The sequence below is a fragment of the Lacerta agilis genome, chromosome 8 (assembly GCF_009819535.1).
Source record: "Lacerta agilis isolate rLacAgi1 chromosome 8, rLacAgi1.pri, whole genome shotgun sequence".
Lineage (NCBI taxonomy): Eukaryota > Metazoa > Chordata > Lepidosauria > Squamata > Lacertidae > Lacerta > Lacerta agilis.
In genome coordinates, this window is record NC_046319.1 from 73,931,292 (window position 1) to 74,072,011 (window position 140,720).

Genomic DNA, 140,720 nt, shown 5'->3' on the forward strand with positions numbered 1-140,720 from the left:
AGCGAGACCGCGCTCCTTGCAGCACCTGAGCAAAAGGGGCGGCATGAAATATTCCTTTTTTAGTCCAAAGTCCCGAGCAGATGTTAAAAGGAAATAAGAAGGAAATAAATCAGAGGCTCTGGGTACTTCCAAGAGGAGACCTCCAAACACAAAAGGGTCATTTGCATCCAGTTTTTCCTGTCTTCATATTTGGTACATTTGCTTCCAAACATTCCTCTGTGTGTGTTTCGTGGTCATTCGTTGCTATTCTGGGCAAAACTTGGTAGAATGTATCTGTTCCTCCCCTCCATCATTCCTTGCCTACCCTCCACTCAGCTATGTACATTAGTAAAAAAACAACAACAGTGCACCATAAACATGTAACACTGGGTGGTGCCGGAGAGCAAATAAATATTCTTTGTGATTTTCTCAAAGAGAAACACAACTACAGTGGTACCTCGGGTTAAGAACTTAATTTGTTCTGGAGGTCCGTTCTTAACCTGAAACCGTTCTTAACCTGAGGTACCACTTTAGCTAATGGGGTCTCCTGCTGCCGCCGCACAATTTCTGTTCTCACCCTGAAGCAAAGTTCTTAACTCGAGGTACTATTTCTGGGTTAGCGGAGTCTGTAACCTGAAGCGTCTGTAACCTGACGTACACTGTACCAGACGTTTAGAAGACATCTGAAGGTAGCCCTGTTTAGGGAAGCTTTTAATGTTTGACGGTCTATTGTATTTTAATATTTTGTTGGAAGCCGCCCAGAGTGGCTGGGGTATAAATAAATAAATAAATAAATAAATAAATAAATAAATAAATTATTATTATTATTATTACTTCCATTTTGTTATGATGATTTAATTTCTGACTTATTTATAGCGTTTTTTCCACCGTGTGTAGATCCCACTACAAGTGCTCAGGTATTTCTGTAGCTGTGCATGCAGACTTAAAAACAAAAATCTCAGGAAGTGCACGTTACCAGTCAGATGCTGCTCAATAAGCATCCATTGCGATTTTCTGCTGGGAGATTCAGCGATGTTGCTCCAAATAAAATATAACCTCTCAATTTACAGTGCAGTTTCTCACCTTTTGGGGAATAGCACAAGAAGAGCCTGCTGGATCAGGCCAAGGGTGTTTTTTATTTCATTTCATTGCAAGTCTGAGATCAGGGTTTCAAAAGCAGATTGGACAAGCTCATAGAGGAGAAGGCTAGATCAGTGTCTAGCAGCTATGATGTCTAGGCTCTGTCTCCAGAGTCAGAGGCAGGAATCATTCTGTATACCAGTTGCTGGAAGCAGGGCCGGATTAAGGTTTGATGAGGCCCAAAGCTACTGAAGGTAACGGGGCCCTTTATATGTCCAGCTGTCCTTTGTCTACAACAAATTGCCGCTGTTTTTGTGTGTCGAATATATGCTATATGGTAATTTATGGACCTAATTGGTATCTAAAGTCATTTGCACATGTTGCCATGCAACCAGTCCATGCAGAATGTAGGCACCCTATATATAGAAATGAGAAAACCAGTGATACTTTAGGGAGCAGGCTAGCAGGTGGGGCCCATTAGTTACATCATAGGAGCCTATGCAACACAAAACACTGTTGCTGTATGTAGGTTTTATTTTATTTGTTTTTTATCTTTTTTTTTTGAAGTGTACACCCAGTTTTTTCACTTTAATTTTTTGGGGGGCCCCCAAGAAAGTGGGGCCCTAAGCTATAGCTTGCTTAGCTTATACGTAAATCTGTCACTTGCTGGAAGCCACAGTAGGGGTGACTGTAACTTTTGTGGGTTCCCCACTGGTTGGCAGGCTCTTCTTAAGTTTTAATTTATCTTTGTACCTTGTTTTGTGGGCCCTTTTAGTTGAAAAGCAGAGTAAAAATCTTTGCTGCTCCTGCCACTATAAAATCCTGGAATGCTGGAATTTGCACTTCTCCAGGTTTTGTGGTGCAGTTCCCCAGCTGAGTAATATTTGCCCCCCCAAAATGCGTTTACCAGGGCAAAATGCGTATGCCTGGTGAAAATGCCTTAGAAAAATGCTTGCAAAAATCTAGTCAGCAAAACTGCATAGGAAAAAAAAGGTATATTAGGATAAATTCACACTAGAACGATGGTGAATTTTCAGGAGGCCTTCAAGCGAAATATTCGCAAATCGATGTGGAAATGTGAAGAACTAATTTAGGAAAAATGAAAACAAAATAAACTAAAAAATTCCTTCCAGTAGCACCTTAGGGACCAACTATGTTTGTTCTTGGTATGAGCTTCTGTGTGCATGCACACTTCTTCAGATACACTGAAACGGAAGTCACCAGACCCTTAAATATAGTGAGGGAGTGGGGAGGGGTATTACTCAGAAGGGTGGTGGGAATGGGTGAGGAAAAATGAGAAACTGAAATTAACATGTTTTCGCCCATTGAACTGCAGGCCTTTCAAAACCTGGGTTGCAACTCTGCTAAGCTCCTGGCATTGCATTGGAAAAAAAACCACCAGTCTCACAGGGGCCAAGTCTATTTAGAGCCTCCCACCTTTGCACTAGCCCTTTACCCTTTCCTGTTCCTATATTACTTCCCTTCCTGTCCTCAGACTTGGTTCAATAAAACCTCTCTCTCCATGTCACTTACAGACTCCAACCTTCTTTGCTCTTTCATGCTTTCTTGAGGTTGTGGGCTTTTTGGGGTGGGGTGTCCCACATTGTTGTCCTCTCCATACCTGCCTTAACCCGTCTGGGATAGGGATGTACCAGACGTGACAGAGGACAGCAAACACTTCAAGTGTCCCTGTTTCCCAAGAGCAGAAGCAATCGAGAGTCAGTGTGGTGTAGTGGTTAAAAGCAGTGGACTCGTAATCTGGTGAACCGGGTTCGCATCTCTGCTCCGCCACATGCAGCTGCTGGGTGACCTTGGGCTAGTCACACTTCTCTGAAGTCTCTCAGCCCCACGCACCTCACAGAGTGTTTGTTGTGGGGGAAGAAGGGAAAGGAGATTGTTAGCCGCTTTGAGGCTCCTTCGGGTAGTGATAAAGCGGGATATCAAATCCAAACTCTTCTTCTTCATCATCCTGGTTTCTGATTTGATATCAGAATGACCCGCTTTTCCTTAGGATGTCCCTGTTTTAATCGGAGAAATGTTGGAGGGTATGGAGTTATCTGACCCCCGAGCCAACGAGACAAGTAACTATACAAACTTTAGAAGACATCTGAAGGCAGCCCTGTATAGGGAGTTTTTTTAAAAAAAAGTTTGATGATTTATTATGTTTTTTAAATATGTTCGTATGGGTCCCCAACCTATCATTTTCTCTTGCTATTTGACTGCACCATCTTCAGCCTGGCCCTGCAGAGGGGGCCTGGAATCCCTCTAGGGTGTGGCAGGATAACCATGACCTAGATGGGACATTTCAGTCATATTTCTTCCCCTAATTAAGGCTGACCTTTGCAACATTTTGGAACATTTCGAGAAGTCCGGAGGGTGGCAACACGAGAACGGGCCTTCTGTGCAGTGGCTCTTCCCAGGGAAGTTTGCCAGGCGCCTTCATTATACACCTTTAGGAGACCAGGCAAAAGCGTTCCTTTTTAACCAGGCCTTTGTTTGACCTGATCAACATCCCATACCCTTTTAAAATGTGACTCATTTGGGATGGGTATTATTGGGTTATTGCTTTTGTTTTTATTTTATATCCTGGGATATTTTTTATGTGAACTGCCCTTAGATCTCTGGGTATAGGGCGGTATATAAATTCAACAAACAAACAAACAAACATTTTAACATATATTGTGAAGGCCGAAACAAGTATTTCTGTTGCCTACGGGCAACCTCATGACTGCATATTTGCCTGTGCATTGTGCAGCGCACAATTTAAACATCAACTGTAAGAAAAGAGCAACATTTACAATGGAATTTAATGAATTCGTTTATGGAAGTTATATGAATAGTGCATGGGGCTAGATGACCAGTTGTTCTACGATCAAACCTCTGGACGGTGCTTCCTGGATTGCAAGGAGACGATTAATTTTCGAAGCTGACGTTCCCAGATCATTTGGTAGGGGGCGCCACTGTACTTTATTAAAGTAGCTTCCTCACTTGCCATTCTAAGACCACCCTGATGTAGCAATGCTAGTGCTCCTGTCCACTCCCTGCGTGAAATGGTGGCAGAGAGAGAGAGAGAGAGAGAGAGAGAGAGAGAGAGAGAGGAAGAAAGAAAGGGAGACAGATGCTGGGTTTAGCAACTGGTGGCCTTTGAACCAAACTGGGCTCTCCGGACGCTGTCATTTGGGCCTCCATTTTGCTGAAGGAAGTTTCCGCCCTGGCAATGAGATTTGGTAGGAGGCCATTTTGAGGTGTGTGGGACGTCTGGCCTGCCTACCCCAGACTCAAAAGTGGCTGTTTGGCAATGACCAATTGCTCGAACTGATTGCCTATTTGAAATTGAACTAGACAGGCTTCGGGATTTCTCGGTTCTATTTATTTTTTGAATACGAGAGATGTCTTAAAAGCAAGGATCGTGGACTATCGTCCACAAGCGAAAGCTTCCAAACTTGATGCGACATAAGTATGGTTCCCCCCCCCACTGCCCAAAAAACCACAAAGCCCGCCACAATTTATTACATATGTTGATGTAAATTTAACTCATGGCAATATTTATTTGCCATAGTGTAGCGTCACAAAATAACCTTTCAGGGCTCGCCATGTTTTCCCGGCCACTCAAGATTCCCCGGCATTTGCTTTCGAAAAGATTTTGCTGCTCAGCCCCCCCACCCACCCAGCCACCCCCCCCACCGCAGCTGCCACACGATCCCTTATGAAGCCCTTACAATAGCAGCTTCCACTCAAGACACAGCGCCGAGTTCAAGGAAACCATGAATTGAATATAAACAAAACCCACTCTCTTTTGTTACCAAGAGTTGCCAAGACCAATCGCGCAGCAATCTTTTTTCGCAACTCAGAAATCTTTCTTCTAGGTTTGCCGGGGGCTGGTTTTCCACCCCCACCCCCACGTTGCCACCACCACAACTCCAGTTTTCTGCATCCGGTCAGTGGTCAGGCATCATGTCGCTGTTTTCACACACCGCAGGCATTTGCTCCCGGGAAACGCGTGCCTGTCAGTCCTACGCCAGACAACGTATAATCCAACAAACAACCAGCTTTCTGATGAAATATATGAATTAGAGAGGGAAGGGGGTGCTCCTTAGCTTTCCCCCACAGCTCTTAAGTGGTCATTGGGCCTTCGCCACGTCGCAAAATGGGAGATGCAATGTTTGTGCAAAGTTTATTAAAGAGGAAAGTGAGGCGTTTTAAATGACGCTGCTTGAGACATCTTAAGCCAATGGCGTGCAGGATCACTGTTGGCCCTTGGTATATCTGGCCGCGCGACCCTGCTTTCTTTGCAAGCATGGATCGAGGTTCGGTGGTCAGGCACATGGACGAAAATGGCAAACAAAGCATCCGGCATGTCGACTGTGGTTTGGGAGCACAGGCTGGGAGAGCGAGGCTGAATTAACAGTGTGTTGTTTTTGTGTGTGTGTGTATCTGTGTGCAGTATACATATCACGAGAAAGTAAGCACGCATTTTGAAGCCACCGAGTTTTGGATCTCAAATTAATTGCAATAATTAATCCACTCTGATATCTCAGTTAAAAGGGTTAGAGGATAACTCCATTTTGCAGTAAAATTTGGTGCAAAGAGCCTTTTTTTTCCAGGCTGTGAGCCTGAGTTGTGGCACATGACATGTTTTCCCCCAACCCCCCACAAACTAATAGAATCTGTATTTTTCCACTTAAAAAGACCCTGTGTGTTGGCCTTTGCTTGCTAGTGTGCTACGTAACACTAAAACCACACTTAGTACGATGTCTAGAATCCTGAGTGTGTATCCTTTACAAATATTTTAATTGCCATTTACAGCAACCTGTAGATTTGGAACAAATATGTATATATACGTCTTCAGAGATGTAAGGAAATAATAACTCATTCCAGGTTCCCATTAGATAAATGCAACAGTTTTTTTTTCCCATTTGGCTTTTCTGTTGCAAAAATGCTTCATTCTCGGCAGTATTGTCATTTTTATTCCTTTGATCTTGAAGATGCATCTTCAGACAATTATAATTATTGTACAAGATTTCCCTAATTTTTGTTTTGTGTGGAATGCTAAATTCATGTTGCATGTAAATAAGGACTGCATGTAATAAATAATGTTTAGATTTCAGGGTACTGTACACAGCAAGAACACATATAAAGCAGTACAGATTCTGTAAAATCGTTATGACATGCAAAGTTCTAGGTGTGGTATCTAAGCCTAATGCCCAATATATATTGAGTTACTTTTGGATTACTTGTGAGAATTTTTTTTATGTTAGCATGATAGTCATCTTAGCAACTTGAGCAGGCAGTAATTCCTCCTGTTGAAGTTGCTAAGATTGGTTTTCAAACCAATGAATACCCATACAACAGACACAGAATTACGGGTGTATAGTGGATGTTGTGCATATTATTAACATAATGAAAATTAATTCTGAGTCTTCCAGAGCATACAACAGGAAGAAGCCCCGGCAATTTTTATTTTTTATTTTTGCAATGAAGCTGACCAGCTGAGAAATGAAGCCTTCGGACAAACAAAATATCGCAGTCCAATGATACACATCATATGCTGTAGGTTTAATTCTTAAAGTACATTGGCTTCAACTGCTTCTGAATGTCCACACACATTAGAAAGGGGGCAGGAATTATTTCTCTAACTTAATTACAGCTATTTCTCTTAGTTTTGTATATTTTTACACTGTCCGAGAGCAAAATAAAAATATTTCATTTAACAAGGAATTTCTGGGTGCATTTTCTTGGAAAGTTAATTAAAAGTTAGATGCCTTACGTCATGTTTCAGTTATTTAACATACATGTAACTAAATGGATTGGAAAGTTAAATATTAGAAACCTAGTGTTGTAAAATTTGGGCTTCATGTATGCAGACCAGAATTTAGATTTCAAAGGTCAATTGAAGATTTTTCTTTTTTCCATTTTATACAATACTTTGAATTATTTAATATGATAATGTTACTTTTCGGTGTTGGCAATTATTCTTAAAATTCTGGATTCGGTGCTAGAAACTGATAGTGTGAATAATATTTTGCATATTTTCATATTAATTCTTCATATAAAGTGATTGAAAATATATTTCCAGTAGTCATTTAAACTTTGCTAGTCTTTAACATTTTGTATCTAATCCATGCTAATTCTTTTACATATAACATATTAATTGAAAATTAATCAAAGAGTATTCAATATAAAGTTCTCAATTTTATACCTATGTTCATTTATCCACAGCAATCCCTGCTTTTAATTACTGCAATCTGTTTATGCTTTTTCTGTTTTCACTGTATGCAAAAACTTTACTTGGATTTACATATAACTATAATATCTGGAGTGACATATGTAATCTTATAAATTTAGTTTTCCGTACAGATCAATTCCTAGAAGTTAACACTATTGGGATTTTCATTTTTTTGCTTTGCATATAATACTGTGTACCTTGAATAGATTTTACATGAAACGTTTTTGCATATTGAGCATAAAATCCTTTATTTAAAATATTTCTAAATGTACCCACTAATTTTGTATTCCAATGAGTATGAATGTCATTTGATATTGTTCTGCTTGCAAATGAAATAATTAAATATTTTGGTGTGTGTGTATAATAATCTATATATTGTACTATAATAAAATGCACATATTCCTCAGTTTTGCCACATGATTATTTACATTTAAATTCTAAGTAGCATGCAGGAACTTGTATAATCTAAGTAAATGTAATTTCAGCTGTGGGTCAACAATTACATAAAGCATTTACTATTAGCTGCATTTTTCAGTGATTTCAAAGTAATACTATGGATCATAAATATGCATTTTAAAAGAATGTTTTGCATATTTAAATAAAATCTTATTTAGAGTGTATGACTATCTTGCTATTCAAAAGAGTTCATAAAAACATAACTTTCTCTTTTTAAAATTGTTGCACTACTACTTCTTAATATGCACTTCATGAAAACCTCTTAATTATTTTAGCATATATGACTTTTAACTTCAAAAACGTCAGATTTAAATTAGTTAACAGGTTACTTATGTAAGGTTTTGTACATGGTACTTCCACTATTGAATATTATTCCAGAAAATGCTTTTAACTCCAACATCTACTTCACACTGTTTTTAAAACCAAATTTTACATTTAATCCTTAACATCTGCTCTATATATTGTTTTTATTGTTTTTACTCTACCTTCTTTTATAATAACTCCTTATATGTATCTTTTGCACTTGCTAGTCAGGATACAATAATTTGAAACCCTGAGTATAACATTGTACAAGAACACCTAATCCCTTTCAGCGATGTTCCTGTCCAGATTATATTCCCTTTGATTCCCCTGAATACTAATTACATATTTCAAATCTCCAAAGTGGGCAGCATGTCTTCCCTGCATAACAAAATGTTAAATTCTGAATTAGGATTATCTATACAAGTCCTTCAGTTTCTATAAAATGTTACGTTCTTTATCACCAGGTCTTTTTCATGGCCCCTTTGTGAAAGACTACACAGAATTCTTTCCTCTCCATTTCTATCTAGAAGGCAGATCTATGCAGACGGGAGCAACGTAGAAAGAAAACTTTTGCATAGTTGCATAGAGCATTAAAACTCTTCCTAATTTTGTATTTAGTGATAGTGTGAAGGTGGAAAATAAGGGGAGGGCGGAAGGAAGGTCTTTACAGACTACACACACACACACACACACACACACACACACATTGCATACAATAGACCCCAGGATCCTAAGTATGCCCGAATAGAATCTCGCCTGATGCCTATCCTACCCTCCGAAGTCCTGCCGTTTTTCCATTCCTGTTTTCCTTCCTATTTTAAGCCCTTATCCTGCTCCAGGACTCAAGAGAGCTTTCCGCTCCCACCCAACCCCTAAGGCTCCCCCCCCCAACCCCTGTCCTAAATATTATAATTTCGTCGTCCCCCCCATCTTAAAGTTCAGAAGCACCTTTCTCATGTTCCGACTTTGATGCCCTCCTCCCCTACACCTCATTTCCAGATCGTAAATAACCCTCACCTTTCTGTATTGCCCCTTCCTTCATTTGTCCCCCGCCCCCCCCACCCCCGTCCCTGCCCCAGCGGGGAACACTCTGGGCATTTTTCTTTCTCCCTCCCACTTCCAAAGACCCGCTTTCTCCCCCACTCAGTCCCTCAGTTTAACAAATTTGGAAACACCCCCCCCCTCTAAAATTAGGAAGCTCCTCTTATTTCTTCCCTCCCATCTGCTCCCCCCTCCAATCAGGGCTCCCTTTCACGCGAGCGAGCCCCATCTCCATCCCCATCTGCTGTTGCTGCCCTGAGCATCTTTCATCCTGGTGCTGATGCTGATGCATCTTTCTCGTTGCCCGGGCAACCGTAGCCGGGGAATGGGGAGGGGAGGGGGGAAATGATGGAGAGAATCCGGCGCGCGCCCTGGCTCGCGCTCTGACTGCTGCTGCCGCCGCCGCCGCCGCCGCCGCCGCTTCTGCTATTGCTGCTGCTTCCCCCTCAGCCCCTGTGTATCTGGGCTGCACCCATGCGCGCATGGAGGAGTCAGCTTGCGCCCACCGATGGAAGCAGAGGTAGGTGCAGTCTCTATGCAATCCCCCCCCACCCCGCCTCCTCCTCCCTGTCTCCTTCCCTCTCTCTCCCATTTAAAAATCTTTAAAACTTTGCATATTAATATCTGCGCTTTGCATAAATCTCACCCGCTCTTTATTGATTGCAAAATGCTTAATGCAGCAGCTGGTCTATTGCACACACACACACACGCATACACACACAAGGCAGTCTATTCCTTTCTCTCTCTTCGTCTCTCAACACAGCAGCTGCAATTGTTCCTTCCAAGAGGCTTTCTTTTTTTCCTCTCCCTGGCATATTATTTTTGCTGGTGTATGTGGCTCAGCCTTTAAGGAAACGGACAAAAAAATTGCAAAGAGGGGAAAATAATAACGGAGAGATGCATATATAAAAATGCATTTTGTTTTTATTTTTTTACAAAAACAAATAAAATGCAAAAATGATATAGGCATGTTTTTTAAAGGGCATTTTTATTCATTGCAAAGGGGAGGCGTTTTTTGCAATGGCAAAAAATGATATTTGCTGGCCGTTCTTTCCTTTTGCAAATGGCTTTGTGCACTGAGCGAATGTTTAAATATATATATATTTTTTGCATGGATGAAAATAAAATCAGAAGACAGAGAAAACGCTATAGAGGATTTTCTGTAAATGTCTCTTTGCTTTTCGGTGGCGGTGGCTCGGCTTTTGATGCTCTGGCGATGGAAGAAAGAAGGGAGGGGAAAAAAGGAGGAATAGACAGAAGGAACCTGAGGAGATGGGGGGTTGTGGCTCCGGCGTTTACGGTTTTGCAAAGCGGGCATATATTGTTAGGAAATGTGTTGCAATATTTGGATTCCTAACCCCCCTCCCGCCCCAGAAGGGGGGGGGTGTTGTGCGTTAGCGGCGATTGCTTTCATACACTAAGGGGGGTGTCTGTGTTTATTGGGGTTTAAGTGAGTATATAGACCCCTCTCTATTATAAACTCAAGTTGCATAATGCGCGGGGGGGTGGGGTGCGAACCGAAGATGGAATGGTTTGGATTGTTCAAAGAACCGGTGGTGAGGATGGGGGGGGGGAAGAGAAAGTGAAGGTTGTTGGGGGGGGGGAAGAAGGTGCAATGGCCGAAGCGAGGAGGGGGCGGCAGATACAGTACATACAACGAGAACTGGACTCTTCTTTTGTCCATGGACGAGGTGGGGGGTGGAGAAGAGGGAGGAAAGGAAGAATGTTATTAATAATTATTAGCAGCCCATGGCAGCTATTGTGTGGAGGGGGAGATATTGCCAGGATCTGGAGGAGGTGGGAGCGTGGGGGGCGCGCGCGCAGGGGAGACCTGGGGTAGTGGCTGGATGGGTGAAGAGGTCAGATTCTGACTGGGCTGTGTTTTTTTCGGGGTAGGGGAGTGTATGAGAAGGGGACCTATATGAGGGGAAGGTGAGAGGAGGTGGATATGGGGGGGCAGGGTGTGTGGCTGAGGCAGGGGAGGAGAGTTGGATAAGAAAGAAAGGAGACAGCTGGATAGAAGAGAGGGGAGCTCCTGGTAAAGGAAGGGGGTTCAGTGGTCTGGATTCAGTGGGGCAGAGAGAGAGGGAGAGAGACTCGGAAAGATAGAGCCAAAGGAATGGAGAGGGACCAAAATTTCGAAAGTGAGTGTGTGAGTTGGGAGGGAGAGAGGGAGATAGAGAGCAGGGAACACATCTCCTAAGAATAGGGTTAAGAATAATGGATCATCTAGGGGCGTGGCTGTTCCCTTCAGCCATCCTGAACCCCCAAATCCAGATCCACCGACTCCCCAAATTCATGTTTGGTGCGATAGGTGTCTCCCAGGCCAAGCTGGAACATCAGCCCAGTTTTCCAAAACGGATGCTATTTCTGTTTCTTGAGTTTTTGCATTAGAGAGTGAGCGAATTGAGGGATGCCTTCTGGTCTGCTGTCCCAGAGCCTGGCATTTCCTTGGCGATTCTCTCTCTCTCTTCATTGGCATTCCCTAACTTGTCCATAGTTACTTGGAGTTCAGAAATAACTAACTGGGCTTTGCTTATGGGGTGAGATGGGCTGGGCACTTACAGGACATTGCCATGAGGAAATTGGGAGCAGTGGTTATATGCTGTAAAGACCCCCTTATTCCTGACAGGTGGGCACGGGCGTAAGTGAAGCAGGCAACAGACTAGGCTGCTTGCCACTGACCTCCCCCCTCTTTGTCAGTGTGTTCATTTAAGACACCAAATTTTTACCTCTTGTCAGCTTAAACCACCAACTGCGCTGTTGCATTTTTCTTTAAGCAGTTGCAAGTCTACCTGTGAGCAGCACTGGTAGATAATTTGCCAGAAGCAAGAGGGTCTTACTTCTGTGACAGAGGGAGAAGTGGAAATTACTCTGGAGTAGGTTCTGCAAAAACCTAATAAATGCAGAAGCCGCGAAGAGTTTTGTAACAGTCCTTTCCCCTGCCAGTTGCATTGTTGGGTGACCCAACAGCTTTTATTTCTTCTTAAATATCCCCATTCAGGCCTCTGCAATTTGAGATGTGTGTGTGTCTTATGTCCCTGCAAGTGTACAAATTGCCCCCGTGGGTGTGCATAATCCATCTATTTGTCATCTATAGGAGTTTACATTTTCCTATATAGATCGTATCCCTTTCTGTTCCTTGTGTGTCTGAATTGGCATGTCAGTTGTTGGGCTGGTAAGTTTCCTTGAGCGCATAAAAAAGACCACACAGTTTTGAAAATTCTTTCTAGTAGCACCTTAGAGACCAACTGAGTTTGTTCCTGGTATGAGCTTTCGTGTGCATGCACACTTCTTCAGATAGACCAACACGGCTACCCACCTGTAACCACACAGTTTTGGTTCAGATTATTTATGGGGAAACACCTGTATTTTCCTAGATTAATCCTCACAGAACAGACTGGAACTGCCACCACACGTATAAAGATTAAGTCAAACTCTGGAAAGAACTCTAACCTTCTATCATTCTTTCATTACCCTAATCTTGTTTACTCAAGTTCAAACGCTTGTGCTCCATATTAATTAATCTGGAGAAGCTAACACCTTCTTGTTCGCTAATGTGGATTAGAATCTTTTACTTCATCCATGAACATGGATTGAAAGGGTGAAAAAACCCCTCCCAGCCTTTTATCACTCAGGTTGTGAGTACAGTGTGATTAAAGCTCACTTTGGGGTAATTAATCTGCATTAAGTGATATTGGGTATGTGCTCTGTATGTGTACGAAAGGGTTGTTAAAGCGTGTCAAGGGGTAGCAGCGATACATTGTCGTGCCCCCTTGTTTTGTGTGAGGCCTTGTGGTTTGCGCGTCTGTTGATATAATGGAGCAGGTCCTTTTGGAACAAGTCCTGTAGCCACCAGACACTTCCGAAATCTTTTTGCTATTACTGCCTTTTCCTTGGATTCTGCGAAGGGTTATTCCCTTTTGGGTGTGGAGTGCAAATCACGGGAAGTGCTCCTTTTGCCTGAACTGCGGAGAATGCCTCGTCCTTCCCTTCAGGTCTGGTCCTGTCAAAAGGCTGGGCTCGCCCCCTGACATTTTGCTGCGGGAGGGAGAACAGCAAATGTCCCTCACCCTCCCTTCTCAAGCCAAGGTGCATATTTAATTGGCTCCTAACTGGAATATTTCACAGGAGCCCGCACTTCCTTCCTATAAAACAGAATAAAATAATAATAATCAAATGATTCACAATTGGCTGCCCTTTCCTGGCATCCGAAACCTGCCTCAGGTGGCTGCTTCACTCTACCTCATGATAGGGCCGGCCATGGTCCCCCCCCCCTTTCTGTTTACTAGGCCTCGCTTTCATAGACCTATCACTGAAACACTATTTCAAAATTACATCTCAATAATCTGGGGTTGTTTTTTAAATCTGGAAGAGTTGCAGCTCCTTGCAGGTGGTAACCCCGACTGGGTTTGAGGAGGGAGCTATGAGCTAGAATTTGCGTTTCTGTGTCCGATTTCTCTCATGAGGAGCCATAGTGACTGAGGGGATTGGAGTGCCCCTGACTTTGTGAGAGCTGGGCCTAGTGGCGAAGGCAGAATGGTTAAAGCTTAAAGCCATGTACACAAGACCACTCCTTTACTCTCCATGATCGTTGATCCGCAATGATTGCGCAATCTCCCCTGAAGTTTTTGCAAAATCGCTAATCTGGATTAGAACCCACGAGTATAAATTGAAAGGGGACGCCATCCCCATGTGCGCAATACGATGTGCTGATGAGTATTGGCAGGCAGTAACACTGAATCTTATATTTGTGGAGAATGTCCCCTATAGAAGTGTGGAATCAGTGTCCTATATATATGAATGGCACCCACATCTGCTGTGTGTTGTCTGTGTGTCTGACTCCTGTGATTTAATTGTATTGCTTTGTGTATTTAGTACAGCCCTGTCTTTCCCCTGCCCACCCCCAGTGTTCGCTAGACGCTACGCATAGGGTCGGAGGAGCCCGGCATGAGAAGCGCCGCACTGTTCCGTTGTTGTGTGTTGCTCTGTGGGTCGGTGCGGTTGCCTGTGTGTGTCTGCCTTTCTTTTTCTGTTGGGTGTGCATCTGCTGTTGTCAAGTGAGACCTCATTTCTCTGCAGTGACCTTTTTTTATTGCTGCCTGGCATGTGTATGTGCATTTGTATGTGCGGGTGCTTCGGTAACCCTTTCAGCACTGCAGTGCCTCTGCCCCTTGCCTTCCTCTACAGCTCACCCTACTGGTTAGGTCCAGTGCGGAAGCCCTTCGAGGGCCTGGCCTGCGATTTCCTCAAGCAACCTGCTTACCAGTCCCTTGGCAACAGGGTGTCCTTCGCTGCCCCATTTCCCTACATTTCCAACCCCAATACACGCTGCTCTCTTGAGCTTCTCGGTGCCTGCCCTTGTCTGCCTGGAACTGTGTGGCAGCCTGACAAGATGTTGACACCCTTATAATGTCCTCGTTCTCCCCTGCCCTGAGCAGTAGGACTTTTAAGTATATATGTATATATTTTGCCACATCCCTCCATCCATCCTTATATATGATCCGTATATTCTTTGTAACCTCTGAACGATTTTGCCAGTTCCGTGTTTTGTGGACCATACCTTTTATTATTGCTCTTTTGCTGTTTATTTCTCACCTTCCATTTATTTCCCTTTTAATTTTCTCTACTTTCCCCTCTAATTGTCATTGCTTTATTTCCTCCTCTCTCCCCCCCTCTACTCCCCTTTCTATCACCCATTTCTCTCCTTTTATGCTTCCTTTGGCTATACCTCCTTCCCAACCTCTCTGACAAAACCCCTCCAAATTCCGTTCCTATTATACCATCGGACTTGGTCCCCTTTGTCCAAACTATATTTCGCCCTCAGGCCGCGCTGGAAGTCATATTTCTGCTGGGAACGGAAGGTGCCCCCTTTCAACCTGGCTTTCCTAAAATCCAGAATGTGAGATGCAGTGGCACAGAGACAGCCTTTAAAAATAAATAAATAGTTTTCTTTTATTTAATCCGAACCCAGACTCTTAATTTAGGTTTAGTGGGGTGCTTACTCCCAGTTGTGAGAGATGACGCGTTAGTGGGAAAAGCGATTCCTAGTTCTCCACTGCTACATAAGAGCAGCCATTTCCTGGTCAAGAAACTGACCGCCAGCTCCATCTCACCCGACAAAGAGTCCAGGTCATTTATTCCATGAATGTCACCTGGGGAGGAGGGGAAGGGAGAGAGAGAGAAAGCAGTCATACCCTTCAGCCATCAAACACTCCATCCCCCCACCCTCACACCACTTTGGTGTCAGTTTCAGTGGGAATTAGATGCTTCCCCCCCACCCCCCAAACACACCTTTACCATATTTTTCTCTGGGGTGGTGGTGTCGTCCAGAAGGCCAGGGATGTGGTTGGTGTGAGGATGTATTGGGGAGGCAGAAAGGGAAAGTGTATCTGGAATCAGGGGTCTGTTTGCTTTATCACAAGCAAAGCAGCCTCACATTCTAGCCCTGGAAGAATAGAGGGATCCGGGAAAGGAAGAAATCATAGAAAGAGGTGCATAAAAGGATTCGTTCTTTCGTTCACCTTGGCTCTCCCGAACAGCTGGAATTTTTAAAAGAAAGAGTAAAAATTACAGACAGATAGAAATATAAGAGGGGAGCAATAGAAATGATTAAAAAGAAGAGCAGGCCCCAATAACAATTAGTGAAACCCACTGTCGTTCTTGTTCCTGGTGTACAATTTATCTGTTGTGCAGTCTGTGTAATTGTGTGACCAAGAGGTTCATTTACGAATCGATGCATGTTAAATGGGAGGCAGTCAATTTAATTACCACTCTTTCTAAAAGTTGATTTCCCCATTAGATAATTTATTTTTTAAATCTGCATCTTCCAGATGTAAATACTGTATAACGATCTTTTTGCAAATCCATAAGGGTAGTTATAAATAGCCGTTGTTGAAAAGTTTTTAAAATGTAGCTAGAAAAAGATGGATTTGCCTGTAAATATATAGATCTAGTTAATCCACAAACAGCAGATTGATTTGTAAATAGAAGTATCAAGATACATCCAGCCTAAGTGTACAATTTTAAACAGAACCTTTTGGAATTGTAGGTATAGCAGTTATATCTATATATCTATATATATCTATATATATCACATTACAATTGAAGATTTGTATGTAAAGTCTCTCAGTTTGCCTTTCCCTATCAGTACAGTACAGTATTATGCAAATATATACACCTGTCCTAAAAAATAACAGGTGCCTTGCTCGAGATCAACACATCTGTAAAAAACAAGATCAGTGCTCCAATAATGAAAACAAAACGAGTTAACTCTACATATAATTCCACATTTGAAAGTGTCTTTTGTTTCGAGCGTCTGTAATGGATCTATCAATAACAGGATCAGTCAGTAAATACATTCATCCGTATCAATAATATCCGGTATCTATCTCCAGAATACAGTTCAATAAATATAAAGGGATCGATTTACAAACCTATAAATAATATACATCACTACATTGCGTCCTTCATTTTCCATTACACCAAGAGCACTTCAAAGCACTTATACAGTGTAAAAGGACTATTGTGAAACAGCCGATCGGGCCCGCTGCCTGCAGTTTTTAAAAAGAGCCTTAACAGGAATGAAGTGGTAGGCCATAAATAATAACTCTGTTTCTAAATATGTTTGCATAGATTTGCATCAACATTTTCAGATGCAAACAAATTGCACAATTAAGTAGTATTTGCCATCCACTGCCAAATTTTGGTGCGATATTAATAACTGTGTCTCTCTTTCCTTTTACTTTCTTTTATTTTGGCTTTCTTGTCTGTGTCTGTCTATCTGCTTATCTATTGTCATCTGTCACAGCCAAATTAAGTACAACCCATAATCAGTTATCCCAGTTCCAAATCATACTTTCAGATATCATAGATACAGAATAATGGGGCGGGGGGGGGGGGAGAGATCTATTCTATTGGATCGGCTAAATATTTACACACACACACACACACACAATCAACTTGTATGCGTTTTTAAATATATAGCTACAATAGATCCATTTTTTTTTTTTAAAGGCATAAATATATAGAAAAGCCGTATGTCATACAGTTTTTTAAAGAGAACCCTTTAGGTGCCTTGAAGTGTAATGATTATTCCTTTCTATAGAGTTCGCTGCAATTAAAGATTTATATGTACCTCTTTTATTTTCTATCTTTTATTGGCATGATTCTGATTTATTTGGGAATCTGGGTACCTGTTAAATACCAGATGTGTAAGGAAATCGAGAGCAAACATCAGTATATAGATATTCAGAAAATTACATTGTAGAATTATACACTGAAAAAATGGCTTCATCCGTTGACAAAATTATTATTTTAATCTTCCCTAAAAAAAACCCTGCAATTCTTCTAATCTGAACATCCTGCGATGGGATTAATATGTAAATTATTCCACAGATACGAATCTTTAGCGTGAGAGGGAATGTTCTTCTGATGGGTTTGGAGGTGGGTCCAGTGTTATTGGTATGTGGCTGAGAAAATGGGTTACAGGATTGGTGCGAATGGAAAACAGGATGGGAGGTGGAGAGGACGAGATGAATGAGTGCAAAAACTCAGCAGCCTGGTTCAGAGGAAGGGCGACCGTGGTGAAATTTAGATGTGTGGAGATCTTGTTAGACTTTTGGCATGTTTTAAGTAAATTCAGAGGGTCCATACCTTTTGGACATCGCATTTGTCTTTGTCTGGATGTGTGAAGAGCCAGCTATCACCCCCGCTGTCCCAATAATCCCCCCGGTCTACCCCTCAGCCTGCTACTTTAGAGAGAGAACAGTCATTCAGCTCCTCATGCTAGGCTGGCAACCAGTATGTTAAATTTCCCCACAGCTGTGAAGACAGCCACTGCCACCTCACCGTGCAGGAAGGAAACAGCCTCCATGTTCTGAACAATGATGAACATTAATGGAACCCAGCTCAGGAAGCAGACGGGATTGTTGTACGCTATGTTGAGAAAAATAATTGCGCCTCCACGGCGTGAGTTCTATTCGACAGTGGCCCTACGCTGAAAACTACGGTGAATTTGGGTCTGTAAAACACTTTCCCTCTCACCCTCTTTGTCGACAGTTTAGGCTTCGGGAAGCATATTGGACCAGAAGTGAGACAGTTTTTACAATCCCGAAGCCTAACAGCTATACAATTGACACCTTGTGTTCAATGAAGGCAGATTCTTACCCCTTCCTAGACTGCAGTTTGCACATAATGCATGGGGGGTTGTGAGAAGCCTCCTCTGCGGGCCCCGGCCACATCTGGGCAGAACGTTGTGCAAAACACTTTCGGGAGGTTTGTGATGACATGCCCCATTCATATTCTAACCACAGCCCTGGCTAAACATAAAAATGGGTCATGCATCTTGATCCAGTGACTTGGCTGTGTTCCTGACGACCTTGTTGACAAGTTGGAATAAAAGTACCTTAGAAGACCCATTTTAAACTTAGCCACATAAAGCAAGCTCGCTAAATCGGGGGCATCGCCAGTTTAGTTGCATTGTAGTTAATAGGACCAGCTCGCTTTAAATCTAAGTACTTCAAATTAATTGGTTTTGTGGATCAGTCTAAGAAACATGTTTTGCTTTATTCGGTGGCCTTTGAGTGTATATCTAGCTAGATCAGTAGTCTTTGTACACAGTTGGGATTAAATGTTACCTTCCAGATTTGATCATGTAGATCATTGGGTGAGTAGCAGTGAATTGTAGCCCAGTGTAAAATCTAATCTACATGCTGCCCCCCCCCAACTCCCTATTTTAAATATGGGGTAAAGACCCTTGCTCCAGATTGACGCCTGTACATCTGTAGGCTTTGAAACCGAAACAATTTCCTTCTGCCTCTGAAATAGTAAGGTAAATGCTGATAGGTATTTTATTCTGCATAGTGTAGGAAAAAAATGCCTAGGATGCATTCTTGGGATATTGCAACATGTTTTTATTTGTTATAAAGTGAAACAATCCCACCTTTTACCCTTGTTGAATTTTGTGTGCTGCAAAATATTTAATGTTTGTTTCCACCACCCCCACAAAATAATTGCAAATCATAAATTTCATGTTTATGTACCATTTTTTAAAAAAGTAACAATGGCTATTTTGTTTCGGGATTTGCCGCTCCCCTACTTTCGGCCTCTAAATTTCTTTTTTCTTCTTATCTTTTCAAAAGAACAAACAGCCAAAAATAAGCTAGAACTGATAAGCACCTGATATTTCTAACATTTAAAGGAGAAATAATTCCTTTTGAACAAAGGGTTGTATTCTGAATGATTTGTGAGCAGAAGCAGTTTTGCGTTGCTTTTTGGTTTCCTCTGATTCTTACGGGGTGTGTCTGTGTGGCTGAAAACAGTATCCTTGCATGCTTGTACAAACCATTGTATTCCGTGGTAATTAACCCAGCCATCACAGTTTTGCTGTGTGGTTGAAGTCACTGCGGTGGATTGGAATTCTACTTTGCCCATAACTGTATATGTATATGTGAGAGGATTAAAAAAAACTTATTTCCCCACTTTTTAATCACCCTTGATTGTTGGGTTGTTTTTTTTTAATTTTACTGGGATTTAGCGTTGAGTAGGTTTGAGTGTGCACTAATTTCAGAGGAGATCTTTCTCATTAAAGTTCATAATAATAATGTTGAGCGACTGATGCTTTCCTAAAGTGCTTCAGGGTGTGCGAGTAACTTTCATTTGTTCTCTTCTCCTCAGACAAAACTGTAAACGGGTGGTGTCTGTCCTGACAGGGTGTGTGTGTGTGTGTGTGTGTGTGTGTGTGTATGTACCATGGACAAATACACAGCATTATCTGCTGGTACACTTTAGTCTCATTTGGTGCTTGGAGTCAAGTCTCCGAAATTGTAATTCCCACCCTTCCGTGTGCCTCTTTAGGAGTGTGTATCGGGGATGGTAAGCCTGTGTTGGAGACTTTGAATGTGGAACCAGGGGTGGTAGTTATTCCAAGTTAGCTAATTTGCAGCGGAGGGGTGTGCTCTTTTGTACAGGCACAACAGGGCCACCACAATCTGGGGTTGCTCTCCTGTTTGCCCCTTCTTTTAAGGGGCACTACTTATGTTAAATGACTGTTCCTTATTCTGGAACATTACTGCTTCTTTGGTCTTAATGGGTGTCCTTTATTTCTGAAAACTACCACTCTGGAAGAGCAAAGGCAAAGCAAAGAAGAACGTGAATGAGGCAGCGTTCACGGAGAAAGTAAAAAAAACACACCACCCAACAACTAAATGGATTTGCAGATTAAGATCCCAGCAATTGGAATGTGACTGGGGCAGGAAGGAAATTGGTTATTGGCAGAGGAATATAGACAGTAGTAAGGAGTACAATAGGGAAAAGGGTTCGCAGCGGCAACCTAGTGTTTACAAGAAGGCCAGAGCCTCTGGTAGATGGGGATATTTATGTCTATGGAAAAGTAACAGTGATTCTGTACATTGTAGACAAGGGTCTTCTGCTCGTATTTTCACTATAGCCTTTCTGTTGTGGGTATATATTTTGATTTGGGGGGGTGGTCAGAAAGTAGACTGAGATCTGTCGGTAGATCTCTGGGTCATTTGCAGTAGATTGGAAACAGTTTCGGACTTCTAATTGTTCAACACAAACACACACACACACGTTAGGCTGTTAGTATCCCTGATCTGTAATAACTCTGATGCAGTATGTATGGCTTGTGGGGTGCAGTAGTAGGCAATTGGTTGTCTTCCCGAGCCACCATTTTGCATCTGGCACCATCCCGCTTAGCCACCATTTTGCCCCACTGGGTTCCAGCTGGTGGGCCACATGGGGTGCTAGTAAAAAAAAAACCACAAACCAATAGACCCCACAAGTCCAAAGTCTTTCCACGCCTGCATTTCTTTTGAAGTACCTTGCAGATCAGAAACATGAGGGCTGTTTCTTTATTGCAAGTCAGTGGATATACTTAAGGCAGCCACTTTTTTACCCTTAATAGAGGCTATTTTTTAATGGCTCCTATGCAGAAGTTCTATGGGGCAAGCCCTCTCTGTTAGGTCAGAAAAAAGCACGTCTCTTGAATTTCTGCCTGTTGTATAGCTGTTAGGTAAGGTAGCCAAGTCTGTAGTTGTGAGGGATTTGAAAATATACTAGAAGCCTGCAAAGAGTGAAAAGCAGGGAGGCTGTGGAATTAAACGGACCCTAATTAAGGTACCGCAGCACAAGAGTAAACTTAGTGTACCTGGGTTGCTGCAGGCGCAGGAAGGCACCTGGTAACCTCACCTGAAAAGTGTGCGATAAGGTGCCTGTTTTGGGGTAGAGAAGCAGCACTTTCATAGTTTTCGTAAGTGCCTGTTGGGTCATGCTTGGCTGAAAAACTGGCAGCTCTTTTAAGTCCCCTTTCTCTCTCTCTCTCTCCACGCACAGGGTGTCTACAGCCAGACAACCTTTTACACCGCCACAATCACTTGAACATACGGCTCATATATGAAAATAGGCACACCCTCTAGGAAAATTGGGACGTCCTGATTGCCACAACCAGTGACCACAAGCACACCACCACCACACTATGATTTCACATTGGGAAAAGGCTCACACTACTTCTTAGTGCTTGCAATAGAAACACTGTAGGTTTTTGTTTTGGTATTTTGTTGTTCCTTGATTGTACTGTATTCCAGTTTCAACTATATTGTATATTTGGTGCTTGCGTTGTCTTTTTTTAATATATTATTGCACACTGCCTGGAGAGGTTTGCGTAACAAGCAGTATTTAAATAAATAAAGAGGAGAGTCCCTGTGCCTTACCCAGGCGATTAGTTGATGTATGTGTTGCCAGAGCTGCAGAGCAAAGGATGCAACACTACGTAATTTCACTCACTGTGTTTAAAGTGGAGTCCCACCCCTCGCCAAGAGTGTACTATTGGGTTTTCGCTTCAGGTGCGAAGATGTATGTGGCTGGCCCTGAATGTATAATCGCCTTCTTGAAGGTCTATATAAAGGGAGTGGCTCCGATAGGCAAGTCTCAAATATGGTTTGTTGACTGGTGAGTTATGTTTTAAGCATGTCAGCTAAGTCAGCTGAAGCCCACCCACCTCTTTGTGAAGGGGTTGGCAAAACAAAACATAGCATTTAAACACCTTGCCACATGCAGAGATTGATTAATGCATGTAATTGACACCTCTTGGCTATCGTATTTATAATAAAACCACGCTGTACATTCACCTGCCGTGTTGCGTCCTAAGGGACTTGCCCAAGGTCACTCAAGAAGCTTGTAGCAGAGAAAAGGAACTAACCTAGACATTTGCCTCTCAGACCAGGGCTCATTGCTCCTGTATTATCTGTCTGTCACCGTCAGGGATAGGGAAGAAATTCAGTTCCCATTTTAATGGGAACCTATCTAATTTGCCCTTTCCAAAACAATACGGGAACAGCTACGTACTCAAAATTTGTATTCTCTGAATTTTGCAATGCAGTTCTTTAAAACAAAACAATGTGTGAATAAAACGTACATGTTATGGAAAAGTGTGCATGAAAATGAATTTATTGGTGAAAACAACTCACAAGAGTGCATTATATCATGCAAAATTGCTTACAAAAATTGTATATTGGGATGAATGCACACAAAAATGCTGATGAATTTTTGTAAAGGTTTTGTTTTACTTTTTTTAATGCAGATTGTTATGGAAATGTGGCGAACTTAAGAATGGAAAAACGAGAAACAGAGAAGCCTAATACCGGATACAGCAAAATTTTCATTTATGGTTTTCACCAAATGCTAAAGCTGTTATGGATGTACAAAATGAATTTAAAGTGTAAATGTAGGGTTGCCATATTTCAGACAGTGAGAATCAGGACAGAAAAGATGTGTGTGTGTGTTTTTAAAAAACCAACCAAAAACGTTTTTGAGCCATACGTCTGGTATTTCCCTTTTTGTTGTTGTCCAAAATAAGATTTGTATCACTATTGGAATTTACTTACTTATTAGAAATTCATACTGTTCTTCACCCAGAGAGTGCAGGATGCACAACAACCCTAAGAGGTAGGTTAGTCTGAGAGACGTTGACTAGCTCAGGGTCATCCACTGAGTTTTCTGGCTGAGTGAAGATCTAAACCCAGGACTTAACAGTGCTGTTTTACAAGGCTGCTGTACAGGATATAATCTCATAACATAGAACAATGGTCTAGACTCCTTCAGGATCCCTTTGTGCATCAACTCATTGGCAGAGGAATCACTACAGAGGTGCCACAAAACCCCACAGGATTCTGGGTCATGTTCTACAGTGTGCACACACAGGCCGGGACTTTTAGGACCTCACTACTGTGTCATCTAAACTGAGGGAATGACCTAGAACAATATGGTGTGCATGGGCAGAGGTGGAGCTAGCTGCTCCGGCACCCGGAGCGGCGCACATGCTGTGCACCCGGGGGGCGGATCTAGTCGCCATAGGGGTGGGGTTGCGAGTGTCCCAGGGGAGCGGGGCGGCAATGTCACCCCCCTCAGGGATGACACCCGGGGCGGACTGCACACACCGCACCTCCCTTCCTACACCAGTGCCCATGGGCACCATAGCACCTTCAGAAAATCCACTTGGCACCCACCAAAGCCCACAGCCCCCCTTTTAAATTGAGATTTTTTTGTGTTTTGGTACTAGTTTTGCTTGTTTTCATTAGTTTCCCCCTCTGTGAAATAGGTCCTTTGTGGTGACCCCTGGCTAAGGTTTGCATCTGTGCTGTACATTCAAAGTGGTATTATAACACTTTCAACAGTAATGGTCCGCCCCCACCAAGAATCCTGGGAACTGTAGTTTCTTAAGGGTGTTGAGAGTGTTATTGGGAGACCCCTGTTCCCCTCACAGAGCTACAGTTCCCAGAGTTCCTTGAGAAGAAGGATTGATTGTTAAACCACTCTGAGAATTGCAGCTCTCCCAGGTAGTAGGGGGGTCTGCTAAAAAAAACCTCTCAGCACCCTTTGCAGTTCCCAGAATTCTTTGAGGAAAGCCACGACCGTTTAAAGTGGCATAATACTGCTTTAAATGTAGTAGCTTCACATAACGGGAAGCACTGGTAGAGTTGGCAAGCTTTTTTCCAGGAACTATTGTCTGCCACTACCAATCTCTTCACCGACGAACCCATCGGAAGCTTCTGAGGAACTCAGTGCTGCCCAGAACACATTTTGAAAATAAAGTTGGCAGTGTAGCCAAGAGATCATTAAGTATCTAAGGGTGTGTTCACATTTCTCTCCTCCAAAACCGGTTGCTTAGTTAGTGGCTGATCTCAGCTGTGGTGGCTGCTCTGTATTCCCTGGAAATTGAGTAAGGGACTTTGAAAAACCCAGCCTTTGCATCAAATTCTGCCTAGGAGGAGAAAGGACTTTAATAAGACACACCATAATGCACTTTAAATTATGCTTTTGTACACACAGCCAAGCTTGTTAAAACATGGATCTTTCCTTCACCTTCTCAGCGGATGCTTATGCACTGAGTGACAATTGTGAACTATGCTGGATATCGCGAAGATCGAATCAGAGGGGGTTGATGGCCAGTCTGGAATAATTATTTCAGAATTAAAGAGCGCCACGAGCAATAAAACACACTGTACGCTAAGAGGCAATGTAGAAATGATAAATAGTAATATTGATCTTTCGGTATGCCCCCTTTGATAGCGTTATCAGGTCTCCGATATGAAAAGCAAAGAACCTCTGTCCACGTAGGATGGGAATCTTATTCTCTTGTGACCCGCCCTGGGGATCTTCAGGTGAAGGGCAGTATACAAATTTAATACATAATAATAAAAAGGGATTCCCTTTCTCCCTCACTTTCTCCTCTCTTTGGAAATGACATGGGGACATGCCTCCAAGGGGCAAAACTATTGTTCCCTGCACCCCCGAGGGCTGCTCAAAATCTAGCCCTGCCAGGGAAGGAAATAGCTGTTGAAGTTCTCCATCTTCAGGGATAACCTAGGAAAATTTTGGCCATGGACTTGCTACCTGCTGAGGAAGATCCTAGTAAATGTTTTTGGCAATGAAGCCTCACCAATCCCAGTCTGCCCTCAGCCACCCCCCACTTGCCTTCCTTCCTACTTTATGATAAGGTTACCAGACCTCCCCGTTTCCTGGGGACAGTCCCTGGATTTACAAATCAGTCCCCATACAAAATCCATTGAAGTTGAAAAGTGTCCCTAGATTCATTGCAAGAAATCTGGTAACCTTACTTTATGAGTCCAGAGGATGCCTGCCAGCTTCTTCCACAGTAATCTCCGTGTTGCCATTGCAGAACTCAGCCGGCAAATGGATGGAGACACAATTAGAATGAGTTTCCTCCCACCCCTGATGGGCTCCTAGCCTTCTGCCCTGCCCAATTTACACCGATCAGTGGTTCTAGGGTGAACATATATTCCATGACTGGGTCTCACCATTGCCCCATATCAACTGAGAGCACATCAGCACTCCCTTGCAACGGTGGATTGTAGGGGAAGTTCTGGTGGGGCAGGCTAGCCACTTTCAGGGCACTTTTGCCCACAAGTTCTGATCTTCTCATTGAGGAACCCCTGATAAGCTTCCAGGGAAATCCAGGGTTTTAAAAATCATTGCATTATCACTGCTCTAGTGTGGATAGCAGCAAAGTTTGCTGGAGGATTAATTTGACAACAGAAGACCACCGGCCGTTTGCCCCAGCCAGTCTTCCCTCCCCACCCCTCTTTTGCCTTTGGTTAGCAACTGGGGGCCCAGACTTGCCCCCTCCCCATTTTATTTCGCTGCTGCTCTGATGCTGGAGAAGGTTGAAGCCATATTGAGCCAGGAACTGCCAAGGGCCCTGGGAGGCTTTTGATTTTTAGCAAGCAAATAACGGGGAAGAAAACAGAAGCGGCAGATTGGGAAAGTAGTTGCCTAACGCCATCAATGGTAAAAGTCCATTCCTTAAGTTTGTCGCAAGTAATTCCACTTTCACCAGGGGCGAAAGCACATTGTCACATACATTTTCCTGATATAATTGCTTGTTTCCCTGTCCGCAACAATTGATGTGTAGGGCTTTCATAACTTCAGCATGGCATGTCCTCTGCAGAATTAGGTTCCCCTGGACAAAAACACACAGTGGAGATGGATTCACAATCTATGCACATCACTCTCAGGGTGTACTTCCTCTGTTTGGCACACTAGTGGAGCCCCTGCCAGGCTGGAAAGCGAAGGGAACCCTTGCAAATGAAGGCAGAATGCAATGGACATCTAGCCACTTGGCTGTCTTTTGTTATGGAAGTCCACCTGAGTGCCAGCAAACCTACTTGCAGAATGCCCAGCTCTAGTATGTATTCAGAGGCTCTGCATGCCCCAAAGGTGTAAGGGTTGCCAGCTTTTTAACCGGCCCTGCTCCTGTGCTTTCAGCAGTTGAAATTTTCTCCTGGCGTGTTGATATAGCGAGGGGGATAGCTTCACCTACCAGTGGCGCAGTTAGATAATGTTAGCCTCTAATAACCTCCCCTTTTTTATATGGTAATGTGCAAGAATGTAAAGAAGAGACCTGCTGGATCAGGCCAAAGCTCTGCCTAAGTCAGGCATAGGCAAACTCGGCCCTCCAGATGTTTTGGGACTACAACTCCCATCATCCCTAGCTAACAGGACCAGTGGTCAGGGATGATGGGAGTTGTGGTCCCAAAACATCTGGAGGTCCGAGTTTGCCTATGCTTGGTCTAAGTCCAACATCCTGCTTCACACGGTGGCCAACAAGATGCCCATGGAAAACCTGCAAGTAGGACGTGAGCACAATAACCTCTGCACCAGATCCTTAGCAACTGGTATGCAGAGATACACTGCCTCCAATACTGGTGGTAATATAGCCATCATGAGTAGTAGTAGCTGCTTTCCTGTCCACGAATTTGTCCAACCCCCTTAAAAAAATTGTGCAGGTTGGCAGTCATTGCTGCATCTTGTGGATTTCGTAGTTTTCACTATGGTGCTGTGTGAAGAAGAATGAAAATGACTTCCTTTTGTCTGGCCAGAAACTTCTACCCTTCATTCAAAAATGTGGTACGTCAGCTGCCTTGCTGTGATTGGGGGAGCCTCCTTCTCATTCTGTGGCTGGAGGCCATCAACTTCCACCCCAAAATCCTTTCCCGATGGTGCCACTGAACACGAGAGCAGCTCTTCCAGATAAGTTCCATGCAGTCCAGCATTCTGTTCCCCACCGGATGCCTCTGGGAAGCTCAGAAGCAAGGCAGGAAGGCAACAGCACCCTGTCCCCTATTTGTCCTCAGAATCTGGCAATTCAGAAGTATTCTGCCTGAAAACATCTAGCTTGCACTTAGCAATCAAAACTAATGGCCACCGATAGACCTGCCCTCCATGAATTTGTCTAATCCCCTTTTAAAAGCCGGCTGAATTAGTGGCGATCACCATATCTTGTGGTAGTCAATTCCGTAAGTTAATTATGCCCTGTGAGAAGAACTACTATCTTTTCTCTGTCATGAATCTGTCTTGCTTAATTTCTCTGCGTTTGTGTGTGTGGCTGCTGTTTTAACGGCACAGAAGAAAAGCCAGTGGGGAAGTTGGCAACCTGACAAAGGCATAGAGCTCAAGATGACGGGGAATCTCAAATTCTCACTAGCTTTTTGGTTTTTTGGCAGGGCAAAATTGCTGGGGAATCCTGGCCGTTGTAGGGTGTGCGTGAGAATCGAAAGGCACACTCGTGAAATGAACAAGTGCGCACACCCCTTTCACGTCTATTGCAGTAATGCCCAATATGATTGCCCCTGCATTTTATTTCCATGGGTATACTCCATTGTTGAGCAGTGCTGCCAAATGTTTAATAATGGGATGCTCTTGCGCCCTGGTGGTGTCTGAAATGAAGGACATCTTTTACATTCTGCGGAAAAAGGAGGGATGCTTACGCCCTCAGGGACTGTGATGCTCTGGGTTAGTGAAGAAGGCAAAGCCTGGCTCACTGATGAAGTACTGGCCAGTTTTTGTTGGACTGCCTGAAACACAGATCATTCTTGGCTATTGGTCAAGCTGCCTGGGGCCAATGGGAGTTGGAATCCAATATCTTCTGGAGGGCACCATGTTGGCTACTGCTATTCTGTAGGAATAGGCAACCTTTCCGCCTCTTGCCTGGAACATAAAATAAACCTAGTGATTTAAAATAATAGCAACTTGCTTCGTTCTCCAGCCAGTCTGTGGCCCCCGAAAGCAGCAACCTGGGCAAAATCAACCAATCTCTTGATTTGAGCTCCCGGGAGAAAAAGATGGGATATAAATGCAGTAACTAAATAGCAATAATAACGAAGGAAAACTGATGGGGAGTGGTGGCGGCGAGCCTACCCTTGGTATAAGAGAGTTCCCCTTAGGGGGAGGCTTTTCAAAGGGGGGAGCTTTTCAAAGATATCAGAACCCACGCGAGTTTGTGGGACAGGAAAAGCATGGCATAAAATTAACTATGTGCTTGCACTCAAATACAGTGGTACCTCTGGTTACGTACTTAATTCGTTCCGGAGGTCCGTTCTTAACCTGAAACTGTTCTTAACCTGAAGCACCACTTTAGCTAATGGGACCTCCCGCTGCCGCCGCGCCGCCAGAGCACGATTTCTGTTCTTATCCTGAAGCAAAGTTCTTAACCTGAACAAAATATAAAATCCTTCCAGTAGCACCTTAGAGACCAACTAAGTTTGTTCTTGGTATGAGCTTTCGTGTGCATGCACACTTCTTCAGATACCTGAAGCGTTATTTCCGGGTTAGCGGAGTCTGTAAGCTGAAGCGTATGTAACCTGAAGCGTATGTAACCCGAGGTACCACTGTACTGTGTTTTCTTCGAAGCTGATGGTAAGCAGGGCCAACCCAAAAACGTCACATCCCAGAAGGAGTTATTTCCCAGGTTTTGTCTCAGTCAGCCGTCTTGAGCTTCTGAAAAACAGCATATAAATGTTTAAAATAAGTAAAGATAAGGCCATGAAAAAGGTGGTTGGAATGGGTGCAGGAAGCTTGGTGTAAAGATCAACCCTGAGCCACGACGGGTGAGAATAAGACTGAAGTGTTTGCAGCGTGGGCTGATAAACCAGATGCTAACCGCAGATTTATTTTAGGGGTGTGTGTGTCTCCCCCAAACAATGGAGATGTAGTGGGAGGAATAAAAGCTTGCAAGATCAGGTCTTCATCCGTGACAGTGAATCGGAGGCTAGGTAGGAGCTTGGGCTATCTTGGCGACAATAACCATCCTTCCTGATCAATAATACATAATGAACACCGCATCATTAAATAATTCATCGGCAGCAAATAATTTCTGTGCCCCGAGGAGGGGAAGAAAAGCCATCTCTTTAGTGCCCCGCTGGGCCAGCCTTGTGGTTTGCAGTGATTAATTAGTTTTATTTCATAATTAGCCCCCATCCTGCTGCCCCTGATAGAAGATTCCCATGCAGGAAAAAAAATAGCTTTGAAAGCCTCAGGGGTTTGGTAAGAAAGGAAATAGAGCAATGCTTGCAAGCTTGGACCTGGTGCAAACGCGTTTCTTTCTTCCCATTTTCTCTCCCACTCTTCCTTCTCTCTTTTCTTTCCTGTTGTGTTCACTGTTGTACATCTTTCTTGCTCATTTGCGTACATCCTTGTGTATTTCTTTGGCCAGCTTTCTACTTTCCCCCCCTTTTAAAATCTTTTTCAAGTTTCTTCTTTGATCCAGACAGCTTTTGTTTAAAACAAGCCAACAAAATAAGCAGCCACCCACTCACAACACCCTCTTCCCCCTTAAGAGAGAGAGAGAGAGAGAGAGACTCCCCCCCCAGTCTTCCCCCAAATGAGACAAACCAGTGGACCACATCTCTTCTGATGTAGAGGATTGCAACCCCTGTCGCCGATGGAAGGCCAATACACCCATGCAAAGTCCTCGTTTGCCATAAGAGGGTGAACATACTGTGGCCAAATGTCTAGTTTCTGTGCCTAAATTATCTATCCCAGCGTATTATTGGTTGCCAAAGGGGCAGAAATCTAGGCATCCCAAAAATTTAGCCATGTTGACCCGGAAGAAGAGTCCGTACTTGAGCAAATTGTGTGTGAACTTTAGAGTTATCTAGAACTCTTCATCATGCTAAATGATAAACAAAGCTGGGGTGTTGGTGATAAAAATTGTCAGCCAAGTTACTGCCCCCTGTGCACCTTTTTCTTTGTTTGCCGCATAGCTAGATTAAAAGTTCTGGAAAACCTGAAAAAAAAACTTGCATTATGTTTTATGACATTTTGGTTGGCCTAATGAACACATAAAGACCCAAACACAGATCTTTGGAACCCCAAGGACTGTGAGAATGAAAAGGAATGTAAAAAACTTGACAGATAGAAAACCACCCGGGGTGTGTGTGTAGTATTCCAGGACTATTTCCGCTGAGCTGTATCTGGCTTGCCAAAATACCCCCAACTTTTGATCATACAAGAGTTCAGAAACGCCAGACTTATATACCTGTATCTGTGCTTTGACCACTCCTCCTTTCCCCCCACCCTTCCCAGAGCATGGAAACCTCTTGCCTCAGCTCCCCCCTCCCCCAGACCAGCCCTTCCAGTCTCCTGATGCAGTTGGAATGTAACTGGATTCCACTAACCGGATTTCTGAAGCAGATTTTCACAGGTTCAGCAATTCCCGACTGGGGATGGTGGGCTGCGCCGTTCTTCGGTTGCCCTGTCCCTGTTTATTCAGGTCCAGCAGTTTGGCATCAAGGGAAGAGAGAGAAGGGAGTAGGAAGAAAGTATATGGATGAACCTTCTTTCTTCCCTTAAGGATGCTTGGGGATGATGGGGTCCAAGGATGGGGCAGTTTCTTCTTCTCTCGTCTTTCTTCCTGATGGTCTTAGCATGAGCTTGTGTTCGCTCTTCCATGGCTAGACCTTCGGAGAGTGAACAGATGCGCTCCTAAGCAGGATACCTCTGAATATGTAAATGCAGATTTGTAGACATTGACAGAATCTGCATTGGGTCACAGTTCCTAGGAAACCTGCATATGCTTCAACCATTCTTACGGACACATTTGGACAAAGTCTGCACACAGCCACATGATTGCATGCATGCGTGACACTAAAAAGCGCCATTTAGCCCACCACAGAACAACTTGGGAGTGCGTGTGAATTATTTTTTTTTGATGTGTGGAAATCCAGTTTTAAAAGGTGGGCCCTGCTGGATGGGGGATTTACATCTGTGATGAAGCTCAGTGCTATGCTTTTCTCACACCAAGAATTCCTGCAGTGCCTAATGAATGAAGGGAAAAGGTTTTGTGGCACCTCGTAAAGCTTTTCAAGTACTCTGTACCTGGCTCTACCATAAGAAAGAACACAGAGCTCTGCTGCATCAGAGCACAACCCATCTACCGGTAGCTCAGCATCCTGCTTCCAACAATGGCCAAACACTGGAATCTAGATGGAATCTGTAATCTAATGGACCTTTGTCTGATCTAGTAAGGCAGTTTCCACATCCTTATCCAGTAAGCATCGTTTAAATCTCAAGCGCTCTTAAATGTAAATCATGCAACTCAGCCCTGAAGTGCATCAAGTTTTGCTCTGCTTTATTCTTCCCCTTGCTTGGTTCACTAAATCTGGAGACAGACAATTGTCTCTCATGTGTTTTCCTAGATAGCTGGAGACACCTCGAAAGAGACATTGCTGGTGGTAGTGTGAATTTTCATCTGTGCCGAACAGGTTTGGCAGGCTTTTGTATTGTTTCAAAAACCTACCAAACCTGTTGGATCAGTGAGGCAAAAGACAGGAACTGATGCCTTTCCCAAATCATTTTCAGTTATCAAAAATAAGCAGCTATTTGCCAGATCCATCCTAAGAAAAATAAAAAAGCCACCAGGGCGGAAACATTATTCCCTATTTGGGTGCGGTTAGAATGCATCCCCCGCTTTGGGCAGTGGTTTTATACCTTCCCATTGTATGCTTTGCAACATGGATGAATTCCTCTGCTTTTGTATCACTTCCAGCGTGTCAGCATGTCACAGGAGAAGTACATCTTTCCTTTTACGTGCCGTGACGCTCTTTCCGTCTGGGCATCCTTGGTTGTTTGCCACTGTTTTGGTTCCAGTTTCCTCTTCTCACTTCTTCGGCCCTGGCATATTTTGTGGCTGGTGGAAACACCAGAGCCCCATCACCAGTCACGTCTTTGAGCCATTATTCATACGTTGCTCTCGTGACCTTCACCAGGATGGTTTCGAATTCATATTTATGGGGTCACAAGGTGGGGGTGAGGGGAGGAGGGGCGTGCAAGGCTCTAGGGTAAACATGACCCCTCTTCTACATTGCAAGCCATATGGGCATCCAAACCAGTCCATCTCTCCAAAGCAGAACATGCACTGCTTCAGCACAAGCCAGCAGCACACTGTTAAACTTTTTTTAAAAATAAAATGTCTTAATATCTTCAAACTGGAGTGTGGCTATGCTGTCCTGCACCATGAACGATACACACAATGTACACAATTAATTAAAACAGGCACCGGGGTGTCTGCAGATGACAACATCCTAAAAGCCAGTACCCATCTCCATTCTCCAGCTTGCTGTGCAACACCCACTCAACTTTCCCCATCCAGACCCCTGTAATATCTAGGCAGCAGTTGTGCACTGAACATAGAATTGTGCAGTTGGAAGGGACCATGGCGGTCATCTAGTCCAACCCCCTACAGTGCAGGAATCTTTTGCCTAACATGGGGCTCGAACCCACGGCCCTGAGATTGAGAGTCTCATGCTGAGCCTTTGGGCGGTTTCCTTCCAACTATACAATTATGTAATTCTATTACTCTAAGTGGCAAAGGCATGTGACAAAGTTACTTGGGATGCTTGACTTATTGCATATTTGCACCAAATCATCATGTGGTGTTTACCCTTCCGAAGGAATAGACCAAGGAGGCCAGCCCAGCTGCACAGAATGGGATGCAGAGTACATGCTAATTGCCTCTCAGAAGTCAGATTATCTGAATTTTAGGATGAGATAAAGCAGGCTTACAAGTAGGCACTTGCAAGGTCACCTGTGGCGAGTTAAAGCTTTGTCTGCAGGTGACCAAGCAGTAAAGATTTTGTAAACTAGATGGCAGTGGGTACTTATTTTGTCAACGGGCAACAAACAGCAAGCATAGATAGGTGTGAGAAGATGGACTGGCAAACACTTGGGTGGGAATTATTTACAGATTTTATCCAAAGGCAGAACTAGTATATGTAAGATAAAATCCAGGTATTATTGTGGTATCCAGCTGTGCATGGCAATATGTCTGACTATCTATCTATCTATCTATCTATCTATCTTCTTTGATAAAGGATAAAGATGCAAGTAGCTTAAATAATCTGAAACCTTCACCTACCACACCGCCCCAGTTGTATTTCTGGATCTCTTTCTCTTTACTTCCTCATCTGTTTAATTCATGACCCCTTTGACATGCAAATTCACATGTAGTCAAGCTCCTCAGGCCCATTTTGTCTGCAAAAAGAGATTTTTCTGGACTTGATACAGATACAGTGGTACATCGACTTATGAATTCAATCCGTTCCGAATGCACATTCGTAGGTTGAAAAATTCGTAAGTCGAAAAAAGCTATTTCTCCATCGGAATGCATTGGAAACAAAAAATTTGGAAAAATTCGTAAGTCGAGTAAACCGCATCTAAAACCGCCAATGGATATCCTTCGGATGTCGAAAAATTCATAGGCGTGCGGGCACTTTTTTCATTCGTAAGTCGAAAAATTCATATGTCGAGTAATTCATAAGTCGAGGTACCACTGTATATAACCAGAATGGACAACATCAGATTGTCCCCTCAGTGACTTACTGTGCAGCACAGTGATGCATACTTAAAGCTCTAGAATCCTAAGTTTCGTTCAGAAACAAACAAATAAGTTTCTAGACCTCAGGAGGGTAGAGATAAGATTTAGATTTAAAATTGGACAGACATGGTAAAGGATTGGAAATTAGGAAGCACACTTCACGTATTATGATAGATGTATGCCTGTAAAGTGCTATTTTATGAGTTGCGCCAAGTTTTAGAGTAACAGGTCCAGAAGAAAAATGTGGGAAAAGCACACGATGGCTGTGATGAAGCAGTGCCAGAGTTGTGGAAGTTTTGTATGGAAGCATTATTACAGGTAACAACGTGTGCCATTGAAATAAGCACATGATAGCTGTGGCCCTCTGTCATTTGTGGGGGGTCTTCATTACTAAGCAAGTACTGTATATGGCAACAGGGCGAAGAGTTGGGAAGGTGGTCTCTTTTTTTTCACATGTTCGCTCCCCCTGCCACCTCTTTCCCTGCACAGGGGTCTTTTCCTGTACCTTCTACCCCACAGCCCATGTATTTCCCCTTGCCCCGTTCCTGTCGATAGGTTAATTGCCCAGGGTCAGGGTTATTGACAGCCTGATTAGTGCCCCTGTCAGCTCTGTACCAGGCTAATCTAGGCGGCCACAGCCCGGAAACACCAGCGCATTGATTTTTTGGGGGATTCCCAGCGACCCCCGCGCTGACACATTGATCCGGCTCCCGGGAGCGAACTCTCTGTCAGCGCTTTGCTGCAGGCCTGCCTTCCTGTCCCAGCCGCATGCACTCCGCGCCAAACTCAGGCTGGGAAGCTAAAAAAAAGAGAGAGAGAGAGAGGTGCCAGTTTTTTTCGTCGCTATACTTGCTGGGATTAAAAATGCCCAATTTGTGATCCCTTGCTTGAACCGCTTGGCCACAGACATCTCCCACAAGTGGCAACAATAGAGGGACCCGACTCCCCACTTCCCAGTTTGAGGCAAAGTATTGAAATGCCCACTCCTCCTCCTTCTGCACTGTGTCTCAGAGTGCCTAACATACAATCAGAGAATCGTAGAGTTGGAAGGGACCCTGAGGGTCAACTAGTCCAACCCCTGGCAAGGCAGGAATCTTTTGCCCAATGTGGGGCTCAAACCCATGACCCTGAGATCTCATGCTCTGCTGACTGAGCTATCCCAGGACTAGGACACCCCAGAGCTTCCTTTACCTCTTCTCTAAGCAAAGGCCCAAGAGGTTTTGGTGCCTGAAGCCAAACTCTAAACGGTGCCCCCACAGAAGTAAATAATACAGCCAACAACTACATCGTTGACAATGGACACTCCTTGTGCCTGCATATTCATTTTACTTATTTATCAGATTTATACCCCACCTTTCCTCCAAGGAGCTCACAGTGGCATACATGGTACTCTTCCACCCCATTTTATCCAGACAGCATCCCTGTGAGGTAGGCTAGGCCGAGAGACTGTGACTGGCTCCAGGTCACCCCCAGTGAGTTTCATGGCCGAACAGGGATTTGAACCATGGTCTCCCAGGTCCTAGTCCAACACTCTTGGCCCTGGTGGGGTTTCTGCTCTTTCATTCTCCCACCTGCTATAGCTTACACCCTTTCTAACATCTGCTACAACCCTCCTTACCTCCTTCCTTCCATCTTGGAGGATGCAAATGCAAAAGAGGATAGGGCTCTTGCACCTTGAACAGTGGTGCGGAAGATGGGAAGCAACACTCTAAGCCCTGCTGTTCCTAGGCCCGTGCATCGAGCGGCCACAGAGGAAGGGGGCCGAAAAAGTGCCATTGTGGCCGACCCTCCGGATCAGTTCTTGGCAAGGCCAGTTCATCTCCTCCACCTAACTACGGCATCTGCAGCTCCTAGGGCTTCAGGAAAAGAGTCGAGCCGTCGTGATGCCGGACGTTCCTAGTCCACGCACCAGGACGTAGGCGTAGAACCCACCAAACCCCAAATCTGCAACCCCAGAAAGGCACAGAGAGGAAGCTCATGCTAAGAACTCAGCGAGCAGGAATAAGAAATGCAACAAGCGGAGCTCCTTCCCAAAGGGAAACAGCGAGCAGAAGATGCCGGGATCCCCCCCCTTTTCCGCACACGCTTCCTCTAGCTTTCAAGTGCTTTCGTGCCAGACTGGGGTTCCCCCCCCTTTCCCCTCCCCAACTGCCCCCTGCCATCACTTACACAAATATTGACGCTAATGGTGTGTAGCGGGATGTAGAACATCCCAGCCTTCTAATTGTTGTGACTGGGGATCGGCAGGCCGATTAAACGCCATTGATTTTCTCATACTAACCGCATTGATTTTTAAATTTCCTATTGATTCCTGCCCTAAATCTCTTTAAGCAAAGACTTCACTCCGCAGATGACATCGGCTGATTAGCAGGAACAACTGTGGGTACGCTGCGTAGCCGGGGGTGGGGGGTGCGAGGGGCAGGGGGGAGTTTTATGTCAATTCTGGAGGGTACGGAGAACCAGGACACCTGGATTCTGGCACTGGGAATGGGGAGTGGGCTTCAGTGGGGTGTAGCAGGAATGCCACAAGCTATGAGCCAGGACTCTGGAAGAGGTGTGTGGGTCCTAAGAGGACAGTTGTGGTCGGACACTTTGGGTGTGGCCTTGTGAGATGGGTTGGGTGTTTGCAAGTGAGTTCTCTTGCAAATGCAAGGCCGTTTTTTTGGTGGTCCCTGTTTTGACAACAGCGCTTATTCCTCTACAAAGGAATTCTTCACTATGAGCCCTCTTTTAAAAAATGCTTGGAGGAAAATGTTTCATCTGAATTGACCATCTGTGTGTATTTTTGAAGAAAGATCCATCGCGTTGCATTTCTGCTTATTCTTCTCAAGTACCGATTCCGAAAAATTAATGTGGATCTTTAGCTTCCCCCTGTTTCTCCACAAGGGAGGATAAACAAAACTTTGGAAGAGGCCCATCTGTGGATTGCAGAATTTGTGTCCCTCTCCGCTGCAGTAGCTCACTATGAGTGCGCCTACCTTTCTATATTCTGTGTATTGAAGGGCATTGGGGATCTTAGGATCCAGCAAAGTTTTATAGGAGTATCCCGCTTTCTGACTTCTGCAGGTCTGTTATTTTAGGTACGGAGTCTGGGTTTTTCTATCCTGGTCCGCATATAGTTTGGCAATGGCTACTGTTGGCACAGGTGCTAAATGGTGCTGGCAGCAGAGGTTTGTGGTACTCGCAGATAAAAAAATGGGAAGACCCAGCTGTGGTCGGCATAGAGCTAGGTGGGGCCTTTTCTCTGCCTTGCCGTTTTGCAATGCTGTGATACTAAACTCTTTGCATTTCCATAGGATGGAAGCAACTCCACTCTGAGGCGTTTGGGGAGAGGTGCATACTATCTCTCGATATGTGGCCCCCTTGCCAGAAAGATTGGCAACCTCTGTCTGAGGTATACCTACAAAGTTAAGTTGCTTTAGTAACAGGCCCTGTCACGGCCGACTCCACCATTAAGCACCATTGTGCAGGATTGGTTCTACGGGAGAAGAGTGTGAGGCATCCAGGAATGAAACTGTCAGAGGAGGAGGCCACAAATGCACACCACCTTGGTACCAATTTAAACAGCCATGACTCCCCCCCCCCAATCCTGGGAACTGTAGCTTGTCACAGGTGCCGAGGGTTGTTAGGAAACACCCGATTCCCCTCACAGAGCTACAATTCTCAGAGCGGTTTAACAATTAATCCCTCTTCAGGAGGAAATCTGGGAATTGTAGTTCTGTGAGGGGAACAGCTCTCAGCACAAACGACAGCTCCCAGAATGCTTTGGGGGAAGCCATTGTTGTTTACAGTAGTGTCTTAGTGGGGTGAAAGTGCGGCTTGAGTTTTATTGAGGCTCAACTCCATGTGAACAGTGTTGTGTGTTTAAATCTAGGCCTGATTTAGTCACACTTGAAATGGGGGAGCGGGGGCTGGTCTTCTGAGGCATGAGGTCTGGGGGGTGGGTTTCAAAGCTGTTGAGCTTTTTTTTTTTTAAGGTGCTAATCCTTCTCCCTCATGAATGCATCTTCCCTTCTCACAGTCTCTTTCCTGAAGTCACTTCCCCCCACTTCTGGGCAACAACCATGGAAGTAAGCTCAGGAGAGAGAAAAGTGTCTGTGGTGAGATGCCATGAGGAGATATGTGGCAGATTGGGGGCGGGTAACGATTTAGCTCCCCTCGTTGTCCACATATCCCTTTGCTCTAGGAAATGGCCGCACCCCTGCTTTATACATGGTTGGGGCACACCTCGGTTTAACCCACGTTTGTCATGAGTCATTTGAGCCTTGTGTAGAGTGGTCTGAGTTCAAAAAAATAAAAAAATCCAGCACCAAGGAAAAACCCCAAACCATAAACAACTAAGGTGAGGCAGACTAGGAAGGGACGACGCAGTCTCATAAGACGCAGGCTCTGTGCTGCGGGGAAAAGGTGGCACCTTTAATGTTTTGCCTAGTTTAAAAACAGATTATATATTTGTTTCCAGATGGTTAAAGGTTGGTGGAGAGAACCACTGTTTTCTCTGGTCATGGAGATTCGCTTTTCCTGTGCTATTAACATATCCGATCAAACAGGTTGTGCAGGTTTTTTAGAACTTTCGAAACCTTTTTTTAAAGTCTGTTTGACTGGAGATGACAGTGAGGCGAAATAAATGTGAGTGTGTGTGTCCAACTGAGGTAAAGATGCTTTTTAATAACTCTTTTAAAAACGCCTGCTTCCAGTGGGCCCTGCTGAGCTTTCAATGAAATCTCATTTCTTCATTGTGTCCCAGTTGTGCAGTGTTTGTGCATACATTGCTGTTCCTTTGATATGTGCCCGTGAGAGTGACGTGGTCATCCCAGGATTTTTCTGACACTCTGTTCTCTCCTCAGGTTCTGGACTGGACTGGAGTGAATGTACTACAGCTGCCACTTCTGCCTGAAAGGTCAGTAGTTCTGCAAAGTTTGTTTCTGGGGCGTGTGAGCAGGGGGGGAGGCTGTTGACTCCCCACCTGCAAAGAAAAATTGAGAAAAAGACACTAAAAAGCACATTTGGAACTCTCTCATTGCATTAGTGACAGATGCAGTGGCAGAACTACCTTTATCAAAATATGGCTGCTTTTCTTGAGCAAAAGCAGCCTTTGGGAGGGTGTGGTTTCGAGCGGAGAGGCAGCTGAGTGTGCCTTGTGTGCCAAATCCTTTCTCAGCTGCTACTTCTCTACTCCAAATCGCTCCGCTCCAAGCCAGCCCTTTGCACCTCCGGTGCCCAAAACACACATGCTCTCTGCAGGGGCTGAGGGTGTGTGTATGATTTGGAGCCACAGGCAGGGAAGGGATTAAGCACTCCCCTGCCACTTCTCTGCTCAAAAATTGCCATCCAAAAGTTGGCTTTCCCCTAGGCGAAACAGTTAGTTGTCACACTCTTGTTACCCACGTTTGCATGCAGTGTGAAGCTACGCTGTATATGTCACTAATGCAGGGTAGAATATGGAAGGAAAAGCACGTATGGCCAACATAGGCTTTTCTTCACTGTATGCACCAATTTAAGCATAAGCTGGTCTTTCTTTCTCCCTTGGGAACTGTACTTCTTTGAGGGGAGCTAGGAAATTCCAAGGAAGAACTGCCAACCCTATCACCATACCACAATTCCCAGGATTCTGTGGGAGTAGCCACAACAAAGGGACTTTTTCAAAACCAAAATTTGTAGTGTAGATACACCGGACATTTTATGTATGGAAATATCAATGGAGTGTGAATGAAGGAGGCCATCCTACTGAAATAAATACAGAGGCATGTGCTCCAACTTTCTGAGGTTAACCCTGACCCTGAAAGCCTAACTGGATGATCAGCGATTGGATTTCATGACATAATTTTCTTCTTCTAAGAGCAGCCACTTGGGGGTCCTGATTCAGAGTAGGACTACAGGAGTTTGGCCCTTTAACCCTTTCCCCTTGCACTTCTACCCAGATTGAAATTGCATTCCTGCCCCTGCCCCTACCCCAAGAGCAGCTATTAACCATGTAGGAGGTATAATTTAGGTACTTTCCTGTTATCCCCTCTTCAGCTAATAGAAGTAGATGTGTGCCTGAGGTTTTCATTGGTGAAATCAGCACCCGGCATGCAGAAGGTTAATTCCCTTTCCACTGTGCTGCAGCCCCAACTGACTTTTCCCACAGCTGCTACTTGCCTAGAAAAGAAAAAGATGCTGAGAGATGCAATAATGCCACTCCAATATCATATCTAGTTGGGGGTCTAAACTACTAGCAAGAGAAGCAGACAGAAGTATTTTGCTTTTAGGATAGTGATAGCTTCAGCATCCAGATTTCTAAATTCTCTGAAGGAAATTAATGCTTTGATTTTAGGGCACACAGCTAGGAAACCAAAATAACCAAAATATGTATGGGTGGGCAAGCCTTGACTAAGTGCCTTGTAGGTAGAGACTCTGTCCTTGCTGCTCACCGTCTGTTTGTGTGACCCTTAGAGGAATCCCACTGTCTCTTTTTTGATTCCATCTCACTTTCTGGGCAAGCTGATGGGCAGGGATGGTTCATGGGCATCACTGTGAGTTCTGGCTGAAGATGGGGACGTGCTTAGTGACATCTGGCAGTATTGCCTGCATTCTTAACCTGTGTGAGGAGCAGAGCATATTGTAGGTGGCAGGACCGTTATATTATTTTAAGCACATACAATGAAGGCTGGAGAAGTCTTGGCTATTTGATTGGCCAGGCATGTGAAATTTTGATGCTGTCGGTATCTATCTGTGGGTGACTTGGCTGGCACTGGAGAAGTTGCTATGTCTCTAAAATGGGAATTATAATACCTTGCAGGGTTATGAACTCAGGAAGATGAAAGAGCTAAAGGGGTAGGGTCCAAATATATGCATGTGGGAGATGGACCCAATGCACAGGCAGTGTTTCACTTGCTGTTTTTGCTGACAATGGGACAAGCCTCTTTTTAAAAAGTGAACAGTGGCTTGATATTTCACTGGTTTGAGCTGCTGCAGTGCTGGCATTCCCCCCCTTACTGAGCATACCTGCCCCTTCTTTGCTTGCTGGCCAGAAACTGTAAGGAACATAAGTGCCAAATACATCATCATACAAAAAAGATACGGCTATGTTTGATTCTGTGACATGGGATTTTATTCATACGTTTTCACTATTGCCTGCTGCTGGTAGTTCAAGTTAGAGGAGCAGGGATCAAGAACAGATCTTTGTACAATCAGGCCAAATGTCTACATTTTCTACAAAGTGGCAAGGAAAATGGATTTGGCCTCTGTTTTCTTCTAATCCAGGGCTGGAGGGACTAGGTGAAACATACCTGTGAATCTGATTCTGGTGTGCATGTTGTCTTTTCTTCTTAACAAGGCCCACTGAATCCACAATACTTTGAAATAAGTGACAGTCTCCCATTACTTATTTTTCAGGGTGGGTTGAAATTGGCTTTATTGTTTTGTTGAACTTTTTTTATGTGTGAAGCATCAAACTGTACAATTTCTGATCATGTTAAAAGGCACAGGTTACTGCAATGGAATTTCGTTGGAAAAATTCAGGATGACACCTTTCCCCAAAAGTCATAAAGGATCACTCTAAAAAACCCAAGCTGATCTCATTGCCCATATGTGGGATAAAGCAAAGTTGAACATGGAGGCCCGGCCCCCTATTGATGAAGACTTACCCCAAATATTTTCTCTTCCATCTCTTACGTGAGAAAACTCCTTTGTATATTTACTAGTTTCCTACTACAGCAATCTTTTTGCAAAAACTCACATCCACTTTCCTACCTTCCCTTTTTTAAGAACTGGAGAATGAGGGTAAAAAGCTTTGCAGGTATCTCCCTATCCCCCAAAAGAAGATAAAGTGGAAGACAGCCAAAGAATGATCCCCCCCCCATTCATTGAAGATATCCCAGCGAGAGTTCCACAGCAACAAAGAAATCCCATCTTCCATTCTTTTTGTTCCTTTTATTTCCTCTTTTAATTTTATGTTACTTTCTGGAGGAGGAGAACTATTTCTAATTAAATCTCAATCTCTCTTTCTCTCTCTTTAAATTATCACCTCCTCCAACCCTCTTCGTAGATTTCCCCACTGTTGCTTCCAAATTAGCAAATTGCATTTTAGAAAGACAAAATGAACCAAACCAAATCTTAATAAGGTTTGGAATGAAAAACTGGAAAAAGAATGTTCATTCCAGATTTCTTGGTAATTTTTCAGACAGTCCATTAATTGTTCTATTAGATCACTTACAGAATTTTTCTTTCAAATATTTATTTCTTTTGTATTGAGCTTGTTAGCCACAACATCATAGTCCTTTAGATCCTTCCATTTCTTTGAAGGTAGGCCCAGGTTGTAGTGAGGATGCTAGGTTGTACAGGAGGAAAGGCTGAAATTGCACATCTTTTTACAATAAACATTTAAATGGTAAACAAATATGATACGGTAGGGGTAGAAAGAGATTTCATATTTCCCAGTTTTAAATTCTAAATGAAGACAGGAAGTATCTTAATACATGCAAAAGACATATCTAACTCTAGAACTGCAAAGTAACATATTGTACATTGCAGGATAGCAATAATGTTTTCTAAATAATATTTAATAGACAGTGGCTTCTCTCTCTCTCTCTCTCTCTCTCTCTCTCTCTCTCTCTCTCTCTCTCATTTCAATTAACCTTTTGTACACACAATCTGCATGGTTGAAGTGACCAAAGTGTGTGTATGCATGTTTAGTGATGATTCTTATCCATCTAAGTTGATGGTGCTACTTGCTCTGGATTAATCATTTCACAGAAAAAGGATATACAAATTTAACCAATCCAGCAAGAAGTATCCATACATAATGCAGGTTCATCTTCTGGATCAGGATCTGTTTACACTGCAAAATTGTTACATGAGTAGATCTTTTGTTTGCATGCCAGCACCCAGCTATACATACAGTTCCAGATATTGGATTGGGAACCATGCACGCAGTGCCCAGCGCTTCATTGCTGACTGGATCCGCATTAGCACTGTATGGTGTGGATAGGATATTTCTTCCCATCCATCTTGTGTGATGCAGATGGAAACGCAGAATGCCCATCCCTTACTTGGAGCCTGCACATGGCTATTACCAGCATGCTAATTGATTGCGTGCCATTATATTTGAAGTTTGAATGCACAAATAACAATGTAAAACCTGGATTATTTAAGAAAAACAGGTGTATGCACACATCTATATGATCTGTCTACGGAGAGAAATTAAGGCCAACATCCACAGAATGGCACAACTGGTTCCTCTTACCCAAGAAAGTTTGGCATGCTAGAAAAAAAGTCATTTTTGAAACTAAATAGTTTGTAATATGACACGGAGGAGAAAATTTTGCTGTTTCAAGAAATAAATACTGTTGTCCAGAATCCAAGCAGGGACCCACCCACAAGCCATTGAGTTCAAATCTTCAGATGCTGGCTTATAGGGATAAAACCTTCCTCTGTCTACTCATTATTCCATACACTTTTCTGTTCCACGTCTCCTTGTTTAAACCTCTTACTCCATGCATCAGTTCTGTTGTAGAAAGGTGGAAACAATGGAAACAATAAATAAAATACTTTTGCCAGCAATTAAATTTGAGATTAGCAATGTATTTAGGATGAATATTTGTGATGGCCTGGGAGTCAGACTCTGATGCTGAACCTGAGGGATCCCAGCCTGCACAGGATTCCCCGCCTCCAGAACCAGCTGAGCCGGGGCCAGGGCTTGAGCCTGAAGGATCCCCACCTGTGCTGGATCCCCAGGTGCAGGCATCAGCAGAGTCTGCTCTGGCTCCTGATGGGAGGGAGGACTCATTGCCTGCAGGTGCTCCACTCCCAGCCTCTTCAGAAGAAGCGGAGGCACCCCCTGGGTCTAGTAACCCACCAGCCTCTCCTGAGCTACAGAGGCTCAGGGCAGAGAGGCGAAGGGAGTTAAGTGTCTGCAGGAGGAGTGCTCGCCTCCAGGCCCGGAGGAGAGGCGAGTCTCCGGAGGATCGGGACCGCCCTAAGCATAGGGCCAGATAAAAGCCAGCCAGACCCAGCCCAAGTTGCGTGAGCAACTTAGTTGCAAGCGTGTGCTCAACCTGCAACCTTGTGCCTGAACCCGCCTTGGACCTTGACCTGCTCCCTGCCTTGCTCCCCGCCGGATTGACCTCCTTTGGACCCCTAGACCCAGGACTGGACTTGGACCTCGCTTCATGGACAAACCCTTGGGGCCAGCACAATATTTTTTATTTCCACCCCACTCAATTCCCATTGGTTTAGAGTAGTTACAATATAAAAATAAATCGCATTGAAACAATCCTTCTAATGCCCAGTAGAGTAGATACTGGTGCAGAAAGGGTGGTGACTGGAAATGGCATATCCATGCTGCACATTTTAAAAGAGCAGTGTGTTTCTTTTAGTTTGTTTGGGATACCTCATTGGACCAGCAGTTATAAGGGCATTTTCACAGGTGCTGCTAAGAACTCTCTTTCATCTACAAAGCAATACTTTTAAGTATTGTTAAATGCAGATTAGAACGTGGAAAAGAGTAATTTTCAAGGTAGTTTGTTCAGAATTTACATTCGGTGGGCAATTCCAATGCAGGCTGAAGCAGCTCTCCTGGAAACGAACCAAGTCTTCCTGTTAGGTGACTGCCTTGTTTCTTTGGATGGGTGGATTTGTGATTAACTCAGCTCCTCTTTCCTACGGTGGTTTATTATTAGCATCTACAGACCTTCCTTTTCCCTTTGAAGGCTGAAATGGGGTGCACATGTACCCTCTTCCCAGCTTCACTCCAGAAAGAGAATTTCTTCAGGTGAGATCAAACACTATCCAAAAACAGCCATCATCACCAGTTTGGCTTTTGTTATTATTTTGGAAAATGTCTACTGTAATAGCCTTGGTTGGTTTGTGTGTGTGTGTGTGTGTGTGTGTGTGTGTGTGTGTACATTCCATCTTCTGTGACCTAGAGACAGGGAGAAAAGGAGAGAGAGAGAACATATTAACACCCCCACTTTAAGGCTAGCGGCAGTTAATTTCTGACCTCAGCGCTGTGGTACTGAATCAAATAATTGCACTCTTTCTATCCCACCAACCCTTATTTTTTCCTCTTCTTTCTCTCTCTTCCCACTCCCTCTCCCTCCCTCTCTGCCCCATGCATATTCATCCATCTGCCCCTCCATCAATCTGATATCTATCTATATTACACCATATATACCCCTCTCCTTTCTCCTTCTGCCTCTCACTAATATATTTCCATCCCATTCTCTGTCCATCCTTTTCTCCGTCTCTCTCTCTCTCCTCCCCCCTTTCATATATTGTCTGTCTGTCTATCTTCCACTCTGCTCCCCCCCCCATTTCTATCTTTGCATCCATCCTCTATCTACTTTCTCTCTCTCCATGATTCCAGGGCTGTTGGAATAAAAAAAAGGGGGGGGGAATCAAATGATACATGAAAAGAGAGTTCAATGGGACACAGATAATGGTATCTGTTGTTGATCTCCTTTTGGACCACTTGTTTGAAATGCAGTTGAACAGGACTTGCAAGATCATAATAGAGTAATAAGGGATATGTGCATGGAGGTGGGGAGAAGAATCCAACTGCACCCAGAGAGCAAATGTGGAAAAAAGAAATATCCTGCGATATTGGGGCAGGACTCAAGTTTTGGGGTTTGGCTGGCTCTAGCTGTGACTCACAGCTCATCCACACAACAGTTTCTCCAAGGGCTGATTTAATGCAGAAGCATCAAACTAGAAGTATGGCGGATGGGGTTCAGTGAGGGTTAGTAGTAGCAGGAGAAAGAGGTACCAAACTAGTCTGTAGCAATCCCTCCACTCCAGAGGGTTGAAGCCATTTCTGAAGAGCGGTCCTCTAGTTAGACAGGTCTGACAGGGCTTCCCCCCCAACCCTGTGTTGTTGCAAAATCCTACCAAACCCTTTTGGCCAGTGGCAGCAGGGTGGGTGCAGGAGAAATTTGTGTGTCGGTGACGGGTGACGAAGCCTTTAGCGATCCTTGTTGGTGAGCTCCCTTTTGAAACTATTGTCTGTCTCAAATCTTGCCACCCTGCCAGTTCCGAGGAAGCAGCGCTGGCTGGGGTTGAGATCCCAACTGCGGCTTACACAGACCTGACACTGTTGGGGGAGTGGGAGAGAAGGCAGTTGGGAAAACATAAGGAAAACAACATCGTCTAGAGAAGCAACATCTGAATGCACGTGCATTATTTTATTTTTAATGTGCCAAGTCCTTCAGTGGGTGATAAGGCCTGGGTGGGGAGAGAAGCATGGTGTGATCCTGAGCCAGGAACCAAAGTGATCACAGAAGAGGTTGCTTTCTCACATACGTCCCTCTCCAAAGCCTTATAGAGGATGAACTAGGGGATGAACAGACAGGTGCCTCTGCTTTCCCTCTTGAAGGAAAGTGAAAGAAAGTGAGTCTCGTGGAGAGAAGTCAAAGAGTTATTATAGAAACTCTCTTGGCCTCATTATATATCCCATGGGCCAGTTTTGGGGGGTGGGGAAGGTCACCCCTTTATTATTACAGTGCCTAGTAGTAATTATCTGTGTAAATCTCTCTCCTAATAATAAACCTGGAAGGCGCTGTGAGTGCTGAGCGCCTGGTTTGGGGCCACACACACACACACACACACATTAATTTAAGTAAGGGGATGGAGGAGCCTTATGAAGCTGATTAAGGGGTTTATTTTTAGCCCTGGAAAAAGAGGGATTGTGGAAGTGTCAGGTGTAGGGTGTGTGTTATTTTTTATTTTTATTTTTTTGAGAAAGAAGGCAAGCTAGGGAAGATTATTTGCTTGCGGGGGGGGGGGTGTCAATAATTCATCCATACTCTCTTTCCCCTCCCCCCCTTTCAACACCCACACTAAGCTTGTACCTAAGGAATAATTGCTTTTGTCTGGGTGGACTGTACTTGTGCAAAGAGTGAAGAAGGAAGGGGGGATGTTGGTAGCGGAGCCCCCCCGCGGGGGGGATTGCGAGGGACGGCAAGTCGCTGGCTCGGATGTCATTTGTCAAAGCGGGGTGGTTGGAAGGAGAGAGGGGAGGTAGAAGCAAAGGGGGGGGGAATAACGGGGAAGACAATAAAGTGGAAATCGTAGGCTGTGTGTGTGTGATGGAAAAGGGGGGCGAGGCGAAGTGGGGGGAGAGAAAGATTTGGACGGAGCTAAGGGGCCCCCAATGATCTAGTGAAAAGGGGCAACACACACACACACACAGGCACTGTCGGGGGACACACGCAGTGTTTTACACACACACACACACACACACACACACACACACTTGCACGCACTCGCACCCCCTTTTCCTTTTCTGCAAAAGCCTTAAAACGATGCACACTGTCCTGCTGTAGTGCCCAAAACTCACACGTCCTTACAGGCTTACAGCACGGACAAACACACACACACACACACACACACACACACTTGCCCGTGCACACACCCATGCACGCACGTGTGTAAGTGCAGAAAGCGGAGCAGTGTGTGTCGAAGGGGGGGGGAGGGAGAGAGAGAGAAGAGAGAGATTTCCACTCCCCCCCACCCTGGGTTGATTGTCATCCTTGGTCGATCGTCACCTGTCCAGCGTGTGTGTGTATGTGTCCCCCCCCCCACTTCGCCCGCCCGCCACCCCTTTCTCTCCACTCACCCACCCACCCTTTTATATATATATTTATATTTTTTTCCCTCCGTGGGGTTATGCGGAGTGTCACTCACAGGTCCCCGACATGTTCATCCCACTGCCGGTCCCCTTGGTCTTCCAAAGATCCGCCGGCCCGGAGAACGGATGGCGCCTCAAGTCGCCGCTCGCCCTGCGCTCTGCAAACGGTAAGAAGAAGGGGGTGTAGGGGGCGGAAAGAGAAAGAAAGCAGCCAGAAAGCCCGCAAGGAACATAATGGGAAAAAGGAAGGGAAAGGGGGAAAGAAAAAGACGAGAGAGAGAGAGAGAGAGAGAATGAGAGAGGTGCCACCAACTCTTGCAGGCGAGAACAGAGAGAGAGAGAGAGAAAGAGGGGAAAAGGAGGGGAGAAAAAGGGGAAAGAGGGAGAGGAAGAAAGCGGAGATGGGCGAGCGGGGTTTTTATTCATGCGGTATTGATCCGGAGTGTCACTGCTCCGTATCGAACCTCCGGCGCCGGCATCCTGCGGTCGATAGACGGAGGGGGTGGGGGTCGGTGGGGGTGGGTGGTAAGCAGGGAAAAGAAGCCAAAGGCAGCCGCCGAAGCCAACAGCACGCAGACGCCGGTGGAAGAAGACTGGGCAAAAAAGAGAAAAAAAGAAAGGGGGAGGAAAAAAAGAAAAGAGAGATCCCCACACACTTTTACTTTTGCTGGGTGTGTGTGGGGGAACCGATGAAGCCTTTGCTCCCACCCCAATCATCAAGTTATTTTTATTATATTGCTATTATTTCCCTATGAGGTTCTTCCTCTTCTCGCCCCCCCCCACCACTTTCAGGTGTTCCTCTCTTCGGTATATGGGAAACACCAAGTAAGGTTTAGGGTTAGGCTGGTGGTGGGCCGGTGGGGGAGGATTTTTCTGGCCCAGAGAGAATTAGGGGGTGGGGTGGGCAGAAAGCACCTGTGAGATCCAGTCTGGGAAGGTGGCCCCAAATAACCCCACCTGCCTCTTCTCCAGTGCCAGCCAGTTCTGTCAAATTGTTCACAGCCTCCCATAAGTACCCCTTTTCATCAATCGTCCCCCAAGAATATCCTGTTCGAGTTTCAGGTGCAACCCTGGTAAATGGTTACTCTAGTGCAATCATGCCAAACACCCCACCAATATTTTCTGGTTTTATGCTTCAGATCCTCCCTCCAAATCTTCCCCACATCTAGTCAAATGCTTCTAACAATAATCTCCTGTTGAAGTTTGACTAGTCGTCCCCGGCCCCTGCCCCGTCTGCTTATGCCCACCCTCCTCCACCCACCAATTCTGCGAGTTAAATGCTGGAATTGTGAATAGTTCATATTCTCTGTCTTCCTTGGGATGGGGTGCTTCAGATGGGAAATGAAACAGGACTGTTGCCTTGTGTTTAAGGGGAATTTATGCCCCCACTACACTCCACAGCATTAGGGGTCTGCTTTGTGCCTCACTGCACCCCTCTCCTGATTTTAGACATTTCCTCTGTATTCTAGTTACTGTTTGTTGTCAGCATAAGATGTATAGTTCCTCTGCCCCCCTGTCATTCATTCTGCTATGCACCCCCCCTTCTCCACACCTCACCATTATGTCTGGGTGTATCTTAAAAATAGACTTTTGGATTGCACCGCTCGACCATTAGACTATGGTGAACTCAAAAGATAAGTGGGGATGTTTTCCTTTGAAGTGATGGGCCTTCAGAACGGGGGGGGGGGTGCATGGGGGTCTTGTAGTTAGAGAAGGCAGGGGAGGGCTGTCTCCAGAGCTGGGGCTCCTGAGGTCTATGAAGGGCTTTTCTAGGTGACCTTGGGGAAAAATTCTCTTCTGCCTCCTAAAATTATGAGGCAGTGGATTATTTGGAATGTGCTGGGTAAGAATCTGTGTAAGAACTGGGATGGCAGTGATATTTTTAGGGTGGGATGTGGATGCTTATTAATGAACAAATTAGCAATAACCACTGACTGGTAGATCTCATTCTTCCCCTTCCCCTCCCACTCCCCACCTCATGGAAGAGAACCCAGGCGTCCTGATGACTGATTTCCCCTACTCTAACCAAGTATACTCTGGGAGAGCTTCCTTTCCTTGGTAGACCTGACAGCTGGAGATTTAGGAGTATCAGGGATAGGGAAGGGTCAGGGCATGAAGAGAAATGTGGGCATTGGTGCATCAGTGGGTAGGGAGAGAAGCAACCCCTGAGAAAGGGTAAAGGCAAAAACGGGGCGACCCAAAGGGAGGGGGGAACGACAGGAGGCAGTTTTATAATCTGTTCCTGACACGTTCTATGGCTGGCGGGTGGGTGGTGGGGGTTCAGAGAAGTGGCTTTGCAGAGCTGGCCCTGCATGCACACCCCTCCCCCCCTGCTCTGCTGCAGCCAGCGCGGTGTGGAAATTGTATTGGTGTCAAGCCCAGTCCGTGCTAATGAACCCGGAGATCTGGGAAGCGAAGCTTGTTCAGAGGCAGAAATCGATTTTCCAGCCTGTAGTAACTGCCCCCACCTCCACCCTCTCATGCTCCTTCCTTCCTCCCCCCCCCTCTCTCTCTTGCTGGTCAGAGAAGTCAGTGTGTTTGGTGTGTGTCCATCCTTCCATCCTTGGCCTTCCACATCTAGGTCTGGATGTGGGGTGTTGTGGGATGGCACAAAGCCAGCCAAAGTTCTTGTCGTGGTGGGTGTGGAACCTGGATAGCTGTGCACAAAGGGGAAATGCGTATTCTGGACCTTGTCTTGGCATGTTACATTTGTGTTGTGCACTGGCAAAATGATAATAAAATAAAACTCCATGGGACAGCCATCAGGGTTTTAGGTACTAAGATCAATTCAGGGGAATATAATGTTATTGGAAACCAGTTTTCCTTTTCTTTTCTGGGCCTGATAATATATAAGTGGTCAGCTGAGTGGGAGGCAGAGGCCCAGATGGTTGGACAAGCATCCCGTGGCTGTAGGATAGTTACACCATGCCCTCCTGCATGCAATGTGTGAATGTGTTTTTTTGCAGGACTGTTTGCCACTGGTATCTCTACACAAGGTTGTGCCTCCCTAGTGTCTTGTGGTCTGTTTACAGTAACACATACATCTGATTCATGTTTTTGCATGTGATTTAGGCTGTGATCTAGGCTGCTTTTTCATTTTTAGCATTACCTAGCTCCGTAAGTCAAATAAAAAACCCCATGGTAGATAGAATGTGCATTTCAAAATGCAATGTCTCTATTCAAAGAAATAATGTGTTTTGAAAAAGATTTTTTTTTAAGGTTAAAGAACATGCCTTTTTAGTGTGTTGCTTCTAGTTTTTAATGCTGTCTTTGGAAACTTTAAAGATCCATGTAGGTAATACTTTCATTTCACCAGTTTTGGTGATAGCATAAGGTTGCAAGCTTTTGAGCTAGTCAGAGCTGTTCTTCAGACAGTAGGCACCAGTCTTTGTAATATTAAGTGCCAGAAAGATGAGAAAGAATTTGGCAGTGATGAAAATTGCTATGATTTTATTTAAACTACCCAGATGTACCGGTATTGGGTGATATCCAGTGTTTGTCATACACAGAGTAGACCCGGTGAAATCTGTGGACTTAAGTATATTAGAAGAGTCCTTCTGGATCAGACCAAAGACCCAAATAAACCATTATCCTTTTCGCACAGTAGCCAGCCAGATGCCTATGGGAAACCTGCAAGCCCAACAGCACTTTTTCCAACTATGCTCCCCAGCAACTGGTACTCAGAGGCATACCACTTCTGATTCTGGTCGTACTACACAGCCACCATGACTAGTAGTCATTGATATCCTTATTCTCCATGAATTCATCTAAACTTTTTTTAAAGCCATGCAAGTTGGCTGTTACAGTAGGAAACTCTATCGTTGAACCATGTGAATAAATGTGAAGAAATATTTCCCTTTGCCTGTCCTGAATGCCAAGTCCAATAATTTCAATCATTTCTGCTTTGACTATGACTTGGATATCACCCAGTGCAGGATGGCAGAATTCGGAAAGGCACTGTAACTCAATAGGCAAGCCACCCCCAAGCTGACCCTGAGCCTCCACAGTGTATCTTGGATTCCGTTTCAGACTTGAGCATCCATTCCTATTGATGACTTTTGGGATTTGATTCAAACCCATGGAGAACTTCAGCTTTGAATCTTTCATTTGGCTAAACTTTGATTCGGGCTACATTGCTTTGGTAGCTGGGAGCTCGTTTAGTTTGCTTTGTGGGCTGATTAAAATCAAAGCAGGCACCTGTCAAAAAATCTGAGCACAAGTTATATACTGAATTCCCATATACCCAGTTGACACTGGCAAGTAATACATTTGCTAATAGCAAACTAGGCCCTCAATGAGTGTGGATTTCAAGGACAAAGTTTCTGAAAGGAAGGAAAAATTTCATGAATGTGCATTATTTTGGACTGAAATTTATTGTTTTATAATATAGCACACCATAAAGTGCTATGCAATCTCTACTTTACTGCCTAAGTACTTTAGAGGTTGCTCTTATTTCCATTTCATATATTGAGAACCTAAACACTAAAGCAGGTGGACAATAGCTTGTTTAGGATGTGCCGGTAGCAGTTGATGCATGTAGCCATTTTCATTATAAGGAGTGCATTGTGAAACCACCAAACATTTGGTGTTTTTTGACGTGGTGAGAGGCCTTGCATGAACGCTCTGATATGTATCCGGTCAAACTAGATATATAGCTATCTGTTTGACCAGAAGCTGGTCAGCTGAGTAGACCAGGCATGGGCAAACTCTGGCTCTCCAGATGTTTGGGACTACAATTCCCATCACCCCTGACCACTGGTCCTATTAGCTAGGGATGATGGGAATTGTAGTCCCAAAATCTGGAGGGCCGGAGTTTGCCTGTGCCTGGAGTAGACCATTCACATCACAGGAATTTCATGGCATCTTCCTCATGGTGATTTTTACAGGCCATTTTGGCCAAAAAGTCTGTGGTTGAGGTGAGTGCAAAACTCGGGTCTGTCATACCCACAGTTAATTGGTTCTTGTGGACATTGTATGTTTGCAAGTGCTTTATTTTTAACCATGCACAACTGATGGTACTAGCTTATGGTACATGCCTTTATGATGTGTGTATGAATGTCTGCCGCCAGATAACTGGGTTAAAAGAGAAAGGATAGGCAAACAGAGGAGGAGACACTAACGTCCATACTCAGGGGGTGTAACTGCTTAAACTTATAAAAAAAGGCATGGCTATATATGATACCTAAATCTCCTACTTCCTCTGCATGGGCAGATCTTTCCCTCTAGGCTCAGTAGCTTTGCTTAGAAGCCCTTGCAAATGGTCCTCTCTTAGAAGTGGGATGTTTGGTGAGATGGGACAGTCAAACTCATGTGGCACGGTGGAGATTCTGCGTGGGGTTATGTATGAGGGCAAGTGATGGCCATGGCACTGGGCTTGATAGTGTCTTCCCTCTCCTATGGTATCCGGGGCTGAATCGCCATGTCATTTCCAACACCTCTCGATCCAGTTGTGCTCAGATCCTGGGCGGAGCTTCTTCTTCTTACGGCACAGGCAGACAGGGATGTGCCCCTTGCTGGGTTGTGCCCTAGCTGATCCCAGACAATATGGACTCATAAGGAGCCTGGGCAAGGGGGATGGGAGATGATTAGTGCATGTGGGGGTATTTCTATACAGTGGCTGCAGGAGGGCCGGCTTGTCCTCTTCCCCCCTCCCCCCGCCTCCCTTTGCTGCCTCCTCCCCTCCTTTCTCCTCTCCTCGCCTCTGCTTTTTCCCTTAAATAATAATCATAAAAAGGTCAGCGGCAGGAGAGCTGCACACCCTGATTGGCCGAGCTCTGGGCCCTTTGTTCCAGCCGAGCCTCCGGGCACAGCCACGCGCCAGGGTCAGCAGGATTGGGGGGGGGGAGGAGGACAGGCCTCCCAAGGGACTGGCCATTGGTGATGGGAGGGGGGTCAGTGCTGAGGCTCATGTGTGTGTGTCTGTGTGTATGAAGGGGGGGGGGAGAGATGAGGGCAGGGTGTAAAACCTTCTCTTGCAGAGACAGCTTTTCCATCCTCCCTGACCCCTTAGCCTCTGCCTGCTTCTTTCCCTCTCTTTCTCTTGCTGTCTGTGTCCACCTTCCTCCACCCATATCCCTTTTTGTCTTTTCCTCCCAGAGAAGATCTCTGTGTGAGGTGGGTGCACCTTGAAGTCGCCCACACATATATGTGTCGACCTGGTGTCACTAAAAATTGTGCTGGCTTTGGGACGTAGGCCAGTGTTGCAGAGGGTGCACCTGTTTTCCCACTTCTACAATCCCCATGCACACCTTACACAGTTTTCACAACCTATTGGTAATACCCTGCCCTTCTGGCCTGTGTAAAGTGCCCTGCTCATCTCTAACACCGCCACGCTATGTTTCCCATTTCACCTGCCTTCCATATTGTACAAGCCTTTCCACTCTCCTTGTCCCCAGATCTTTCCCTTGTTCTTTTTTGCCTGAACGTGCAACCCTGCCAGCTGCGTCAGTTTCTCATCTCTTGAGTTCTTTCCTCTTCATTACAAATATTTTGGCTTTCATGCTTTTCTCTCCCCTTACCCTGGAATTGTTTCAGCTTGCTCTCCCTCACTCTTGTGCTGCTACAAATAAAGGTTTCTGGAAACCCTTATATTTAAGGGGCAACGCCTATTTCAGAACAGATGCAGCACCACAGAAAACACCCATATCTAGCCCCAAAGGGTGCCGTGTTGTTGACATTTTGCGTGGAAGCCGCCAAGTTGACCGAGCAAGCGAGAGACGACAATGCAGTGGCTGCAAGTTGTTTCAGGGTGATGGCTCACCCAGGATTCACCAGGAGCAGATATTTGCCTGCACCAATACTTTCTCCCACTGCCTTGTGCCTCGCTGACAGCACACCTTTCCCAGAGTCAGGAACGCACTTTGATCTCCGCATCTGGTTGCATTTCCCATCCTGCTACCTCTTCCAATTTTCTGCAGTCCTCCTTTCTGTTTGGCTTGGTGGGTCTCCTTCACCAGTTCTTGCAATTTTCACGTGCCTAAACTCTCCCTGTAGCTCCCTTTTTCTGTTCTTTTTTTCTCCTCAGCCCTGTCACAGGCTGGACACATGGGAGGTTAATTCTGATAGCTAAGGTAAAATGGCTGCTGTACTGATGTGAACAACAGTGGGCATGAGAGCTGTCACTAGGCTGGTGTGTTTACTAGTGGCAGTGAGAGCAGCATATGCACATTGCGCAACTACTGGGTTAGCCATACTCTGGTTTTGGACAGACTCGTGGTTTGTTTGTTTTTCGGCCGGCGTATTCTGCAACATGTTGTTGATGCAATAACAGTGCATTAGTGGTGGATTTACAAAGGACCATCCACACATTGTTCCTCTTTATTGAGTGTTCTGTGACACTTCCTCAATGCTGCCACATTGTTGCTACCTGGAGGGGCTATATTGCACAAAAGTGGGACAACGCCCACTCCAAACCCTAGAAAATTTGTACTATAAAAAGTTACAGGATTTCAGCGGTATATTACAGCAGGACATGCACTGATTGGAAATGAAGCAGTAATAATAATAATAATAATAATAATAATAATAATAATAATAATAATAATTTATTTTGTACCCTGCCCATCTGGCTGAGTTTCCCCAGCCACTCTAGGCAGCTTCACAAAAATTTTGCAGGTGCAAACAGTATTGAAATCATGTGTAACTGCCCTGATACCATCATGTGCCCGAATCATTATAAAAATGGTGTCCTGAGGGGCCTTCTGTCTCTTAGTTTCACTCCCCTCCCTGAACTGTATCATAGGGGATAAAAATAGTGGCCCGTCTTACAAGTGTTTTGAGAAAAAGTTGCAAAACTGTACCCAAATGCAGTGCTTTCCTTTCCCCCATAGCAGTGAATGGCTGCTCTTATAAAATCTGTCCTATAGAACTTGATGCAAATGTGTCTTAATGGTAGGATTCATGTAGATGCGTATTGCCAGAATCATCTACAAATTGCTGACATGTGTGAGATGAGTTGTGTGGACTTCCATGAAGCTCAGCATGCTGTGGGGGGTGAAGTGACTTGATTCACACAGTGTGTCCTCTGTGCATACATCCAATAAATTTTCTAAAACAAGAAAGGATCTAACTAGTCTAGACTATGTGGGCAGAAATTAGTTCAGGATCTTCTGGTAGATCTTTTGGTGATTTGCAGTATATTAGCAAGAGTTTCTGACTCCCAGTTGTTTTAAGAATAGCAATAACTAAAAAGCTTTCCACCTCCTTACCCTAATTACTTTGCTGAAACAAAAACGAGAGGTGGGTGGGTGTGACCGGCAGTGGGTTTTCATGTGAGTGGACTTATCAGATTGGTTCAGGTACTGATTGCAAATTCCTGGACTGAGCATACTGTATGCTCAGAGACACCCTGCTCCTCAGTTCTTACTGTATGTCTGCCTACCTGAGTTTCAGTTTTACACCAGCCTCTAGTTGGTGAACTTCAGGTAAAAAGCAAGCAAGCAAGTCTGAGGTCTACCTACTCCAGCTCTGGAGGAAATGGAAGGAATATGTGACTGCATGACTACAGATTGCATGGGATTCTGTGAGTACAAAACCACATACAATCCTTTGTAGAGATTCTTGCAGAACACGTGTGGCATGTGTGGGAAGGGTGGCTGTGCACTGTAGGCTGAGTCTCTTGGGTTGAGTATGTGCACAAATGGCTATTGGACAGCCGGTTGCCAATGCCACTTGCTGCTGGAAAACCATATGGAATGTACAAGGTGCTCTGGTGGAACCGCCTGTGCTTGCCGATGGTTGCAGAACAACTGTTGGATTATTGCATGGCTACATGTGCTGGTCTTTATGATAGAGTTGGTCGTGTGTGTGTGAATCATTGTGGGGTGACTGCATTCAAGTTTTTGGAAATACATGGTTTTGATTTAATGTGCCTCCAGATTACCTTATTGATGTGGCTAGCGAGTGTTTGCATTCTCACACTGTTGGAACCTTTTTTGCTCCAAACCATCCTCCACAAACTTACCCAATCCTGTTATGTCAGAGTGAAGTCCTTTGTGTATGAACAGCAGAACATTTTAGCAGCTTTGAGACAATGAAGTTCAAAATATGCTGTGCCTGTGAGTGTCAGCATATGCAGAAACACGCAGGCTTTAATTGAAGTGGGCAATTGAAGGAATAGTTGTTGCACAAATGACACCAGCCAGAACAGAAGAAGGCAGATGGATTTTCTGGGAAATTGGTGGCTTGCAACTCAAAGGGAGAAATTTGCAACAAAATTCCTGCTGTGGGTTTGCACATCACTACCGAGAGTGGGAAAAAGTATGGACTGCTTAGTAGAATAGAGTTCCCACGGCAAATAGTTATAGGGTTTTCTTCTTTGATTTCAAGTCAGGGACAGTATGGTCAGGTAGATAACATTGTGATTGTTTATTTACTAGGAAGTCATTATGACAGGTGGCCTCCACCCTGGGTTAGTTAGATCACTTTTGTCTTTGGCTCCTTCCATCATTGGCTCTGGCTCCACCCACCACCAGCATGTGGCCCCTGACAACTTACCCCTGAAGGAATGTGGCCCTTGACAGAAAAAAGGTTGATTTCCCCTTCATTTGATCATGAACTGGCTTTTATATCTGCATGCCTCTCTTCCTCCAGGGGACACATGGTGGGGGAAAGGTGTGCATGGTCCCTCTTGGCACATCTTTTGTCTCCATTCTCACATCATGCGCAAATGCCTCTTTTGCTTGAGCATCTGTGCACTGTGAGCCATAGCAGCTTGTCTCATGAGTGGCGCTGTGAATGTGGAATAGATGAAGACTGGCTTTGCTCGTTAAAAGTCCCGCATAAACGATGAGTGAATATAATTTCTATAATACCAAGTTGTCCCATATCGCAGCGTTGTGACCAAATGGGAATGGAGCACTTTGGGGAATTCAGGTAGTCGAGTGTAAGGCATGTAGTAGTAGTGTAAATGGTGCACTTAGTCTAATGGGTTGCTCTGCAGGTGGGCAAAAAGGAACAGCTTTTATGTTCCAGAACCCCTGTTCTTCTTCATAGACACTTTCCGCCCAATCCTATGCAGAGCCAAATCCCACTTAGCAGAGTGGAACTGTACTCTCAAATAAGCATGCGTAGGATTGCTGCCTTTGGGTGGATCTCCATGTTACGAAGCAGGCACAGCATTCTCATGTTTGCCTGGCAAGGCAAAGGGGGGGAAATGTTTGCAGGAGAAAATCCACCCATGGGGGCTGCTCAGCACTTCTTGCGCCTGTTGATTCTCTTCTGCAGAGATCTCCTGCTGCTTCCATCCTTTTCCATCCCTTCATCCCTTCCCAGTTGGCCTCTGGGAGCCTGGAGGGAAAATTGACTCATTTGCAGAGGGGGAAATCAACAGGTAGAGGAAAAACAACAAAGTGAAGTAGACGCACCCCCTGCTTTACCCACTGATTCTCCCTATAAGTGTGTTCCCTGCATTTGTATTACTTCAGCAAATTTAGTTTTGGTGGTACTGTGTGTTTTGCCTTCAGGTGAAACCACACCTGTGTTGGTACTATTCTTGTGACACATCCCAACCCTGTTGTAACCACTTACACGGACATGTAAAGGAGGGAAGTTAGGGAAGAAAGCTGCAGTGGAGGATGTTAAGACTTTGTACCTTGCCCATTAGATGGAAACAGCAAGGATTTATTGCATCAGTTGTTTAAAACATTTATATCCTGGCCCTTTCCATTACTATCAGAACCTCAGTGCAGCTTCCCAAAATCAAAACACTCTGCCAATAAAATCTGATAAAAGCCACAACTAAAATAGAGAGCATCGTCATTTGTCAAAAAGTCCAGGCAAAGAAAATTGTTTTTAATTCCTGTTGAAAGGGCAGAAGAAAGGATGGTAAATAATGTTTTTGAGGGAGGCATTCCACAGTCTGGAAGCCATCACAGAGAAGGCCCCGCCCCAGATCACCACTTGCCTAATCCTGGTGTGCCTGGAGCAGGGCTTTCAAAAACCATCTTATGGGCAGAAGGCAGGGATGTGTGTGTAGAAAGTGGGAAACTGTGAGGCAAATGCTCAAAATGTGGCTAGAGATTTGCTTGAAGGCTAGAAGGTTCTGCAGATGGCTTGTGAGGTTGACAGGTTTTGTGGCCAAATCATTGAAGCAAAGGGTCTCATTCACAGACGCAACTTCCTTGCCCCCCATGGCAACGGTTCTGTTTTTTCTGAAGTGTGGTTACCATTGATGCCTAATGACTAGCTGTGTAGGTGTGAAACAAGATTGCTGCAGTGATGAGCAAGATCAAGGGTGGGGAGTGGAGGGGAGGAAGGGGAAAGTTCCACAGCAAAAATGGTGCATATAAATATCTACAGCACCCTCGCCAGCCTGGTTTCCCCACCTGCCAATGTTTCGGACTACAACTCCTGGTCCATACTATCTGGAGGGCACCAGGTTGTTGAAGGCTGTTCTGCAGTATCAAATATTAGAATACCTTTGTTTGTAATGTGTTTGCTTTGAGAATCTGGTTTAATTTCAGCGACGTCCAAGTAAAACGTACCTAGTATTGCAGGCTAATGCTAGGTTGGGGGAACCTGTGGGCCTGCTCTGTCAGCATGGATGATGGCCAGGGTCTATGAGAGCCCAACTGGGATCGTGAGGGACTCAAATTCCCAACTCCATGGTGCAACAAATCAGGTGGTTCTTCTGGAGGTAGTTAAATTGTTACTCAGGAAGGGCGAATTAGCACAGGCGTGGCTGTAACTCACTCTACAGGTCAAGGAAAGGGGAGTGCAGAAATAGTGTTATGGATATACAATTGGCTTTGTTAGATCCAGGTCTAAAGCCTTCTCGGCCATGAGCCACACTGAGTGACCTTGGGCTCGTCATTGGCTCTGTTGGCACACCACAGTAAGCAAAACAATGACTTACTATGACAAACCAAGCATGCTCATGCACAGGAAGAAAACAGTGTCCTCTTCACTACTCACCTGTTTCTGCTGCCGCCACGCTGCTAGGTGCTAAGCCATGGTTTGGCACAGCATTACACCACAGCCTGGGCTCATGGTTTGCTTCCTCTAAACAAACTCTGAGCAGTAAGCCAAAAACAAACTTTGGTTGCAGCTCATGGTTTCTTTTGCAAACCACCCTGTGCTCCTTGGAGGATGGGCAGGAAACCAATGTAATATATGGAAAGGATAGAACATGGGTAGGCCCAGTCGCCTTCTCAATCCGGCCCGCGGACGGTCTGGGAACCAGCATGTTTTTACATGAATAGAATGTGTCCTTTTATTTAAAATGCATCTCTGGGTTATTTGTGGGGCCTAGGAATCCATTCACCCCCCCCCAAAAAATGTAGTCTGCCCCCCACAAGGTCTGAGGGACAGTGCTGAAAAAGTTTGCTGACCCCTGGGATAGAACATTGGCGGTGTTATGCAGACCACCACTGGAAGGTTCAGGCTGAAAAGATCTTAGTGAAGAAAGGGTAAACTTAAGCCACAGCTCTTTGGATGTAAGGCCTGGAAGTTTGAAATGCTGGATTTGAACATTTTTGTGTCTAAAAAACACATTCAGTGGTTTATTTTTGTTTATTTTTTGAATAGGGGAATATATTTTGAAGTAAGGCATGGAAGCCGAAGGCAAACCACACTGGCTCTATCTTGTAGCATTCTTGAGTCATGCAAGAGCGTATGTGGGCATCAGCTACAGAAGGTGTGTGTGTGGGGGGGTATGCCCTCCAACTCTACTCTCACCAGAGTCTTCATGCATTTTGCTGAATATGCTTAGAATCATCCTTGTGAGGATTGTGATTTGGGAACCCTGCATGCAGAGGATTCCTGATTGTAAGAAGGTTTCATCGTGTGTTCAGCCAAACATGCAACTAATCCCATGGTGTGTGTGTGTGTGGGGGGGGTATGTAGTAAGTGGGGATGGGGATAGAGACAGGGAGTACTAGTCCAGTTGCTTTTACAGTTGTCTGCTGCAAATGAACCTGGTGGTGGTCTGCCAAAGCCACACCACCCTTGCAGTACTGAGGGCAGGGCTAGGGCCAGGACCTCCATAGTCCTTTGAAAAGGCTGAAGAGGGCTACTGACTCACTCTTTGTGTTGGCAAAGGGGGCCAGATGGAAAGCTTCAGGGTGTCAGATTAAGTTCCTGGGCCACCAGTTGTCTACCCCTAGTTTAGAACTTTGGAATCTGACACTTTGGGAAGTTTCGTGGTTAAGAATCTTGGAGCTGGAACGTTTTCATGCTGGTATGTTGGGAGTGGTGGGTGGGAGGGCCACTGTGAAGAACTGTGGAGTTTTGAAATGCTCCCGTACAAACCTTAATGGTAAATCATTGGATTATCTGATGTAATTTGGGAACGCTTTATGACTCAGAAACAATGAAGAAATACTTTAAAAAAACAAAACCCATCAGGCTGTTAAAATCTCTGTTTTTTAGTAGCTCAGATGTAGGTTTTTGCTTCTGTAGACAGGAGATCCCAATGTAAGGGGTGACATGGATCATTAAGAGGCTCTGACGCTGAGCTGCCACCCCACAGGTGGCTTTGCTTGGTTGGCACTAGGGGCGGGGGTCTAGGCAACCCCCCCACCCCAAAATCATTCCTGCCTATGCCTGTTCTAGACTACAGCATGTTATTTAAACACACACCCCATACTCAGTTATTGTGTGAAGCTTTAATCCTCTTTACATTACACAATGAGGTTAGATCATGTGGGTTCCTAGCTGCTGTATTAAGAGAGGGACAAAATAAAGGACCCAGGTATGAAATGGAAAGAAAGAAAGAAAGAAAGAAAGAAAGAAAGAAAGAAAGAAAGAGCAGATAAGCGATTGATCAAGCTGAGGTTTAGAGAGTGATCACATTTACACACGCTCTTTCCTGCTCTCTCTCTCTCCCCTCATCATCATTTAATGAGGTCGGAAGTGGAGCTGCTTAATGAAGTTTAACAGGGTTTTAATTACTGGCAACTCAGAGCCTGCTCTAGTAGGACAGGGCCTGGCCGCCAGCAGGAGTGATGGGGGGGGGGTGCTGCTTCCTTGCCAGCCTTAGAAAAAAGGCTGGATCTTGGGCAGCCGGCAGCGGGGGGGGGGGGGAGGTGGAAGCACTGGTGGGAGCCCCAACTTTGCTTCTTGCTTCCCCCTCCCCTTAAGCAGCACTTACTCTATGGCTGGGAGGCTATTGCTGCGGCTCTGCTTTCGTACCCCCTTTTTCTCCCCACATATTGTCAGTTGGGGGTCAGTTTCTGTCAGGACCGAGCACCTGGTGTTCAGTGGTTGCCTTGGAAAATCCAGAGAATGGGAACTAGCAGGTTTAGGGAGGTGGGCTTTGCTTGCAGCCCAAAGTCAAAGGGAAACTGCTGGTTCATTGGGCTGGGAAGTGGATCTGAGCAGGGTTGCCACCTTTTCTTCTGGTTGCTACTCCTGTGCATTTCATGGCAACCTGATATGTTGAAATATAGCAGGTGAAGCTTCATCTGGTATAGCGATGAGTGTTAGGTAGAGCTGCAGGTGTTGTGTGTCAGCCTGCTTTTAGTGGCATGGGAGCAGAGCCAGGAAAAGGGGTGAGGAGGAGATGGCAACCATAAGCCCAGAGAGTTGTGTGCCTTCCCCCCCATGTCAAGGACGGAAGGTTTGTTTCCTGCTGCATCTGTTCCTCACACATATAAGGTCTGAGTTGTATCCAGGTTCTGTCTGACATGAGTTAGAGTTCACTTTATATGGCTTTCTGTGTGGAGGGTTGTTCTCCTAGTGGTTAGAGCAGGTGTGGTGTTTCCTCCCTTCCACCCCAAGACAGAGACATTAGAAATCTTCCTTTTCTGGCATGGGGTGGGGTGGGGGGAGAGATAGGACTACCCCCTTTGTTGTAGGAGGGGGCTTTGCCTTGACCCCCCCGACCCTACTCTCGACCCCCTGAGGGCTCAGCGTCCCCACCTCGCAGCATGGCTCCTAGCGGCCGACGCGGGCCTGACGGACAGGTCTGGCAATCGGGCAAATTGTGTGGAGGAGGTGGAGCATGAGGCCCAGTCGCCGAAAGCCAGCAAGGGCCAGCGCCTTGCAGGTCCTTGTCTTGGCACAGAGAAACCTCACTATCACATGTACATAGGGAATTGGGTGCATATGCTCCACTGGCAGAAGCACTTATGTGTTGGCTGGCATGGCCATCCACCCTCCAGGTCTCGGTGTCCTTTGCAAAACGGGGCACAGATGCATTTCAGTGCAAGGGTGTGTCTCCTCTTGAGTGCATTGTGTGACGAGTGCCTACAGATGAGACTGGACATGGGGAGAATTTGGGCAATGGGCACAGGCTTCAGGGGAGGACAACCCTGTTAAGTGGCTGTCTTAGGTGGTAGATGTGGGAAGTCACCAAAGGTGGCAGAGTGACAGGGAAATCTGCTGGCACCTTGGTCCAACTGAAATCAAATGTGAGTCCTCTTACACAGCTCCTGTTCCTTTAAATGAGGCTGTGCTGGAGAACGCCCCAATGGGTTGCAGGCCCCATGCTAATCCACGGGTTTTACATGGGTGTCATTGGCCCACTGACTTCAGTATTGTCTACACTGACTGGCAGCGGCTCTCCAAGGTTTCAAGCAGGGGACAATCTCAGCCCTATCTGGAGACACCACAGATTGAGCCTGGGACATTCTGTAGGCCAAGTAGATGTCACTGAGCTATAGCTTGGATTTTTAGACTTTGGACTTCATGGTCTTCTCCTATAATGATGGGGGGAGTTATTTAGCTGGTAATGCTTCACTTACTTTGATATGTGGCAAGCAGACCCTGCTGCATCTGTAGGTACTCTTGTGCACTTCTGCCTCTGATGGTGTTACTGGACCCACCTCGGTTTCCCATGGTTCCCATGTCTCCATCTTTCCTTTTCTGCTGTGTTTTGTCCCGGGCTGAAAAGAAGGAAGTGGCTGGTGGCTGTGATACAATTTGTAAAGTACTTTGCAGCCTTTGTAATCTGCACATCAACAACCATGTGAGATGGGTTGCCGCTCTTCCCATTGTACAGCTGGGAAACGAAATTGAGAGAAGAGGTGCTTGCTTGAGATCATGTTGTTGTGAGCCTGTTTTAGGGGTAACACCTGAACCCACAATAGGCAACAGAGAGGAAGCCACCTTTTCCCCAAACCACACATTCTGCCTGCTGGCTCCAGTGTTGTGAACAGCCTGCCATTGCGATTGCAAAATTCTTTCGGGGAGAGGTTTGAGGCCCAGGGTGGGTGGGCAAAAGCAGAAGGTGGGCAGCTGATATTAATATTAATTCTGCTGCAGTATGTCCTGGGTGCTGGACAACAGGGAAGGGCAGGCCTTAGACTTATGAGATCTACTTTGCATTTTACTAGCAGCCGCAAACCCACCTTTTGCAACCAGGTGCAGAAGATGTAGAATTAAAGAACATGGTGCCTCTGAACAACGGCTGAGCAAATGGATTTCTTTTTGAGTTCCAGAACTGAGCTGAACTCCCAGTCCTTCCACACAAAAATCTGTTCCTAGTGACCCCAAGCTTTGTTAATTTCAGCAGTTCAACTGTGGGAAGGGGGGCTCATTTTGTCGTTGCTCTTGTTAAATAACTGGGAGCCAGAAACACTTGCTGATCTACTGCGAAAAGCCTGTCAGTAGATCCCAATTTATCTTCTGCTCACTCTTGCTGTACAGTACAGAGCTTTCAACCTACTGTAGAGTAAACCAATGTGTTGTAGTGGATTTGGATGTAGGAAACCCAGTTTCAAATGCCTACTCAGCCACAAAACTCATTGGGCAAGATTCTATGGGCTTGTCCATACTACACAAGAGTGGAATGTGCATTTGCACCTACCTGTCTCCTCATTAATGTTGGCGGGTGTCCAACATTATGTCCTCCCCACCCTAATGTTGTGCAGGACCTTCCCCCAACCCTTTAAATTCATGGTGCTTTTTGTGTTTTTTGTTCCTGTGTATTTTAGACTTTCTAAGGATTGAAAAACAACACCCTGCATTTAAATGGGAAAGGTGTGAGAAACACTGGCATAGGGAGAATGTCATGTGACTGCACCCTTGCACTAATGGGGAGACAGTCACAAATTCACATTTTGTTGTGGTGTGGACAAGCCCTCTCTCTGAGCTTAAGCTGCCTCACAAGGTTGTTGGTGAGGATGGGGATGCTGTGTGCACCAATACAGTCTGTGTACACCCTCCCATTTACTCTGCATCCAGTGGCCCCCCCCCACTGGTTTGGGAAGTGGTCTGTGCACAATGTTAGACACAATCCACATTTACCCTGCTGATTCTTACGAAAGACTGCATTTTGATGCGTTTCCTTCCAAACCGGCTTTGATCCGAATTGAGGCAAAGAGCGGTCTTTCAAGCATGTAATGTGTACACACAGCCACACTTGTTGGGAAGGGCAGGAGGTGAGTTTGAGGGCTGGCTGATGTCTTGTGAGGACGGAGTATAGGGAAGACTCAAGTGGAAAGACGTGGACCTAGGGAAATGCTTTGAAGACAAAGGGAGGCAGAAGGTGGAATGTGGAGGAAAGAAAGAAAGAAAGAAAGAAAGAAAGAAAGAAAGAAAGAAAGAAAGGTTTATAGAGAGAGAGGAGGTGTATAGTTGAAGGCAGAGGAATACATGTAGCACTAGGCATTAGGGGAACGGGAGATGGAGAAGGAGATAAAGGTGCCCAAGATCAGTTACGTAGGAAGATGGAAAAGGGGGTTTAGGGGAGAAGAGACAGCATCAGACTCCTGGGCAAATACGACTTGTGGAGAACATTGTGGTAAGCTGGGTGGGTTTGCTAAGAAAGCAGAACTTGGCCTAGCCCCCGTCCGAGAAAGGGATTCAGCTCTTGACCTTTGGGGGCTGTTCCCAGCTCTAGGAGAACGAATGGGGTCTTCAGTGGACTAGCTAAACCCATGGGTTTGTGGCACAGTGTGGGGCTAGAGAGAGGGGTAGGGATTAGGACTTGTGCTGCTGCTTCCAGCTCAGCCATTGTATTTGTGTGACCTTGGCAGGGAGTCTTCCTCCCACCTGCACTGTTGAGGATGGCAGTGGAGGTACCTGCCTCTTTGTAAGCGGCTTCTGGAGGCCAGAGAGAAGGGATTTTGGTCACCTCTTGGTTCTTGGTCCAGGTTTTAGTTTAATGGTGTAAGGTGGGGGGGGGGGGAGAGAAGGAAATAAGTCCAGCTGTTCCCCCAGGTTTTGCTGCGGTTATTGCTTTTTTTGTTGTTGAAAAAAATTATTATTACTATTATAGCTTTGCCAAGGCATGCTGAGAACTGCGAAATCGTGACACAGAGAGAGGGAGAGGAGAAAGAGAGAAAGACTAGACAGGGTGGGGATGTCACCTGCCCCCCCTACCATTCCACCACCACCCCCCAGTCTGCTGCAACGCAGAAACCAGGGAATGGAATAGGAAAGAAAATGAAATGCGTCTGAAGCGAGGAGAAGGGAGAAATCGTCGGGTGGAAAAGGTGGGGGGGAGGGCGAGAGAGCCAGCGAGTGAGCGAGAGGCCTGGCCCTGCCGTAGCTCCAGCCCCCCTCTCTCCCCCTGCACAGTATCGATCGGCAGCCGTGGCTCGAAACCATTTTCATTGTCAGGCGCTTGGGCTGACGGATGCCCCCCCCCCCACAAAGCGCAGCCGCTGGGGGATGGGAAGGGATGCTGCAGCTTGGGGGCTGGTTCCCCACGCCCCATCATATTAATCCTATTTATCATCCCTGCTTCAGTTTTATCCCTCCAAAATAATATCTCACTGCAAATTCCAGTGTCCCCTATTCCTATTCCTCTCCCTCTCCCTTTCTGCCCCCTGCCCACCACCCTTTCTTTTCTTTGTAGTTTGTTGAAGGGGACCATTGTTCATCGGAAGGCCGCCCCCCCACGTTTCTCAAATTTCCCTTATCATAGGGGGCATACTCCAGATCCTTTAACATGGATTAGTTACCCCTTAACACACATTAGATATCCCTCCTTACTCGCAGCCAGGACCGTTAAAGAGAGGCAAAGAGGACGGGATTTCTTTTTCACCTTTTCGATATACACTTATGGGTTAAATGTGATTCTTAGTGGTATTGGGGGGTGGCGTGAGCATGGGTCTGGGGTCTGGGAATAATTCCCAATTTACTAAACCCATATCAAAATTGAGGAAAAGTCCCAGTATATGTACCACCTCCCCCCACCATGTATTGCCAGGCGTTGTTCTGTCCTGATCGCAGTCCGAGTGAGAATTATGCATAGTTTAACTGATGGTTTATCGTGCTGGACCATGTATAGGGATTCACATGCTGGATCATGACTTGTGTCCCAGACTGGGGTGACAGAAGGGAACAGAAGCTTTGTGGGGATTTAGAACAGTTTCTGAAACATTTCATAAGGAGAAATCTGGAGATACAGGTATGAGTGGAAGGAGAAGGGAAATACTCAAGTGTGTAGTTGTATACCATGCACATACAGAGGAGGTGGCCTGTGTTCTGTGGTAGCTATTCTCTCACAATCCCAGTTACAAAACATGGGCCGATGCAACCATTTTTTGGCAAATTTGTGATTAGAAGCCCAACTGACTTCTCAGCAGGACGAGAGGATTGTATGATCATTCCAACCCCATCTCCAGATCACCTCTCCTTCATCCTCAGAAAGGTTCCAAGTGATCCAGAGGCTGAGTTGTTGAAATGGGTGTTGAAATAATCCCATAAGCATGCTCCGTCATGTAGCAAAGGGAGCTCACTTTGGCTTCCCACATCGCAAATGAGCAATAAAGCAGTTGCGTGAATCAGTTCTGATGCGTGCTTCTACTTTCACATGCAGGCATATGTATTAAGCCACACTCCTTATTCATTATCCTATATTCTTTCATGTTTAACTCCACCATCATGTGCACCTACTCATTTGTGTACACGTCATCCTGAACATGAATCAATGCTTCATCTCACATGCTTGTGCCTTATAATTTTATTTCTGGGCTTTTTCACCCTAGCTTTTCTCCCCATAAATCTACTAAAAACACACTTTTACACTTGAATACTAACTGGCATACATTCTCTCTGTGTGTGTATGCCTCTCTGCTTCACAGGCGCTTCAGTTCAGCTTGATGATACTTTTTAATTGCAGGACAAAGTATAAATAATCAAAATGAACTTCAGAAGCAGAAAAGGCTTGTGTCCCCCACCCCTTTCCTACACACGCTCACACAAACATTCAATTTAAATTGTCATTCATGGCCCATTTCTGCTTGCATCTAAATAAAGTTTCACCATCTTTGTAGCACATCTTCATACAGGAGTTTCCTGCATTTTCAATCAGCTAGCAGAGCTACTCAATAGTAAGCACCCCAAGCTGCCATTACAAACATCAGCACAAATGCATGCCTGAATGAATAAGGAGGATCCTTTCCCCCTTTTGAAAAAGTGATGTTAGATACCGAGCATTTAAAATGGTAGAGTTGGAAGGGACCCCGAGGATCATATAATCCAACCCCCTGCAATGCAGGAATATGCAGCTATCCCATATGGGGATCAATTCTGCAACCTTGGCATTATCGGCACCATGCTCTAACCAACTAAGCCATGAAGGACTTGTTTAGACGAGGGCACAGCATTGGCACATAACTGAAAGCATGTGAAGCAATGCAGGAAGAAAGCATGATTTCGGGGCAGGAGGGTTTGCATAGCATTCTGCTGCATGGACTTTGCTTCCTGCCCTGAGTCCATGATTTCTCCCTGATCCACTGTGGTCTACCTGGGCCTTTGGCATGTTGTTACCATGGGGCATGCAATTTGCTTGGTGTGGCTGATTTCTTGAATCCCTGCCCTCTAAACTCAGATATTTAGAGGTAGCTTTGGGCTTTTTTAGCGGTGCTAGAACAGGCACTTTGCACATGATCAGAATCAAGCTGCATTACTGAGCCTAGGCATTGAAACAAGAGTGCTGAGCTTTGGCTCTGATTTGACCAGGGGATTATCCACACCGAAGCAAAATGTGGATCCTGTCTTGTTGTCCCGGACCTTTCCTCCTTTAAGTGCAGGGTTTTTCAGTTCTGGGCTTTTTGGACTTTCGAAGAATAGGGGGGGGGAACCATCAATTTAAAGGGGAAATGTCCAGGACAGCACTGGGATGGGAAGAGGATGTCATGTGGACGCCCCTATATTAATGGGGAGAGAGGCAGGTGCAAATCCACATTTTGGTCCTGTGTGGAAAAGCCCTTTTTAAAATCACCCCTCTACACACATTCCACAACTACAGCTGCAAATATGCTCACAGAGTTCATTTCCTTGCAATCAGTGATGGCTATTTATAGTGCGTAAAATAAATGAAGTGCCACACAGAAATTAAAAATGGTCCAAAAGCTTCTGGTGTAATTGTTGGCAAGGCACAGATGGGAAGGAGACAAGAATTTATTTATTTTTAAGGCATTTATACAAATGTGGTGATTTGACACCCCCCCCCCCGTGCTTTCTCCCTTATATATTTTTAAAAGATTTATAATAACAAAAGAGATATCAAAGGACAAAAAAAGCAAGAGGAGGAGTATTTTAAAAGGAAAAAATCAACCGAATAAGACCACATAGGAAAGAGCTATCCCAGGTTGTGTACACATTACCAGTTAAAAATTCTGCTAAGTGGTTCTTTTTCTCTATTCAGATTGAAGCTGCTTTGGGGGAAAACACATCAAAACGCAGTATTTCATAAGAAACGACAGGAGAGATATGGATTTTGGCTAATGTTGTGTGTACACCATTTCCCAAACCAGCAGTGGGAGCGCACTCGGAGTAGAGTAAACGGAAGGAAAAGATGATAGCAAAATCAAAACATTCCCTTCCGTCCCAGCTACACACATTTTTAAAGACCATCCCTACGGCTGCTGATTTATCTGCACACTTGGTTCTACATGTGCAGGGAGGCTGGAGCTGGTGAAGATCTGAGTGCTTTGGGAAACTGGAAACTAGCACTAATGTGTTGAGGAAGGTTTATTGGACATAAGGCATGTATGACACATGTGTGATTAAGGCAGAATTTAAGGAGAACAAACAGTGTTTGCTGTTGCAAAAGGAGAGAGAGAGATACGAGTGTGAAAGTGCAAATAGTAAAAATGTGCTCACGATATGGACTCTGTGTGTATGTGAAGAAGCAAACGGCTATGAAAAAAGATGGGGACAGAAATGTGGACAGCCAGAATAGGAGTGTAAATGCAGAGAGCTATAAACACACAAGCAAGGTGGAATAGAGTTATCCTTCCAGTTTTGCTCACATATAGTGCATTGCAGGGGGTTGGACTAGATGACCCTTGGGGTCCCTTTCAACTTTACAGTTCTGTTATTCTGTAACCAAGTCTTTTTCATGTATGCCTCACACCCTAACTACTGAAAGCATTCACTTCTATGCTATCTATGGAGCTTCTGAGATTTCATCAAGTACTTTCAATTCTGTCTTTGCAGCAAAACAGTCCAGAAAGTTGCAGTTTTTAAAACAGGTGAATGTTAATATTATCTGAATGCCCAAATCTGTGCCCACAATTTCTGCAGATGTCGTATGTGGTTGCAGAACAGGGGGGCATATACGTTCCTGCCTACAGTGCTTCAAGGTTTGTAGCTAGTTCACACAGCTATTTCTGGTTTGGTTTTACACAGTGAAATCCCAACACGAACCACACAATGCTGCTCAAAGTTGGCAAGACTAGGATGTGTTGGATTGTGATTCAGACATAACATTGGCTAGAATCCATTTTTGGTATCTGCCAATGCATTCACATGGTCATGCAGGTGTGTGATGAATGACAACCACCTAGTTTGTGAAGGAGACATGTGAAAAGGTCTGAAGAAATTGGTAAAGAAATAAAGGTTACCTCAGGATGAAAAGTGATACTTGCCTTATATCAAGTGGTTGTATGAATGCATTGAGGGAGGGACTGTGACTCAAAGGGACCCAGATTGAATCCCTAGCAACTCTCATCAACCCTGTCCATTGGCCATGCTGATGGGAGTTGTAGTTCAGCAACATCTGCACCTTTGCCCTAAATGGCTCCTTCTCAAGCCCAGAGGCCAAACTGTTTCCTCCAAGACTGAGAAGATCCATCAGGGAATGCCAGAACTCAACCCTCTCATTTTTTAACTCGGGTGACTCCTTGTATGACCTGTGAAAAATCCCCGTTCTGCACAAATATTAAAGTACACATTGGCTTCCTTTGCCTTTTATATTGCACACATGCCTTGGAAAGTGCCTCTGAATTCTGCCTTTCCAGTGCCAAGGGGCCTGAATGCAGTGAAGGATTGGACTTCTCTATCTTTAACCAAGGAGCGGGTTGTCATGCAGCGGGTGGGGGAAAGTTCATTTGCCAAAAGAAGTCATAGTCAGGTTATTTACATGCCACTTTTTCCACAACTACATCAATGCTGAAAGTGGTTTGTGTAAAAACATTCAAAAACAGTTAACATAAAAGGAAAGTCTAAATAAGTAATACAATAACATAATGAAAAGTATAATATAGCTACAATGCTAAAAACAACAACAACCCAGTACGGTAATTTAAAATACATCAACATTTAAGAGAGCATACAGCTCACCAATAGATCAAGGAAAAAATATCAATGACTTCACATCCAAATGTAACATCGACACACTTTGCAGTGCCAACACCCCTTTTTATACCTCAGCCTAAAAGGCCAGTAAATCCTCTCAGAGTTGTTCTAGCACCAGCAGCCTCTGCAAAGGGGCCATAATAGAGCATTACTTGCCCTTGTGAATTCTGTTTCAATTTTTACCTTAACTTGGCTGTGGTGGATGCACAGCCTTTCCAAAGTGATGGAGACCATGTACCTGTGTGGCACAGCAGGGCAGGACTCAGAAGTCACATACACCATCACCCTGGTTCTTCTGCACGATGTGTTCTTCCAGTTCTCATGGTCCTTTTACAGTAACTCTGAGCTTGACATTTCCACCACTTTTTGTGTAGGAATCCACTGCCTCCTTAACCCGGACACCTCCAGATTGCAGGTTTTGGCTTATAGCAAGCAATGGGCCTAAATGTTGTGTACAGTGCTTGTGACAATTTGTCCATGGAATGTTTTAGTGCTGAAGTTCTCTGAGGGTAAGTTCTAAACATTTTCCCTCTCTTCTGATCAACTCTTTAAAGGTGCAGAAGTCCCACCAGCTCCTCTTTTCAAAGTGTGCCAAATGTGAGCCACACTCACAAAGGGATAATTGAGTGGATGCAGCGAGGCTCCTGATTATTCCTTTGCCAGGGTGTGCCAGAGTTAAATTTGGTGCCTGATGCAAGCAACACTACTTCAGCTGGGGTTGGGTGATTTGCCCATGCACCGTGGATCAGCCCCACCCATCTGTCAAACGTGGCTAATGGTTTCAGGCACAATTTTACCCTGAAGAGGTTCCCCAGCCCTGTTTCAAAGGTGCATGAGCTCTCTTTCCTACTTCACATCTGGTTACCTTAGCCTTAATCCAAGAATGTGGATTCTGTGGCACTCCTGACATTGTATTCCAGCAACTTCCATCATCCCTGACTGGGCCATGTTGGCTGGGGCTGATGGGAGTCAGAGTACAACAATATCATTTCCCCCTTCTTTGCCTTTATCTCCAACGTGAAGCCATGGTGTGTGTGTACTTGGCTTTATAAGACACACACTCTGCACATGCTCACAGGCAATTCCTTTGCCCCTGCCTTGTGGCCTGTCAAAAAACAAAACCTGCCAATTGAGCAAAGATATTAATGCGGATACTGTGAACAGACTGGAGACAAGCAGGGCCTCTTGCTTGCGTTAATGTCCTCTTGTCAACACCCTCTGGTCTAAGAAACATGAAGATGTGTCCCAAGAGAAGGAGCTTAAGGAGGGGAAAGACCTCTCTGTAGGACAGAACAGCCAAGAAGGCCTCAGGCCTAGACCTAGGGCTAGGGTTGCCACTGAAATTTCACCTGAAGCAAAATTCGAGGCAAACATGCATTGTGTTCCTCCGGAGGTGAAACACCCAAGGGAACTCAGAAGGGCACCGATGAGACGAACAACGTTTCACGGTGATCTTTTGCCACCACATTTCATTCAAAGTGAAATTTGGAGCTTGGAAATTCCGGGGTTTCTCCTCAGGCGAAACGCCTGGGGAAAAATCTCAAGAAAGCTAGAAGTTTCGACACAACCAGCAAAATAATATAGATAACAATCTGCAGCAGAGGTTTGAATACCCCCGTGCCACGGACCCAGGCTTCGTTAGAGGAGTGCACCTGCAAACATTTGTGTGGAAATTGCCATCCGCCTGTATAGGCAAGGGGAGAGATAGTAGTGAGCCACAGACCCCCTTCTTCTCTCCCTGCACCCCACCCCATAACTTGTCGTGCCTTCTGCCACCTCACCCCCCCCCCGGAACCTGCCCCATTCCCTGTACTTCCCCCCCCCCCCGCCTGCTGCTCCCCTCCCCCGCCCTGCTCCCCCGGGAGCGCACTCTAATAATGTATTTGATCGACTGGCGGCCGCGGACAAGCGATTATTGTCTTGTAGGGAGTCAAAAGTATTGATCGGGGGAGAAATATGAGCAGCGCGATGGAGCCGGCGCGTCACATACAATAACCACAGCCCCGGGGGAGCGCCCGCGACACCGGCCGTCTCCTCTCATTACCGCCCGCCTCAGCCAGCCGCGGGGACAGGGAGACAGGGACCGGGCAAGGCGACTCTGCTCTTGCCCCTCAATGCTGACCCATAGGCCTATTGCTATTCCAGCCACAGGTTCCTCATAGACGGCACGGGTTGTGAGCTGGGGAGGGGGGGTAGGGAGCATGGCTGGCTCCTTAATGAATCTCTTTGCCCTCCTGAACAGCTTGGCTGGTGTGTCGCAGTCACAACCTGTAGCTCTCCTCTCCAGCAGAAAGAGGTCCCAATACTCGAGGTGGCCTGGAATCTCTTCTGACCTGAAAGTCTGAGGATCTAATCCCAGAGATGTGGTGAGATTGCTCTGTACATGTTCAGAGGCCCTCTGAGCTAAACCTTAGGTCAAAGGAAAGCCTGCCTGTGACCACATTCCCAAACTGGTGCACATCTCACAACTTTGATACCCTAGTTTGAGGGCAAACTTCAGCCTTCGTCTTGTATCCTGCATCAATGCATTGGCATCCCACTGTCTAGCAACTGCTGCTGACCTAACTCACAGTGAAGGATGCAGTGAGAACGGAGCATGAGGACTTTTTGCTGCCAGTCTAATTCGGGAACTCCTACTCCAAGAATTAAACACCGGTCCATTGTTCTTTTGTCACAGTAGAGTTAAACAGCCTTGGTTGCTTACACTGCAGTCCCAAGCCTCCTATCCAAGCAATAACTCCCATTAAATTCAGTTGGACATAATTCCAAGTAAGCATGTTTAGGATTGGGCTGCTGAAGTTTAGTTTAGTTTTAGTGATAGATCCCCTCTCTCAAAATCACAACTGCAATGTTCCTATTTTGCGGGGCAAGAGCTGTACAGTACTTTCAAAGTTGCAAAACTGTTTTCGCAGTTTTTTGTTGTTGTTTGCAACGAACTTGTGAGGCAGGGCACTGTTCCCATTTTACATTTCAGGGACTGACATTGGATCACTGGCTTAAGGCCTCTCAATGAATAACTTGTTTTGATCCATGCTTTCCTGCTTCTGTTCACAAGCTGCTGGGCCCTTTTAAGTGAACACGTATATAGAGCTGTCTTTATATATAAAGAGTTCATCTATTCCAGTATTGCCTACTTTGACTGATGGTGTCTCTCCAAGGACTCAAACAGAGTTCTTTCTCTTCTTGGCAATGTTGAGACTTTTAAAGTGAAGACACCGGACTGGAGTCTAAAACATCTGGAGGGCACCAGGTTGGAGAAGGCTGCTCTATTAGTTCTGGTACTAAGTGTGTGTGTGTGTGTGTGTGTGAGAGAGAGAGAGAGAGAGAGAGAGAGAGAGAGAGAGGTTTCTGTTACTCTGGGACTCATAACCCTTTTATTCCAGCCCCTGGGCTCTCTAAACTTACATAAGCAGCTGTGAATACAGTGGTACCTCAGGTTACAGACGCTTCAGGTTACAGACTCCGCTAACCCAGAAATAGTACCTCGGGTTAAGAACTTTGCTTCAAGATGAGAACAGAAATCACGCGGCGGCAGCAGGAGGCTCCATTAGCTAAAGTGGTACCACAGGTTAAGAACAGTTTCAGGTTAAGAACGGACCTCCAGCACAAATTAAGTTATTAACCCGACGTGCCACTGTATGTGCTTTTAACTCCCAGACACCCAATTAGCCTAAATTAGTAGAAGGGTGTGTGATTTTCTGGACGGCGCAAGTTTTACTTGAAATGGGTTAGAGCAGTGTTTTTCAACCTTTTTTGGGCAAAGGCACACTTGTTTCATGAAAAAAATCACGAGGCACACCACCATTAGAAAATGTTAAAAAAATTAACTCTGTGCCTATATTGACTATATATAAAGTAATTCTCTTGAATTTTTCAATTTTTCCCACGGCACACCAGGCAACATCTCGCGGCACACTAGTGTGCCGCGGAACAGTGGTTGAAAAACACTGGGTTAGAGCAAAGGTGTACAAGATGGGATGTAAGAAATTTTCTGTCTTGGAAAATTGTTATTCATGGGCTTGTTAGGGGCATAGATTGTAGGTGTGTCTGGGTGGCCACGTGTCACAGTGTTCCTGGATGTGTGTGCACACAATTGCTTTCTCGTGTACTTTAGGGGCTAGCAACTAGCAGCCTCTGGGCAAAGTCTGGCCTCTCAGTTGCCAATCCCGAAGGCAAAAGTGGGATGTGGATAAGCAGAATATGTGGCAATGAGACTTGGCAGCTGGTGAGCATGAATTGGGTCCTTTGTGCTTCAACCTTCACTCCAGAGTGGCTCTCTGGCAGAACTAGCTGCTGACCCGAGCTGTGAATACAAATGGATTGCATATAAGGGGTTCATCTTCATGGAGAATACAACTATCAATGGCTACTAGCCATGATGCCTGTACTCTTTCTCCATTGTCAGTGGCAGTAATGCTTCTGAATACCAGTTGCTGGAAGCAAGAGTGCTCTCGTAATCAGGTCCTGCTTGCGATCGTCCCAGAAGCATCTGGTTGACCACTGTGAAAACAGGATACTGGACTAGATGGGTCATTGGCCTGATCCAGCAGGCTCTTCTTACGTTCTTATCTTGCATATAGTAAATAAATGATCTCAGGTCAGACTACTTGCATTACAAAAACCTCTGACCAATGATAAATCCATAACTATCACTGTATTTCTCTGCTTTTTCTTTCCTTCCTTCTCACTTTTAACAACTCACCCCCTCACCCCATCCCAAGCCATGTATATCTTTACCTGCAGCTCCAGATAATACTTTCATACGTTTGATGAAGTGGGCTGTAGGTTCGGTCATAATAAATGTACTAGTCTTTAAGGAGCCACAAGACTCTTCATTGTTTTTGCTGCAAGAGACTCGCACAGCCAGCCCTCTGAGAAAAGCAAAACTGTGTACTCTTGGCTGTCCAAATGTGTGAGACTGTGAGTAGTAGTGTTTGGTGGATGCACTGATGCTTCTTTGTGTGTGTGTGTGTGTGTGTGTGTGTGTGTGTGTGACATTGCTGAGAGCGAATGTGATGGTCATCATATGCAAGGGAGAGCCGTTGGGTGGGACCGTGCTGTCTCTCAGACTGTAACAGGCCGCATCGCCACAGGTGAGTGTGAGAACTGGTGGCATGCTGCTTCCCCCCAGTGGTGAGTAGGCAAAAATGCAGAACCAACTGCTAGCATCGAGCAGCAGCTATCTGTTGTTGTCTTACTTACCGGTACTTGGGTTTTATGGGGCTCAGAGCTTATCCACATTTACCTTTTGCCCCACTCGTTCCAGGCATAGGTCCATGCTTTCAAGCGCTGTGTCTGATTAAGTGCTAAAGAGTGGGTTTTTGCAAGGAAAGCTCTGTGACAAAAAAGGGGTGCTCGGACTCGGACCTTTAAAGTGTGGACTGTGCCTGGAAAGAGCAGAGGAAAGGTAAGTGTGGATAAACCCTGAGCCCCAGAATCTGTTTCTAATGCCGTAGGTCAGCCCTAGAGCATATGATGTAATAAGAAAACTGCCTCTGAGTATAAACTTTCTCTCACCACCAGTTAACCACAGCCAGGCCCCACATTTCTGATGTTTGGGGAGGGTTTCCAGGGTTCATCAGTCTGCAGTCACCCCAACTGTGCAGACAGAAGGATGGTTCTTGTCTCTTCAGGGATAACTAAACCTGGTTGAGTAGATGCCTCACCATCTTAACATAATAAGCTCCACCTTGAGTCATCCACAATGAGCTGTGAGGATATTCAGTTAAGAAGACCATCATTATGAGATTTCCTGTAAGAGGTATGATGGGATTAGGATTGCTAGGTCCAGACCTTCAGAGATTGCATTTACCGTTTCAGGGCTGTTTCTCTGTCTTATCATCCAGACAGTCTTGAGTCCTGCTGTACCACCTGGGGACCCGAGGCTCTTGCCTAGGGCTGTGTACACATTACTGGCTTAAAACACAGTTAGGCTGCTTGTCCCCCCCCCCCAATCAGATCGAAACTGGTTCTTGGTTCTGGTTGCGGGAATGCATAAGAATGTAGTTTTTCCAAAGAAATGTCAAGGCAGATACAGAATATCTATGGATTGGGACCAACCCGGTGCAAACGCTGCTTCCCAAATCAGTGGTGAGGGCACACAGGATGCAGTGCAAAAAGGATTGTGCGTACACAGCCCCGGACAGCATTTCTCCAGCTACCGCCAAAGAGATTCAGTTTCCTTTCCCCCCATTTCCACATTAACACACATGCTTCCGCTGCTAAGGACATGCCAACCAATAGATAGGGATTGTGACAGCAGCTGCAGAAGGAGTGCCTAGTAGGCCTGGGAGCCAGGTTTTAAGGATTGTCTGTATGAACAAGTCCTTGACCCAAGAAGACTAAAGTCCACTGAGAGGTTTCAGTGTCAGTGGCAAGCTGGAGGTCGATGGGAAATGTGTTGTATATCCAAGGGAGGCCCTAAGGCTCTTGACAGGCTATTGGCTATAAGCAGTATTTGAGGTGGGATGTAGGACTCTGCACACCGACTGGAGTTACAGGATCTTGTTTGTGTGTGTGTGTGTTTTGGGGAGAGGGACTTGTGTTGCTGTTTTAATCTTTCAGCTAGCATGCCAGAAAGATTATAAATGGTCCCACTCACATTGGGGGGTTGGGGCTGGGCATTATTTCAAATTCAAGAGAAAATTTGTCTGTGTTCATGCCCAGGTATGTAGTACAGCATGTGAGAGAGAATGTGATGTCGTGGTGCGTGCATTTTGCACGAACCCTTCACACCACATCTGTGTTGGGTGTCCAGGAGTGTATGAATCAGAGCCCTGGGTATGGCAAGCACAAAGGGGGGGGAGCACCTGTGGGCTACAAGGGTAATTGGCAGGTAACACACATGCCCACGCACATGTGTTTGTTGTGTGCCAGTCCTTGCAGTGTTCTTTGCTCCCACCCCTCAACATACCGCTATGGCTTCTTCCTCCCAGCTGCTTCCTGCCACATTCACTGTTCTTGCTTCTGAAGCACCAGGGGACTCCCCCGGCTCTGCCCCAAGCTCAGAGGCCCTTCCTTGTCCCGCCATCCGCTCTTCCCCTCTCTGGAAGAGGTACCGGCTGTCAGCGGCAGGCAGGGCTCCCCAATGCTCTCTCTCCTGCACCAGAAGCATCGTTGCCATGGTGAACTCAGGGCTGTGGGCGGCAGGTAAGTGCCAGAGGATATGCTGGTGCCAAATTGAGTGCATGGGCCACAAACAATGCTGCCCCTGTCACACCCCACTTTCAGCACTTTTTGAAAACTATTGTCTATCGCCAGTCCTGTCTTCTCTGTAGCTCAGTGCAAAGGTGAAGGGAGAGGATAGGGTTAGGGGAAAGAGACTCCAGTAGGCCTAAGGTCAGGGCTGGAGCATGGAGTTGGGGATAAGCGGCAAAAGCACACTGGGACTTATGGATGAAAGGTATTTGAAATAGAGGGGAGCATTTCTAGCTTTTCTCTAGTGGGGCTCCTGTGCCCAAGAGCTCCCTGCCACGCAGAAAGCCAGCTGGAATGTTCTTGTCCCTGCATAGAGATGTGGGCTTGGAGGTGGGCTGGTGGGAAGCGCCACACCTAATTTCTGCTGTTAAAGTCACAGGAGCCCTGCTGGGAAAAAGGTAGCAACCTGACTAAGAGCACAGGCCAAGATTTCCAACTTTGCAAGCAACCACAGTAGCTGTGCCTTCAGCAACAACTTGATGTACAGCCATTAGCAAGTGATGCTTATCTCCTTGCTGCGAAAAGTTTCACTTGCTGATTTCTGCAGAGCCAGGTACTGTTAAAAGCACAGGCTCTGGTCACCATGCAAGCCGAGCTGGCTGCAAGTGTCGTCCCAAACTTATTTCTGTCCTGCAGCGTACTGATGAAGAACCTGTGGCCCTTGTGATGTTGCTGGGCCACAGTTCCCTTGAACCCTGACCATTGAACGAGCTGGCTGGGACTGACAAGAGCTTGAGTCCAACGACATCTCAAGTCACTGCTTCCCCACCATTGCTGCATAACTGTAGATGGAAGCAAACAAACCAGTTTACTCTCCCTGTTCCCCTCAGGCTTTCAAATTCCTGCAAGGCTTCCTGAAATCCAAGGAGACAGCAGGCTGTCCCAGACAAAAGAAGACACTGTCCCTGTATCTGTCATAGCTGCTTGCACAGTACTATTTTTGCAGGTGCAGCTTGTCATGCAGGAACGAAAACAGATTCTCTTTTCTGCAAAATGACTAAAATGGCTCAGAGTTCTGTCTTCCTTTGTACTGTATCTGGCTGCCCTAGCTGTTTCCATCCCAGTGTTTTCCTGCAGGGGGTGCTGTAGAGAACCAAGGCAGGAGAATGAGGACCAGCTGCTTAGGGGTAGGAGGAGCGCTGCCCGGAGGCTGGTTTCTGGGCTTCTGTTTTTAGCTGGGGTTTCAGTAAATTGGAGTCTGTTTTTGAAACATCTAAAAATGTGAAAGGGAAGCAGAAGTGAAAGCCAGCAAAGGGTGGCCGGCAGTTTGGAGGACTGCGGTGGAGGAGGGGAGAGGCTGGAGAAGCATCATCTCTGAGGTCCAGCTGTAGCTGCCGGGTTCCCCTGAGAGAGAACTTGTGCAAATTTAAGAGCCATAGTGAGGAGGAAACTCCTGAAATTATTTCATGAGTGACGTGACAATTGGTAAAATTGCCACTTTTAAAAAAATAGGCCCTGCTCCTGAATCTCTATAGCAGTAACTCGAGATTCAGACATTTAGCTGGTGAAGCTTTTTCGGATGTGGAGATAAAACTTTCCCCAACAGATTTCTGAAGAAATTCTTGTATGTCTGGCTGCTGTTAAAGGCACAGGGGCAGGACCCATGAAAATGTCTTAGTTCCCTAAAGCAGCAGTCTTGGGCATTTTCAGATTCAGGATGCACTTTTTCACGCTGCTGTGCAACTTCAGACCCACTCTTCAATTTTCTGCCGTTTGTACATTTTTCTTCTCCCTCTGTTTTTCGCCATCTCTGGGCTCTTCCATAGTGTCAACATCTTCACATGGGATTCCATTGCATAGCGACACATTCAGGCTGCACAATTTGGAGTTCTTGCTCAGCAAACCTGCTTCCCCAAAGAAGCAGACTTTCTGTGGTAAGCAAAGTGGAAACTGTAGGATGACATCCGCTTGACAATAGGGATGACAAAATCTGCCCATTTGGGTTTCTCTTAGTTTCTCATTTTTCCAGTCTTAAATGCAATTATCCACATTTCCACATGAGCTTGCAACTTAAAGAAGAAGAAAAAAGTTCTCACAAAAACTCACCAGCATTTTAGTGTGAATTTTGCCTAATACATGTCTGTTTGTATGTAATTTTGCCTAACTCAGAGAACTGAATTTTGAAGAATGGCTGTGTTTTGGTTTGTGTATTGTTTTGGAAAGTACAAAGTATGTAAATTTGTCTTTAAATAAGAACTGAATCGGATCCTACCCCCCACCCAATCCCTCTCTGAATCAGTGTCTCCTGCAAACAAATCAGAATGAATTCTCAATAAATAGCTGGCATAGTCTAACCTCCTTGCAAACAGATCAAGATGATTGCTCAATAAACAGATTGTTTGGAAGCAACATCTCTCTGCCTCTCTCCCCTTACCTTCTCCAATTGTCTGTTTCTCTGTGTGCTTCTCTTCCTTTTTAAAAAAGACAGTAAGCAAAAGAGTTTTGGTGCCTGTGGTCTGACCAACTTTAGGTGAGAGTGCAGTAACTCACTTGTGGGTACCAACCCCACCAGTTGACAACTAGCCCTGAAGCATCTTTGAATGTGGGATGGCTCAGTTGGTAGAGCATGAGACACTTAATTTCAGGGTCACAGGTTCGAGCCCCACATTGCGCAAAAGGATTCCTGCATTGCAGGGGGTTGGATTACATGACCCTTGTGGCCCCTTCCAACGTTACAGTTCTAGGATTCTACGAATGCTACAGGTATTGGAGACACTAGCTGCCTTCAGACAAGTCTGAGATGACTGTAAAGAACAGGATTGTCAGATTGTAACCTTTACTTCTGCTTTAAACCATACTCACGTAGCAGAAGAAGTTGCTGCTTCTGGACCTCCTACCCTAACCCTTCCCACATCTTGCTGCTGAAAGAATGATAAAGGAGGATGGGGGGGGGGCAAACAGAGGACTGACTGGGACAGCAGATGCAGCTGGACACGCTTTCACTGCTTTTGTGTGGTTAAAAAGTAAAAGGTAGAATCTCTGGGTTGTAACCTGATAGCCATAGTGTAAAAATACATCTCAGATACAAACAATCCTGTTCATAAACTATATGTTTTCACACACACCTGTTACTCACTTCATGCACATAGATGCACACAGCCATGCATAACACCCCAAGCATCTCATACGTGCACACATTACCACTGTTAGTGCTGCTTTTTCAGTTTGGTTGAGTGTCAGCGGTGTACTAGGCCCTGTACAGAATTTGCAAGAAAAGTAAAAATTCAGTAAGAGAAGCCTTTGCAGCAGGACATAGTTTTAGTTGTTGTTGTTGTTTGCAGATCACAACTGCGATCTGTATATTCCTGCGATCCGTATATTATTTTTATATTTCTTGTTTATTAAATATATTGGTCGCTTTTTTTACCAAGGCAACCCAAAGCAACCTACATTATATAAACAAACACATCCATGAAAACTCACATAAAAAGACAAAGAAAAATCTAAAAGGCAGATCTATTTTTTTTTAAAAAAGCTAGATTAAAACATCCTACCCACCAGAGGTGCTAACTTGAATAAAATATTGTGGGGGCCCAGGTAAGCCCCACCCTGCAAAATTGATAACATGATGCAGTGCACACACACCATTTGAATGGGAATGCCCGTCAACTTTGTGGGGGCCCGGTCCTCTAAAATATTTTATTGTGGGGGCCAATGCCCCCACAACCCCCAGGAGTTGGCTCCTATGCCACCCACTCAAAGCTACAGAAAATTAAAAGCCAAAGGCCTAGGGGGTAATGTAATGTAATGTAATGTAATGTAATGTAATGATGGTGCCAGGCGAGCCTCACCAGGGAGAACATTCCACAAACAGGGAGCCACCACTGACAGGGCCTGTTCTCCTGTTGCTGCCCTCTGGTCCTCCCATGAATGGCCTCAGAGGACAATTTCAGGGTCTGGGTTGGTTCATATGGGGAGAGGCAGCCCTTGAGGTATTGAGGTCCTGAGCCACATAAGACTTTATAGGTCAAACAAGCACTTTGAATTGGGCCCAGAAACTAATTGGTAGCCAGTGCAGTTGGGCCAGGATTGGTGTTATGTGCTCAGGGTGTATTTCCCCAGTTAGAAAGACCTCTGCAGAACTACCTCCTTGTACATGCCACACAAGTGTCATTTCTCTTGTCTTTTCGGCACCTAAATTTTCAGCACCTTCCTTTTTTCACAAGCCTTTTAAGCAAATATTTTTAGATGGTAGATATAACTGATTTGAATTTCTATTAATTGTTAATGTTTTTATTGTTAATTATTTTGAAATGATTTCATGGGAAGTAATTCATAAGCTGAATAAGTAATTGTAAATAAATAACAGAGAAACTGACATAATTCTTACCCACTGGGAAAGTATTTTAGGGCTGCCACATTTTCGTCTTCCTGGGCTCCAGCGTCTTTAGCATTTGTTAGTCCTTTGTAATATTTGATCCCGGAACTCCCTGACAGGCAGAAATTCAATACAGAAGGGTTTTCCTATCCGCATCAGCAAACGTGTTGCCATTTAAATTTTCTGTTTGTCACAGAAGTCTTGCTAGGAGTGTGTGTGTGTGTGTGTGTGTGTGCACGCATACCAATTCCTGATAGGGTTTGATCAACAAAATCTAATCCTTTTGGGTTTAAGAATGGTACTTTAATTCCTTGCATTTGTAAATTGAATGAACGAGCCCATTGATGGGAAGGTGCATTTAATTTGAAAATATGGCTCTTCCATTTTTGCTACTGAATTAACAACATTCAAAGAAGGTGAGTTTGGATGTCATGTTTGTGTGTCTTGTGGGGAGGGGGGAAACTTAACCCTTTAGCTTTTTATTCTTTCTCAGAACCAACTTGCTTGCCTCTTACTCATACATACTCATTGCCTCCCCATTATCTTTGATCAGAGGTTATAGAAACTGCTGATTTTTATCATTCTCATGATCGGTCACCTTACTGTAGGTTGCTTGCAGCGATGAGTTCCACTTATACTGATCATTCTGTGTACAGCGCTGCCACCTGTTCCTTCCGCAGTTACTCTCCTGCCTCTAACAGCAGTTTGACACTCAGAAATGGAGTAGGTGAACTTTTGCCCATCATTTCATCAACACAGCAGGAAAAAAAAGGTTTAGTTGTTTTATTTCTGCTTTTCATGGTTATTTTAAAAGGAGGCAAGCTAATCGTGAATATTCCTCAGTATCGTTTTGAACCTTCTTTAACTACTGATGTTGCTTCACATCTACACCACCCCCTTCTAGATCTTAATTGTCATGAATCCCATGGAGATATCATGGAGGGGGGTGGTTGGATTCTGAGGACGAATGGGTGGAGCTCGGGGAATTGGAAATGGATGACCCTGGGGAGCATGCTAGCGGAATGGGGAATGTGGCATTGGGACCCTGAGATGTGCCTGAGCCTGAGGAGTAGGCCAGAAGTCTAGGGAGTGGAGAGCTGGATCCAGGGCAGGGATGGCAGAGGGCTGTTTCACCCCATGACATCAGACACTCCTAGTCAGATCAAGCCAGTGTGAACCAGCCCATTTGCTTGCAGTGAGGACCAGGACAGTTTGATCCAACCCCTACAAGCCTGGACCTCACATCAAGACTGGTGACCAATAATTGCATGGCAACAACTAGGACAACTTCATTGCAACCATGGTCAAGTCCTTCCAGCACCCTTAGAAGAAGGAGACACCCACACGTTGGCTTCAAAATCAGAGGCGTGGGAGAGAATCAGTGGGTGATTACACCAGTGCATTTAGACTGTAGGACTGGAATTGGAATCACAAGGTGTATATGGTGCAGTACCAGTTGGGGCTAAATGACAAGATCCTTGATGAATTGGGGCAAACAGCTCTGCCTGGCATCTGATCAGCCCTCATTCAGCTTTGCCTGAAAATAGGTGGTAGACTTGAAGGTTGCCTGGAGTTCCAGTACCACTCTCCGGCACACATTTCCCATTGTAGTAGTAGTAGAAGAAGAAGAGTAGAAGAAGAGTTTGGATTTGATATCCCACTTTTCACTACCCGAAGGAGTCTCAAAGTGGCTAACATTCTCCTTTCCCTTCCTCCTCCACAACAAACACTCTGTGAGGTGAGTGGGGCTGAGAGACTTCAAAGAAGTGTGACTAGCCCAAGGTCACCCAGCAGCTGCATGTGGAGGAGTGGAGACGCGAACCTGGTTCACCAGATTATGAGTCTACCGCTCTTAACCACTACACCACACTGGCTCAAACACCATCAGTTTCAGGGGAGGAACCTATGAGGATCTGATTAGCATGTCCGTGGTTGATGGAGGATGAGAAGACAGGAAGGTGAAAGAAGTGTGCGTGCCTCTGTTGTGGGAAGGTGAGGGACTGTGCCATGGTGTGTTCAGCCAAGATGGTTGTCAAGACTGGTACTAGAAAACTCAAAATCCTAGCTCTTGTAGAGGTCTGGGAGCTGGGACTAAAGAAGGAGTGTGGACCACCCCAGAAGGCCCCTGAAGCTCCACCACCACTCAAGTCAGCCATCACCCTGCCTATTGTCTTGCACACCCCTTTGGGGAAAGGGGTGCCTACTTGAGTCATGATAGGCTCAGGACCCTCTAGCAGTTTCCTGGATTGGGACATTGCCAATCAGGAGGGCATTGAGGAAAGTGCACTGGAATATGTGGGATAACGCTCACTTGATGAAACGTCATCTGATCTCCCCACAACCAAATCATAATGAGTACTTATTAAATAGCCAACATGCTCTAATCTTTCTGCAAACAAAGCAGCCTAGATGCTCATTAAAAAGGTTGCCTGGAAGCAACCAATAACATTGTTATCATACCTACTAATAGTGAACATTCCCTAGGAAGCCAAAACAGCAATAAGGGAGGTATTGGCCAGCTTGGAGGCATCTTGTGCTTTGCAGAAGTAGTTTTTTTGGGGGGAGAGACCCCAGAACAGCATGTTCGGTAGCTACAGAATTTTGAATGTCCATTGGAGTGGGGATGAAATCAAGTATCTGGGGATATGCCATGACTGGCTGGAGCCCTGAACCAAGAGCATTCTGCCCTGCAACATTTTGTTGTATGTCCCACTTATTACCCAGAATGCTTTGCTTATTTCTCTCAGCAGGGGGACTAATTGAAGGGTGCTGGAAGGCAGAGCAGGAAGGAGAGTTTGGGGAATCTTGGTGTGTATTTGACCCCACCCGCACTGTGGGTTTTGGACTCCTCCGGTCTGATTCGAATGCAGGGCAGGGAAGAAGTGGATTTACAGCTAAGCAGTGCTCACGTGTGGACAAGTCCTACAGCACTTCTCATCCCCAATCAGTGGCAACGATGGTCACATTTACACCATACATGGAAAGTACTATGGTACCACTCTAAACAGTCATGGGTTCCCCCAAAGAATTCTGGGAGCTGTAGTTTGTTAAGGGTGCCGAGAGTTGTTAGGAGATCCCCATGTCCCCTCACAGTGCTACAATTTCCAGAGTGGTTTAACCGTCTACCCCTCCGCACAGGGAATTCTGGGAACTGTCATTCCATGAGGGAAATGGGGGTTTCCTAACAACTCTCAGTACCCTTAACAAACTACTTTTGCCAGAATTCTTTGGGGGAAGCCGTGACCGCTTAAATTGCTTAAACCGTATGGTGTGAATGTGGCAGATGCCTGCGGCTGGTGCGACTCAGTGGCCAACATCTGGAGGGCCACAGAGCCCCCAGCCCACTCATGAGGTAGAGTGAAGCAACCGCCTCGGGTGGCAGAATACTGCGGGGCGGCGCTCCCACAAGGTTGCATGGCAGCTGCAGTGGCGGCTTCCAGTGAGATTTCATGTTTTCCAACGCATGCGTGGCAAAAATTCTCCTTTCTGGTGGAGTTAGGCGATCAAACTAACCCAGGTGAGAGAGAGAGAGCTCACCTCAGAGTAGTTTGCCCGTTGGCACAAACTCTTTGTGCCACACTGCCTGGCTGCAAGAGGAATCCTTGCCCTCCTCTGCCATCCCCACAGCTGTGCCCCCCCCCCCAAGATTTCTGATCAGGTGCAGAATACGGTGCTGCATGTTGCCTAGAGGATGTGTTTTATGAGGTGACTAATATAACTAATAAATAAATAAGCATGGTAAAATTCTCCTCAGCCTTTGACAGGATGATGCAGGGCACCGATACAGATGACCAAACTGCACCCCGGGGAACGTATAACCGTTTGTATATCGTCTTGTCAGGAGAATTTTTGCCACATGGAAGGTAGCAAAATGGTTGCCTGTGACGGACTTAATGTGCAGCTACCATTGTTAAACATGGACTTCGGTTAGGCTACAATTTGGTGGGTGTTATTCATTTAATGAGAGGACGCAACTTGGGGCGGCTCCACTTTTTCTTGGACTCTCCACCCGTCACCTGCCCCCCACTTCTTATGCTGAGGTCTAGCCTAGCTCAACAGGGCTTCCTTATTAGAGTGTGACTCATTAAGCATATGCAAATCAGACAGGAACAGCCGGTGATAAGGCTCCAGACTTGGGGGTGGGAAACGGAAAAGACAGCTTAAGAGGAAGGCAACCCTCTACCCCCCATCCCTGTCCTGCATTGCAGGGCTGGTCCAGGTAGGAGCTGGAGGGTCAGAATAGGGCAAAAGAGCCCCTGGAAACAAGGAGAGCATTCCTTTTTAAAAATTGTTTTGGGTGAGGCAGCTTTTAGGCCAGACTGGAGTGAGAAAAGCAGTGTAAAACCTGCTCACTAAAGCTTTCCATTGTGAATGGTGGGGGTGTAGGGAGAGTTGACTTCGATCACTTTCAGTTATCATAGTATGTAGGCCCAGCCGTGCCTGAAATGGTTACAGTCATGTTCCTCAGCTGGGGCTTGTTGTTAACAAGAAAGAGATTTTCCCCACTTCAAGCTAAGATATGTGCAGTTCTAGCACGGGACAAAAAGTGCCCAGGGTGGGGAAGTCCACCCTCTGACTCTCCCCAGTTGCATCCAAATCACACCTTCCCCTCCCAGGTACCTCCCAGTGTTGTGTGTGCCTTGTTTGGCTGCATCCTCTACTGGCAGCATGTTCACCAAGGGCAGGATTAGGTAATTTGATTTGTGGGGATCTTGGGGGCCAGGAACTGAAATGGATGACTTTGTGGTTTTAACAATCTGTGGAAGTTTTGTTTTGTTTTGTTGTTTCTATTCCTCGCTTCTCAACTTCGTGAAGCTGGGCGAGTGGTTGCCTACGCCCTCCTTTTGCAAGGTTTCACTTTCTGATCTGAGCTGCTGGGGTCTCACCAAACATATTGGGGTTTTTTCCCCCCAAAGGGTGTTCTATAGAATAGATTTTTGTAGTACTAAAGTCACTCAAACTAGGATTTAGCATTTGTTGTGCAATATCTTCTTCCTTTGTAGTGTAGCTTGGGTGGTGGTGGGAAGGAGAGGATGTAGTGTATTTTGGAAAGCAAAAGTATGCCTCTTTTTATTTATTTTGTGCACATGATCCATGTTAGAAAAAAGCAACCTTTAGCTCTCATCTCTGCACCTTCTGCCATGCCACACCTTCTATTTGGACCCAGTTATGTATAAATAGGGGTGTGGGAAAGCAGGGAGGGAGACAAGTTTGTTGGCGATGCCAAATTATTTAGGAGAATCAAAAAATTCAACAGAACTAAATTAAAAACATGATAGCAGTAAGATTGCAAAATGAGATGATATAATAATAATAATAATAATAATAATAATAATAATAATAATAATAATAATAATACCCTGCCCATCTGACTGGGTTTCCCCAACCCAACTCTGAGCAGCTTCCAGCAAAAGATAAAAACATAATAAAATGTCAAGCATTAAAAACTTCCCGATACAGGGCTGCCTTCAGATGTCTTCTAGAAGTTGTGTAGTTCTTTATCTCCTTGACATCTGATGGGAGGGCGTTCCACAGGGTGGGTGCTACTGCCGAGAAGGCCCTCTGCCTGGTTCCCTGTAACTTCACTGCTTGTGGGAGGGAACTGTCAGAAGACCCTCGGAGCTGGACCTCAGTGTCCGGGCTGAATGATGGGGGGACAACCTCCTGCGGTGAGCACTGGAATGGAGGATAAGTTGCCTTTAGGGGCCTGGTCCTCTAATGGATATTCCAGGTTCCTCCTCTGAATTTTCCGCTTCCATTAAAAAGAGAAAGAAACTATTGTTTTTTACTTGCAGGAGATAACTAGGAAAAACATGCAAGCAGTGTTCTGACCTCTTGCTCACCAAAAAGTAAACTGCTTTTCAATGTTGGCCACTGAAATATCTTTCCATTATATTGGTCAAGACATAGTAAGACAGAGATGGGAATCTGCCAGAAGTTATTAGACTCCATTTTCCATCAGCCTTAGCCAGCAGGGCCAATGGTCAGCAGGGCCAGAGGTTCCAGAGGGTGGCACCACTGCCACTGTGCACCCACTGCATGCCACCTCCAGTTGCCCACAGGGCACACACTGCTGCTGGGTGACCTCTTCCTCCTCCTGTTCCTCTGCCACTGTGACTGTGTCCTCCCCACTGTTGCATCTCCTGGAGGCAGCCTGGGGAAGCTCTGGTTTGCTTGGCTGGCAGGTGGTCTGCTGTGCAGGCTGTGGATAGGTGGGGATAGATGGGGGGCTGTGGTGGTGGGGGCATGGTCACAGCCGTGGAGGAGCAGGAGCAGGTGCCGAGCACTGGGCAGTAGATGCCCAGTGCTGATGAAGATCAGGAGGGGGCAGAGGAGGGGGGGGGATAGCTGCAGGGCTTTTGCCTCAGGCAGCAAAACGACCTGGGCTGGACTTAATGGTCAGGGATGATGGGAGATGGAGTCCAATAACACAGAAGAGCCACAGATTGCCCATCCCTGATCCAACTAGGCATTTATTTTCAAATTCTATATAATGTAAATGTACTGATATTTAAATACTTTATATTATTATTTAGGTTCTGGGTGTTCTGCTCTGATTCCCCTCACTGCTGCCTGGTGTACCTTCACAATCTGATGCAGTGCTCACTCCCATTTTCCTCCCACCCTCTTTTCTTTCTCTCATAGAAGTAAGAATGTCTAAGCCCCTGGAGCTGGAGAAGGCGCGGCTGGAGCTGCAAGAGGAGCACACAGGTAGCAGTGCCTGGAAGAAAGGGATGGGGATTTATTTGTTCATTATTATTTTTATGAACTAGCAAAATATATGTCATTATGAGCTTTGAAAAGTGGGTGAGGGATGGGAGACTGCTGTGATGTGCACAGTGATCTCTGGAGTGATCTCACCTTATTTCAGACTTCTGTGCTCCCCCATCACCCAACAACGGTGCCCAAAAGCCATTTTCCTTTGTCCCATAACCCCACAGTTGCAGGGAGACCATGCCTCAGCTTTCATTTGCATTGCTCTGTCCTGAGTTCCATTCTTTGGTCCTACTGGAATGTGACAAACCGACAAGCTTAGGAACTAGCCTTCATATAATATATGAAACACATGTTTTGTGATATGTACACTTCTTGTTTATTTTGTAAACTGCCCTGGGGTGATCATCTCCCCCCCTTACTGTTATTGTAAAATAAATGCTCCCAATGTTCTGCATTTTAAAAAGTTTTTCGGACCCAATAAATTAGACTAAGCAATAAATATGCAACTAAGATAACATATGATTTGCACTAGCAAGTTTTTGAATGAGTCTTAGTGAAGCAAATTTGTGGGAGAGAGGCAAAGGTAGGCATTATGAAAAATCGTCATGTGCAATGTCTGGGGACTGAGAAGAGAAGCAGTGAGAAGTCCTGAAAGTGATTGTTTTAGGGGAGCAGAAGGAATGAAGCAGAGAATAAATGGTAGAAGGAAGGCTGGGTAGAAAGAAGCAACCAATATTTGGTACATGGCTGTGCCACTTAACTGTTTAGTGGGCTAGCTTACCCCTTGGTAGAAAGAAGGGAAAGCACCAAATATCAGACCTCAGAGGTGCACAAAAGACAACTTATTTGCCTACCTCTATAAACATGCTACATGTACAATCCATTAAACATTCAGAAAAAAGCTTGTGTCTTCAGAATTTACTGTAATGTAGAAATGAATGCAGATATTGCATACAAAACCACCTGGCCTTTATAGTATAACAACTCATTTAAAAAATGTAATTAAGTCCCTTTCTTTAAAACCATACCAGCATTGTCGAAAACACCTAAATTATAGTATGGTTTTCATATATATCCTAATTTTAGAGTGATCCTACTACACTTGGGCATGTGTGTTCATGCATGTACAGTACCATAAGAAACCTCATAGCCATGACTGAAATCCTGCAAGCGACAGAGAAAGGCACAGGACCTGTGGGGAGAGGAGAAGAAGAAACAGGCATGGCAGATGTGATGTGGCCTCTGGGACTCCTATTTGGGAATGTAGGCCTTGGGAGGAGGGTTCAAGGAATGGGGATTATTGAAGTGATGGCTTTGTATGGAAGCTTTATGACAATTATCTCCTTTGGTTTCAGATACAGAAAGAAATGGACCTGACACAAACCACCAGGTGAGAAAAGTTGGCCAGAAGCTGGGGGTTTAAAGTAGTGGCACAAATGTTGTTGTGGCAGACAAGGGGCATGCTGTCAGTCTGTCCATGCTGACTTCCTTTTTCTCTCTTTGTCCCTTGAAGACCCAGCAGAGCAAACCTTCCCCGTTCTCCCCGTCCCCAACCAGCACCGGCACCAAGGTAAGTGGCATCCTCTAGCCAACCCACTTGCAGCTTCCACTAGCACCACTGCAGGGGACATTGTTTCTCTGCCAGTTCTCACCATACTAAAAAGGGGAGACAGTTTCCCATACATGCTTGTAATAACAGTGGTCTCCACCAGCAGGGACCATCTTCTAACAGTTTGCAGGACTGCTTTTTGTGCTTCTTTGTGCTTCCTGATATGGGGAACAAGGTTAAGTGTCCTCTAGGTACCATCTATGGGGAATAAAAATATCACCTCTCATCTGCAACCACCATAGCCAGGTCTAGGAGAATGGAGGTCAGAGAGGGAAGAAATCAGGTTGCAGGTTATAATATTAATGAGGAAATAGGAGTCTAATTTTGCAGTGACTCTGACTGGGGAACCTCTGAACTTTGGCACCCAAGCCACACCACCCCTCCACAAGGAGGAGAGATTTGCTTGTTTTGTGAATGGATGTGTGTGTGTATGAATAAATGTGTGTGTATGTGTTAATTGGTAAAAATAAAGGTAAAATATGTTAATAGTTAATAGGTGTAGTTACAGGTAGGTAGCCATGTTGTTCTGCCATAGTCAAAACAACAACAACAACAAAATCCTTCCAGTAGCACCCTAGAGACCAACTAAGTTTGTTCTTGGTATGAGCTTTCATGTGCACGCACACTTCTTCAGATACACTGAAACAGAAGTCACCAGGCCCTTAAATATAGTGAGAGAGTGAGGAGGGGTATTACTCAGAAGGGTGGTGGGAATGGGTGATTAGCTGATGGGTGTGGAAAACCTGTTGATGACTGTTAACGACTGCAATTAGTCTAAAGGAAAAAGCAAGGGGTGAGATGGCTAAAGATAGCTTTGTCATGTATAATGAGATAAGAATCCAATGTCTTTGTTCAGACCAGGTCTCTCCATGGTTTTAAGTTTGGTAATGAGTTGCAATTCAGCAACTTCTCTTTCCAGTCTATTTCTGAAATTCCTTTGTATTAATAGTTGTACATGTGTATGTTCTGGAATGTGAACTCCAGCAGTTTCTAATGGAGGTAATGTGGACCTTGGCTCTGTGTCCTGCAATAGTGCTTTATCATATCACATGTGAAATAATAATAATAATAACATGGGTCAGTGGGAGCATTTGGGTGAAAAAGGAGGTTGAGGTGCCTAGCTATGTTCACTAGCAGCTGCCACCAGAGGGAGCACTGCATCAATTTGCAGTGCCCTTCGTGAAGAGGGTAGCCGCATTCTGATTTTCACAGTGGTTTGGGAGGTGCAAATCAAGCCAGCTTATATCAGAATTCAGAAAGAACAAATTCCTGAAGTATCCAAATTTATTATGATAGAGGGGTATAAAAGTATGCATGGTATGAAGAGAGTGGATAAGAGACCCCCCCCCACACACATCATAATAACGGTACTAGGACCTAGGGTCTCTTGGGAGAAAAGCAATGACAAACCTAGACAACATCTTAAAAAGCAAAGACATCACCTTGCCGACAAAGGTCCGTATAGTTAAAGCTATGGTTTTCCCAGTAGTAATGTATGGAAGTGAGAGCTGGACCATAAAGAAGGCTGATCGCCGAAGAATTGATGCTTTTGGATTATGGTGCTGGAGGAGACTCTTGAGAGTCCCATGGACTGCAAGAAGATCAACCCTATCCATTCTCAAAGAAATCAGCCCTGAGTGCTCACTGGAAGGACAGATCCTGAAGTTGAGGCTCCAGTACTTTGGCCACCTCATGAGAAGAGAAGACTCCCTAGAAAAGACTCTGATGTTGGGAAAGATGGAGGGCACAAGGAGAAGGGGACGACAGAGGATGAGATGGTTGGACAGTGTTCTCGAAGCTACTAACATGAGTTTGGCCAAACTGCGAGAGGCAGTGAAGGATAGGCGTGCCTGGCGTGCTCTGGTCCATGGGGTCACGAAGAGTCGGACACGACTGAACGACTGAACAACAACAACAAAGGACCTAGGGTCATCCAATAAAGCTGCATGTTGGAAGTTTCAGGACAGACAAAAGGAAGTACCTTTTTCACACAGCACATATTTAAACCATCCAATTCACTACCAAAGATGTTGTGATGGCTTCAAACTTAGCTGGCTTCAAAATGGGATTAGACAGATTCGTAGAGGATAAGGCTATCAGCAGTGGCGGAGCTAATTGCTTCAGCGCCTGGAGCGGGGCATATGCTGGGTGGGGCTAGCTGCCGCTGGCAGGAGCCCTCCCAGGCAGGTGTGCCAGCAGCGGTGAGCCTCCCAAGCACTGATAAGTTTAGGCAATAGTTACAGGTAGGTAGCCGTGTTGGTCTGCCATAGTCAAAACAAAATAAAAAATAAAAAATTTAAAAAATCCTTCCAGTAACACCTTAGAGACCAACTAAGTTTGTTCTCGGTATGAGCTTTCGTGTGCATGCACACTTTGTGGTCCAGAGGGCTGTTTAAATGCCTTTTTACAAAAAGGATTTTCGAATGGCCTGTGCTGTGCTTTGAAATCCCAATAAGTGGGGCTGCAAAGGTTAACATGACCTGCCACCCATCTGTCAAATTTTGTCCAGCAGGGTAAGGAGAGACAAGGATCCAACCCACTTGCCAGAAGAGGCCAGAAAATGTTCTCCACCTCTGTTTATCAGTGTGTTTATCTGTCTAAGTTGACCGCTGTTTCCTCCAGATCTCCTGTGGTTCTCTAAGAGCTGTACTGCAACTCCCATTATTCCAGGCTAATGGGAGTTGGAGTCCAATGACACCTGAGGGCCACAGGCTCCCCATCCCTACCCCAGAACCAGCTATGGTGGCTGTAGATGAGTTAATTCTAAGGAAAAGTGCCACAGAGTATTATTTACTACATTTCTATTCCAGTCTTCATTTGGAAAGCAACTTATAGGTCCCTCAGGCGAGTCCTCCCATCAGGTCACAGACCTACTGGTACCTGCTTAGCTTTAAAACTCTGAGTGTTTTTACAGTCCCTCTATATTTTCTGGTTAAACAAATGTTGCTGTGTTTTGAAGCACAACAGAATCCTGCAAAACCTGCTTTGTCCCAGGACTGGAATGATGAAGTAATTCAATACCCCCCCCCCCCAGTTGATTGATTTCTGAGTAACTGAAGAAACTTACTTTTTTATTTTTTTGGTATAATATATATAGCTGAGTGGAAGGTTGGGTGGGTCAGAACTGTGGGCAGCTTTGTACTTTTGTAATCAGTGTGGTAGAGACTCATGAATCAAGTTTGGTTTTGCGGGGGAATTCCCTGTGCCTCAGGCCCAGCAGCAAAACAGGAAGCCAACCTAGCAGTGAGTCAGAGAGATAGCATCAACTTCCAGTTGTTGGGATTTTGGTGCTTGTGTTGCTCTTTGTCCCTTCACCAAGTTGCTTGCTGCAGCAGAGTGAATTAAACACGTGCAGAGCTGCTTACTTAGCATAATGTATTCAAGTTGCATTTTTTTTCTTGGTGTTGCTTAGTAGCACCCAGCACCCTGGACAATGTTCCCCAGTTCCATTGGGCCATCATCCTCTCCCTGCGCTGCCCTGTGAAAGCTACCCATTGCCGTAGCTCTGCTTCCTCTTTAAGTGTTTCTTCCAGGCTGGTAGCTCAGGTGTGAGGGAAGGGGAGATTAGGGGCACAGGAGAGGGGGTCAGGAAGCATGGGAGGAGAAGGCGGACAGCATCAAATTTGTGTCTCAAACAAGCGATGTTGAGCTGCAACAAGAGCAGAAGGATATCTGTCAGACACAGCTGGAGAGAGAGTCGTAGTGATTCTCTTTCATCTTGTTTTCTCCCTCCAGATCAAAGCTGAAGACCCAACAGAAATTCCTCCAGCTCCAGCCCCAGTCCCGGCTCCCCAAGCTCAACAGCCACACCTGCCCCAGGCCCAGCTTATGTTAGCTGGCAGCCAGCTGGCTGGGGTAAGTGCAAGGTCCTTTGGCCAGACATAGATTATGGATACAGGTGGGTAGCCGTGTTGGTCTGCCATAGTCAAAACAAAATCGAAAATTCTTTCTAGTAGCACCTTAGAGACCAACTGAGTTTGTTCCTGGTATGTATGAGCTTTCGTGTGCATGCACACTTCTTCAGATATGATTATGGAGTTTGGCTTAAGTGGCCCAGGGAGGTGGATACAAACAAAGGGTTGCTTCCATGATCAGTTTTCTACATTTCTCCTGTGCCTTTCCCAGTGGATAAGGAGAAATTCAACACACAGAGGATTTCCTGTCCCTGAACATAATGTGAAAGAACAACAGCCCTCATCTGCTTAGTGAAATTGTGTTGAATTATAAGCAAAGGCACTGCTGTCAGGAAAGGAGTTGCTAACCAAGAGGAAAATATTGCTTGGCTCTCTGCTTGCTGGGGCTCTCATACCTCTGCTGATGGGCTGGGTGGGAGAAGGACCCAATTAACCAGCTTCTTCCTTCTCTGCCTGGTTGATTTCTCCTCCTTCCCTTTTTCTCCTCTACTCCCCTTTTGCCTGGTCACCCCCTCCTGGCCTGCCATTTGCTATGCTGCCCTTGGTACAACTCTTTTCTGCCTTCCCCCAACCCAGCTTACGGCCCTGATGCCTGCCCAACAGCAGCTGCTTCTGCAGCAGGCCCAAGCGCAGCTCCTGGCAGCCGCCGTGCAGCAGTCCAATGCCGCAGCTGCCGCAGCCTCCTCTCAGCAGCCTGGGGCTGAGCTGACGGCACCACAGAACCAGCCCCAGACGCCACAGCTTGCCCTGTCGCAGCCAATCCAGCTCACTGCACAGGTAAGGGCTTGTGCATGGGAGGCACAGCTTGCCAGGGGTCTGGCCAGTATGGGTTGCCGCCACCACACAGAGAACAGGGCAGAAGTTAAAGCACACGACAGGCTGCTCATGCAGACGTGGCCTGATCCATGGTTGGCATCCATCTGTCTCAGGAGACAATGGAGAGGTGTGCCTTTCTGGGCGAGGTCAAACTGTTGGAAAGTTGCAGTGCCTGCTGTGGCTCTAGAGACTGATGCGGGAGAGATATGTTTTGTTGCAGTTGGGACAGGTGAAGGCATTCAGTTGTGCTGCTGCAGATGCGCTGCAGCATTTCTTCTCTCTGGTAGGGATGTGTATAGAAACTAGGATAGGATGTGTTTGTTAGATATTATCCTTCCTTACTCACATTTGTGAGTTCAGCAGGATACATCCCTTTGTCAGCAAAAAATAAGGAACCTGTTGATAGGTTAGCTTTAACCTTTAGTTTTAGTAATCCAGGATGTTTTATTGCAGACTGGATTTTCTGTTATTTCCCCCTTTAAAAACAATAGATACGCAAAATGGTTTTTTTTAATAAGTAAAGATAGATTTACTTGCTCAGTTTCACAGTAGCAGTCTTGAGGCAGGCTGAAAATGTAGTTGCAGACATATACAGTAAAAAGGTAAAGGGACTCCTGACCATTAGGTCCAGTCACGGACGACTCTGGGGTTGCGGCGCTCATCTCGCTTTACTGGCCGAGGGAGCCAGCGTACAGCTTCCGGGTCATGTGGCCAGCATGACTAAGCTGCTTCTGGCGAACCAGAGTAGTGCACGGAAATGCCGTTTACCTTCCCGCCGAAGCAGTACCTATTTATCTACTTGCACTTCGTGCTTTCAAACTGCTAGGTTGGCAGGGACTGAGCAACAGGAGCTCACCCTGTCGCGGGGATTGAACCGCCGACCTTCTGATCGGCAAGCCCTAGGCTCTGTGGTTTAACCCACAGTGCCACCCGCGTCCCATGACATATACAGTACTTTAGATCAAAATGGAGTTTGAGCTGTGACTCAGATTCAGCACATGTCCTTCATCCCTAGTCACTGATGAGGCATTGAAGAGAAGAGAAGAGAGAGATCGGAGATCAGGAATCAGAGAGAGAGAGCAGGCTGGGAACGTGACCGGCTATTATAGACTGTGCCCCTTTTACCTGGCTGTACACAGTGGAAGTGGCTCTCACAGGGAGGATTTTCTGTAGACCCTGTGAGATCCAACTTACTCTGTGTGTGCCTTTCTAGCAAACACACATTGTTGGTTTGACTGCATTGCAAATATCCCACATCTCTGCACTTCTCCCAGCAGTCATTCCTCCTCTGGTCAATGCTATGGATACATGGCTTGATTTCCTGTCTCCAGGCACTGCGATTGTCTGCAGGGGAATCCTGAGCCATAGGGCTTAGCTTAGCCACACCAACAAAGCAAACTGATGTAATAGTCATTGCCGCTCGCCGCAACAGACCCTGGTCAACTCTAGGAGAACCCTCAACACCTTCACTGGACTGCAGTTCCCAGCATTAAACTGGCATAAATTTGCGTGGTAGATATACCCACACTCTTCCTCCCACTCGCTTCTCTGTTTTAGGACATCCAGCAACTGCTCCAGCTCCAGCAGTTAGTCCTTGTCCCAGGGCACCACCTCCAGCCGTCTGCACAGTTCCTGCTGCCACAGGCCCAGCAGGGACAGCAAGGTAAGAATGGCTTGTGTGTGAAAAAGAGACTGCATAGGCCACACTCCGCTTCTATTGGCAAAAGGGTATTTGCAGGCAACCAGTTCCTAGTGCAACAAGCCGTTGTTTTTCCACTGTAAGCTGCAAATGAAATTGCATTGACTTTATGCCCCAGCGGGGGGAAGCTCAGTGAAGTGCTCTTTCCCAACAACTTTTGAGATGTATAGGAAAAACGTTCTAAAATGTTGTAATAAGCCTGAAAAATAAAACATTGGCACAGGATGAGAAGATAGCAGCATTTGAAAATCAGCGCTATACTACTCTTTCATAGAAGTGCCATGGCATGAATATTTTTATATTTAAAAATGGTTCTAAAAGCATTTTCAGTGTTAATTAAAACTTTAAAAAAAAAACCAACAACAACAATGTAATGAAATGACTGGAAAATAATAATAGTGAAGGTGAAATGGCAATAGGTTCTGCTGCTTTAGGCATCCCTGCAGATGCCAAAACCAGATGTAAAAGAAAATGGAAGAGTAATAATACTACGGTGATTTACACCTGTAAAGATTCCACTAGTGTTTTATTATTATTATTATTATCAACAACAACAACAACTACTACTACTACTACTACTACTTGGGATTTTTTGTGGTCTGCCAAAAACCAGAAGAAGCAGCACAGAGAATACACAGGGGGGAGACAATGAGTTGATGATGTCATGTAGATGCCCTATAAAAAGTGAGTGAACCAAGTGTGAGGATAGTAAGCACTTGGTGTGGAAGCACTGTAAGGCAGGGATGGGGAATCTGTGCCCTCCCCCCTCCAGATGCTCTTTGATCTACCAAACTACAGCCAACTTAGCCAATCAATAGTCAGGAATGGCAGAGTTGTAGTCCAGCAACATCTGAAGGACCACACATTCCTCAACCCTGTTGTAAGCCTTGGAAAAAAAACCTCCACTGTCAGCCTACATTCACTCACCCCACCCTCACCAAGCCCAGGCCTACCAGGAATTACCGGTATGTTCAGTGCTGAAAGGTGATAAAAGTAGGGGTGAATTGGTTCGCCAATTTTGCTTCCTCTCAATTTTTCATTTATTCCAATCATAAGTTTCCCCACCATTTTACAATAAAAAAAAGTCCTCATGAAAATTCTATCAACTTTTTTGTACAAATTTATCCTAATAAATATATTTTTGCAGAGCAATTTTCTTCATATAACGCTACATTTCTATGTTATTTTCACAAATATATGATTTTATATGCAGCCTTTACTCTCATATATGAATCTTAGTGCAAAATAACCTAGCTGGAGAACTGCGTTGCAGAATTTGGAGAAGTATGAATTTCAACAAATGTTTCAGTTTACACATTGTTTCAGAAAGTGTGAATTAAATAGGCTCACCTTCAAATTCCTCCCCAGTCTGCAAGAAAAGACAAACAACTGTGAAGAATAAAGAAGGCACATTTTCTAAATGCTGCAGTGTCCAACTAGGCTTTTTTCTTGTCTGCACATTTTCAGCAGTAGCTGCCATTGTGAATTATTATTTTCTCTACAGCCAATGAGGAGTAGGATTTTGTTGTTGTTTAGTCGTCTTAGTCATGTTCGACTCTCCGTGACCCCATGAACCAGAGCATGCCTTGGAAACTCTCACTTTCTTCCCAAAGCTTCTCCTTTTTTATGTCCATGGAGTTTTCTTGGCAAAATACTGGAGTAGTTTGCCAGTTCCTTCTCCAGGGCACAGCTCATAGCCTCTTGGAGTTATTCAAGCCCCTTCGCCACAACAAGGCAGTGATCCTGGAAGGGGTGTAGGATTTTACTTCGCTTAAATATCAACAGTGGAGGTTTTTAGGGGTCTGAAGAATGGCACCAAACTGGCAGATTTTTTATTCTGGGTTTGATCAGTAACTTTTCACATGGTGGAATAAGGTGGTGCTTGATTTTGTGAAGCTGAGCTGTTCGCTACGTCTTTTCCCTCACAGGGCTGCTCCCGACACCAAATCTCTTTCAGCTACCTCAGCAAAACCCAGGGAGCCTCCTGCCGAACCAGCCTCGTGCAGGACTCCCAGCACAGGTGAGTGAGTGGGTTCAGTGTATTAAAATACTCAGTGGGAATGCAGAGATTGCCAGCCCTGGTTTGGCAGTCTCATTCTTAATCTTTTAATATTGTACTCTTGTCTGCTCCAGTATATCTTGCTTTGAAGAAAAGACTGTTTCAACACAGTTAATGCAATGCAATGATTGTTTTGTCAGACCCTTGAAGGCAGTTTCGATCAGGAATTTATTTGTTTAGTACATTTACACCCCTTCCGTTATGGAACTTCATGGTGGTGTGCATGGGGGGTCCTTTCCCAGTCAGTCTTCCAACCATGCACTAACCAGACCTCTAGACCTGCTTAGCTTCAGCATGGTGGCTCTGTATCTTGTGCCCTGGGACTATGAGGGTTGTGATCACTCATCTCACCTTTGCCTCTGCTTAAACAGTTTTCCAGGTATTGTTTCAAAGATTTGCAGAAATGTCTGACCAGAGCCAACAATGGGATAAAAGTAATATGGTAATATGGACACCACCTGGGAAGCAGTGTCCTTTTGTCCCACTGCTTGGCCCGGGAGGCAGGGAGGGGGAAACCACTCTTTAGCGTTCAACTGAAGCACACAACAATTTGGGTTTTCTCCAGATTTGCTCCAGTTTGGAGCTGGAGTGCAGGATTTCCCTGGGAAAGGAGTGGGTCATGCAGAAGACCGCTTGGCCCCGTGCTTTCTATGCACAGACTGGTGAAAGTGTGGACGAGCCCTAAGCTGTTTCACTGAGGTCTTGTTCATACATTATTCTTTGCGTATCGAGGACCTCAATCCACCCCCCATTGACTTGACACAGGAAACAGATTTTTGGTTTGGGTTTTTGGCAAATAATTTAGGGCCACAACTTTATTTAAATACAAATTCGGTGAGTGGTTGCGTAGGCATTGGTTCAGACTACTGTCACACCGGGACAGAGGCTGGCCTAAAACCAGCGATTGGGAGAATGCGACTGAGGAGAGTTAAGGACCGGGGGGAAGCAACGCGTCCCTCTTCCTCAATGGTCCCGGGGACTCGGCTTATGGCCCTAACCCCTACCGGGGGCTTCGGACAAAGCATAAGAGTCGCCGGATTCCTTTAACGGAATTCCCAGCATCAACCTGATTCTGGATGGGCAGCGCCCAATCCAGCAATCCACACAGGAACCAATGCCTAACCGCCAACCTTACAAGTTGTGACAAGTTGCTACTGCAGTAGGCAAAACCAAAAGGCACAGCCAATCGGCCAGATGGACAAATTCCTACTGGGCCCCTGCAAAGCAGACGACCCCATGACAGGCAGAGCAAAGTCAAAGCAGAGGCCTAAGAAAAAAGGGGGGGGCGGGACGGGTGATCAGCAGCCGAAGCCAAGAGAAGGAACACCCTGCGTGCGGAGGCTTAAATAGGACGCTAAGCTGTCCATCACAAATTGCAACATTAACTTTTGCCCAGCAACTCCTAACTGACCATTAGCTACTAAGGCCGGCTACCGGCCCCACCCCCACAGGAAGGGATGTGTCTTGCCAGGTCCCGATCGCAACACGTGCTCTTACTCATGGTAGAACCCGATTTGCCTTCTGTTCGGTGCTTTCGTGCATCTTGGTTCAGCATTTCCATGTGTTCTTTCCGCTCCCCAGCAAGTGACTCGGCCTGGCCTCCCCGAGTCCCACCTCGCTCACTCGCAGCCGCCCAAATGCCTGGAGACCCCTTCACACCCTGAGGAGCCCAGTGACCTGGAGGAGCTGGAGCAGTTTGCCCGCACCTTCAAGCAGCGGCGTATCAAGCTGGGCTTCACACAGGTACAGGCCAAGGTGTCTGGCTTAGGCTAGTCCACAATGGAAAAGTGGGATGTTGTTGGTTTCCTTTAAGGGGGGCTGTGCCAGATATTGCCCTGTGAACATTTTCACTGTGAAATTATTGTTCCGTTTATTAAATTTCTATACTGTCCTCCATCCAAGGACTGCAGGACGGTTTACAGCATAAAAACACAAGAACACATAACATAATAACAAACAAAAACAAGAACAACTCTCCCCTCAGTTTAAAAGGCCTTCAATTGTTTAATTAGCCAAAGGCCTGGGAGAAGAGGAATGCTTTTGCCTGGCATCTAAAGATATGTAACGAAGGTGCCAAGCAAGCCTCTCTGGGGACAGCATTCCACAAGCAGGGAGCCAATGCAGAAAAGGCCTGTTCTCCTGTTGTCACCCTCCGGGGCTATTGTGGAGGAGGCACACAAAGAATCATAGAATGGTAGAGTTAGAAAGGATCCCAAGGGTCATCTAGTCCAACTGCCTGCAATGCAGGAAAGAGCCTCGGTTGATGATCGCAGGGTCCAGGTTGGTTCATATGAAAGAAGCATCAGGGATTGAGGTGGCAATGTTCCCTGGAAAAAAAGAGACTAAGGTCACTTCCAGATGACCTGTTAATTTGTGCAACCTTAACTTCCCTGTATGTGATGGGATCAAAAATAGTGACATTCTGGAAGTGACCCAAACATACATAGAACTAGGAGCAGCTGTAGAAAGTACATTCCACATGTTTGTTGCCATAAACGCAACCTTCTCTTTGGGATCAACCTGAGGAGTGAGGCAGAGATCAAGCCAGTTTGAATGCACAGCCTTAAGTATTTTATTTTATTTATTTAAAACACAGACTTTTTGACAACTTTTAGCCAAAAATGCCTCTCTAAGCAGTTTATAACCATCCACAGTACAAAACCAGTAATATTTTAAAGAACTTTTAAACAGTAGAAATACATTATAAAACAGTGGGTTGTATTCAGCAATTAGACCCACTGAAATCAGTGGACTGTGGTTAGTCTTGTATTTCAGTGGGTCTATTCAGAGTATGATGCAACCCATTCAATATTCCATTGAAGAGGAATAAAATCAGCCAGCCAACTAAAAATTCCATAATCTAAAACATACTGGGTGAAAGAAAAAGGTTTTAAACATGTACTGAAGAGAAGAAAATGTTGGTGTCACCTGTACCTCCCTGAGGGGAATATTCTACAGTTGAGGCACCCTCTGATGTTTATACCTGGTATATTTCTGCTAAAGATGGAACTTGGAGAAGGGCCTCCTTTGATTATCTTAATGCCCTGGCAGGTTGTATGTTCTTGGTAACAGCTTCTCTCCCCACCCCCGTCTCTCTCCTCCACAGGGTGATGTGGGGCTGGCCATGGGGAAGCTTTATGGGAATGACTTCAGCCAGACAACCATCTCGCGCTTTGAGGCACTCAATCTCAGCTTTAAGAACATGTGCAAACTCAAACCTCTACTGGAGAAATGGCTCAATGATGCTGGTAAGTGGAGAGGAGGAAGCGAGCATGAAGAAGCTGAGGTCTGCTGGAGGAGGAGTTAAGGCCTCTTAGAGGCAAAAATAAAAGAGCTTTTGGTGGTGAGTGGGAACAAGTGATTAGAGGGAAGGTGGAGCTCAAGATCTGAGATATTTTCTGCTGAGGAAGCTAAGCCCTGATTGAGTTGGTGGAGAGGAAAGATGTGGAAATGAGCAGCTGTGAGGGAAATCATTGTCAGGGCTGGGGAGAGCCTAACGGAATAGAAAAGACTGACTTATTTTCTAAGAATGGTCCCCACATGTCTGGCTTAATGCAGGTGTCAGATAGGCCTGAACAGGCCTTTGGGGAGCTGGTGGGTGGACGGGGGCCTGGCCCAAGCCTCCAATGACAGAGGGGGAGAATGCTAACCAGGCCTTGAGGAAAATTCTCTTTATGGGCTCAAAGTTCTGCAGGTTACTTCCCAGTAAGGCAGAGCATGGGAAAGTATTTCCTCATTTGCTTAATCAGCATATACCTTCAACTTTAAAATTGCCCCTTGACTGCTACTAAGATAGATCTTCAAAGGTTTTGTTTTCTGAGCTGAGAAACTACTGTTACACAAGCTGCTTAAAAGCCAATCCCAGTGTGAACTCTCTAAAGCAGGACTCCAACATAGCCCCCTCCAGGTGTTGCTAAATTCCCATCAGCCCCAGCCAGCATGAACAGTGGCCACAGATTGTGGGAGTTGTAGTCTCAACAACATCTGGAGGGCACCATCTCTAAAGTCACAAGGAGATGGCAGAGAGGCAAGGGAATGGTGTCACTTCTCAAGGCAAGCAAGTGGAAACTGGGCCCAGTAGAGGGAAGGGTGAATACAGCGGAACTGGATCAAGTCACAGGATGGAGGTGACACACCAGATGGGGGGATGATGTTTGCAGGGCGACTAAATGGCTCCTCCACACCTCATGTTTCAGAGACAATGTCTGTGGACTCCACACTTCCCAGCCCCAACCAGCTGAGCAGTCCCAACATGGGCTTTGATGGGCTGCCAGGCCGGCGCCGCAAGAAACGGACCAGCATTGAGACCAATGTCCGCTTCGCATTGGAAAAAAGCTTTCTCGCGGTGAGGCATTTCCCATTGCCCAGCTCCCCATGTACCTACAGAGTGATATGAAAAAGCCATGTTTCAAATTCCTGTTCTCCTGCGAAACTCTGACCTTGGCTAGTCACAGTTCCTCACCGAACCCACATCTCAAGGCTGCTGTAAGGACAGAAGTAGATAAGCCCATGCATGGGCCACCCCGGTTTTATTCTCAGGAAGTGTGTTGCATATAAGTAAATGAATAAAGACAAAATTAAGCAATTTTACAATGTGTTCATTTAGATTGTATATCGCTTCCCAAGGCTTTCAGCAGCTTTTCCTTATCTCTAGTTCTTCATGGGGGAAAAGCTGTTGGGGGAAAAGGCCATTCTTATTGCCCTTGGCAGCAATTGCAAGAAAATCAGGGGTTATGCCAGGGAATAGGAATCTGAGGGACCAAGGCAAGGGTGGGGAACCTTTTTTCAAAGTAAGGGCCACATTCCCTTCTGGGCAACCTTCCAAGGGCCATGTTAGTGGTGGGTGGGGCCAGAGGCAAAAGTGAGTGAGGCAAATGTACATAATAAACCTTTGTACAGTAGGCAACTTTCTATACACTCCTCTCTAACCTCAACCCAGGCAAGCAAGAGGCATTATCTGAGTTCGGTGACTCATTCCTGCTGGGCAAAAAACACTTGTGAGAATCAAGGCCAGTGATGCATGTGGCCTGGAGAAAGGACGCATAGCCAGAGAGAGTGGCATGGAGGAGGCTTACATTCGGCGCTAGATCCTGAGGTTTCTCATCCCTGGACCAGGCATGAGTCAGAATCAAAGAAAACACGAGAGCCAGGAAATCCACTTTGCTCTGGCAAACTCCTGACCCAAACAGGAAGCCCTCTATAGCTCTTCCTATTTAGGAGGGCCCAATGGCCATCCTAGGAAGAGCTTGAGAAGACTTCATTGCCCTACCTAGAAGGTGCTCCAAACTGCTGCTCTGGTGGCTCACAAAGAGCCAAGGGCTCCTGGTTTTAGCCCAGGTAATTAATGACACTCCTATTTTACAATAGGGGAAACCAAGGCTGAGAGAGTATGACTTGGCCCAAAGTCTTTATGCCAGTCTTTGGCTGAGCTGCCACTCGAACCCAGGTCTCCCAAATGAATGGCTGACTCTCTTCCCATTTGATTCCAGCTGATGGAGGTGTGCACACACCATACATTTAAAGCACATTACTTCCCGCAGAGAATCCTGGCAGCCGCAGTTCACCACCCACACCACTACAGTTCCAAGGATTCTTGAAAAACCATGTGCTTTAAATCTGTATTTAAATGCAAGGTGTGTACACAGCCTAGGTGTGTGTTCTGGGTTGTTTTTAAAGTTCATTTAACTCTCTTGCATTTAACTGATACGTCAGCTTAAGCCTCATGTTATTGGTTGTCAGAAGCAAAGGCAGGGAAATTCTCAGCAGGATGACATTTTGTCATGCACTGTGTACCAGAAAGAGCAGAGAAAGTGACACAGAGCAGCAGCAGTTCTGTGCCTCATCCTTTCTAGTTTCATCCGCTGCCTGTATTTCAGGTTCACGTGATAGTTTGGCAGCAGATCTAACATTCTTTAGAATGAGTAGAACAGCCCCCTACATGTTTCTATGATTTGTTTTGTTTCGTTCCTGTTGGGACTCTATGCTGTGACTTGCCCCAGTGTCACACCATCCTGTGTCCCCCCCAACACCTTTCCCCAAACTGCAGAACCAGAAGCCTACCTCAGAGGAGATCCTACTTATTGCCGAGCAACTGAACATGGAGAAGGAGGTGATTCGCGTCTGGTTCTGCAACCGCCGCCAGAAAGAGAAGCGGATCAACCCCTGCAGCTCTGCTCCCATGTTGCCTGCCCAGGGCAAGCCACCTGGCTACAGCCCTCACATGGTACGTTCACCCCCCCCCCCGCACAAAACTCCATGGAATATGCCTGTATGGAACATGCCTTCTGTGCTGTGCAGGTGAGGGCCTCTTGCAGATACCATCTTATCAGGGTGTCCATTCTGCACAATAGTTGAATTTGGCCTTTGGAGCTTATTTATTTCAGTAAAATTATATGCCACTTGCTTTTTTTGTAATCCTCAAAGCATTTTACAAAAAAGCAATAAAATTTATCGCTTTAAAAAAAAGATAAAAGCAACTGTTTAAAACTTTCAAAAAAATTACCTACCTGTTAAATATTGGACAGGTGCTAGCTCTGTTTGTCTTTTTGGCACCTACTGAAGACTTTCCTCTTCCAGCAAGCCTTTTAATTAGTGGCCTTTATCCAAGTCTGCATATGTGTCAGGATTATTTCTAAGATGCTTTAATAGTGCTACTTTTTCTGAATTTGCTGCCCTGGGCTCCTTTCAGAGAATAGACATTTAATAAATAAAAATGAATAAAATTTATTTTCTTCTGCATTGCACATTTAATCATACACTTAGCTTCACAGTTTGAAGTGTGAACCCCACCCCCACTACTTCCCCCCAATAGACAATGCCTACATTACTTGCCCCCCCATATGATACATAACTTCCTTCCTTTTACATGATGCATATATTGCACTCATACAAAACTCTGCCTACCTACCTGATCTTCTTTCACTGCAACTTCACTGAGCTTGCATTTACCAATCCACTTACCACCCCATTTGATAAAACCATACATGGTACAAACTTTCCAGGTCCCTAGGCTTCTTACCTTAACTTCCTCAAATTATATACATTCCTATTGGTCACGTTACAGAATCTAACAGTGTCTAACATACTTAAATTGTTCATGAGTGACGCCCCAGCCTAGTCTGCTAGTGGCATCTTAGAGATGATCCCCAGTCAGGGGAGAAAGGTCTTTATGTGGATTTTATCCATTGTGTCTCTGACAGTCCGTTTCTCTGCTGCATCTCCTTCAGGTGACCAGCCCAGGCACCGGCACAAGTCTGCCCCTCTCCCAGGCTTCCAGTAGTCTGAGCACAACAGGTAGTTGTCTTTTGGTGACACATTCCCTTCTCCCTGGGACCCCCCTTCCCTTTGCCTCCTTCTAGCACAGCTGTCCAGTGGTGGGCTGCTGAGAGCTCAAGGTATTGAGGTTGTGGGAATGACACAAGAGCAGTCTGTTGGGTTATGAGTGAGAATGCATCCTTATGTTAGACTTCCAAAGGCCCAAGCGCTTTTGAGGACCCACTCTGGGCACTTGCAAAATGCTTACAGCCATTCAAAGCACCTGCTGCCTCCATTGCCACCTCCTTCCCTAGCCCTGACCTGTATATCTTACCTTGGCACAGCAAGAGGTGGCAATGGCAGAGAAGGCAGCAGGTGTTCCAGAGGCCCCAGGAGAGCATGTTTCCATGCCAGGGAAGGACTGGGACTACCAGGTAAGAAAATGCTGCTATGCACGTATTATTCACTTGAAATGATGGGACTAGTTGTCCCAGTCCCATACCTGGTGTGGAAACGGTGCAACACTCTCGTGCTCTCCTTTTAGCTCTGCAAAATGTACTTCTTGCTACATGCTTAAGGGGACTTGGAAGCAAGACTTGGAGTGCTAGTGAGGCCAAAAAGAGCACAAGAAAGTTGTGCTTTGCTCCCCCTGCTGCTACCACGTACCCCACACACTGGGAAATTGCCTCCGAATTGTGATGACCTGGCACTTGTAATGCCGCTGGCAATGCTATGGCAGATGCAGACATAGGAATTGTGTCAAACTTGGTGAGATCTGCAGCGTGGATTCTGGGGTGATGCTCAGCCAATGTTCCATCAGCAGGTGATGGCAGTTGTATTGTCTGGTTACACCACAGCATAAAACCAATGCGAAGCCGTCCAACCTGAGCTAGTGCTGATATATTCAATGACATGTTAGCGCATGGATATGTGCAACAACATCCAACAATAACATATTTTTTCTTTTAATGAAAAACAGTCTTAGGAGGCTGCAATTTTTGACAGACAAATGACATGTGACAAGGAGGATCTTAACTATTGGTGTGATTGTTATTTTTATGCTCAAAAGCATATGCACTTAGCTGGCTTAGCTCTCCATAGCTCTCCTGATGTGTTTACCCCTGCAAAATCTCATGTGGCATTCTGCAGAGGGAAAAGCTGTTTTGGAGAAACTGTCTTAACTATTTGGATGAAACACAGAGGGCTTATCCACACTTCCCTTTTGTCCCGCTCTTTGCAGACACAGGTCTATGCTTAAAAGGTCAATGCCTCTGGATCTTTCTCTGCAAAAACCTGCTCTTTAGTACTTTTGTAAAGCAAACGTCAATTTGGGTTTCCTGCAGATTTTCATTTACTCCGATTGAGCGTTAAAGAGCAGGTTTTTGCAGAGAAAGCTTTGCAGCAAAAAAAAAAAAAGTGTGTTTGTGTGTGCTTCGACACAGAGTTTTAAAGTGTGGACTGTGCATGGAATCAACATTGGGCTGCTGGTAGCAGAGGGACTCAGCAGCAGCAGCGGTTTCAGCTGCAATATACTGCCAGATGAAGCTGCTATCACTCCGCCTTTCATACCACAGAGGGAGGAGTGAGCTGTATTGCAAGGCCAATACAGCTTGTTCCTCCCTTGGCTTCTTTAAACCTGTCCCCAGCTGAGCGAGCCCTGATGCTTTGCGCACAAGCTGGAGAAGCATAGGGCTTGCTCAGCTGGGGGGGGGCAGGAGCAGTTTAATGCTCAGCTTGGGGGGGAGCCTTCCCACCCCCCAGCTGAGCCTCGCAAAAAAGCTTCACAAACAAGTTGTCACAGCTTGCAAGGTGCTGGGGGTGAAAGTGTCTCTGCTCTTGCAGTGAGAGCTGCGGCAGTTTCACCCCACACCTCACTGTATCCAGTAGTAGCAAGATCTAAATTTTAATTACCTGCTCTGCAAAGATGTACCTAGTTTTGTCTTGACTCTGAACATTCAGGGAATGGAATGTCACACTGAGCTTCAAAGGAACTTGGAAACATGTAGAGATCTTGCACTTCTGGGTGCTCTGAAGTTCAGCATGTCGTTAGGGGGATGCCCTCTCTGGGGGGAGAGGCAGAGTTGGTGCAGCTCCAAATAATGGTTGGCTACCATGCCTGTGGGCTCCTGCTTCTGACCACCAGCAAAATGGAGCCTTGGCATCTCTCCTTCACTTTCTTTGCTCTTCTTTTGGACAGTTACTACCTTGTCCCCCACAGTCTGCTCCCTGACCCCCAGTCGGACAGCGGTGGGAGCAGGGGGCACCACCCTCAACTCGGTCACGCCACCCCCAAGCAACAGCACAAATCCCAGCCCCCAGAGCAGCAGTCACCCAGCTATCAGCTTGCAAGGCCTGAATCCCAGTACGGGGTAAGTGGTGTGGGAGAGAAAGGTCTTTTTTTTGGGGGGGGGGGTTTCCAGCTTCCTCAATGGTTGGACTGTGGGAGAAGAGATTTGATCCTGGCTAGGCTCACACCGTTAGAGGGAGGGGACCTTGGGGGACATAACCCAAACAGTAAGGGAATTAGAACTCACCTGAAATAATAGAATCTCCATAAAACGATGTCCCACACGTCATTTTAAGCTACCTTCTGGACCCATTTTGAAGAGGTGATTGAGGTGGGTGGGGCACTCTAATGTTTGCACTGTAGATCCCCAACTTTAACCTGCTGCCTCTGGTTTGATTTCAGAAGCACAGTGCTAGGGGTGAATGCAGGGTTAAACCCAGCGCTAATGGCCACCAACCCGCTGGCCACCATACAAGGTTTGTGAAAAAGAAGATCAGACATGATGTCATCACTGCCATTTGCTCCACTGGCCTGTCTGTACAAGTGTGTGTGTGTGTGTGTGAGAGAGAGAGAGAGAGAGAGAGAGAAGCAAAAAGTGTGTGTATGTGAACATACTTGTATACACACAGAAAGAATACATAAAGCGGAAACACAGCCATTCTTCAAAACTGATTACATATTAGGAGAAATTCACACTAAAACATTGGTGAATTTTCATGAGGATTAAAAAAAAAATTAAATCACAAACTAATGTGGAGAACTGAATTTAAGAATGGGGAAATGAGAGACAGAAAAATTGACATATTCACTCATTCCTATTCTCAACAGGTGGCAGCATTGAGCCAACCATGATTTTCTCTGCCTACTTCTTTCAGTTTACCCAAGTTGTCTGCTCACTGAGGTCATCATATGGCACAGGGTCTGTGATGTGTCCAAGGCTGAAGTCCAGCATCCTGTTCCCCACACTGACCAGCCAGAAATCACACTTGTAGAAGTGCCTAAAACCAGCCTGTACAACTGGTTATCCACCATGCCCAATGCAGTCATGCACAACGGCTTATCAGAGACTCATTGAAACCAGTTTTTAATGCCTGCTTGGAACTACAAAAATGGGATTGTCAAGCCCATGGCGCATCACTGGTGTGCCCGTGTTTTGCCTTGATGGGTCACAGATTGAGCAGATAAAGCTGTCTTGCCCTGAATCAAACGCCTGGTCTGTCTAGCCCAGGGTTGTCTATTCAAACAGCAGCTCCTATAGGATTCAAACAGGGTTCTTTCAACCCTGAGATCCTTTTAGATGGAGGTGCAGTGCATTGAAACTGTGTCCTTCTGTAGGCAAGGCATGTGTTCTACCACTGAGTTAGGGCCCATCCCCATGTGCATGCCTGTCTTTAAAAAGGCCTCCCCCTCTGATTTTAAGCATGAAACATTTGAGTCTAGGTGAAAGTGTATGTGAGCTGCTGTGCAAATGTCGTGTGGATGCGCATGGGTGCAACAGGTCAGTAGAGTCCCTCACAACCTTCCTCTCATTCCTGTTGAGGTCTCTTCTCCATCCCATCCCTTAGCTTACCTATGGTAGAAAGCATTCTACTTCATAACATCCGTCTGTAACATTGCACCTGCTAATCATCTGTGCTCACCGTTCTCTCCACACACCATGTGTCTTTTCTATGTGAAACGTGCTGGGGGAGGGAGACGGCAATGTGGAGCTGTGGTTGGGAGCAGGTGTCGTTTGAACTGCAGCTGTGCTGAAATGTGCTGCTGCCATTTTGTCACGGTGGGGGGCCTCGGAGGCACATGAGAAAATAACGAGTGGTCTGATGAGAGATGACCCCCGCATCAACACATCAAGAAGACAGCCACAGCGCTAATGCAGTTCCTCTGGGCCCATTGCATGCTGGAGGCTGGGATAGCTCAGTCAGAAGAACATGAGACCCTTAGTCTCAGAGTCGTGGGTTCGAGCCCCACGTTGGGCAAAAGAGTCCTGCATTGCAGGGGGTTGGACTAGATGACCCCCGTGGTCCCTTCCAACTCTACACTTCTATGTTTCTACGATTCTGTGACCAGAAGCTACTGGCATCATGCTGGTGCACATGTGCCCTAACTACTGTTCTTTCCCCCTCCTCCTTTGCAGCATTGGCCAGTGGTGGAAGCCTGCCAATTACCAGCCTTGATGCCAGTGGTAACTTGGTCTTCAGTACCAGCGGAGGCACGACTGGAAGCCAGAGCATCGTGACTTCGTCGCTCTTCCTCAACCATGCAGGCCTGCCCTTGCTGAGTGCTGCCCCGGGAGGCGTGGGGTTGGTGTCGGCGGCAGCTGCTGCTGTGGCTGCCTCCATGCCCAGCAAGTCGCCCACCCTGACCTCCTCCTCTTCTTCCTCCTCTTCCTCCTCCTCCTGTTCCTCATGCAGCTCCTCCAGCGAAGTGGCGCAGACTCTGGGGCAGGCTGGTCCCGGGTCCACCGAGCCGGATGCCAAGACGGAATGAGGGCTGAGGGGGGAGCACCCTCCCCGCCTTCTCGACACGTGGGGGTAGTAAGGAGCGGACGTACAAACCGACGAGTGAAACCAAAAAAAAAAACCAAACAAAGAATTGTCAGCAACAGCCAAACGAAAAACCAACCAAAAAATAACCCAAAGCAACCAAACAAGCAAAGCAAAAAGGGACAAAGGAAGAAACCAAAAAGAATTCCCCAAACTTTTAGCGTTTATTTTTTTTCCTTTTTTCTTTTTCCCCTCCGATGTTCAGAACCAAATGCCTTGCAAAAGGTGACTTTGTCAATTGTTTGCTTGAATTATTTTCATTGAGTTCTCTTTATTTCTTATTCGCTAGTTTCCTGGACAGTTTCAGAAAGGAAACAAATAAATGGGGATCGGTTGTTCTTTTTTTTTTTTTTTTTTGTAAGAAAAAGAAAAAAAGAAAAAACACATTTAAAATCCTTATGGGGAAAACGAATCTCACACCAAAAATCACCAGTCCTAGCTTCACCCAAAGCTTTTTACAGACTTTTCTAACTTCTGTGTCTGGTCGAATGTCTTTCAAAACTCTTATTTATTCTTATTTATTCTTTTACTTTTCTTTGGGATCCAGAAAGGGTTGGACAGGGTGGGGGTATATTGGTTTAATTTCAGGATCTTGCTATAAATATTTCCCTCCCTTTTTAAATGCTAAAATAATATCCTTTTCTGCTGTGTTTTTTAGAACAAACTTTATAGTTTAGAGGGATTCTCATGAGATATGAAGGCTAGGGTTTTCAAAAGGCAATAATGAGAATTAGGTACCAACTTCCCATGATGGTTTCCTAACTGATGTCCTGCAATCATCCCCCCCCCCACATCTCTGCTTCTACCTGACTCAGCCTTGCAGTGAACTAAAAAAAAAATACCCCAAAAACCTCTAGACCACAGCATCCTTTAACCAGCTTGCTTGCCAATGCATTCCTACATATATAGCCATTTCTGGCTTGAAAGGAGAGCTGCTGCTGGTGGCAAAACTGCTCCCTGCCTAGTTCCTTACCTCTCTGATTTCGATTCATCATAAGACCAGAGTAACTAGTGCCTGGGTGAGAACTCTGTGCCCCTTCAGAGGTTGCTGTACTATATATCCCATCATCCCTGAGCATTGGCCATGCTTGCTGGGGCTGATGAGAGCTGGAGTCCAGGAACATTTTGAGGGCCACAGTTTCCCCATCCTGATCTAGTGTATCAAATGCAGATGGAGGAGCCTAGGCATTGCCCTCTCTGTTACCCCACTGAGGACGGAATGAATTGCATTCATTCAGGAGTAAGCTTATTAGTAACACCTGGGTTACTCACTGGGTACAAAATGTAAATACTCATGTCTTTGCAAGACAAGAAGCCTTATTGAAAGTCTCAGCCTTCAACTGTTTCAGGGTGGACAGCACTAAACGTGTACATTTTGTTTTATCAGCTTTTTCTTTCTTTCACCAGTGTTCAATTTTTCTGTAGCTTTTCTTCGCTAAATTGATTTTTGCCTGGGGGTTAGTATCAGGGGTTATTTTTCTGAAAACAGGGGATGTGTAATTTTTATTCTTATTATTTTTATTTTTATATCTGTGTTCTGAAAAAATAATAATACTCATATTCCAGTGCCTGACAAAAACCAAAACAAAACAAAAAAATGGGAATTGCAGCATTCTTTACATTTTCCAGAAAAAAAACCAAAAATTGATAGACATCACTACAGAAAACAACAAGATGAAGACCACTGGGGAATAAAAATAAAACCACAGAAGAGGGATAAAAATCCCCCCTTTTATGTGGCTCACAGAGACTCGGAGGCGAGAGACAAAACTTTTAACCAAAAAGAACCAACCAAGTGAACAAAGGAAGCTTACCACAACAAAAAAAAAAACCACCACACAAAAAAACTATTAATTGAAGAAGAAAGGATGAAAAAACTACGTGGGAATCAATGGGAAATCTTTACTTTCTCTGGTTAGACAAATGGCTCAACCGTCTTTCTCTGTCCTGGAAAAAAAAATACCTCATGGAAAGGTGCGTTGAGAAGCCAAGATTTTATAAGTGGCAAAGAGACAAAATAAATAAAAGTAAAACGAACCAAATCAATGGAAGTTGGGAGGGTGAGATCAGAGGATCCTGAAACTTCCTCCCAGACGTCTAGAAAGCTTTAAAAAATGGCTTCTCAAAACGCTCTTTTTATTTTTATTTTTATTTTTTAAAAACTTTTATTTTGTACATTTTTGTTGGTTTCCTTTATTTTATTTTATTTTATTTTTAAATGGTTGGTTTGGGGTTTTATTTCTAAATGTGTTTGAGGGGTGTGTTTTTTTTAGTCAATGTTTTGGGGGCTCTTTGAATGTTCGTCTTTTACTTTCAACTCCTGCGAACCAAAGTCTTGCTGTTGCAGAGAAGGAAGTTAGCCATGGCATACTGCGATCTGGTAGAAAACAAAAAACAAAAAAACCAAACAAAAGGACAGTGTGGAAAAAAAGATAAACAAGCAAACAAACAAACAAACAAAAAGAACTTTGAAACCTTTCTTAAAGGGAAAAAAAACCCTCGACCTCATTTTATCTCCTGCTTTTGCTGTGTTATAGCGTTCAGGTGGGTTTGAGATAACAAAAGGAAAAAAATACTGTGAAACTTTCCAAAAATGAAACAAACAAACAAAAACAGGAAACACCTAGTTTTAAAAGACTTGAAAAAAAGTTTTTCATCCCATTATGTGCGTGAGTGAGAGAGAACCGGCAAGTATTTATCTGTCTCTTTTAAGATTCCAATCATGCTATTATGGTGGACATCTGGGGAAAAAAGAAGGAAAAACATTTGGGAAGTCCAACTTCTCTCTCTCTCTCTCTCTCATGTGCTACTGAACGTGTTACTAGGTGGAATGTAACTGTTTTAGTGATATTTGTTACTCTTTCTTTTTCTTTCTTTTTTTCTTTTTTGGGGGAAAAAATTCTTTTGGGGGGTATCTTCTATTTTTTTTTTATAGAGAAAATTCTATGTTCCGCTTTATCGCTTCTTACTGTATTAAAAAAAATACAAAAAACAAACAAACGCTAAAGGTTTGCAACAAAAAAAGATAAAAAGGGAAAAAACTAAACAAAAAATCAACAAAAAAAGAAACCAAAACCAAAACGTGTTTTTTTAAAAAAAATTGATTCTAGACCAAAAATGACCCTATCTCCATGTGCGGAGCTGAGCGGTGGGTGAATGGCATGGAGGGGAAACAGCCAAGATATATAGGGCAAGCAAAGGGTGATGGAAAGTTGGAAAGGTTGCTTAGAACCTGGAGAGAGGCGTTTAATTTTTCAGAGAGTTGAAAGTTGAAAGGGGAATGACAAGTGGTGGTGTGGGCATTCTTCCCTCTCTCTGCCTTCAAAAACCAGCCAGCTGTTTGACCAGAGGCAATAGTGGGGCAAGAGAACCGAGTGGGTGGTGTTGCCTGTCTCAAATCACTTTCAACTCTTTAAAAAAAAAAAAAAAGACCTGCTCTCTCCAGTTTTAGGAGTTGGATATATGGGAGGTTGTGAATTTTGCAACTGCGGACTCGAGCCAGAGGGGTACCCCCACTTCTTCCCTCTCTCACCCCCAAATTGGAGACTGTAAACAAGGACCAGATGCAGAGCTATCGCTGGCTCGGGGAGGGAAATGTTGCTGTTGGTCCAGAGCAGAACTACCTGGTACTCATTTCAGATTTGGCCACTGGTCTTGTGGGGCAGGATGGTTTGCTGTGTCCGTAGCCGTCCTTGCCTCTCTAGTCCACATATTTCCCCCCAATGGCTGGTAAGAGAAAACAGGCGTGAGATGCCAGGCTGCCCTTTATGAAAAGCCGCCACATCTCTCTGTTCTGCCAACCTCCCGCACTCCTAGGAGTTTTAGAACGAGGAAGGAAACAAGCTTTAAAGTACAGCTGTAAAACCAAATATTTGCTCACACGCCTCCGTGCCGGTGCCCGACCCAGGGTTGGGGGGGCACAAGGGAGGGGGGCAGGCTAGACCCCCTCCCTCCCCTCATAGTGCCAAGACACCCACCATAAGGCTCTTTGGAGATAGCCCGCCATATACCTCATATACTTTAATGATAAACCAAATAGAAAAGCTTTATTAAGGGTGTGTGCCGGACGGGTCTGTTTGGGGCGGTGGGGATCAGGTGCAGCATCCTCTCTCACCCCCAGGAGGGAAATCAGGAGGACGGCCCAGGCCCTGAAAAGGTGATCCATTCCTTTAAAACTGTGGTGTCCTTTTACGGTGACTCTTTTCCCACTGTGTTGGAAGAGGAGACTCGGCCGCTTGGGTAAAAAAGGTGTCGGAATCGTTGGTGAGGGGCTAGATGAATCTCAGTGGGCCTTGTTTACATAAAGCAGGTTCTGCCCTAATATAACAGGCACTATTGCACCGGGGTAAATTGCAGGACAGCTATGGTGCCAGAACCTGCTCCACTTGGGCGCTGTCTGACATCCAACACAAATTCTTGACCGTAGATCCCACTGAAGGCTCCATGGAGCATCTCTCCCTTCCTGTCCTCCTGACTTCTTCTCCTGGGTGCTTGTTAGGTCCTCAGTGGCCTGTATCTGGGTCACGAGAGAAGGGAACCTCATGAGGCGCTTCTACACCAGGGAGGGTGCCTGTCACATTTTGATAGCCCTGGAAGAGTGGGTCAAATGGGCTGACCTTTGCATGAGGGATGCTGCTCCAGCCCCCGACTCCCTTACCACCACCACCCCAACAAGACTGGCCTGTTGCTGTAGCCAACCCGGGAGCAGTGGAAAAAATCGTGTGATAACTTTGCCAAAGGTAGTTAGTTCCTAGTATTCAATTTTTATTTTTATTTTAATTTTTAAATCTTCCGGGGTCTGATCCTGTCTCGTTAATTTATTTGTAACTGTGGGGCTTAGAAGTGACTTGAAAAAAAATTGATGATGATGATGATGATGATAATGATAATGTAACAAATATTCTGAGTGATTTTTTTTATTTGTTATTTTATTTGGTTCTGTCGTGGTTTGTGTTTCATTTCCCTGTCTTTTTTTTTAAATTAAAAAAACAAAAACAAAATAAAAATCTTGCAACCAAAGTTGAGTTGAAAAGGAATTGGAAGTCTGTCATGGTGGCTGAATGGCGTTGACAGTCCTGTGGGGAATGTGATGAATCGGAGATAATTGCTTCTGTGGGATCAAATTTTTTTGGGGGGGAGGGGAGAATCTCCATCTGACTAACCAGGAAAGGTAAGGAATATCCAAGCACTTCCAATCAGATTCTCATGCTGCAACGGAGCGCCAATTCTGGCTTTGAAATGGCTCAGCGTTTACCATTACAAAGTGCTGGTTACCTTATCAAAGGGGAAGGTCATGTCTGTATCGACCACAAGCTCCAATAGCCGCTTCATATACACATATACACGGCCGTCAGAAAGCATCCTTTACTTTGCCTCTTGTTTCCAAGCAAGGATTGATTTCCCCCTACTAGGCCAGGTCTTTCCAGACAGGAAATGACTCCTCAGGCTGCTTTTCTTCCTTGTCCGCAGTTGGGAAGGAAAGGAAGCTGCTTTGGTCCTGGGGAACAACAGAGAAAAACAGCATAGAGCCCTGAGTATGTGCTACCTGGCGGGGGAATGGGGTTCCAAATTATCTGCTGACATTCAACATGCTACTTCTTTGCAGTGTAAAAGGGATGTGCAGATTAAAACATCTGATAACGGTTAGCCGGCTGGCGCTGCTCCTAGAGCAGTTTTATCCTGCCCCTTGCAGGTGACCCAACAAAATTTAAATCGAGATGTGATTATTATTATTATTTTAAAAAAGCTTCCTCCCAGTTCCATTTGTTTGTAAAATAAACCTTATTTTTTCAAGATGCAAGAAAAAAAAGAGGCTCCATGTTTCAATCTTTGATTTCAGATGTGATGCGGTGACACTGTCTCAGCGATTGTGCTCCATTATTGTGAATCTGCTAATGTTAAAAAGTAAAGGTAATGGACCCCGACAGTTAAGTACAGTTGCAGATGACTCTGGGGTTGTGGCGCTCATCTCGCTTTACTGGCCGAAGGAGTAAGCGTTTGTCCGCAGACAGTTTTTCCGGGTCATGTGGCCAGCATGACTAAGCCGCTTCTGGCGAACCAGAGCAGTGCACGGAAACACCGTTTACCTCCCCCCTGGAGCGGTACCTATTTATCTACTTGCCCTTTTTGGTATGTTTGCGAACTGCTAGGTTGGCAGGAGCTGGGACCGAGCAACGAGAGCTCACCCCGTCGCGGGGATTTGAACCGCTGACCTTCTGATCAGCAAGCCCAAGAAGCTCAGTGGTTTAGACCACAGTGCCACCCACATCCCCAGTCTGCTAATGTTAGATGGCGTCAATTTATTATTGACGGGTTTGGACTAAAGGACCCTTGGGATCCCTTCCAAGTTCCAGCTCTATGATTCTACAGCTGGACGCTCTGCGAGGTGTTTGGCTGCTGTGGCAAGATATACTTCCAGCCCTTGCGTAAGAACAGAGGAGACCCTAAGAGGCTGGCCATCTCCTTTCTAAGTGCCACACGAGATTCTGGATTTTCTAAGTTACCGTATATACCCGAGTATAAGCCGACCCGAATATAAACCGAGGCACCTAATTTTCCTACAAAAACCTGGGAAAGCTTATTGACTCGAGTATAAGCCGGTTCACCTTTGCCGCTGTGGAGGAGGAGGAGGAACGAGCAGCCTGAAAGCAACCCTTTGGGCTGCTCCTTCCTCTTCTTCCTTTGCCAAGTTTGCATTTATGCGAGCAGTTCAGGAATGGAACAAGCTGCCTGGGGAGAGTAAAGAACCGCCGTTCTTGTACACTTCTTAAGGAATGGTTGACTGGGGAGAGCGGGTGGCGGCACGAGCGGAGAGAAAGGGCTTCTTTCTCGCCACCCCCACCACCAGCCTCACTCGAGTATAAGCCGAGGGCAGCTTTTTCAGCACAAAAAATGTGCTGAAAAACTAGGCTTATACTCAAGTATATATGGTACATTGGGATGTCCATGTTATCAAAGGCTGGAGATTTATAGGTGACCCTTGAAGCACAGCAGTTGTTTCAACGTCAACTTTATCTCTCAGAACCACCATTCTTCTATCCCTCTCATGATTATTTGTAAATTATTGCAACATATTTTAAAACCATGTCCCACTTTTCATGATTTAGACCTCAGAGTGGCTTCCTGCAGTATCAATATGCAAAATTACAAACATAAATTTAAACTCAAAAATACATAAAACCCCAGAAATTTAAAATCTCAGAAATTTTTAACAAGAACATGAAATAATTGTAAAACATCAGATAAGCATTTGTGACTTCTAATGGGGTGGAGTTCTAAAGAATTGGACCCACAAAACTGAGGACATGACTTGTTCTTGACATAAATCATGCTTCTGATGTTCCCCAAGGTGATCTCAGTGATTAACTTGGGGTAAACAGATACAAAATACACAAGTCACATGTTAATTCAAAATCTAGTTTTTACCCTATGCATTGTTATTTTTATGCCACCTATTAAGACTTACAACATAAAATTCATATAATTCATAGGGATATATATTCTACCTCTGTTCTTCAAAATATACCGGTAACTTCTATCTACTATGTTAAGTTGCAGCAATGTTAAGTCTGCAAGGATGTGGGTTGCTGTTTTTTAAATAAAAAAATTATAGTGTCCTTCAGCATAGCTGTCAATTTAATCATTTAAATATATTTGCAATAAGTCCCCTTTTGAGGATTTCCCCACGTTTTCCCATATAAAACACTTGTCACAATGAGAGTTTTCAGAATCATAAAACTGTAGAGTTGGAAGGGACCCTGGGGGTCATCTAGTCCAATGTCCTGCAATGCAGGAATCTCAGCTAAATCATACATGACAGATGGCCATCCAACCTCTGCTTTAAAACCTCCAAGGAAGGAGAGTCCACAACCTCCTGAGGGAGACCGTTCCACTGTCAAACAGCTCTTGCAGCCAGAAAGTTCTTCCGGATGTTCCATCGGAATCTCCTTTCTTGTAACTGTATTTGTATTTGTTTTTCACTGTCTTTAATATAAATCAACAGACATATCACTGGGTCTAAAGCTAGCTTTATCTAGACTTGACAGATCTGGTCACACACTTTTCTATGGAGAATCTGGATGACAGTACCAAATGGTACTGACAAAGGTCCGTATAGTTAAAGCTATGGTTTTCCCAGTAGTAATGTATGGAAGCGAGAGCTGGACCATAAAGAAGACTGATCGGCGAAGAATTGATGCTTTTGAATTATGGTGCTGGAGGAGACTCTTGAGAGTCCCATGGACTGCAAGAAGATCAAACTTATCCGTCCTTAAAGAAATCAGCCCTGAGTGTTCACTAGAAGGGCAGATCCTGAAGTTGAGGCTCCAGTACTGTACTTTGGCCACCTCATGAGAAGAGAAGACTCCCTAGAAAAGACCCTGGATGTTGGGAAAGATGGAGGGCACAAGGAGAAGGGGACGACAGAGGATGAGATGGTTGGACAGTGTTCTTGAAGCGACTGGCATGAGTTTGGCCAAACTGCGGGAGGCAGTAGAGCAGTGTTTTTCAACCACTGTTCCGTGGCACACTAGTGTGCCGCGAGATGTTGCCTGGTGTGCCGTGGGAAAAATTGAAAAATTCAAGAGAATTACTTTATATATAGTCAATATAGGCACAGAGTTAAATTTTTTAACATTTTCTAATGGTGGTGTGCCTCGTGATTTTTTTCATGAAACAAATGTGCCTTTGCCCAAAAAAGGTAGAAAAACACTGCAGTAGAGGATAGGGGTGCCTGGCGTGCTCTGGTCCATGGAGTCACGAAGAGTCGGACACGACTGAACGACTGAACAACAACAACCAAATGGTTGCATTCGACTGTTCTCTGCACTTTCTTCCACTTTTATGTTTAGACTCACTTTCTGGTGACCCCCCCCCCAAAAAAAACACTGCTGTTACAGTGCCAGCCTTTCCAGGGGACAGGCAAGTGCCATTAAGGCTTCTAAGAACTACTGTGACTTTAATTTAAAGTGTTTTCCTTGCAGGCTCTGCCCCCTATTCAGTATGCCTCTGAAGATTAAAGACTTGTAAAGTCAACTCATGGCATAGTCTGTTTTTAAAGGGGAAAGGAAAATGAATTAAATAGGTTTCCTTTCCTTTCCCTGCCCTTTTGCTTATTCTATAGCAAAATAGCAGTTTTTCCCGCAATAAAAGAAAGAAAGAAAAGTAATGCAAACCAGTAATTGAACCTGCTCTCCCGCATAGGGAGAACAAAAGGTGACTAATTAGGGTGCAGTTCATCATTAACCCCTCTGCTATGTTGTTCAGGAAGCGATAAAAAGGGCAGAACCTACAAAGAGGTTGCAAACATAGACTCCATTCATGTGGCAGCTCATTCCTTTTTCCAGACTTTCCCCTAAACTGCTAATTTCTGCATTATATCCGAGCTTTCACACTTCTGGAAACATAGCAGAATATAGTGCTGGTGCTTTTTTCAGTGTTTTTTGGTTCCAGGGAAACTCCATACCCTCCACCATTTCTCTGATGAAAATAGGGGACAGCTTCTGTAAATCTGGGACTGTCCCTGGAAAATGGGGACACTTGGAGGGTCTGCTAAATACAGCAGTTCTCAATGGCATGCCGTTGCGAACAGACAGATTTGCATGGAACCCCCGCCCCCTGCCCTGGTCACTATTTGATCTCAAAATGGTGATCTCATCTCAGAAACAGCCTTGTTGCATAAATTCCTGAAACAGCATTCTGGAGGGCATGCTGTCCTTGCTTGGGGCAAGAGAGCAAAACTCCATTGCTGTTGCAGAAAGTGCCATTTGAGCCAGGAACATGAGAGCTTCTGAAAGGCGGCATCTGATTTCACAACAGGCAAAAAGTACCAGGCTGGCTAGGGGACTTGAGTGAGACTTATTGGAGTAACTACCTCTCGTTCCTGTGATCCACCAGCAGAATCACATGCAGTATTTGAGATCTGAGGGAATGATAAGAATTCAAGGGTTACGCCCATTCCATTACCAGCAGACAAAACTCACCAAAGAAAGACTCATCTGGTAGACTTGGCTACAGATGGGGCTTAAATGACTTGCAGGGCCAGCCCTAATATTAGGTAGATTGAGAATGCTGCCTCAGGTGGCAGGTTGTGAAGGGCAGGGAAGAGCACTTGGGTGCTGGAGAAGCTAAGAGGAGTTTTATGGAACAGGCCAAGGGCCAAGGGCCTGTCTATTCCAGCATCCGGATTCTGTTCTAATTGAAAGAGCAAAAGCAGGACCTGTGTACAACAGGATTCTCCTCAATTATGATTCCCAGCAACTGGTGTTTAGAGACATACTGTCTTCAACAGTAGAGGTTGAACAGAGCTGTGTGTGCTGTGCATTTGGCCTGTTTCTTCTAAACTGACCTGTTGTTCTCAGGTGGGTGGAGGATAATGTCCCAATCAATAGTTTGAAGTAAGATTCAGCTGGTCTGGTTGGCTTCTGCAGACAAATAGGGGGGGTGCTATTGTGTCCTTCATCCAAGGTACCAGATGTATTGGGCTGGCCCCACTGATTTGACAGCTTCCTTGCCATGGAGACGCTAGGCTTTGGGGCCAGCGAGATTTTATTTTTTAACAGCAGGCTCTGTATTCTTTATTTACACTTGGGCAAGCAGACGGAAAGAAACAGCCACATCATACATGGCTTCTCCCAAAGAATTCTGGAAACTAGTTTGCTAAACGTGCTTGGAACTGTAGCTCTGCAGGGACTAAACTATAACGGCTAGGGTTCTTTGGGGAAAGCAACACCTTTTATCTATATATATATAAATGTTCCCATTGCGTGTACGCCGGAAACCTATGTTCTCCGTAACCGCTGCACCAAACAGCATCAAATTAGGACAAAGCGTAACTTGACCATCAAGGAAGGATCTGGCATAATAAAATTTTTTTAAAAACCACACCTGTCACACCTAAAATAAAGGATAAAGGGGGGGGGGGAGTGGCACGCCTATTATACCTCACCAGCAAAAGGAATGAAGACTCCAACAGCATCCAATAGAAAGGCGGATCGCCCATCGACATCATCAGACCTGGCCAGAGCAACAATGTGTCCTCACCTAAAATGGCCGCCGCAGCTTTGCATGCGCCGAGGAAAAAAACAACAACACAGAGCAGGAGGCATGCCTGAGAGGTCGCACTGAGTAAGACCAGCTCTGAGGGGATTGTGTCGCTGGGGTGTGTGATTTTGGGACTGGGTAATTTTGGGACTGGGGTGGGGGAGAATGCATTGGAACCATGGCTTCACTTGTGCCTCTACCGCCGTTTGCCCCAGCCTCTGAATCATGGGACTCATACCTTGCTCGGTTCGCCTGCTACCTCCAAGCAAACGAGCTGACAGAAGGGTCAGAGGAGCGTAAGCTGGGCCTCTTCCTCAGCCTCTGCGGACCCGAGGTGTTTGAGCTTTGGTCGCGCCACTAGCAGTCCAGGCAATGCCGTGGGATGTGCTACAAAAGAAGCTCCGCAACCACTACGCTCCGAAGCCATCCAGAATTGCTGCCCGCCATGCGTTTTACCACCGGAACCAGGCAGAGGGGGAGTTGATCAACAGCTACATCGCCGCCCTCCGAAAGGCCACACTGCACTGCGAGTTTTGAGACTTAGACGGTGCCCTGATGGATGGAATCATCTGCAGAGTCCGGGACAACCGTCTGCATGCTCTTTTAGCCAGATATGCAATTATCTGTTTTCTACAGTCTAGTGCTTTTCAAATAAATTAAGTTGTACTTTACACAAGCAGACTCCTGCATTTTTATCAATACCTGATGCATTTCAAATACAAGGAGAAACAAAATTATAGAACAATGCTATGTAGACTTTTTGCCCTGTTTTGTACCATTTTAAGAATAAATAGCTTTGAATCATGCAAACATTTAACTAGTAAAATGTAGTTAATTCAATCTGGAACTGGCCTGCTTTGTTTAATTCTCGCCGCTGTGCGCTGAAGCCACTTGACAATTCTGTTCGTCAGTTGAACAAGACAGTGACTCGCCCAGCAGTTGAGTGGTGATTTGAGTTTCCAAGAGGGAGAAACAGCTGAAGACACAAAAGGCTCTGCTCACATTACCAGCTTAAAACACAGCCCAGCCTCATATAATCAACATGCTTAAGTCTAATTAATACATGAAGGAGTTAATACCATAGAGTATGCTGTCCTGGCAGGCTTAGCTATGTCACTTCCCTTCACCTTGGGAGGAAATAGGTAATCAAGCCTTTGTTCACTCCCTGTTTAGCTGAGAAGCTCAGTGTCCTCCAGCTCAACCACATGGTGTTCACCAGCCACTCTTGAGTTCCTATACCAATAGTCTTAAGAACTTTTACCACTTAGTAATTAAGCTAGGTTTTGCTGCCAGTTTTTCTTATTGATATATGGAAAAGAGCATGAACCAGACCTTTGAAGAGTTTGTAAGTAAACCAATTTTTAACTTATCAAACATGTTTTTTTCCTATACGGAGGGGAGGGGGGGAGAGTGAAATTTTGGAACTTGCTTGAAAGGGCATATTTCAAAGGTCTAACAGCTTATGTTTGCACACTTTACTTTGCTGCATATTTTGTGCCTTTAGCATAGCTCAATAGCTCAATCAGTAGAGCATGAGACTCCTAATCTCAGGGTGGTGGGATTCAGCCACACCATAGGCAAAAAGATTCCTGCATTGCAGGGGGTTGGACTAGATGACCCCTGGGATCACTTCCAACCCTACAATTCTATGATTCTGCTGGGGTACTCTCACCAAAGAGGTAAAGGTAAAGGTCCCCCTGGCAGTTAAGTCCAGTTACAGACGACTCTGGGGTTGCGGCGCTCATATCACTTTACTGGCTGAGGGAGCTGGCGTTTGTCTGCAGACAGCTTCCAGGTCATGTGGCCAGCATGACTAAGCCGCTTCTGGCGAACCAGAGCAGCACACGGAAATTCTGTTTACCTTCCTGCCGGAGCGGTACCTATTTATTTACTTGCACTTTGACGTGCTTTTGAACTGCTAGGTTGGCAGGAGCAGGGACCAAGCAATGGGAGCTCACCCCGTTGTGGGGATTCAAACTGCCACCCTTCAGATCAGCAAGCCCTAGGGTTTGTGGTTTAGACTACAGCGCTACCTGCGTCCCCACCAAAGAGGTACTTGACCGAAATTTGGATCTTGGCATCCAATGATTTCTCCTTTCTATATATATGCTAGACACACACACACACATACATGGATTGTGGCTAAAGCCGTGTGCACACTGCTTCCCAAAACAGCAGCGGAAGCACTCAAGATGCAGAATAAATCGGAGTGTACATGAACAATCTAACACTAACAATAGTCATATCCCTGAATGGTCATGGCTTCCCCCAAAGACTCTTGGGAACTGTAGTTCTCGCTCCCCCTCAAAGCTACAACTCCCCCAGGGGGTGGATTGCAAATGTGATGTAACCTGTCAGTGTGGCTTCATTATAGGGGGTTGGACTAGATGACCCTTGAGAGCCCGCACACAGGGTGGTTGGGCGACAGGAAGCATCAGAGCCGGAGGTTTGATGAGACCCTAACGTACTGAAGGTAAAGGTAAAGGGGCCCCCTGACCATTAGGTCCACTCATGTCCGACTCTGTGGTTGCGGCGCTCATCTCGTTCTATAGGCCGAGGGATGTGGCCAGCATGACAAAGCTGCTTCTGGCGAACCAGAGCAGTGCATGGAAACGCTGTTTACCTTCCCGCTGGAGCGGTCCCTATTTATCTACTTGCACTTTGATGTGCTTTCAAACTGCTAGGTGGAGTTACCCTATTGTTCTTGGACCATATGTATAGACAGTGGGCAGGAGCTGGGACCCAGCAAACTGCCGACCTTCTGATCAGCAAGCCCTAGACTCTGTGGTTTAACCCACAGCGCCACCTGGGTCCCTACTGAAGGCAATCGGGCCCTTTATATGTCCAGCTGTCCTTTGTCAACAACAAATTGTCACTGTTTTTTGTGTTGAATATATGCTATATGGTAATTTATGGACCTAATAGGTATCTAAAGCCATTTGCACATGTTGGCTTGCAACCAGTCCATGCAGAATATAGTCACCCTATATATAGAAATGAGAAAACCAGTGATATTTTAGGGAGCAGGCTAGCAGGTGGGGCCCATTGGTTACATCATAGGAGCCTACGCAACACAAAAAAACTGTTGCTGTATTTTATTTGTTTTTTAACTTATATTTTGGAAATGTACAATTTGTTTTCCTTTAATTTTTTTTGGGGGGGGGCCAAGAGAGTGGGGCCCTAAGGTATAGCTTGTTTAGTTTATACGACGTAAATCTGGCACTGGCAAGCATGTAACTGTGCTTCACGAATCCAAGCAACTGAGAATACCCAGCGTTATTCACGGGTGGTCCACTGCGCGCATTGAAGGACTACAACTCCCATCAGGCCTTGCAAGCCCTGGGCCAATGGCTCGTGGGAGTTGTAGTCCAGCAACGCAGGGACTTTAATCCAGCGACCACAGATTTCTCCGCCCTCCGCTTTACAAGTACTGCGCAGGAAACCCCTGCCAGGAAGCACGTGACTCTCGGCTCCTGAGAGAACCATCAAAGGTCTGAGCAGAGCTTCTAGGGCAGCTTGAGAAGGGTCCATGTTCCCTGGTTAGGAGAGGAGAAGCGAGGAGGAAGGGTGCCTTGGCAATAAAAAGCAATATATAAACGTCATAAAAAAGCAAAACAAATGCTTCTACGTTCATAAATATCGGTTTACTTCTCCCTGTAATCACTTAAACCGCCGTCTAGACGTTTCGGGTCTTCTCAGACACCCCTCTCCCCCGCCGCTTTTTTGGTACAACCCAACAGCCATTTCCTCCATTCTCCCTCTCTCTCTCCCCGGCCAGCAGGTTCCCTCGCTTTCCCTTCCAGCCCCGCCCACTTCCTCGACGCGACAGGCGCAGCCTCGCTTCGGCCTCCGGATGACGTCAGTGTCAGATCGCCCTATACGGATCCCGACGGGTTCGGGCAAGGGCTCGCGCGTCGGGTAGGAACGACGGCCCCGATTGGGCGCGCGCTTGAGCAAGCCACCTCCCGATTGGCCACCCGCCGCGATCCAATCGGCAGGCGGTTTGTTCTGGGAGGAGGGTGAGAGAGAAGGCTGGGCTGTGGGGGACAGAAGGGAGGAAAAGGTGAGGGGAGGAGGGGGACTCGGGGAGAGCGCCCCTAGTGCAGGGGGGAGCCCAAGGCGGGACGGGGGGTGGGGTGGGGAAGGTAAGGAATCCCAGAGCGGAGCCACTGCCCCCCACTTTGCAGGGTTGTGGGGGAGGGAGGGGAGGTGGCCCCTCCCGCAAGAGTGGGGGAGGGGAGCCCAGCACGCCCCATGCAAAGAGGGCGAGTGCCTGGTGGATATGACCCCCCCCACCCTCCATGAAAATGGGTGGTGGTGGGGAATGGGAGCCCCCATGCACAGACTGGGAAATCAGACCTCTGTGAAAGGGGCTGGGGCGGAGGAGAAGCGGGGCAGGCGCCCATGTGCAGAGGAGGATGGGCAGAGGGGAGTCCCAGATGCACAGGGAGACCTGGAGAACTACCTGAGGAAGTAGGTTGTGGCCCGTGAAATCGTGGTGTGGTTAATGCGCTAGTCTTGCCAAGGCATCATCATAAGGCTCTTTGTTGCTGATGGGGGGCGGGGTGGGCAGAGAGAGGGGGTGTCCTTTTTTCAGAAGTGAGGTGGAGAGAAAGAGGAGTGAGAGCTGCTATCAAGGGCAGGATTGGAAGAAAGTTTGAACTGGAGGCTCTGATCCTTTCCTGTGTAAACAAACAAACAAACAAAAAACCTGAGGGAAGGGTGCAGTCCCCTGATGGATTGGATGTCAAATCATTGAGGGGTCTGTTTAGCCTTGCAATGGGGATGAGGGGCTGATCTGCACCTTTGCTTGCTGTCTACTTATTTACAGTCTTCTTTTGAACTCAAGTTTTCAGAGGACCGACTTTCTCAGTCTTGGTGTGTGCTGGAGCAGGCAAGATTGGATGTCTTTCTAGAGCCACAGGCCCTTCTGGGGCTGGTCCGTGGCTTTAGACCTCGAAGGTATGTGGGAGATGCACCCTGAAGCAAGGTGAAATACAGCTCAAGCCTCAGAAACAGCTGGTGGGGTAAAAATCAGATTTTCATTTTTTCAAAGATGAATTTAAATTGGTGTTTTTTAAGAGTCTTCCCCCCCTTGAAATAAGATTGTTTAATATGGCAACTTACAGTAATTAAATGAAGATAAAATATATATATTTCAATCTTCTAAAACTGGACTAGTGGTCTCCTATCAAACACATTGAGATAAAACTTATTTTCTCTGTAAAAGACATGTTTATGTTAATCTGTTCTCAGGTCAAGACTTATAAAGGTGGTAATAGGCCACTGAAAAAAAATGATGAATATTTATTATGTTGCCAGTACGCTACACAGACGTTTACATTCCATCTCATGGAAAAACATGATTGTGACTAGAAATAGCCTTGCTTCTGGAATGTGTTGGACATTCCTGATCGGGATCTAAAGAACTGCTTAAAAATCTGCAGATTATATGGGCCGTCCTAGTAATATTGTTGACATATTTTCTTTGAAGTGACTCCCATGCTAGATCACAACTACTTTTGAAATATCCACAGTATTAAAAGCTATGCTTCCCCCATCCCCCATGCATCATTTTGCACTTAAATCAAATATTGTTTGTCTTTGTTGCCTGTTCATCCAGTAAGGAGAGATCCTTTTGGATCCCCATCCTTAATAATGTAGTGTCCTCCTCAAATAGCGTTTGCATACAGATCCATTGACTGGTTATTTTCTCTGAAACATGCAGTGCACCAGAAATTCAGCTGCAATGTGGCAGTTGGAACTGCTGAGAACTAGGGAAGGCTGCTGTATACTGGAGGACATTTGCATGTCAGTACCTCTTACATGTGCTGCCAAGATCAGCAAGAAACAGCAGCAGCTACGGCAACCTGGCAGAGGAAGCCCTGCCCTATGACGAACTAATAATATTCCAATTAAATGTTTCATTGCTCTTTAAATGCATTACAGTGGTACCTCTGGTTAAGTACTTAATTTGTTCCGGAGGTCCGTTCTTAACCTCAAACTGTTCTTAACCTGAAGCACCACTTTAGCTAATGGGACCTCCCGCTGCGCTGCCAAAGCACGATTTCTGTTCTTATCCTGAAGCAAAGTTCTTAACCTGAAGCATTATTTCTGGGTTAGTGGAGTCTGTAACCTGAAGCGTATGTAACCCGAGGTACCACTGTAAAAGCGAGCTTGAGATCTTTGAGTAGCTAGTGGGCTATAATCCTAATCAATATTGTCAGTTGATCTAGTCAGATGAGCCACCATGGGGATACAGAGTGCTAGACTAGATAAGCCTTTGGTTGGACCTAGCAAAGCTCTTCCTAAATGAAAATTGACCTACTTAGCACAATTAAGTTGTGTGTGTGTTTTAATAATTACCTTTACTTTTATTTCTTGATTTTAATTGTAACTATTGGCTGACCCTGGTGTTTCAGGATAAATTCTTTTAAAAGTCTGTTTACTAAATATTCACACTTAGAAAAACATTACTTAACATAGGGGTGCTAGGGGAAGGGTAGTACCTCTGGTGGGGGGACAGGTTGTGCTCCTGTGGCTCCTAGAAGCTGTCAGCATGTGACAGCAGCCACACCTCAGGAAATGGCTTCAATTGGCCAGCTAAACCAGGTGAGGGTGGCAGATGGATCTCAAACCCTCTGTGAGTTAGCAACTTCCCCTGCATGCAAAGACAGGCTCCCACAGATTGAGCAGACAAGACCAATAGTGAGTCCAACAGTCAAGGTGGTTTCTGCAAGTGCTGTAGAGGGAAGTGAGGGGCAGATGGGGCTCATCAACCTGGGAAGGTAGTCCATCTAGGAGAATGAAAACTCTGATCCTAAACCTCTGCTGCTTTGCGGGCTATCTTTGGGAGAAGAGGAGGCTAAGGAGTAAACCCTACACAAATCTGGACTGGAGTCCCCAAGGCAGTTGGATAGTACCTTGTAAGCTGCCTCCTAATAACTCCTGCAGTCAAGCTGGTGACAAATGTATTGCTCTGCTTTCCTTTGGACCACATCAGTGAGGCTGAGAGGGGTCTTGTCAGCTGGGCAGCCCAGGAGCTCCATAATTAGGCTTGCGCCCTGGGGTGATCACTTGGGTGTTGCTAACACAGCAGTTTGACTTTAGTTAATTTGGTCATTCCATGGTTCTTCGGTTTTTTTTTGTAATTGGTATGAGTATCAAGCCTGTTGGTGATCAAAAATATTTCTTGTTTAAATAAACCTACTATTTTACAAATAGTTAATCATTATTTGACAACATTTGTCCAAAATTGAGTTGATCCTTTCTGACCAGTCAGATGCCCAATTCTGTCCTCAAACTTAGCTGTCGCATTGTTTACCCCAGCTCCAGGTGTCTAATGAAATAGTTAAATAGCTGCTATCTACAGAAGCTCGTGTGATACCCCAATACTTGTTTCCATCTGTTTTGAAAACAATCCTCCTATTGCTTACTTCTGTTTTTAACCAGTTTCCAATCCACCTATCTTCCCATGCAGAAGCCATAGTATTTTTTGTTTGGACCCTGCTCTTAAATGTGTTTTAAATCATTTATTTATATTCAGCCTTTTCCTTGGCAATTTAAAATCATGAAATCGCAGAACTCTGTAATTTATAGTGCAACCCAAACCCCAGAACTGCCGATATGAGTTTGGATTTGGCAGATCTTGGACTTTTCCGGTTCAGCTAGGGCTATACCGGCTTAAGTCCCTCATCCTGACTGAGCCAAAGATTTAACAGTGTAAGTCTTTCATCCTCAGCTCAGCTGGCAGAACTTACATCAGTGTAGTCCCCCAAAAGGGGTGTTTTGAGGAAGCAGGGGGAGTGAAAGAAGGAGAGACTTACACCTGTTTCAAACCCCATTCAGCTTGGTCATGTGTCCTTAATCTCCTCCCTCCCTCCCTCCCCTTGGCAGAGGCTCCTGAATGGAGTTTGGAAATGGGGTAACGTGCCCACATAAGTTTCACCAGTTCTCTAGTTGGGATTGCTCTGCCACATCAGTCCACTCGCTGCTGTTGGACTCTAGAATTGGGCAAAAAAAACCCATGATACCGTGTGCTAACAAAACAGCACTGAAATCAGAACACAGGTGGCATGACAAAGAGGAGTGCCTTTACTTCTGCTTCATACTGAAAGAACTGAGAATATTTGTTGCCAAACCACACTAAAGAAGATGTAAACGTGTTTATGCTACATGTTTAAGCCACTTTGAAATCTGTCCATAGTAGAGTCTAAATAAAGATTAAAAAAAAATCTGTCCATAGTATCTTGCAGTTGTACAGCAGAAGGGCTATAGTGCATGGCACACAGAAGGCCATCAGCTCAAAACCTGGCATCTCCAGTTAAAAGGTTCAGGTAGCAGATGATGACAGTGACCCCTGCCTGAGGTCCTGGAAAACCACTGCCAGAGAGTAAGACAATACTGGACTAAACTGCGTAAATCCCTGTGTGATTTACTGTCACAACATCAGTACAAGTCTTTTTGTGAAATAACTTCATTGTTACAAGGGAAGAGGGCCTTCAGTGTTTTGTTTTTCCATTCCCTGTTGCAGTAATGCATGAAAACCTAAGTAGCCTTGCAAAGTAACTCAAGTCTGGGTAACTCTCAGCCCCACCAATTAAGGTTTTTGCCCTCAGCTGACTAAATAGTCTAAAAAAGCAGTAGTTGCCTGATGTACTGATTGATGCTGCAATCTTATACACTCTTATCTAGGAGTAAGCGCCATTGAACTCAGTGGGGCATCCTTCTAGGTAAGCCTGTATTGGGCTGTTGCGCTTATACATTTAGTTCTTGCAATTCCTGCTCCTTGCTGTGGGAACCTGTGAAAGACCCGTTTTCAGTCAGCGATTCAGATTAATCACCCAAAAGTTGTGACCCTAGTCTAGAGCACCAGGCTCCCTAATTTTTCCTTTCTCTTTCTTATACACCCCAGCAGGCTTTCACGATGGCAGAGTCAGCCGAGGAGACGCTGCTATATGTGGAGCATCGCTTTGTCTGCTCGGAGTGCAGCCAGCAGTTCAACTCCTTGGAGGAAGCCCTGGTGCATCAGCAGAGCCACCTGTGCTCCCAAGAGCAGCAGTATCAAGTGGTGGGCCTGGCAGAAGCTGGGCTGGTCGCAGGTGGTGAGGCCGGCCTCTACCAGACCGTGACTGTGCAGGAAAGCCAGTACCAATGTCTGGAGTGCGGACAAATCCTCCTGTCACCGAGTCAGTTGCTGGAACACCAGGAGATGCATCTCAAGATGGTGATCCAGGAGCCGGAACCCTTGGTGAAACTGCTGAGCTCCAGCCAGATCCATTATGAGTGCACAGAATGCAAAGCCCTGTTCACCAGCCAGGATGTGTGGCTTGCTCACCGGCAGACCCACCGGAAGCCACCTGAGCCACCGGCTCCCCCTCCTCAGAGCCGGGCACTGGTCAACCTGGAGCACTCGTACCGCAAGCCGCAGGACGGGATAGACACTGTGCAACTGCTGCTGTATGAATGTGGCGAGTGTTTCCAGCTCTTTCAGTCGACGGCAGACTTGCTGGAGCACCAGACCACACACCAGGTGATCCAAGCCTCCCCAGGGACACGAACGAGGGAGCTGCCTGCATCCTGCCCCACGGAACCGAAAGCGCCACTACCGCCACCTCCAAGTTTAGTGGCTGTGCACAACGGGGCCGTGCCGCCGCCAGCCCCCACCAGTGTCACGGCCACGGATCATAGCTATGAGCTAAAAAACAACCCCGGGGAGCAGCTTCCCCGGAAAGCGAAGCAGGCCACCAAGGAGCACATGTGTGCCGAGTGTGACCAGCCCTTTCCTTCAGCCCACAAGCTCCAGCTTCACATGAGGAGCCACCGGCAGGGCGCCTTCAAATGCCCGCTCTGCAGCAAGGTGCTGCCGTCCCCAGCTGCCCTTGAGAAGCACCGGGAGGAGCACAGCGGCGAGTCGCGCTTTCTGTGTATGGACTGCGGCCTGGGCTTTGGCACGGAGGCGGTGCTCTTGTCCCACCGGCGCACACACTCCTCCAACCCCCTCTACCGCTGCGCTTGCGGGAAGACCTTTATCAACATGACCAAGTTCCTTTACCACCGACGTTCCCACAGTGCCAATTCAGCGCAGACCCACGAGTTGCCTGCATCTCCTCCTGAGGAACAGCCTCCTGAGGAGGAGCCACCTGAAGCCTTGGAGCAACCGGAGCAGCCACCGCCACCACCTCCACAGCCGCCACCGCCTCCTCAGCAGCAGCAGCAGCAACAACAACAACAGCAACAACAGCAACAGGGGCAAGAACAAGAGGTGTTTCCACTGGCCATCATCTGCTCAGTGGACAAGACCTCTGCCCCAGCCGAAAGCAACACACAGGAGCAAAAGCCCTCGGAGTTCCAGTGCCTACTCTGCAACAAGACCTTCCCCAAGTTGACACTGCTGCTGCGCCACCAGCGCTTTGTCCACAACATGGAGCGCCGCCACAAGTGTCTGACTTGCGGCAAGATGTTCAAGAAGAAGTCGCACATGCGCAACCACCTCCTGACACACACCGGCGAGAGGCCGTACCACTGCAAGGAGTGCGGCAAGAGCTTCAACTCGCAGGCCAACCTGCAGCGCCACCGCCTGACGCACACGGGTGAGCGCCCTTACCGTTGCGAGATCTGCCAGAAGTGCTTCACGCAGTCGTCCACCCTGCAGCAGCACCTCCTGGTGCACAAGCGCCACTACCCCTACAAGTGCCAGGAGTGCAACAGCGTCTTCCACCGGCCTTACCGCCTGCTCATGCACCGCTACCACCACACGGGCGAGTACCCCTACAAGTGCCAGACCTGCGGCCGCTCCTTCCTGCTCCGCCGACTGCTGGAGGTCCACCAGCTGAGCCACACGGGACAGCAGCCCCACCGCTGCACGTCCGGCTGCGGCGCCGCCTTCGTCACGGCTGAGCAGCTGAAGGAGCACAAATGCGGCAAGATGAGCCGCCACTTTGAGTGCTCTGTCTGCGGCAAGAAGGTTGGCTCAACGGCGCAGCTGAGAGCCCACGAGCGGCTGCACGGGGACATCCAAGTTCCCGAAGGGGCGGAGGAAGAGTCCCCCACTTTGGAGCCGCCCCCGCCCCGGCCACGCCGCCCCACCGGCCCCAAGGTTTTTGAGTGCAGCGACTGCAAGAAACTGTTCAGCACCGAGACGTCGCTGCAGGTGCACCGCCGCATCCACACGGGCGAGCGCCCCTACCCATGCCCGGATTGCGGCAAGGCCTTCCGGCAGTCCACGCACCTCAAAGATCACCGGCGGCTGCATACCGGAGAGAAGCCCTTCAAATGCGACGAGTGCGGGAAGGCCTTCACCATCGCCGTGCGGCTGGCCGAGCACAAGCGCATCCACACGGGGGAACGCCCGTACCACTGCGATGCTTGCAACAAGGCTTACCGCTCCTTCTCCAACCTCTGGAAGCACCGCAAAATGCATCAGCAGCAGCGGCTGCAGAACGAGCAAGAGGCCATGGCAGAGGCTGTCGCTGCTGCTGCGGCCGCGGCCGCTGCTGCAGCTGCAACACCGTCAGCCTCGTCCACACCTAGCGATCAGGTCTATGGCAACACTGTTACCATTATGGAGACCATCCCCGTGGTGGAGACCATTGAAATCTACCCTACAGATGCTGGGGTTCACTTTGAGAACATCCAGGTGGAGAATGTCCAGATAGGGGGAGTTTGAGTTGGGCTGGGGGGAGCAAGGAGATGCAGCTGGCCACGTTCTGTGGACCGGGAGCTGCTGCTCACCGGCTCCCCCTTGCTGGGGCTCTAGTGTAGCTGCAACAACTTCTGCTCCCTACCTTTTTATCCATGCTCCCTCTGCTGTCCAGGTTTTGGCCATTTCTGCAACGTGGCTGCATCATCTTGACTTGCCTGGTTCCGATGGTGAACTGGGCTCCCATTTCCTCCCCGTCTGCACAAACACTAGGGCGGCATCGCGGTTGGCTTGGGCACTTGATGCCACCATGGGCTCTAACCCTCCCATTTCCTTTGGGGTTGGGTTCTTTCCCACTCAGTTGTGCGGAAGGTAGCTTTTATTTTTTTTAATGACACAGGCGACTCCCCAGACTTGAGAATGCCCAACCACAGCCTCCCCCCATGGCTGAGCCTCTTGAATGCTAAATGGTTTTGTTTGTTTCATAGAGTGCTCCAGGGAATAGCTTCCCTGCTGGGGTTCAGTCTGAATTGTAAATACCTCTTGACTGGGTTTCCCTCTTCGCTGTGGGAGTTTCTCTCCCTGTTTGCTGTTGCTCCCCTATCACCCACACATATTCCCCTTGTGACCCCTGACAGCTGCTTGCTTTTGGTTTCTTGCTAACTGGATTCTTCCCCATGGCTGCAGGAGCATTTTGTTATTTCGTATGAAAATTAAACAGGAATCAAAGCGCTCATGGTTTTTTGAAGTGTGTTCTTTTGTATTACGGAGGTGGTTTTGAGTAGAGCTGGGTGCAGCGTAAGGCTGTCAGTGGGTTAATTTCTAATCACCTGCAATGTTCATTATTTGTTATATTAATACTGAATGCCGTCTTAGAAAGGGCATTCCTCCCTCTTTCTCTCTCACAGGAGGGAATTTATTCCATTCCATTTATGAATCTCTTCCCATAAAACATCTCGAAGCAATTTAACAAGGTAGCTGTTTCTAATATTGTGCCTGTTGCAACATGTTACTTCGTTATCTGAAAAGGGAAACAGCCCTTTCTTCAAAGTGTTCTTTATTTATATGGAAATCTATGCAGATTTAATTGTTTGACTGAAACTTAACACAATTAATCCCCTGATACGGTTTTTAAAGCAGACAAGCCCTAAAGTTTTCATGTAATCCTCACTGTAAGGTGCTTTGACAAAAATTTAATAAGCAGAAACTGTTAGTTGTTGTTGAAAGAAAGGAGTATCTGTACCGTTTTCTGCTTTCATTTGCTGTTGTAGTAACACGAGATCACTGAAATACACTAAATAAACAACCTGTGCAATTAAATCTTGATGCCACCACATACAGTTGTCCCCCACTAATTAAATAAGCAGGAATAGCTAACCTGTTGCCTTCCTGATAGGGCTGGATGCCATTTCCTAGAGGCCATGCGGGCTGGGTCTTCTGGGAGTTGTAGTCCGGCAACTTACGGAGAGCCACAGGTTCCCCACCTTCGATCTAAAGCATTACTTGGATTATCTGTCATTTAAAAGTTGCAGCAGTAGCAGAGTAAAAAGTTTTGACAAGTCTAGAGGATAGTGCGAAGTCTTTCTTCTTTCCAGGCAGGACTTCCCCGTTAAGGTTAATTCTAGCCTGGTGAGGAATTTCCCCTCTGGAATGTGTCCCTTTGTTAGTGGGAGTCTGTAGAGCATGGGACTCTTCATTTCAGGGTTGTGGGTTCCAGTCCCATACTGGGCAAAAGATTCCTGCATTGCAGGGGGCTGGACTAGATGTCCCATGTGGTCCTTTCCAACTCTACAATTCTATGATTCTATCGGTGGATGGATATGAGAGTGAGAGATCCCCTATCAGACCTTTTTTGGTCAGAGGCTGCAATTTTGCATCACGTCCACTAGGTGGGGAAGTTTTTAAGAATTGCCTTGCTGAATTTGACCAAAGGTACATTTGGCCCAGCAATCTGTCTCCCAGAGCAGACAGCCAGATGCCACAGGAGGGGTCGCAAGCATGGCACAGCGGAGGTGAGCCTCTGACAATCAGGGGAATTGTAGCATCTCTGAATGTGAAGGCTTCAGTTTAAGCTTTCAATACATACCATGAGCCCCTTGATACTTGGAAGGCTCGATTGCTTGGAAAGGAAGCTGCTGAAACACAAAAAATACATATTGAGTCACAAAGTCAGGATGCGGTGCGGTGGAGGTAGAGAGACCTAGTTGGATTTGGACAGAGGTGGTCACTCACCCAAGTGGAAGCAAGAAGAACATTTTGATTAGAAGATAAATTAATTGGGTCCCCATAAATGCCAACTGAGAAGAGCTACCTAAAATTCCACCCCTGGACTAACAGAAGCACCAGGTCCCTTAAAATATAAGCTATGGACATTTTCAGGATCCAGTTGGGAGACAGCTTGCTGCAGGTTGTATCACTCAAGCTTGTGGGCTTTCAACACTACAGGTAAAACCAAGCTAAGGGTTTCTTCTTTCCTCCTTGCTGTGCTTCCCTCTGCTTTCTTCACCCTTGTAGGCAAAGTAGAGCATCCTCTTGGATCCTCATCCTCTCCAGGTAGGGCTGGGAGAGACCCATGCCTCAAAGCCTGCAGAAACCAACACCTCTCAGCACAGACAATGCTGAGCTTGATGGATCGGTGGTTTGACTTGGCAAAAGGCAGCTTCTGGCTTTCCTAACAATTTATGCAAGCGATTCCTAGCTGCTGCTCCTTTTTCAGGCTGCCCGGGGGACTTTGGAGCAGGTGGCTTTTCTCCCCCTTATACCCACATAATCACACATGGAGTCTGTGCAGATGGAAGGAAAAGAGTTCCCGGCTCTGGCGGGGTGTTTGATGCCATTGGGCTTCCCTCAGCATCTTTTCTCTAGCTTGCTCCTTACCTCCTGTTCCTCGCTGGCCAAGGAGCTGGCCTTGGTGCTGAGGACACCAGCTGTGAAGGCTCAGTCACTGAAATGCACATCAGATGAGAGAACATTTGCCTTTGTGCTCTCATGGACACGCTTTCCATTCTCCCAGGGCCGCAGAGCAGTTTCTCCTGTGTGTTTTGATGAGGCGCTTTCAGTGGTGTCACGACAGCTTGAGGAAGGATCCCGTTCTGGTCATTTCTCTCTTTCCGCCTGGCTGCAACGTGGCTGCTATTCCCTAGGCACGGCTGTGTCCTTAATACCTCTCTGTTTCTACCTCTGGCATGTTAAGGCACCTTCCGGTTGAGCAGCACGTACGTTGAAGATGGGCTAATGCAATATTAAGCACGGAGGGAGGAGCCATTATTCTGTGATTCGAGATATGGGAGTTGGTCTGTTGTTGTTTTAATGGCTAGGTGTGTGTGCATTTTCCCAGAGTAAAAGCTTCCAATTTATACATGGCGCTCCTGTGGAAATAACTTCTCTGTTAGCTTTTGTGAAGCTCCCCAAGTTATTGAGTAGGAGCATCTTTTCAGGAGTGAGGACTCATGGCAGGGGCACTGAAAGAAATGGTCTGTTGAACTTCAGAGTAATTTTATTTTCTTGTATTTTTTCTTTCACGCCTGCCTTTTTTATGGGGGGGGGATGTTGCAGGGTTGCAGGAACTGGAGCAGGAGGGGGGCGGGTTAAAGCAAGGTGACATTCCATTGTTGAATCGGAACATTTTCCTATGCAGATACGGTTAATTTGCATCAGAAAGTGTTCAGCTTGCATTAGAACATTTTCCAATGCCCTAGAGAGTGATCTAATTTGGCACGCTTAATTTACTTGTATTTAGTAAACAAAGCTATAATCTTTGAAATTTCCTGATACTTTATTGGCAATTGACACCCAATTATCATTACTAATGAACTTATGAGATGGTGGTTTTTCTATGAAAAACCACATCACTGTAGAATTTCTAGCAAATATTTTTTTGTGGTTTCCCCCAAAATCTGTTATCTGATTATACTGTTCTCCACAGTTATACATCACAGTTATACACTCTACAAGCAAATCATCCTTGGAAGGAGGAAAACCTAGAGCAGTGCTTTTCACACAGAGATGCACTGGGTACCCTCCTGAGTGACTGGTGCATTGAATGGCCCATTTGCTCCTGATACATGACTGGGCAGGAAGTTCACCATGAGTGAAAGGTAATGGGGAAAGCCAGAATTGTCACAAGGTCACCATATCATGCAGGGAGTCAACAGGCAATGATTTGCTGTGGATAAATTATCTGGATTGCTATTAATTACAGTGGTACCTCGACTTACGAATTTAATCCATTCCAAATACACATTCATAGGTCGAAAAAAGCGATTTCCCCATAGGAATGCATTGGAAACGAAAAAATTCGGAAAAATTCGTAAGTCGAGTAAACCGCATCTAAAATTCGTAAGTCGAGTAAACCCCATCTGAAACCGCCAATGGCTGTTCTTCAGATGTCGATAAATTCGTAGGCGTGCGGGCACTTTTTTCATTCGTAAGTCGAAAAATTCGTGTTGAGTAATTCGTAAGTCGAGGTACCACTGTAATTAATTCCCCCCCTTGATGCACAAGTTGTGAAAACTGCTCTGAATAGTCCACGAAAACGGTAACTGGATTTAATGAAGTGTCCATGGGTCACCCCTCTTCTCCCCGCCCTAATGGTTACAGGGGCAATGTGGTAGTCTTCAACCTTTTCACATATGACCTACCTTTGACTTCAACTGGCAACAAACGACTGGGCTGTGTTTCTGCCCTTTCTCTTTGCATGGCTCAGCATATTTGGATTAGCTCTTTTTTCCTTGTCTCCAAAGATCTGCGGCAACACGAGAACAGGCCTTTCCAATGGTGCCTCCTTGCTTATAGAATCCCAGGGGAGGCTCGCCTGGCACCATCATTGCATATCTTAGGTGCCAGACAAAAACATTCCTTTTTAATCAGGTCTTTGGCTTTTATCTGCCTGTGGCCTTTTTTCTTGGGTGGGAGGTTTTACTGTAGATCCATCACTTGGATCATTTTTGTCGCTCTTTTCTGAACCTTTCCCAACTCTTCAATATCCTTTTTGAGATGAGGCGACCAGAACAGCATGCAATCTTATTCCAAATGTGGTTGCACCATAGATCAACACCTCCCAGAGATGGTCCTCTCCCTCCCTGACTTACCGGTACATCGCTGGTTTTCTCTTTCAAAACTGATCTGCCCTGCACCAAACAGGCCACAAACTTTAAAAAAACACAAACCCATACATATTTGCACACGTGGAGCAGGGACCGCCAACCCTCCTGTTTCTGCTCCAGGGCTGTCTCTGTGCCTGGAATTGGAGATGGCAGCTTCCAACCCTGCTTTGGAACTCAACCCAGACAAGTTGCAGCAGGAAGACCGGGCAGTGCTGAGGATGATGGGGACGGAAGCTGGCAGCAAGGAAGGCAAGGAAGAAGAAAGGAATGGGAATGAGTTGAAACTGTTTTTTCAGTCTTCCCTACGAAGTCCTTTCAATGCATGGGAAGATATGGAGTAGTTACAAGGAATGTATCCATCCAAGATACAGTGGTACCTTGGTTCTCGGAACGGCTTGGCTCCTGAATGCCGCAAACCCGGAAATGAGTGTTCCAGTTTGTGAACATTTTTCAGAAGCCAAGCATCCGACACAGCTTCCAATTGAGTGCAGGAAGTTTCTGCATCCAATTGGAAGCCGCGTCTTGGTTTTCAAACCGTTTCAGGAGTCGAATGGACTTCCGGAACGGATTAAGTCTGAGAACCAAGGTACCACTACACAAGAGTAAGGGAGATGGATCTGCACTCAAACGGAGCTCATTGGAGCCAGGAGGGTTGCAGGATTCTTCCCCTAGCTCTGGGTAGAGAGAGGTAGAGGAGATTAAAACAGGAGGCATGGGAACTGTAGTTTTCCCTTCACAGAGCTACAATTAACCAGCATGCTTAACAAACTACACTTCCCAGGATTCATGTGCTTTAAATGTGCACTGTGTGTTTTGTGTGTCTCCTGGAGCCTTCCCCAAGCAGATTTGAAAACACGAGGGAGGAAAGGAAAGTAGGAAGGGAACGCAAGCTACCAGTAATATGGAGCGGAACAATTGAGGTATGGTGTGGATCTGCCAACCTTTTGCTGCTATGCACAATAAGCAACCAGCAACCCACTACTGTGGTACCTCGGGTTAAGAACTTAATTCGTTCTGGAGGTCTGTTCTTAACCTGAAACTGTTCTTAACCTGAAGCACCACTTTAGCTAATAGGGCCTCCCACTGCCTCCATGCCGCCGCCGCCCGATTTCTGTTCTCATCCTGAAGCAAAGTTCTTAACCCGAGGTACTATTTCTGGGTTAGTGGAGTCTGTAACCTGAAGCGTCTGTAACCCGAGGTACCACTGTATGCCTAAATAAGACAGTCTATTGGTACGGGGAGTTCTCGGGTCCCCCTGCACCTTGCACTTAATTCCTTTCTACCCGAAGCTGCCTATACCAGTTGTAGGGCCAGCTTGCGCATTAAACAGCTTCAAACCAAGATGTGGCCCTTGATTGCTCAGCAAGGAGTCATGGTCATTCTTGATCCTTGGATCAATGCTCCTGTGTTATGCAGGTGTTTGCTGCATCCGCACCTTGCAGTTTCAGGTGCACGTGTTAAAACATTTGCAACTGAAGTGTAGCTAGCTACCTGTTGTTAGGTACAAAGTACCAACGTAAAACTTGAATGCTACTGCACACTTCAGGTACTTCAAAATAATCTGCCCCAGCAGTTGGCATAGATGACCAGCCTTCGATTAGAGCAGTGCTTTCCAAACTTTTCAGGTTGGCGACACACTTTTTAGACATGCATGATTTCGCAAT

The 140,720-nt window shown here is 45.8% G+C and overlaps 2 protein-coding genes across 17 annotated transcripts; both read left to right on the top strand.

The window, feature by feature from the left end:
- Nucleotides 1-9,267: 9,267 nt before the first annotated feature.
- On the top strand, nucleotides 9,268-111,624 carry POU2F2 (POU class 2 homeobox 2). 9 transcript variants are annotated; one of them, XM_033158302.1, is made up of 18 exons: nucleotides 9,268-9,605; nucleotides 38,624-38,676; nucleotides 47,441-47,549; nucleotides 89,018-89,083; nucleotides 90,445-90,479; nucleotides 90,603-90,659; nucleotides 94,434-94,553; nucleotides 95,189-95,389; nucleotides 96,986-97,091; nucleotides 99,056-99,147; nucleotides 100,768-100,929; nucleotides 102,293-102,434; nucleotides 103,383-103,531; nucleotides 105,233-105,409; nucleotides 106,413-106,479; nucleotides 108,638-108,809; nucleotides 109,130-109,203; nucleotides 110,862-111,624. In XM_033158302.1, exons 3-18 carry the CDS (start codon nucleotides 47,450-47,452, stop codon nucleotides 111,212-111,214), a joined length of 2,073 nt encoding a protein of 690 aa, XP_033014193.1. In that variant the 5' UTR covers nucleotides 9,268-9,605; nucleotides 38,624-38,676; nucleotides 47,441-47,449; the 3' UTR covers nucleotides 111,215-111,624. The 9 variants fall into 9 exon arrangements, with proteins under 9 accessions (XP_033014193.1, XP_033014196.1, XP_033014201.1 ...); XM_033158305.1 differs by lacking the exon at nucleotides 47,441-47,549 and having other exon boundaries at nucleotides 9,270-9,605; XM_033158310.1 differs by lacking the exon at nucleotides 109,130-109,203 and having other exon boundaries at nucleotides 9,271-9,605; nucleotides 110,862-111,028.
- A 14,659-nt stretch (nucleotides 111,625-126,283) lies between these two features.
- ZNF574 (zinc finger protein 574) lies at nucleotides 126,284-135,271 on the top strand. Of its 8 annotated transcripts, none has more exons than XM_033158313.1 (3): nucleotides 126,284-126,373; nucleotides 127,160-127,337; nucleotides 131,225-135,271. In XM_033158313.1, exon 3 carries the CDS (start codon nucleotides 131,237-131,239, stop codon nucleotides 133,976-133,978), a length of 2,742 nt encoding a protein of 913 aa, XP_033014204.1. In that variant the 5' UTR covers nucleotides 126,284-126,373; nucleotides 127,160-127,337; nucleotides 131,225-131,236; the 3' UTR covers nucleotides 133,979-135,271. The 8 variants fall into 8 exon arrangements, with proteins under 8 accessions (XP_033014204.1, XP_033014203.1, XP_033014210.1 ...); XM_033158312.1 differs by having other exon boundaries at nucleotides 127,160-127,272; XM_033158319.1 differs by having other exon boundaries at nucleotides 127,160-127,272; nucleotides 131,228-135,271.
- Nucleotides 135,272-140,720: the final 5,449 nt, after the last annotated feature.

Excerpts from the sequence above, each read along its gene's own strand:
- POU2F2 (XM_033158302.1), top strand. The coding sequence starts at position 47,450 with ATGTTCATCCCACTGCCGGTCCCCTTGGTCTTCCAAAGATCCGCCGGC. Across the intron at positions 90,480-90,602 it reads GACCTGACACAAACCACCAG|ACCCAGCAGAGCAAACCTTC; the intron begins GTGAGAAAAGTT and ends TGTCCCTTGAAG. Across the intron at positions 109,204-110,861 it reads CCCGCTGGCCACCATACAAG|CATTGGCCAGTGGTGGAAGC; the intron begins GTTTGTGAAAAA and ends CCTCCTTTGCAG.
- ZNF574 (XM_033158311.1), top strand. The coding sequence starts at position 126,715 with ATGTGCAGAGGAGGATGGGCAGAGGGGAGTCCCAGATGCACAGGGAGA. Across the intron at positions 126,784-131,227 it reads CTGGAGAACTACCTGAGGAA|GCTTTCACGATGGCAGAGTC; the intron begins GTAGGTTGTGGC and ends ACACCCCAGCAG.